This window comes from Syngnathus typhle, linkage group LG10, assembly GCF_033458585.1.
Source record: "Syngnathus typhle isolate RoL2023-S1 ecotype Sweden linkage group LG10, RoL_Styp_1.0, whole genome shotgun sequence".
In the NCBI taxonomy this organism is placed as follows: domain Eukaryota; kingdom Metazoa; phylum Chordata; class Actinopteri; order Syngnathiformes; family Syngnathidae; genus Syngnathus; species Syngnathus typhle.
Genome location: NC_083747.1, coordinates 1,155,014 through 1,286,052, shown reverse-complemented (window position 1 = coordinate 1,286,052; position 131,039 = coordinate 1,155,014). Strand labels below are relative to the sequence as shown.

General features: G+C 44.3%; 22 protein-coding genes across 42 annotated transcripts; 13 read left to right on the top strand and 9 right to left on the bottom strand.

Moving 5' to 3' along the window:
- Positions 1–1,842: 1,842 nt before the first annotated feature.
- Positions 1,843–5,439, top strand: etsrp (ETS1-related protein). Of its 2 annotated transcripts, none has more exons than XM_061288140.1 (7): positions 1,843–1,987; positions 2,062–2,143; positions 3,575–3,643; positions 3,723–3,797; positions 3,904–4,305; positions 4,395–4,513; positions 4,598–5,439. In XM_061288140.1, exons 1-7 carry the CDS (start codon positions 1,946–1,948, stop codon positions 4,853–4,855), a joined length of 1,047 nt encoding a protein of 348 aa, XP_061144124.1. In that variant the 5' UTR covers positions 1,843–1,945; the 3' UTR covers positions 4,856–5,439. The 2 variants fall into 2 exon arrangements, with proteins under 2 accessions (XP_061144124.1, XP_061144123.1); XM_061288139.1 differs by having other exon boundaries at positions 3,542–3,643.
- A 1,880-nt stretch (positions 5,440–7,319) lies between these two features.
- Positions 7,320–11,696, top strand: LOC133160466 (NACHT, LRR and PYD domains-containing protein 1 homolog). Its single transcript, XM_061288148.1, has 5 exons — positions 7,320–8,163; positions 8,506–9,603; positions 9,874–9,918; positions 10,301–10,567; positions 10,722–11,696. The coding sequence occupies exons 2-5, from the start codon at positions 9,357–9,359 to the stop codon at positions 10,982–10,984; spliced, it is 822 nt and encodes a 273-aa protein (XP_061144132.1). The 5' UTR covers positions 7,320–8,163; positions 8,506–9,356; the 3' UTR covers positions 10,985–11,696.
- Positions 11,697–18,079: 6,383 nt separating this feature from the next.
- On the top strand, positions 18,080–19,731 carry LOC133160460 (dnaJ homolog subfamily C member 28-like). The gene is made up of 2 exons (XM_061288138.1): positions 18,080–18,181; positions 18,584–19,731. Exon 2 carries the CDS (start codon positions 18,598–18,600, stop codon positions 19,729–19,731), a length of 1,134 nt encoding a protein of 377 aa, XP_061144122.1. The 5' UTR covers positions 18,080–18,181; positions 18,584–18,597.
- A 112-nt stretch (positions 19,732–19,843) lies between these two features.
- LOC133160470 (potassium voltage-gated channel subfamily E member 2-like) lies at positions 19,844–20,915 on the bottom strand. The gene has a single exon (XM_061288155.1). It carries the CDS (start codon positions 20,189–20,191, stop codon positions 19,844–19,846), a length of 348 nt encoding a protein of 115 aa, XP_061144139.1. The 5' UTR covers positions 20,192–20,915.
- A 677-nt stretch (positions 20,916–21,592) lies between these two features.
- On the bottom strand, positions 21,593–23,440 carry si:ch211-225p5.8 (uncharacterized protein LOC555567 homolog). 2 transcript variants are annotated; one of them, XM_061288149.1, is made up of 5 exons: positions 23,223–23,440; positions 22,894–23,060; positions 22,410–22,644; positions 22,171–22,330; positions 21,593–21,861 (listed from the first exon to the last, which is right to left on the bottom strand). In XM_061288149.1, the coding sequence occupies exons 1-5, from the start codon at positions 23,299–23,301 to the stop codon at positions 21,819–21,821; spliced, it is 684 nt and encodes a 227-aa protein (XP_061144133.1). In that variant the 5' UTR covers positions 23,302–23,440; the 3' UTR covers positions 21,593–21,818. The 2 variants fall into 2 exon arrangements, with proteins under 2 accessions (XP_061144133.1, XP_061144134.1); XM_061288150.1 differs by having other exon boundaries at positions 22,171–22,265.
- A 69-nt stretch (positions 23,441–23,509) lies between these two features.
- On the top strand, positions 23,510–38,435 carry gramd1a (GRAM domain containing 1A). Of its 7 annotated transcripts, none has more exons than XM_061288116.1 (22): positions 23,510–24,211; positions 24,304–24,465; positions 24,662–24,704; positions 27,544–28,122; positions 32,096–32,324; positions 32,477–32,497; positions 32,589–32,673; positions 32,768–32,871; positions 32,990–33,085; positions 33,204–33,284; positions 33,372–33,490; positions 33,572–33,848; positions 34,009–34,162; positions 34,238–34,384; positions 34,635–34,756; positions 34,819–34,961; positions 35,028–35,131; positions 35,227–35,436; positions 35,506–35,590; positions 36,426–36,533; positions 36,638–36,758; positions 36,846–38,435. In XM_061288116.1, the coding sequence occupies exons 4-22, from the start codon at positions 27,752–27,754 to the stop codon at positions 36,927–36,929; spliced, it is 2,661 nt and encodes an 886-aa protein (XP_061144100.1). In that variant the 5' UTR covers positions 23,510–24,211; positions 24,304–24,465; positions 24,662–24,704; positions 27,544–27,751; the 3' UTR covers positions 36,930–38,435. The 7 variants fall into 7 exon arrangements, with proteins under 7 accessions (XP_061144100.1, XP_061144104.1, XP_061144101.1 ...); XM_061288120.1 differs by having other exon boundaries at positions 23,580–24,211; positions 33,411–33,490; XM_061288117.1 differs by having other exon boundaries at positions 23,580–24,211; positions 24,594–24,704.
- LOC133160468 (sodium channel subunit beta-1-like) lies at positions 37,544–43,866 on the bottom strand. The gene is made up of 6 exons (XM_061288153.1): positions 42,948–43,866; positions 40,302–40,468; positions 39,277–39,514; positions 39,050–39,191; positions 38,787–38,859; positions 37,544–38,649 (listed from the first exon to the last, which is right to left on the bottom strand). Exons 1-5 carry the CDS (start codon positions 42,997–42,999, stop codon positions 38,793–38,795), a joined length of 666 nt encoding a protein of 221 aa, XP_061144137.1. The 5' UTR covers positions 43,000–43,866; the 3' UTR covers positions 37,544–38,649; positions 38,787–38,792.
- A 798-nt stretch (positions 43,867–44,664) lies between these two features.
- psmc4 (proteasome 26S subunit, ATPase 4) lies at positions 44,665–48,200 on the top strand. The gene is made up of 11 exons (XM_061289657.1): positions 44,665–44,745; positions 45,579–45,677; positions 45,798–45,984; positions 46,071–46,217; positions 46,572–46,681; positions 46,758–46,851; positions 46,986–47,153; positions 47,225–47,301; positions 47,432–47,600; positions 47,693–47,748; positions 47,829–48,200. The coding sequence occupies exons 1-11, from the start codon at positions 44,677–44,679 to the stop codon at positions 47,940–47,942; spliced, it is 1,290 nt and encodes a 429-aa protein (XP_061145641.1). The 5' UTR covers positions 44,665–44,676; the 3' UTR covers positions 47,943–48,200.
- Positions 48,201–48,902: 702 nt separating this feature from the next.
- si:dkey-199f5.8 (beta-1,4-galactosyltransferase 3) lies at positions 48,903–57,560 on the top strand. 3 transcript variants are annotated; one of them, XM_061289587.1, is made up of 7 exons: positions 48,903–49,110; positions 52,096–53,016; positions 54,144–54,379; positions 54,459–54,646; positions 55,101–55,223; positions 55,304–55,408; positions 55,971–57,560. In XM_061289587.1, the coding sequence occupies exons 2-7, from the start codon at positions 52,758–52,760 to the stop codon at positions 56,188–56,190; spliced, it is 1,131 nt and encodes a 376-aa protein (XP_061145571.1). In that variant the 5' UTR covers positions 48,903–49,110; positions 52,096–52,757; the 3' UTR covers positions 56,191–57,560. The 3 variants fall into 3 exon arrangements, with proteins under 3 accessions (XP_061145571.1, XP_061145572.1, XP_061145573.1); XM_061289588.1 differs by lacking the exon at positions 48,903–49,110 and adding an exon at positions 49,150–49,241; XM_061289589.1 differs by lacking the exon at positions 48,903–49,110 and adding an exon at positions 49,270–49,576.
- A 2,028-nt stretch (positions 57,561–59,588) lies between these two features.
- On the bottom strand, positions 59,589–63,449 carry LOC133161242 (uncharacterized). Of its 2 annotated transcripts, none has more exons than XM_061289591.1 (7): positions 62,835–63,449; positions 62,379–62,420; positions 62,196–62,258; positions 61,790–61,834; positions 60,806–60,988; positions 60,528–60,710; positions 59,589–60,433 (listed from the first exon to the last, which is right to left on the bottom strand). In XM_061289591.1, exons 1-7 carry the CDS (start codon positions 63,079–63,081, stop codon positions 60,102–60,104), a joined length of 1,095 nt encoding a protein of 364 aa, XP_061145575.1. In that variant the 5' UTR covers positions 63,082–63,449; the 3' UTR covers positions 59,589–60,101. The 2 variants fall into 2 exon arrangements, with proteins under 2 accessions (XP_061145575.1, XP_061145574.1); XM_061289590.1 differs by having other exon boundaries at positions 62,196–62,276; positions 62,835–63,448.
- Positions 63,450–67,277: 3,828 nt separating this feature from the next.
- On the bottom strand, positions 67,278–70,003 carry LOC133161243 (apoptosis-associated speck-like protein containing a CARD). Its single transcript, XM_061289592.1, has 4 exons — positions 69,366–70,003; positions 69,056–69,100; positions 68,407–68,673; positions 67,278–68,252 (listed from the first exon to the last, which is right to left on the bottom strand). The coding sequence occupies exons 1-4, from the start codon at positions 69,610–69,612 to the stop codon at positions 67,990–67,992; spliced, it is 822 nt and encodes a 273-aa protein (XP_061145576.1). The 5' UTR covers positions 69,613–70,003; the 3' UTR covers positions 67,278–67,989.
- Positions 70,004–72,737: 2,734 nt separating this feature from the next.
- Positions 72,738–76,298, bottom strand: zmp:0000000881 (uncharacterized). Its single transcript, XM_061289559.1, has 6 exons — positions 76,141–76,298; positions 75,023–75,188; positions 74,811–74,949; positions 74,410–74,517; positions 73,719–74,184; positions 72,738–73,640 (listed from the first exon to the last, which is right to left on the bottom strand). Exons 2-6 carry the CDS (start codon positions 75,166–75,168, stop codon positions 73,294–73,296), a joined length of 1,206 nt encoding a protein of 401 aa, XP_061145543.1. The 5' UTR covers positions 75,169–75,188; positions 76,141–76,298; the 3' UTR covers positions 72,738–73,293.
- A 1,023-nt stretch (positions 76,299–77,321) lies between these two features.
- On the top strand, positions 77,322–82,252 carry lsr (lipolysis stimulated lipoprotein receptor). 3 transcript variants are annotated; one of them, XM_061289550.1, is made up of 11 exons: positions 77,322–77,543; positions 78,194–78,523; positions 78,647–78,766; positions 79,017–79,073; positions 79,781–79,927; positions 80,016–80,216; positions 80,305–80,367; positions 80,462–80,578; positions 80,686–80,980; positions 81,096–81,540; positions 81,630–82,252. In XM_061289550.1, exons 1-11 carry the CDS (start codon positions 77,498–77,500, stop codon positions 81,663–81,665), a joined length of 1,857 nt encoding a protein of 618 aa, XP_061145534.1. In that variant the 5' UTR covers positions 77,322–77,497; the 3' UTR covers positions 81,666–82,252. The 3 variants fall into 3 exon arrangements, with proteins under 3 accessions (XP_061145534.1, XP_061145535.1, XP_061145536.1); XM_061289551.1 differs by having other exon boundaries at positions 80,016–80,218; positions 80,310–80,367; XM_061289552.1 differs by lacking the exon at positions 79,017–79,073 and having other exon boundaries at positions 77,323–77,543.
- Positions 82,253–82,400: 148 nt separating this feature from the next.
- Positions 82,401–93,049, top strand: mag (myelin associated glycoprotein). 5 transcript variants are annotated; one of them, XM_061289549.1, is made up of 13 exons: positions 82,401–82,681; positions 86,585–86,695; positions 87,794–87,895; positions 88,031–88,094; positions 88,314–88,682; positions 88,754–89,050; positions 89,365–89,622; positions 89,721–89,981; positions 90,053–90,361; positions 90,427–90,526; positions 91,038–91,134; positions 91,365–91,418; positions 91,935–93,049. In XM_061289549.1, the coding sequence occupies exons 4-13, from the start codon at positions 88,049–88,051 to the stop codon at positions 92,091–92,093; spliced, it is 1,950 nt and encodes a 649-aa protein (XP_061145533.1). In that variant the 5' UTR covers positions 82,401–82,681; positions 86,585–86,695; positions 87,794–87,895; positions 88,031–88,048; the 3' UTR covers positions 92,094–93,049. The 5 variants fall into 5 exon arrangements, with proteins under 5 accessions (XP_061145533.1, XP_061145528.1, XP_061145530.1 ...); XM_061289544.1 differs by lacking the exon at positions 91,365–91,418; XM_061289546.1 differs by lacking the exon at positions 91,365–91,418 and having other exon boundaries at positions 91,038–91,169.
- A 1,960-nt stretch (positions 93,050–95,009) lies between these two features.
- lin28aa (lin-28 homolog Aa) lies at positions 95,010–101,184 on the top strand. The gene is made up of 4 exons (XM_061289036.1): positions 95,010–95,040; positions 95,173–95,348; positions 98,811–98,995; positions 100,947–101,184. Exons 1-4 carry the CDS (start codon positions 95,010–95,012, stop codon positions 101,182–101,184), a joined length of 630 nt encoding a protein of 209 aa, XP_061145020.1.
- A 2,869-nt stretch (positions 101,185–104,053) lies between these two features.
- mecr (mitochondrial trans-2-enoyl-CoA reductase) lies at positions 104,054–106,700 on the top strand. The gene is made up of 10 exons (XM_061289562.1): positions 104,054–104,323; positions 104,567–104,664; positions 104,790–104,921; positions 104,996–105,139; positions 105,250–105,352; positions 105,490–105,592; positions 105,704–105,777; positions 105,856–105,916; positions 105,999–106,071; positions 106,214–106,700. Exons 1-10 carry the CDS (start codon positions 104,142–104,144, stop codon positions 106,369–106,371), a joined length of 1,128 nt encoding a protein of 375 aa, XP_061145546.1. The 5' UTR covers positions 104,054–104,141; the 3' UTR covers positions 106,372–106,700.
- On the bottom strand, positions 106,503–109,535 carry smpdl3b (sphingomyelin phosphodiesterase acid like 3B). Its single transcript, XM_061289554.1, has 8 exons — positions 109,378–109,535; positions 109,090–109,303; positions 108,627–108,724; positions 108,392–108,535; positions 107,961–108,130; positions 107,703–107,883; positions 107,502–107,635; positions 106,503–107,404 (listed from the first exon to the last, which is right to left on the bottom strand). The coding sequence occupies exons 1-8, from the start codon at positions 109,436–109,438 to the stop codon at positions 107,030–107,032; spliced, it is 1,377 nt and encodes a 458-aa protein (XP_061145538.1). The 5' UTR covers positions 109,439–109,535; the 3' UTR covers positions 106,503–107,029.
- A 1,094-nt stretch (positions 109,536–110,629) lies between these two features.
- On the top strand, positions 110,630–113,649 carry rpa2 (replication protein A2). Its single transcript, XM_061289570.1, has 9 exons — positions 110,630–110,790; positions 110,962–111,050; positions 111,347–111,448; positions 111,514–111,627; positions 111,719–111,793; positions 112,293–112,409; positions 112,637–112,759; positions 112,828–112,922; positions 113,476–113,649. Exons 1-9 carry the CDS (start codon positions 110,778–110,780, stop codon positions 113,561–113,563), a joined length of 816 nt encoding a protein of 271 aa, XP_061145554.1. The 5' UTR covers positions 110,630–110,777; the 3' UTR covers positions 113,564–113,649.
- Positions 111,874–116,608, bottom strand: themis2 (thymocyte selection associated family member 2). 2 transcript variants are annotated; one of them, XM_061289543.1, is made up of 7 exons: positions 116,474–116,608; positions 116,259–116,399; positions 115,775–116,194; positions 114,590–115,701; positions 114,298–114,409; positions 113,904–114,029; positions 111,874–112,013 (listed from the first exon to the last, which is right to left on the bottom strand). In XM_061289543.1, exons 1-6 carry the CDS (start codon positions 116,562–116,564, stop codon positions 113,932–113,934), a joined length of 1,974 nt encoding a protein of 657 aa, XP_061145527.1. In that variant the 5' UTR covers positions 116,565–116,608; the 3' UTR covers positions 111,874–112,013; positions 113,904–113,931. The 2 variants fall into 2 exon arrangements, with proteins under 2 accessions (XP_061145527.1, XP_061145526.1); XM_061289542.1 differs by lacking the exon at positions 111,874–112,013 and having other exon boundaries at positions 113,641–114,029.
- Positions 116,590–119,738, top strand: LOC133161221 (transmembrane protease serine 3-like). Of its 2 annotated transcripts, XM_061289561.1 has the most exons (9): positions 116,590–117,925; positions 118,012–118,101; positions 118,191–118,316; positions 118,412–118,577; positions 118,649–118,827; positions 118,920–119,015; positions 119,092–119,234; positions 119,285–119,440; positions 119,612–119,738. In XM_061289561.1, exons 1-9 carry the CDS (start codon positions 117,712–117,714, stop codon positions 119,615–119,617), a joined length of 1,176 nt encoding a protein of 391 aa, XP_061145545.1. In that variant the 5' UTR covers positions 116,590–117,711; the 3' UTR covers positions 119,618–119,738. The 2 variants fall into 2 exon arrangements, with proteins under 2 accessions (XP_061145545.1, XP_061145544.1); XM_061289560.1 differs by having other exon boundaries at positions 119,285–119,738.
- A 91-nt stretch (positions 119,739–119,829) lies between these two features.
- ethe1 (ETHE1 persulfide dioxygenase) lies at positions 119,830–122,384 on the top strand. The gene is made up of 7 exons (XM_061289564.1): positions 119,830–120,189; positions 120,660–120,804; positions 120,884–121,032; positions 121,123–121,252; positions 121,533–121,622; positions 121,700–121,816; positions 122,121–122,384. Exons 1-7 carry the CDS (start codon positions 119,986–119,988, stop codon positions 122,165–122,167), a joined length of 882 nt encoding a protein of 293 aa, XP_061145548.1. The 5' UTR covers positions 119,830–119,985; the 3' UTR covers positions 122,168–122,384.
- A 300-nt stretch (positions 122,385–122,684) lies between these two features.
- Positions 122,685–125,606, bottom strand: LOC133161229 (nuclear receptor coactivator 7). 2 transcript variants are annotated; one of them, XM_061289571.1, is made up of 7 exons: positions 125,447–125,606; positions 124,820–124,973; positions 124,196–124,345; positions 123,983–124,135; positions 123,809–123,904; positions 123,664–123,737; positions 122,685–123,576 (listed from the first exon to the last, which is right to left on the bottom strand). In XM_061289571.1, the coding sequence occupies exons 1-7, from the start codon at positions 125,470–125,472 to the stop codon at positions 123,438–123,440; spliced, it is 792 nt and encodes a 263-aa protein (XP_061145555.1). In that variant the 5' UTR covers positions 125,473–125,606; the 3' UTR covers positions 122,685–123,437. The 2 variants fall into 2 exon arrangements, with proteins under 2 accessions (XP_061145555.1, XP_061145556.1); XM_061289572.1 differs by lacking the exons at positions 124,820–124,973; positions 125,447–125,606 and adding an exon at positions 124,468–124,706.
- Between the last annotated feature and the right edge of the window lie 5,433 nt (positions 125,607–131,039).

Below are 131,039 nucleotides of genomic sequence, written 5' to 3'. Positions count from 1 at the left end.
GGGAAAATAAGACTTTGAATTTCTGGCAACATTTCAAAGTGACTTGTCACGCTAAAATATGTCTTGAGTGTTCCCAGAATAGCCGCGCTTGGATGTTTACGTGCACGCGGCGTCATTTTCCAGGTGATGCCTTTTGTTGATCCCAGCTTTCCTGTCAGACACAATGAAGGAACATTCCCTGGCAACTTCTTTTGCTTTGTGATCCTCGCCACTCCACTGACTCACTCTGTCTGTCTGTCTGTCTGTCCGTCTACAGAAATGCGGCGAGTGTTTCACATGAGAGGCGTAATAAAGCATCGGGCGATCTGAAAAAAAATTGCATCCGTGTGAAAACGGCAGGAAAGTCTCAGGTATCTCCGAGATGGGGGTGGCCATGGCCATCATTGGCCACCACCTAGCGACGCCCCTGGTAACACTTGATCGTCGTGTCATATAAGCCAACTCAGTTGCATCATTTACAAACAGAGGAAAATTAAATCATTATTAATTTTAGGGGAAAGAACGGTCCCTAAACTCCCTCGGTTGGGTCTGTGCCGGTGCCGTGTTGGGATTCCTAAAGTGCTCGTTGCCGGCAGTTAATCAGCCCGCCTCTTGTGTAACCTTAGCCGTCTTTTTGCCAGCCAGCCAGCCAGGCCGAGGAGGGGCTCCCCAATCACGACTCAGCGACGCGCACGATTTCACCCGACTTTTCCAGATGCGGTGTGTGTGTGTGCGTGTTGGGTGTTTGTGTGAGAGAATAGCCGAGTAGTGTTTGTTTACATAAGGCTCTGGAGGGAGGCCTTCCTTATCTGCAGCCACCACTCATGCTGAGATTTCAAGACTTTCTTCATCAACCAGCCTGCGTGCATGTGCGCGCGCGTCTTTAACTGGCCATTGTTTCAGCCAAATGCCTCCTAAAGATACACACTGATTTTTCTTGCCCCATTTTTGTTTGTAGTTCTCTGCCTCCACATTGGGGCAGTTCCGATTTTTAACAAACCTAAAGCATCTTTAAAATAAAAAAATATGGCGTGTGTTTTTTGTGTGGCCAAGTTGCGTTATCCGCTATCAGCGCGTTTATTGCTCGTTCGTTGCAGCTAGTGAGAAAAAAACAAACATGTTTGTCTATAAATGATCATATTAATGTGTTGATTCGTCACAATAACATTTTATTACTCGAACGTCGAGAAGAAGTTTGGTTATCTGAACTATTGAAAACAGCGAAGAATATATTTTTATGAATCCATTTTCTTTTATAGATTTTTTTCTCGACCGTTATCACAAAAAAAAACAGCGTGTTTGATTTGTTCATCACTCCATTTTTGTTTTAATTTCTGTAATGTTCCCTACTTTTTTGTTAGCTAGCTTGTGGTGTCTTATTGCATCATACAGCGTCGTTTTTGCACATGTCATATATTTTATTTATAATGTAATCCCCGTGTCAACCAAAAAAATACATCTGATTGAATTACAATTAATAATCGATCATACATATTGTCAATATGTCAAATCCATTTAGTTTCTTTCATGTAAACACCGTTGTGAGATTAATCGAACAAAAATAATTACATTTATGTCCTAACCATGAAGAGGTCTTACCCAACTTAAAAAAAGAAAAGAAATATATTGACTTTTCCACTCATAAAATATCTATTGGTATACGGAATATTTGATCAGTCCGTTAAACACAAGTGTGTTTCTTTCACACTTCCGATAGAAATGACAGTAACAGCTAAAAATTCTCTTTTTGCAGTGTACTTTAATAGGTGTTTATGAATGAAAATATTGGGTGCTCTGGGTGGGGGTTTGGGGTGGTGATTGTCTGTGACGTCACTACTGTGTTGGTCACGACTCGGCCTGCCCCTCCATCTCTCCCTCCCTCCCTCCTCTTGGCTCTTATAACGGAGCCGTCCCATCACAGAGGAGCTTTCGCTTCACTTGACTTCACACTGGGACACGGACCAACATGTACTGGGATTCCGCTATCAAGCCCGACACCAAAATAAAGGTATGACGTCATTGCTGGACACAAATGTCTTTCCAAAGGCAAAAAAAAAAATAGTTCTATTTTTCTATTTCTAGATGGAAGTGTGCCAAGGTGGCTTCTACGGGGAGGACTTTAGAACCCAGGAGGTGCCGGCAGGGTTTGACTTTGCATCTTTCGGTGAGTTTCTTTTTTTTTCTTTCTAAATTTGATGATGATGCTTTTCATTCGGATAAAGATGATGAAGAGCCAATTGTTTATGCAGCCGGCTTCCTGTGAGCTTTGGAGGAGGCGGAAAATAGTTTCCCCGTCGGCATCATCATCATCATCACATCTGTCAAAGCTTTTTTGCAACGAGGCCTTGACACATGTGAGAGAGGGAGGGGGCGATGTGCGTGTGTGAATCAGGGTGGTCAAGTTAAAGATACCCTCCCCTGGCTAATCCTTTCCTCCAGACTTCCTTCTCCAACAGATTTAGAGTGCATGCCTCCCTCCCTCCATCACTACGCTGTCACACTCCCTCCGCTGGTGTTTCCTCCACGCTCTTCCTCCCCTGTTTCCTCCATCCATTGAGCTAAAAAGAAAAAAGGCCAGCCTACGCTGATTGGATGGTAAACAAATGTCCCCCCCTCCTCCTGCTCCACTAATAAGTGTTTTGTCTAATTTCTCGAACAGCAGGTTGCCCCCCCCCCCCCCCTCTCCTCATGACGCTTGTATTGTTATGTGCACAGGACACTTCATTAGGTACATTGTAATTTTGCTGCAGAACCTCCCCCGTGGAATAAGACTTTGAACTTCTTACCCTTTTCCTACACTGTAAAAAAAACACAACTTGTGATTTTAGGAGGCTAAAGTAGTCATTTGAGTTACGACTTGAAATGATTCACATTCACAGCAACAACTTTCGTTAGCACAACAACGTAAGCAAGTTGTTTACTCCAAAACAATTTGCTGATTATAAAGCCAATTTTTATGTTAGAACAATTTTTTTTGAAGTTGTTGCGTTGACATTTTCAGTTCACCCATTTTTGCGTGATTATATAAAGTGAAAAAAATAGCTTTGAAAATGTAAGACGGTAAAATTAAAATACAGTAATAATACCAGTTAAATTCAATCCTCTTTATTAATTGTGCAGGCCATGTTTAAGATCACACTCATGTGTATACAACAAAAAAGTCGAACAAAGTAAAAATAAAATAAATATTCTCGCACATAAACATACTTTGAATGAATAAGAGCTTTATTATTTACCTTTTAAAAGTAAGTTGAAAAAGAACGCTCCGGCTTTTGAGTCCATGGAAGGTTTACAGAGCAATACTACCACCTAGTGGCATTTTGTAGCTATTGCACTTCCGTCTGTGTGCGCTGACGTCAGCCCAGACGTGAACTCACCAAAACAATTCGCTGCTTTTGTTTTTTTTGTGTGGCATTATTGCATTTTAGGGAGCATTGATGTATTTTAACATCACGTCTCATATGAGAAGAATTACTCAAATGGACAACATTTATTCCCACTATGGGTGTCTAAACCTTGCCTAATACTTGTGTTCATGTGTGTGTGTGTGTGTAACCTCCAGACTACCCTGGTGAAGATGTGTCTTTTCTGTTAGACAGCAGCAAGGCGTCCACGCAGCAGCCGCAGTATTCACTCGACAGCAGTTATGCCGAGCCGCCGAAAGGTCAATAAAAAAGATTGTTTGATGATTTCGAATGCTCCCTAATTCATTAAACGTGCATCTCCTTTTTCTTTCTTTGCAGTCAACTCAAGCGACATTGGTCTTTTCAACATGGACTCATTCCAGGAATTCACCTGGTGGACTTCTTATCCACAAGGTGTTTTTAGAAATTTTGAAATCAACCTTAAAACGATGCTCCGATATAAAGCGGCCTCGGTGTAAACATCTTATGCACGTTACTAAGCTCGGTTTCCCTTCGGCAGACGGGCTGATGGTGGAGCAGCACCAAGTGAGTGGTTACCAGGAGCCGGGGGCCAATCAGAGCTACCAGAGCCTGGTGCCCCAGAGCGGCCGGTTCAGCCCGGCCACAGAGGGCAGCCACAGCCCCTTCCCGGGCGTCAAAAACACAGACGGCGAGTCGGGATACTGCCGCCACACGGCCGACCTCTACCCTGAGTCGGACGGCCAGAGAGGCTTCTGGTCCGAATACTCCCCGGCTGGCTTTGGCGGTCCCCCGCCGCACCCGCCAACGCCCTCCGTCTGCCCCGCCCCCACCAACCCGAGCCCTCAGCCGTCAGACCACTACTACCCCCGTGTGGCCAAGCGCAAAACTCTCCAGCGGCCCGACAGGGACAGTCACGTGGCCCCTATGTCCGCTTATCCAGGTTTGTACTGTTCTTGGGAAGTTTTTTCTTTTTTTTTTTAAGTAACTACAGAGTCGCTTTTATCGTGTTAACATAATGCCACATGTCAGGTTCTGGCCCGATCCAGCTGTGGCAGTTCCTACTGGAACTTCTTCTGGATTCCGCCTGTCGCACCTTCATCTCCTGGACCGGGGACGGCTGGGAGTTTAAGATGTCTGACCCAACTGAGGTAGTATTGAAGAATATTTGTTATTTAGGGAAGTATCTGCTACCTTGAATTTCTTGATCTCGGCCTTTGTCTTTCCCTCCGCAGGTGGCCAAGCGCTGGGGCCAGTGCAAGAACAAGCCCAAGATGAACTACGAGAAGCTGAGCCGGGGCCTTCGCTACTACTACCACAAGAACATCATCCACAAGACGGCGGGCAAGCGCTACGTGTACCGCTTTGTCTGCGACATGCAGGGCATGCTGGGAAAGACGGCACAGGAGGTGCTGAGCAGCCTGAACATTTTGCCCAGCTCCAGCAGCGCAGAGTCGTCCGCGTCAGACTTCAGCAGCGAGCGATGGGAGTAAAAAAAACAAAAGCTATGGACCTTGTGAGTCATATCATGCGCACAATATGTGACATTTGTGTGCAAAGTCACCATGAGATGAGGAGAATTTGCGGTGGGAATTTTCAACGTGTCAGGCTCAGGGCGAAGGAGGCGTTTACAAAGAGGAACGTGACAGCGCATCTCCCACTATGGTAATTAAAGAAGAAGTGTTGGGGCCCACACCAAAAAGACAAAAACGCTTATACAAAGAAAAAACGAGAAAACTAAATTAATAAAGAAAAAACCCAATTTCAAAAAAACAGTGCAATACTACACACAAATTGCAATTTGTGAGAAAATCATTCACAAGTGTGCCAAAATAAATCTATTTTAATCTTGGAAATAAGGTTGCAACGATAGGATAAAACATTTTTGGGACTCTTTTTACGTCCATAATACTTCACAGCTTTTACTGTTGTTTCTGTTAACCAAAGTACTTGTAAATAGTGTTAATACAGTGTAGTTTTGTGCATTTATTATATTTTTATATACAGTATACAAAACTCAGGTCTACCTCTGTTGTCCGATTACAATGAATAAACTCAAATGATTCGCTCCTTTCCAGTCAGTGTGACGATTGTATAATAGGGGTGTAACGATTCATCGATTCATATCGATTAATCGATATAAAGCTCTACGATTTATTGGCATCGATGCTAAACGTAAACATCGATTTATATCGCCATGTTTGACCTGGGACATTAGACGCGACTTTATTTTGAAATCCAGTTCATTGTTGCTTGCTTCCTCTTTCCGGGAGCAATGCGGGGGCGTGGCGTGTTGTGAGCAGAGCAGGCACGTGAAAGGGGAGTGGACAACTCGTACGCGGCTCCTGGGCTGGTGCTATGGCTAGTGTCCAAAAAGACGAGGAAATTGGCTCCCCTTTAAGCTTCAAGTCGTTCTTTGGAAGCACTTTGTATTCTAAAGAAAAGATGACTCAACGGACAAGACACTTGCAGTTTGTAAATCCTGCCATGCGGTGATCAAATATTCAGGGAGCACAAATCTCGCCGCACATTTAAAGAAAAAACACGACATCAAAGTTCAGTGTTAAAGTAAGCAATTTGTATACTACAATACTCTTGTAATTTCCTAAATAAAGAGTTTGCAGTACCTTGTTGATTTTGCGTATGAATTGTTATAAATCAGGAGATTGTTCTATGTTTTTTTATTTAAAAATAAATAAATAAATAAAAATATCGATCGTGGAGCACTATATCGTCATGTATCGTGAATGAATCACAGCCGTGTTTGACCTGGGACATTAGACGCGACTTTATTTTGAAATCCAGTTCATTGTTGCTCGCTTCCTCTTTCCGGGAGCAATGCGGGGGCGTGTTGTGTTGTGAGCAGAGCAGGCACGTGAAAGGGGAGGCGACAACTAGTACGCGGCTCCTGGGCTGGTGCTATGGCTAGTGTCCAAAAAGACGAGGAAATTGGCTCCCTTTTAGGCTTCAAGTCGTTCTTTGGAAGCACTTTGGATTCTAAAGAAAAGATGACTCAACGGACAAGAAAAACACTTGCAGTTTGTAAATCCTGCCATGCGGTGATCAAATATTCGGGGAGCACAAATCTCGCCGCACATTTAAAGAAAAAACACGACAGTTCAGTGTTAAAATAAGCACTTTGTATACTACAATATTCTTGTAATTTCCTAAATAAAGAGTTTGCAGTACCTTGTTGATTTTGCGTATGAATTGTTATAAATCAGGATATTGTTCTATATTTTTTATTAAAAAATATATATATATATATCGATCGTAGAGCACTATATCGCGATATATCGTGAATGAATCGCAGCAGGCTTTAAGATATCGGCAAATATCGTATATCGGCAAAACCCGCGATTTACACCCCTATTGTATAACAATAAAATGTGTGAATTTACAATGCGTACGTGAACAACGACTGCCCTGATTGCCACTGAAATGTTCCATTTAAGAAAGATAATGTTTTAGATGCAACTGGATGATTGTTTGTATCAAAACATTTGGTTCAGTGTGTAATTCCACAAGATCATTTTTTGTTTTCTAGCTTTGACCTTTTAAAAACATGGAATTTGACATTTGCGTGTGGATGATGCAACACTTATGTCACACTTGTTTCAAACTACTATATATATATATATATATATATATATATATATATATATATATATATATATATATATATATATATATATATATATATATATATATATATATATATATATATGAGTTGTTTGAACTCGTTTAAAGTAGTTTTAAAGTAGTTTAAAGTAAAGCGGTTCATTCAAATGGTCACGTGGTTGGCGGCGCTGTGTTATAAATATTTTGAAATGTTTGGTATTATTAATTTGGTAGTACAATTTGTTGTATTTTTTCTTATTTCTTTGTTTATTTTGTGTAATTGTGTGTGTGTGTGGGGGGGGGGTAGATAGATAGATTAATCGATGTGTATCGATGTATCGTTACACCCCTAATAAATAGATAGATAGATAGATAGATAGATAGATAGATAGATAGATAGATAGATAGATAGATAGATAGATAGATAGATAGATAGATAGATAGATAGATAGATAGATAGATAGATAGATAGATAGATAGATATTTAATCACATGTATTTATTAATATATTGTGGGACTCTCGAAGGGATCACCGGTGTTTGAGTGATGTTCCACTTATTTATTTTCTTTCTGTGTGTTCGTATTTGTCATGGTGATCGTTCTGGTGTTTGTTTAACTAGGCTGCATGTATTTTTTTGTGAATACTGATTTCTCCGACTCCCCGAAAAGGCACCACCGCGATCGGTGAGGGGAGGAGAAAAACGAGAGAAGAAGAGAGGTGAAAGAGGCGGTTGTGTAGAAGTGGAAGACGAATAAAACCACCCTGGGAAACTCAAAACTTGTCCCTCGTTGTGACTCGGGGCCGTAACAATATTTAATGATATTCAGAACTACTGAGATAGATAGATAGATAGATAGATAGATAGATAGATAGATAGATAGATAGATAGATAGATAGATAGATAGATAGATAGATAGATAGATAGATAGATAGATAGATAGATAGATAGATAGATAGATAGATAGATAGATAGATAGATAGATAGATAGATAGATAGATAGATAGATAGATATTTAATCACATGTATTTATTAATATATTTAATGATATTTAGAACTACTGGGAGAAATCGTTTTTTTTTTTTTTAATATACTGTAGTAGAGGTGTAACGAGTTCAAATCTGACATATTTTCAGGTAAGCTGATTGCCAAACATTTCCCATAGTCATCTGCTAGCAAAGGTAGGTCTTTTTTCTATTTCATTTCATTCTTTTTGTTTGCTTTTGTTCCTAAAAACTTCAACTGCGGGTGAGACTACATGCTCCAGCGGTAAATATCAAGATGTCCACACTATTTTTGCTTTAATTGGTCTTATTTTTCCCCTTATTTATTTCTGATATAAACAGCATTTATATGAATATGTGTCTACGTTTGTATAGATAGATATTTGTCTGTAATAATATTGAGTATTCTTTGTGCTCATGTGTTTTGGGTTCTTTGAAAATTTCTTTCACTGGCCGTGCTTGGATGATGTTAGATTCTACCAATTGTCTGACATTCATTCCCAATGTTTTGCACTTCAGAGGAGCACTTTGTGATCAAGCATAGGACGAAGCTGATTGAGTCCGAGACCAACATCAATCCAATTCTGAACCTTCTGCTGGAGCAGAAATGTGACAGTGTGATGATGGCATAACAATAAAATGTGTGAATTTACAATGCGTACGTGACCAACAACTGCCCTGATTGCCACTGAAATGTTCCATTTAAGAAAGATAATGTTTTAGAGGCAACTGGATGGTTGTTTGTATCAAAACATTTGGTTCGGTGTGTAATTCCACAAGATCATTTTTTATTTTCTAGCTTTGACCTTTTAAAAACATGGAATATTACATTTGGGTGTGGATGATGCAACCCGGAAGTGCAGTCGGAAATAAGACGGGGGAATTCCTATTTGTGCTTTATCATTATCGTTTGTTTGTATCGAAAGTGTCACACTTGTTTCAAACTACTATATATAGTGTGTATATATATATATATATATATATATATATATGAGTTGTTTTAACTCGTTTAAAGTAGTTTTAAAGTAGTTTAAAATAAGGCGGTTCATTCAAATGGTTACATGGTTGGCGGTGCTGCGTTCAATGTACCTCGGTAATATGTGAGCCTTGAGTCAATCAGTTGCGCTTTGCTCAAAATTCAACTATGTCAGGTATGTAAGTGTGCCAGGTCAGAATTAATTCAGACCGGATTGATGACATTTCACGATATTTTGCCATGTGTGTTTGCTGTCGAGGTTGGGCGTGTCCATTTCTGCAAAATAAAAACAAACGCGAAAGTCCGCCCACAGCACAGCCGCGCTGCGTTCGGACCGCTCATCTCGCTCGTTCACTAACTTCTCGACTTAATTCCCCGCTAAAAATTTGAAATAATGACCACTATAAAGAGATGCGTGATGGCCGCGCTGCAAAACCTGGATGAGGATCAATACAAAATGTTCTGTAATGCTCTGGTGGATCGCCCCGGTGACAGAAGGGTGGAGGAAAACAAGGTCCGGAGGAAGGACTACATCGACGTAACCAACGTGCTGGTGTCCACTTTCAGCGAGAACGGAACTCCAGCCGTGGTCATCGAATTGCTCGAGAAAATCGGTTGCAGCGATGAGGCCAAAGATCTCGGTAAATGATCGGCGTGTGAGTCAGTGTGCGTCTTCTTCTTTTTTTTTTTTTTATAAATATTTTGAAATGTTTGGTATTATTAATTTGGTAGTAGTACAATTTGTTGTATTTTTTCTCATTTCTTTATTTTGTGTAATTGTGTGGGGGGATAGATAGATCACATGTATTTATTAATATATTTAATGATATTTAGAACTACTGGGAGAAATCGTTTTTTTTAAAATATACTGTAGTAGAGGTGTAACGAGTTCAAATCTGACTTATTTTCAGATGACCGGATTGCCGAACCTCTCCCAAAGTCATCTGCTAGCAAAGGTAGGTCTTTTTTCTATTTCATTTCATTCGTTTTGTTTGCTTTTGTTCCTAAAAACTTCCACTTGATTTGAATTGAACTTGAATTGTTCTTGTTTCCAACCGCAACCGCAGCAACCGCATGCTCCAGCGGTAAATATCAAGATGTCCACACTATTTTTGCTTTAATTGGTCTTATTTTTTTCCCTTATTTATTTATGATATAAACAGCATTTATATGAATATGTGTTTGTATAGATAGATATTTGTCTGAAATAATATTATTTGAGTATTCTTTGTGCTCATGTGTTTTGGGTTCTTTGAAAATGTCTTTCACTGGCCGTGCTTGGATGATGTGAGAGTCTGCCAATTGTCTGACATTCGTTCCCAATGTTTTGCACCTCAGATAAGCACTTTGTGAGCAAGCATAGGGTGAGGCTGACTGAGTCCGTGACCAACATCAATGCAATTCTGCACCGTCTGCTGGAAAAGAAGGTCATCCATGATGGGATCTATGATGAAATCCACGATGCAGAGGGCAACCAGGAAAAGATGACCAAGATCTACAAGCTGGTTCTCAAGTCCGGCAACCGTGCCAAGGACATTTTCTTGGAAATCCTCAAGGAGCAAGAGCCGGCCCTCGTGGAGGAGCTGGAGAACTTTCCAATACAAGGTGTAGATAGATATTTGCCTGTAATAATATTATTTGAGTACTCTTTGTGCTCATGTGTTTTGGGTTCTTTGAAAATGTCTTTCACTGGCCGTGCTTGGATGATGTGAGAGTCTACCAATTGTCTGACATTCGTTCCCAATGTTTTGCACCTCAGAGGAGCACTTTGTGATCAAGCATTGGTCGGAGCTGATTGATTCCCTGACCAGGATCAATCCAATTCTGAACCGTCTGCTGGAAAAGAAGGTCATCCAGGATGAGGTCTATGAGGAAATCCACGATACAAAGGGCAACCAGGAAAAGATGACCAAGATCTACGAGCTGGCTCTCAAGTCCGGCAACCGTGCCAAGGACATTTTCTTGGAAATCCTCAAGGAGCAAGAGCCGGCCCTCGTGGAGGATTTGGAGAACATAGCGTAGATGTCTGTCCTCCTATTTCCACTCTGGCTAATTTACAGAATTCCACTTTTCTCTACGCACGACCTTTTCCGGAGACTAAGAGTACCAAACAAAGTCAAAATGTTAAAACAAGTGTTTGATACACAGATCAGCGTTCTCTTCTGATAAGTTCCGCATGCTCGATGGCCCTGCTGAGGTAACTTGGTGATAAAGCGCTGCCTCAACATGTGAACATCCAATTTTATGGGCTTTCAACTTTAACCTCAGTTTATTGGACATGCCACACCCTCAAAACTGGCTCATTTTCACTCGTGGAGGCAACAGGATGCAGTCCATTGTGTGTTTGTCACATTCGGAATGGTGCCGGACGACTCGGTGCCGCTTGCACCAGGGTTTATTGAAGGGAAAAGACACGATGACGGGAACAAACAGGCAGGAGAACACAGTGAGGTATGGGCAGCAGAAAAGGACGGGAACCAGACGTGGGAAGATCTAGACGGAGTGAAAACGATAAGCAAGATTTTTTACTGATCAAAAAATTACAGGGAGTGACATGCAGACATATATACAATACTGGTAACAAGGGGCAGCGGAGCGGAGATGTGATACAATTCGTGCAAACAATTCTCAGGAAATATTGCAACAATTTGATTTTAAAATCACTTTGATTCAACTTTTAATCTTATGTCTTCTGGCTGTTGTCTCGATCAATAAAACATGAGGGTGGAATGCATGGTTGCCTGTATTCTTTTTATTTCCTTTCATACGTGTCATTATGACATAAAAGTGTTTTTGATCCAAATGTCTACATTAGCCTAACCATAGACCACCTAATCACGCGGCTAATAACATTGTTATTTATTGCATCAAATTTATAACTTATTTAATAGGGGTGTAACGATTCATCGATACACATCAACTAATCGATATAAAGCTCTACGATTTACCGTTTTTTTCCGGGTATAGTGCGCCCCCATGTATAATACGCACGCTAAAAATGGCATGCTGATGCTGGAAAAAAGCCTGTACCCATAATACGCACCCAATTTTTATGATTTTTTTTTTTTAATTCCCAATGATCGTCACACACGCAGGGAGGCAATGGATCCCATTTTTATACTCTTTGGTATGGTCTTAACTAGGCTGGATGTAAATTTTTTTTGTTGGCGATGATTTCTCCGACTGCCCCTAAACGCACCACCGCGCTCCGTGCGCGCATGTGAAAAAGGCGTGCGGACGTGAAAAAGGCGGCTCTGTATGGGAGAGACGTTGAAGAGGAATAAAAACACCCTTGAAAACAGAAACTTGCCCCTCGTCGTGACTCGGAGCCGCAACAAATGTTTTGGATTTGTGTAGGGTACATTGTGACAGACGGCAAACGAGCAGGTGATCGAGCAAGCCGCGTCTGATACGAGAGTGTTCGAAGTGAACAGCAGAGAAGAAAGGAACAAGGCAAAGTGTTGTGAAATAAAATATTACCTGTAATACGCATTTTGTTATTTGCTGATTGAAACTGCTAATTAAACTGTGAATTGAAACTAATAGGAAGAAAACAACTCTCGCTCTTAATATAGCTGACGTGTCTTGCGCATCCGTTCTGCGCATCTGTAATGGCGGCCTCCGTATGACGTCCGGTCCGCGATGGAGATTAAAAACAAACAATATTTGACAATAACACACCATCAAGGATTGCACCATCGCATCAAACGATGTGTCGTCAATTATGAATTTTACTGACTAAGTGTGTTGGGTAGGATGGCTGAATGCGATGCGCCATTGACAACAAACAAGATTTCAAGTTTGATTTCGAGGGAGATTTGTCATGTCTCGTCCGTAGTTTTGCTATGTGTCTAGGTTGCCATAGTTTCTGTTGGCGTCGCCCCTCCCTCCCTTCCTGTGTCACCTCAATCGATGTAACGTGTTTTGTCTTTAAGTCCTGTCTGCCCCTCGCTCACCGTCGGATGATGTCATGATGTCTGTTTGCTTTCTGTTCCTGTCTTTGGTAATGTCACCCTGTCTTTTTGTTCCACGACTTTGTCGGTCAGTCCTGTTGTTGGTTTTGTTGTACCATGACTTTCTTTAAAAAAAAAAAAAATTTAAAAAAAAAAAATTAAAAATGTTTTGTACCCATGTATAATGCGCACCCCAGATTTTAGGACAATAAATTAGTTAAATTTTGCGCACTATACACGGAAAAAAACGGTATTGGCATCGATGCTAATTTGTGCCCTCTCTGCATCCATTTCAACCTGGTGATCCTGAAAGGGGGATCCTTCTATCTGTGGTCCCTTCTCAAGGTTTCTCATTTTCCCCTGGTAGGGGTTTTTAAGTTTTTCCTTGCCCTTTTGGGAGCTTAAGATCAGGGGATGCTTTGAGAAGAATTGTCAATTTCTGTCTATGTGAAGCCCTTTGAGACTGCTTGTGATTTAGGGCTATACAAATAAACTTGACTTGACTTGACTTGATGCTAAACGTAAACATTGATTTATATCGCCGTGTTTGACCTCGGACATTAGACCCGACTTTATTTTGAAATCCAGTTCATTGTCGCTAGCTTCCTCTTTCCGGGCGTGTTGTGTTGTGAACAGAGCAGGCACGTGAAAGGGGAGGTGACAACTCGTACGCGGCTTCTGGGCTGATGCTATGGCTAGTGTCCAAAAAGACGAGGAAATTGGCTCCGCTTTAGGCTTCAAGTCATTCTTTGGAAGCACTTTGGATTCTAAAGAAAAGATGACTCAATGGACAAGACACTTGTAGTTTGTAAATCCTGCCATGCGGTGATCAAATATTCGGGGAGCACAAATCTCGCCGCACATTTAAAGAAAAAACACGACAGTTCAGTGTTAAAATAAGCACTTTGTATACTACAATATTCTTGTCATTTCCTAAATAAAGAGTTTGCAGTACCTTGTTGATTTTGCGTATGAATTGTTATAATTCAGGATATTGTTCTATATTTTTTATTAAAAAAAATATATATATATCGATCGTAGAGCACTATATCGTGATGTATCGTGAATGAATCACAGCAGGGTTTAAGATATCGGCAAATATCGTATCGTGATCCTCTTTTTATCGATATATCGTATCGTGACAAAACCCGCGATTTACACCCCTAGTATCGATGAATCGTTACACCCCTACTATTTACTGCTGAGTAGACGGACAGCTATAATCAAATGTTATAAAAAAATCCATTTTGAAATATTTGCCATATTATAGCTTGGTAACACCTGATGGGTTGTTCTTCCTCGGGTGCGGTGGTTTCCTAAAACTCATATTAGAGGTCAACGATGGCGCCAGAGATAATTTTCTAGGTTTATACTGACAGCTTCAACAAATATTGACAAAAAGACATTTACTATTTAAAATCTGCAAGCTTCTCTCTGAAACGAAATTGTTCTTTGGTTTCTGTCTGACGCATTTACCTCCACTGGAGGTCAGCAAATACCAACGTGGTGACTGCCGGTTTTATGACGTTCTGTTTCTGTCATACTGTAAGGGAATTTTTAATTCAAATAGACCAATGATATAAATCAAAATATTAGGGGTGTAACGATTCATCGATACACATCGATTAATCGATATAAGGCTCGACGATTTATTGGCATTGATGCTCAACGTAAAGATCGATTTATATCGCTGTGTTTGACCTGGGACATTAGACGCGACTTTATTTTGAAATCCAGTTCATTGTTGCTTGCTTCCTCTTTCCGGGCGTGTTGTGTTGTGAGCAGAGCAGGCACGTGAAAGGGGAGTGGACAACTAGTACCCGGCTCCTGGGCTGGTGCTATGGCTAGTGTCCAAAAAGACAAGGAAATTGGCTCCCCTTTAGGCTTCAAGTCTTTCTTTGGAAGCACTTTGGATTCTAAAGAAAAGATGACTCAACGGACAAGACACTTGCAGTTTGTAAATCCTGCCATGCGGTGATCAAATATTCGGGGAGCACAAATCTCGCCGCACATTTAAAGAAAAAACACGACAGTTCAGTGTTAAAATAAGCACTTTGTATACTACAATAGTCTTGTAATTTCCTAAATAAAGAGTTTGCAGTACCTTGTTGATTTTGCGTATGAATTGTTATAAATCAGGATATTGTTCTATATTTTTTATTAAAAAATATATATATATATATCGATCGTAGAGCACTATATCGCGATATATCGTGAATGAATCGCAGCAGGCTTTAAGATATCGGCAAATATCGTATATCGGCAAAACCCGCGATTTACACCCCTATTGTATAACAATAAAATGTGTGAATTTACAATGCGTACGTGAACAACGACTGCCTTGATTGCCACTGAAATGTTCCATTTAAGAAAGATAATGTTTTAGATGCAACTGGATGATTGTTTGTATCAAAACATTTGGTTCAGTGTGTAATTCCACAAGATCATTTTTTGTTTTCTAGCTTTGACCTTTTAAAAACATGGAATTTGACATTTGCGTGTGGATGATGCAACACTTATGTCACACTTGTTTCAAACTACTATATATAGTGTATATATATATATATATATATATATATATGAGTTGTTTGAACGCGTTTAAAGTAGTTTTAAAGTAGTTTAAAGCAAAGCGGTTCATTCAAATGGTCACGTGGTTGGTGGTGCTGCGTCCAATGTACCTCGGTAATATGTGAGCCTTGAGTCAATCAGTTGCGCCTTGCTCAAAATTCAAGTATGTCAGGTATGTAAGTGTGCCAGGTCAGAATTAATTCAAACCGGATTGATGACATTTCATGATATTTTGCCATGTGTGTTTGCTGTCGAGGTTGGGCGTGTCCATTTCTGCAAAATAAAAACAAACGCGAAAGTCCGCCCAGAGCACAGCCGCGGTGCGTTCGGACCGCTCATCTCGCTCGTTCACTAACTTCTCGACTTAATTCCCAGCCAAAAATTAGAAATAATGCGCACTAAAACAGACATCGTGAAGGAGGTGCTGGAAGACCTGTCCAAGCAGGACTTCGAAATGTTCTGTGATGCTCTGGTGCATCGCCCCGGTGACATAAAGGTGGCGAAAAACCAAGTGCAGGATAAGGGCTGCATCGACGTATCCAACGCGGTGGTGTCCACTTTCAGCGAGGACGGAACTCCAGCCGTGGTCATCGAATTGCTCAAGTCCATCAATCTCTGCGATGAGGCCTATAAGCTCGGTAAATGATCGGCGTGTGAGTCAGTGTGCGTCTTCTTTTTTTTTATATAAATATTTTGAAATGTTTGGTATTATTAGTTTGGTAGTAGTAGTAGTACAATTTGTTGTATTTTTTCTTATTTCTTTATTTTGTGTAATTGTGTGGGGGGATAGATAGATCACATGTATTTATTAATATATTTAATGATATTTAGAACTACTGGGAGAAATCGTTTTTTTTTTTGTGTGTAACGAGTTCAAATCTGACATATTTTCAGGTAACCTGATTGCCAAACATTTCCCAAAGTCATCTGCTAGCAAAGGTAGGTCTTTTTTCTATTTCATTTCATTCGTTTTGTTTGCTTTTGTTCCTAAAAACTTCAACTTGATTTGAATTGAACATGAATTGTTCTTGTTTCCAACAGCTACCGCAGCAACCGCATGCTCCAGCGGTAAATATCAAGATGTCCACACTATTTTTGCTTTAATTGGTCTTATTTTTTTCCCTTATTTATTTATGATATAAACAGCATTTATATGAATATGTGTTTGTATAGATAGATATTTGTCTGAAATAATATTATTTGAGTATTCTTTGTGCTCATGTGTTTTGGGTTCTTTGAAAATGTCTTTCACTGGCCGTGCTTGGATGATGTGAGAGTCTACCAATTGTCTGACATTCGTTCCCAATGTTTTGCACCTCAGAGGAGCACTTTGTGATCAAGCATAAGATGAGGCTGATTGAGTCCGTGACCAACGTTGATGCAATTCTGCGCTGTCTGCTGGAAAAGAAGGTCATCCAGGATGATGACTATGACGAAATCTGTGATACAAAGGGCAACGAGGAAAAGATGACCAAGATCTACGGGCTGGTTCTCAAGTCCGGCATCCGTGCCAAGGAGATTTTCTTCGAAATCCTCAAGGCGCAAGAGCCGTTCCTCGTGGAGGAGTTGGAGAACAAAGCGTAGATTTAGTTCCTCCTCTTTCCACTCTTTGGCTAATTTACAGAATTCCACTTTTCTCTACGCACGACCTTTTCCGGAGACTAAGAGTACCAAACAAAGTCAAAATGTTAAAACAAGTGTTTGATACACAGATCAGCGTTCGCTTCTGATAAGTTCCACATGCTCCATTGCCCTGCTGAGGTAACTTGGCGATAAAGCGCTGCCTCAACATGTGAACATCCAATTTTACGGGCTTTCAACTTTAACCTCAGTTTATCGGACATGCCACACACTCAAAACTGGCTCATTTTCACTCGTGGAGGCAACAGGATGCAGTCCATTGTGTGTTTGTCACATTCGGAATGGTGCCGGACGACTCGGTGCCGCTTGCACCAGGGTTTATTGAAGGGAAAAGACACGATGACGGGAACAAACAGGCAGGAGAACATAGTGAGGTATGGGCAGCAGAAAAGGACGGGTACCAGACGTGGGAAGATCTAGACGGAGTGAAAACGATAAGCAAGATTTTTTACTGATCAAAAATTTACAACATATAACAGGAAAACAGGCAGGACCAAACAGGACGGGCAAAAAGGACTATTTGACAGGGAGTGACATGCAGACATATATACAATACTGGTAACAAGGGGCAGCGGAGCGGAAATGTGATACAATTCGTGCAAACAATTCTCAGGAAATATTGCAACAATTTGATTTTAAAATCACTTTGATTCAACTTTTAATCTTGTGTCTTCTGGCTGTTGTCTCGATCAATAAAACATGAGGGTGGAATGCATGGTTGCCTGTATTCTTTTTATTTCCTTTCATACGTGTCATAAATTTATGACATAAAAGTGTTTTGGATCCAAATGTCTACATTAGCCTAACCATAGACCACCTAATCACGCGGCTAATAACATTGTTATTTATTGCATCAAATTTATAACTTATTTAATAATATATACAACGGATTTTTAACGCAACTTCAATTGGAATTGTCATCGTACTCGTCGTTTTGTATTGGGCTGCTGTGTGACCTCCAGGCCACTGGATGTCGCCCATGTGCTTTTCTCAACAAGCGCCAGTGAAAACGCAAGCAGACGAAGAAAAAAGCAACAACAAACGTAACTGGCAGTGGGTGAGCCAATTTGCAACTTGTATTCGTCGTTAAATTAAATTTTTATAGTTTGTTATATAGGAGTAAATTGGCACGTTTGTGCGGTATCTGGTGGAAGAGGTTTGACGGTTTGGCTTGCCTATTTCGCTTCGTTAGCTTGTAGCTAGGAGAAGTGGAATATCCGGGTATTTTTTATGACGTTGCCGATTTAAATTGCTAAATGAGCAAAGAATTAAGATTGTTACATTGTAAAACAGATACGATAGCCTCAAAGAGTACGAAATCTACTTTCTGATCACACCCAACTCACTTTTTTAGATTAAAATAGTATTAAGGATTAGTAATAGTTTTTGCGCAGAAAGAAAAACCATCCCTTGTTCTCTGCTTTGGCCACACTCTGATTGTTGTGTTTTCCCTTTAAAGGCGTGCGGTGAGAAATGAGTTCTCATCTGCTGGTGTCCTGCAACTCTTCCCGTCATGGATCTCTCCTACTGCTTCACTTTGGCCAGTCCTGCTGGCTCCGAACCTTCAGCAGCGGAGCCCGCATCGGCAGCACCCTTCGAGAGAGCTACCGGCTGCTGGAGCTGCCCGCAGACGAATCTGTCAGCCCCGAGCAAGCCAAAGAGTCCTACTTGCGCCTGGCCAAGCTCTACCACCCGGACTCCGGCATGCCCACCGCTGATGCGGCCCTCTTTACTCGGGTGGAGGAGGCCTACCGCTCTGTGCTGGCTCACCACAGTGAGGCCCGGTGTCGAGAGGCGGTGCAGGATGAGGACGAGGACCCGTCCACCGGTGTGGCCCCTCAGCACAGACACTACCTCAGCTATGAGGGCGTGGGCTCAGGCACCCCCAGCCAACGCGAGCGCCAGTACCGCCATTTCCGTGCCGACAGGGCCGCGGAGCAAGTTACGGATTACCGGCAGAGGGAGCACGAGAGAGCGGCGGCGGCCGAAGGGGCGCTGGTGGAGCGGGACGTGCGGCAGCGCAGTAGGAGTATCAAAATCACTCAAGCGGTGGAGCGGCTGGTGGAGGATCTAATCCAGGAGTCCATGGCCCGGGGGGACTTCCGCAATTTAAGTGGCGCCGGAAAGCCGCTCAACAAGTTCCTACACAACCCCTACGCCGACCCCATGACGCACAACCTCAATCGCATCCTCTTGGACAACGGCTACCAGCCGCCTTGGGTGCTCACGCAGCGGGACATCCGCGAGGCCGCCGATCGCATCCGTGGTCACTTGCTGGACGGACGGGTCGGGCTGGGCGAAGCCCTCGGCCCGACAGAGCGCCTCCGCTGGGAGGAGCTGTGCGCTCACGCCGAGGAAGAGTTGGCCAAAGTCAACAAGAAGGTGGACAGCTACAACCTGGTTGTTCCCATGCTCCACATGCAAATGGTACATTTCAGCCTGGCGCGCGAGGTGCGGCGAGCAGAGGAGGCGGCCGGACGGCGCCGAGTTGAACAACGACAGAGGAGGAAGGAGGAGAGGAAGCGGCTCAATGCCGCTTACATCGCCGCCAAGTCTGCAGGCGCCGAGCGAGGACTGCTGTCGTGGATGCAGAGTTGGCTCAAATGAATTGGGCCAAACTTGACTTCATCTTCTTTTTCTGTTTTTAAGCCTTGAGTTTATTGAGCTTGACTGTTTTTGCATAATTCTTCTTTTTTTTTTTTTTATTTGTGAGCGCGCTTCACTGCTGATTTTCCACCTCTGTCGTCGGGTTACAGATGACCACCGACGATGACACCCGAGCCGCGGCGGCCGTAGACGGCGTTCGCTTCCGGCTCCAGTCTTGGGCTATGTACTGCTGGTACGGGTCCTGGGAGCCCTCCAGTTTCCTGGAGCGGATGAAACGAAACATGACCGCAAAGGAGAAGAAGCTGAACATGCCAAACACCAGCAGGATGTAGAAGACTCCTTGGAATGCGGCGGACGTGTTGGCGTGGCTTTGCGGAGATTGCCCAGCGGTTCTGTTGAGGCATTGATGCAACCAGGACAGCAGCAGGGAACTCAAATCAGTGGCGTTGATGTCGGACATGGTCGCCTCCCGCTGCAAGGTGAGCAGTGAGTACAAGTTTTTGTATCCTGGGGAAAATGTTTGTATGTATTGTGACTACGAGAGTCTTTCCTAGTCGAAGTCATCGATTCTAAAAGGAGATAGCAGCAGCCCTAATATATACGGATAGTAATAACGAACATCACAACAATATTACAATGGCTAGATTTGAAAAAAACGTTAAATAAAAAAATTGACTTTTTTCAAATGAGAGACATTTTTAATCGCCACACAGCCAGTTCAACAATATACCACAACAAATCAAATTGGTTAATTACAAAATATATCCTTTCAATTGAAATGATTTTTACCAAAGCTCCCTGAATGTTTATCATCTTATATATGATAAAAAACAAATTTAAGCAATTCTATTTTGGTAAGAAGACTTTTATTTTAAATGTTCATCTCCTAAACTAACATCCTTGTAATGTAAACCAAAGTCAATGAGATAACAAAGTTGTAATAAAGCTCTCATCAGCTTACCTGTGTGATGACTTTGCTTGCCCTCCCACTATGGCCCAGACGCAACGTTCCGGCCGCCTAAAAAGCAAACCCCCTCGCCGGGTCCTACCTAAAGCTCCTCCAATGCCTCGCTGTCAACACGTTTAATGAAAACATTTGTTAGAATTCAACTCTAGAAAAGAATATGTGAGGACAGCGCCATGCAAATGATTCCCTCCTATGATTAAGACCTGTGTGAAATGACAGCTCCGTGGCAGAACAATGCTTTCACTGTGCCACTGTGACCTCCACGTGTCCTTGAACGCACCGTTTGCACTCCACATCTACACTATGGATGTACTTGTATGAGGAATGAGATGCATACAATAAAAATCAGTGGTTATAAGGGGTGTAACGATAATGCTCTACAATTTATTGGCATTGATGCTAAACGTAAACATCGATTTATATCGCCGTGTTTGACCTGGGACATTAGACGCGACTTTATTTTGAAATCCAGTTCATTGTTGCTTGCTTCCTCTTTCCGGGAGCAGTGCGGGGGCGTGTTGTTTTGTGAGCAGAGCAGGCACGTGAAAGGGGAGTCGACAACTCGTACGCGGCTCCTGGGGTGGTGCTATGGCTAGTGTCCAAAAAGACGAGGAAATTGGCTCCCTTTTAGGTTTCAAGTCGTTCTTTGGAAGCACTTTGGATTCTAAAGAAAAGATGACTCAACGGACAAGACACGTGCAGTTTGTAAATCCTGCCATGCGGTGATCAAATATTCGGGGAGCACAAATCTCGCCGCACATTTCAAGAAAAAACACAACGTCAAAGTTCAGTGTTAAAATAAGCACTTTGTATACTACAATAGTCTTGTCATTTCCTAAATAAAGAGTTTGCAGGACCGTGTTGATTTTGCGTATGAATTGTTATAAATCAGGATATTGTTCTATATTTTTTATTTAAAAATAAATAAAGAAATAAAAATATCGATCGTGGAGCACTATATCGTGATGTATCGTGAATGAATCACAGCAGGCTTTAATATATCGGCAAATATCGTATCGTGATTCTTTGTATCGATATGATATCGTATCGTGACAAAACCCGCGATTTACACCCCTAGTGGTTATATTTCACACGGTGCTTTTTTGATCAAATAAAAGACTTATTTAGGTTCATCTAAGTTAACGCCATCACAGTCCAGCAATCTGCAACACAAAAATGAGAAGGGGAAAAAAAAAGATTAACGACAACTCTAGAAAAAGTTCTGATGATAGTGGTGTTGAAGAATTTGATAACATTTCTAAAAAAAACTGTCAAATTATTTTTATTTACTCATTTTTTTGCATATTTTATCTTAAATATATTTTTCAATATTTATTTGTATTTCATATATATTATATATATTTAATCCGAGAAAATGACTTCCAGTTTTTGTAAAATTACAATTCACTAATTCTGCTGAAATGATGCATTCCTGGTCCATTTAGTGAATTATGAAGGATCATTCGACATACTCCTTGTGAGCCTTGAGAGCTCTGCGTGCCTGGCGGGCGTCCATGTCGTCCGACACCTTCTTGTAGCAGTAGACCACCACCACGATGAGCCACAACTGCAGGAGCACGATCAGCACATACATGACCATCTCCGACACCACCGCCGCCAGCTCCCGGTTGGCTTCAACGTAGATGGCAAACTCAAATGACTTAGCGTAATTCATATCGACCGAAGCGTGGTTACGGGGGCGGATCCTCACCGGCGTCCACCACGCTGAGCTCCACCTCCTTCTCCACGATGACGTGGTGCCGGAAGCCCGCCAGCAGAAGCGTTCGGCTGAAAGTGCAGCGATACGTTCCGGCGTCCCCGTAGCTGACGTTGCGCACGGCGACGGTGGCCGCCTGGATGTCCTCGCCTCTGGTGCCCAGCCAGTCCAGACGTCCCCTGAAAGCTTCGTCCACTACGTCGGCACTCGGGTGCTCGTAGTGGAAGATCTGGAGGGAAAGGCGGCACGGGTTTTTGCTTTGACAGAAAATTCATTTACCGTAATTTTCGGACTATAAGTTGCGTTTTTTTTCATAGTTTAGGTGGGGGGGGTCGACTTATACTCAGGAGCGACTTATATACATATATATGTTTTTTTTTTTTCACTTTTTTGGGCATTTTATGGCTGGTGCGATTTATACTCCGGTGCGACTTATAGTCCGAAAATTACGGTAGCTAGAAATCCACTGTCATCTCACATGGGTGAAATTTTCCTGTCCTTGAGGTCTGAAGTGCCAGTCCACGGTGGCGACGGCGCCCACTTCTGCTCGTTTCTTGCAGGAAATGCAACCCAGGACGAAGGCCTGGCCCCGTACGGCCTCCGTCAACGAGTCCACCTCGGCACAGCCGCCCAGACACTCGCACGCTACAAAACGGTATTGGCGTACTGAAAATGTCATCACTTAAACAGAAAAATGGTTTGAATGAAATGAATGTATTCGTAGTTATGAAGTCATATCGTCATTATTTCCTCAATCCCTTTCCACAAAAAGGCCTCCAAATATTCCCGAGTGATTTCTGGACTCACCAAGCAGACTGACGACTATAAGAAAAGGCCGCTGGATCTGTGCCAGAGCCATTGAACAAAATCCACCGGGGCACCTCATCCAAGCTCCATAAAGTCCTCCGTTTACGTCGAAAATGAGTCCAAGAATTGACAGATGAGACAAAAAGTTGTTTTGCGAGTCGTCCCGGGCTACTCGCTGCTCCGAGGAGGCTTTGAGGAGGTTATATTTAGGCGCTGCTGGCAATAATACCCAAAGCCAGCTGGGAACTTGAGATGACCAGAGAGCTCTTTGTAACGCTTTTCTTGCAGGCAGGATGGACGGATGGACGAACGAACGGATGGATGGAGAGATGGACGGATGGATGAGATTTCTTCAAGTGTGTCAGTGTGCACCTACTTACTTGGATATTTTTGACGTTTCCCTTGATAACACGTTGCACAATGTCACTATGTGGCCCACATTTTAGAGCACACACACACGTCTAACGAGACCCATCGCAACTATTAACAGCATCATGGGAGATTTTTTAGACTACAGGTGTTTGAAAATTCTGGAGAATATCCAATTTCCAGTCTCACAAATGACACATAAATCGAATTGTTACTGAAAATCATGTATGGCACTTAAATAAGAAAATATACATTTTACTTGAATATTTTGTTTTTCTATCGTCAAGGCTGCTATCGTAGCGATGAAGCGAAGGCCGCCTCATTTGGCTATACGACAGAATCACGTGGGAGATAGGAGGCGCCCGGTGGGGCGATTACCTGGAATCGCTCGACAAATAAAACCAAATCGCAATCTTTCAAGGCCTTCTAAGCTTTAGTCATGTGTACAGTCGCTCCACTCGGGGGTCAGGGTTGCTGTCATGTGATGTAACCAGATGATGACAGAGTGTGTGTGTGTGTGTGTTGGGTCCTTGCCACTTTTAACCTTCTCATCTGCTGCGAGCAGTTATGAGCAAACCAGTGTGAGGGTGTCATCAAAACCTTGGACACACAACGTCAAGGTAATTTGACATACAGCATGTGTGTGTCTGTGGAGGGGGGCGACAACCCCCTCTTCCCGCCTATACACACACATATCCTTTCTTATTTTTAGCACAGATTGAGTTTCCACAGCCCTCCCGGCAGCCTGGAGCAGCTCCCGAGTGTTTGGCAGCCCGAGTGGATCGCGGGTCGGGAACGATGGCGCACCGACTTTAGTGCCAAGTCACTGCGATGCTCTGCTGAGGAATGAATACCAAATTTTACACCGTGGCAGGTAAGCGGAATCACATCGGGCATGCTTGTATTTGTAATCGAGATGTTAAATCGATCCTTTTTTTTAACCGTTCGTCTTCATTAATCTCTGTTTACAAGTTTGGATGCAATTTCTTTGGCTCAACACAGGATGGTGTTGAGCCAAAGAAATTGCATAGCTTTTCTTTTGTTTTCTTTTCTTTCTTTTCCTCCTTTAGATAAGGTGACATGAACGTGAAAAGATGCTGCAGCAGGATGAAGGTGAGGAGCAATAATTACCCCTCGTAAAGTCCTCCACTGGTCACTGATGACAATTTAATGATTTTAAAAGTTAGTCCTCCGAGTTTTTTTTACTTGTGTATGGAGGAAGTCATATATTGTGAGCTATATTTTGGAAGGGAAAAATATTTTTGAATAAAAAGACATTTAACCCAATTTTTTAGGGTGATATTGTTCCAGAAAACATATTTTTGATGAAAACTTTAACATTTTTAACCATTCTTATATTTTCCAGACCAAAAAAATGACATTTTGTAGACAGAAATTCTGAAACGGTGAGGTGAAGTGATGCAGTGAGATGATGTTAAGGAGCAACATTTCACTTCGTAAGTCCTCCGTTGGTTCTGCTGGCTTCGTTAGCTAAAGTACACTCTTCGTCAGAGGTTTGTTAGATTTATGATATCCATCTTGCGAGGACCACATTCTTTCCATGCACCTTAGGCTGCCCACCCTTGGACTTAAACGCATTATGTTATTGCCACTGTGTTGACATTTAGGAGGCTCTATGTGTGTCACAAATAGACTATTTATTAAGATCTCTTCCACGAAGGCTGGCTGGCAAAGGCCCACTGCCACGCATTTGAGTCACTTGACAAGAGTAGCAATTATAGCGACTGCACGACTCCAGGTTGAGCTGTAGGGGTCGCTGTTTTGCTTAGGTCGATAACATGTTATGTTTATTAGACTCACTACCGCGATAGTTGCAATATTTATTGTTGAGAAGTAGTACCTGAACTTAAATATTGCCAATGGTTTTCGTTAGTTGACTAGAACAAGTCATTTTGGAAATGTAGGTCAAGTGCTGCGTCCTTCCAACCTCCTGTTTGGCCTTTTGTCTTGTTTATTTGCATAGTATGGCACTCCATATGGATTTATAAAACACATAACTAGTTTTAGTGTTGATGAATAGAGTCAAAAACGAAGCAGAGTAGATCATTATGTCTGATCCTACACACATAAGCATATATTCGCATTTACACGCAAGCAAACTGAATGTTTTCGGAAAGTGGCTCGAGTTGCGGCAGACTGTTATTTCTAGGACCGAACCAAAAAGTTTACTAGGGGGAGGCTCGTCTTGTTATTCGATTTTTTGCTTCATCTAATGCTACAATGCTCTACTCTACATTAATTAATTTTCCATTTAGTTCAATTTACTATTCAAAGAAAAGCAAGTAGGGACAAAATCTGTCGCCAAGTAAGCCAATATTTTATAGTCTAATTCCCCACCCACCTACAAATACTAATGTTCGCGTTCGTTCGCCCGTCTCTGAGGCGACAGTTATTTCCCGGACTGAACCAACAAGTTTACTAGAGGGGTGCCCATTTTTCCGTCTTACTTTTTGTCTTATCTAATTACTCGTTGTTGGGTTACACACGAATAAATAGGTCATATATAAGATCTTACTATTCATCAAACTTTATATTTGGTGATTAAAGTTAAGAACAAGAAGTAAGTCAATTATTCATCGTCCTAATAACCCCTACGCAAACGCAAAATCATTGCGTTCGCCCCCCCCAGGCGACAACAGTCAGTAAGCTCATCCATTTAACTGTTCTCAGCTTTTCTTCTGCGATAACGCCTTTTATTTAGATGTTTTACATGTAAAAATGGTGCAAGTTGACTCCCTTTAGTTCGTCTTCCGACTTGTGGGGGGAGGGTAGATAACGGCGGCGGCTGCCCTCCCAAACAAAGAAGTCGACGCAGGGGTTTAGGAGAAGAAAAAGTTGGCCCAAACTTTCGTTTGGTGCTGCTAGCTTAGCCGGTGGAGTTGAACAGTTAGCCCCGGCGGATGCGCTCCTCGTCGGCGGGGCGAGCTTCCGCACCATCATGCTGATGTGCTCCGTTGAAAAAGTGGATTTTAACATCACGTCACGGGCCGTCGCTCGGCTCGTCTTCGAGGCCGAACACGACCACCGGAATGGGGGAAATTCGTCGAACGGCAGGTACGGCTTGAAGAGAAACAAGACGCTGAGTTTTTACTGGGTTCTTGGGGTAAACTATTAACGTGGTGCATAATAGTACGGGCTATCTTATATATGCATTGATTGTAAAGTCTATTTGCAAGATTAGGTTGGTCAAACATGTCCGTGCTAAGATTGTTCTTGTTCAAACACGAGAGCAAACAGTGCTTGCTCCACTGTGTCCCATAGTCACACGTACTGGTGGCCTTCATTGGGTGTTGTCTATATATTTTTAAGGATTTTTATTTTATTTTTAATTAAATTTTATCATAAGTCTATAACGCAGCGTTGCATTGACTTACGAATATATTCGTTCTATGATCACTACTCAAAACGCTCGTATCTCAAATCATCTTCCCCAATGAAATGTATGCATGGTGTGTGTGTTTGTTGTGTTTTATTGCTTCTTTTTGCTGGAATGTTTCCTATGACCTTGGTGAGCGTTCTCCCGCATGCACTTTGGAGCTTTCTTGGACTTGTTTTGAGTGTCCTCAAATGTCATGTAATACTCACAACAGGAAGTGGGTGCTCTCGAATTCCCCCCCCCCCCCCTTCCCTGCAATAAGGTCCTTGCCTTCCTGGCCTGGAGCAAGATTTCATTCCGGAAAAATCCATGTCATGTCGTCCGGGGTTGGGAAACTACAGCCTGTGGGTCAGTCATGGAGCTTTAAAGATACCCCAGAGAAATATTCGCGAGGACTTTTGTTTGTCATCAAATTGTTCCAGTTAATCCAATAAGATGAAGTCATTAGCTCAGTGGAGGACTTTATTGACATGTTCTTTATCTGAAGCTCCTCTTTGATAGCGAGTCCGCTGACAGCTTGCATTGTGAGTGCTGCAAAGTCTTTTCACCCCTCAGGTGTTTTACCTCCGAGTTCACAAAGATGACACTCGTGAAGCGACCGTGATGGCGGAGAGCTTTGAGGAAACCGTGCGTGGAAAGATGGTGGACGTCCCGAACACCACACGCTTATTGTGAAGAATGACGGAATTCTTCGGGATGGGATTTCCCACGGCGGCGCACTCGACGGGTCTGGATTTTTAACGAGCGTTCCCCGAAAACGATCATGTCCTCCGCTCGGCCCGTCCCGACACTGAGCATCCTACCCCCTTCCTCCGACACTGAATCCTGGTCCCGATCGCCCAGCCCCCGGCCCAACCGCACGGGCCGCCACCTGCGCTCCTACCGCACCGGCCGCAGCCGGACTAGGAAGCGGAGTGCGGACAAGCGCTCGGGAACCCCGCAGATTGTAATTGAGGAGGAAATTGGCCCTGCACCCTCTGAGGGCCCTCAGATAAGAAGTGAGGAGCAGGGCCGGGACCAGGACCTCCTGTTGCCGCCGTGCCAAACTTGGTCGCGTAGCCCCTCTCCCAGCCGGCGCTCTCGGTGGTCCCTCAGGAGCCTGCTGGGCAGGGACTCTGACTGGGACAGCTGCAGGTTAGTGTGCTAGACAGAGCAACCCTTGTGATGTCACTTTTGACCTTTCTTTTTTTTTTTTTTTAAAGCCATCATAGCATGCTGTAATTTTACGCAGATGAAGCGTAGCAGTGAAGGGAAAGGAATGACAGAAATGAAAGTGTGCTCTTGTTGCACAGTACAACAAGCCGGGAACAGAAGGTCTGCGCGACATGCTCTGTGGGAATTCTGTGGGTTCCTGTATGGAGGTCTGGAAACCAAACATAAGGGAGTCACTAACAGTTAAAGTCAAACTGAGCAGACATTGCTTTTGTCCATCGTTTAAATGTGTGGATCGTTATTTACAAGTCACTTAGTCAACTCAGTGAGGGTCACAACAAACCGGGAGGCGGGGCTGCAAGCACCCTTCTCCAGAATCATGACATCACCCTCGGCCAATCGGAGCTTGCCTCTCATCCGGTGATGTCACGCTGGCCCAATGGAAGGGGGTTCTGAATGGTGTGGGTGATTCCCCCCCCCCCCTCCCTTCTTCACGTCTTTCTGCATCAGCTTTATTGACTCCATACAGTACATTCTCTCAGCTCATGTATAATGTCCGCATTTTGTCCACTGCGGGGCATAGACGTAGAAGATCATTGTCAGTTTGTGAAATATGCAAAAAGAAATCCTATATACTGGATGCTTAAGATATGTTGGGGAAGTCAGGATAAATAATGATGTTTTACGAAAGCTATTAGTGGAATATGCGCAATACAAACGGGTGCGGCGTAAATGGGTTCAAATACAGTAGATTTAGATTTATTTTTTTTCTTTCTCAAATCCACAGGAAGTTGAAGCTACCGCCTGTTTTGCTTTCTGTCCAAGGACAAAATGGTGGGAATAAGACGAAAAGGGACCCGACCCCTGGTTAGTCTCAGAACCGCGTGGTCATTGCTTTCTTTGCCGCGATCTGAAAACGACGTTCTTGTTGTCAGGAAGGAAGAGGCTAGCGACTCATCATTTCCTGTCATTTTGACGGAAACTCTCGCGGTACTCAACAGGAAAGCAGATTACACGCAGAGAGACTGCTGGATTATGTTGTGTACTCTAATCCAGAGCGATGTACATAGATTGACGGTGATTTAAATCCAACAGCAATGAATTGTGAAAAATCTTAGACCACTCAAAAAAAAAAAAAAAAAACCAAATCTTATGGAAATAAATTCATTACTTGCGAATGTCACTTCACCAAACAGCTGTGTGATGTCATTTTCAGTCGACAGCAAGTGGCAAAATGGCCGCCCCGTGAGCCGCTTAGAAAAAGTTGGAAAATTTAGGATCCACAAACGCAGTATACATGAAAATGTCTTGTTTAGACTAGCGGGGTACATTTTTGAGTTGGACTCCTTAAATTGGAAAAATTGGGACTATGAGTCTGCTTTGTAACAACTACATGTGTGTAGTTAGCATGTCCGCTCTGGACAAAATGTATTGGGCCACATCCTAACACTTGCACCTTCTGATGACATCGGAGACTCTTGTCACTTGATGGTGACAGCAACTCCATCAGCATTGATTACCGTTTTTTTTCATGTATAATGCGCCCCCATGTATAATACGCACCCTAAACATGGCATGTCGATGCTGGAAAAAAGCCTGCACCCATGTATAATACGCACCCAAATTTTGACTCCTACTTAAGTCCGTGAACGTAAAATTATTTCAGAAAAAAGATCATCTTTGGGAACAACCGGATGTTATTCTGCCTGTCAGTATCACCGCGCATGCGCTAGCAAACTCGATAGCGAAGAAATCTTTGGGATTTGTGTAGGGTACATTGTGACAGCAAACGAGCAGGTGATCGAGCAAGCGTCTGATACCAGAGCATTGTGTTCGTATGGGGCGTGTTGGAAATGAACAGCAGAGAAGAAAGCGCATCTGTAATGGCGGCCTCCGTATCATATCCGGATTTTAAAAAAAAGAGAGAATTTTTTTGTACCCATGTATAATGCGCACCCCAGATTTTAGGACAATAAATTAGTTACATTTTGCGCATTATACACGGGAAAAAACGGTAATTGTATTTTAAGTGTGAAATCTAGACATATCTTTTCGGAGCTGCGTGTAGTGGGCTCTTATCTGTGGGCCCCCAGTCACCAAAATGTTTATCATAGCCCACCCACCCATCCTCCCTTCCTTCTGGGCATGAAGCCGCACCTCCTCCCCCATCTGTGCGCTGTGGGGATTACGGATGGACGGCAGCCCGTCGGCGGCTCATCCTGCGCAGGCAGCCGTCGTCTGTCCGCGAAGGGCGACGGCGATGGTGGGATACTAGCATCCCTCGCGTCCCCGCCGGATGTTCCCTCCAACCCGGCTTCAACGACGAGGAGAAGCGCTCGTTTTGTTTGTTTTTTCGGATCCCCTCTTGGGACCGTGAACACCTCATGACATGTTCGAGTAAGTCATTCGACGGCGGCTGGGATGAGAGGCGTTTCACACAGTCCCCCTTTTTGGAACGATTCGCATGCAATTACAACCAAAACGAACATTTTGACTCAATATCTCGCCATTCTTGCGCGTTATTTGTTCAAAACGCAAGTGGTGCGTTCACGTGAATCTCGGTCGCTCAGCGGTCATGCGGTCACAGACTTCCCCCACCCTCCTCTCGTCGCCGAGTACAGGAGCCTCCATCCCCCCTAAAAACGGTCTTTTTTTTTTTTTTTTTACAGTAAAACGAGCCCCCCATGTCACGGCGCCTCCATCCCGTGTGTTTTTGTTGGTTTCTTCGATCCACGTCGCTAGACACGATTGATGCTAATTTCTCCATGTTGCTTATTCGCTAGCCGTCGCTGTCCGAATGAATGGATTTACATCAGAGGTGACAAATTGTGAATATTAGTCTTATTATCGGACGTTATGAGTTTTTTGCGTTGTAGTTGTTGAGTGTCATCAGAAGCGGGAGCAGGTTGTAAACTAACGCTGACACCGATTCTCAGCACTAAGTCCCTATAATAGGCTTGTCAACATGGTAGGTAGGATTCAGCCATTGAATGTAAAGTTGATTTGTGGTACTTTACTCAATAAGGTCACAAATGAAGCAGCGATACACAGTCGTAAACATTGTCCTATCTGTGACATTCATGATTTGAACATTGCAAAGGCCGAAAATTTGCGTTGGGTCTCATTAAATTTTGCCTAATTTTATGCCTGATGAATGGTCATTGTTGACATGGTCAAATATTACATGTGCACTGCAAGCTGAGTGTTGATGGAGTGTTTGCCCGAATGTTTTTTTTTTGGTTGTTGCTCTGAATGTGGCGACTAAGCGCTCACTACTCCCCCAGCCTCAGTTCTGAGGCTTTCCATGCAAATCTCTTGTGCAATTTGCATGCAGGTCGTTTTATGTACTCTGCCAATGCAAACGCATCCAAATTGTACTTGTCGATCGAATTGTGCAAAGAAATAGAATGTCACCTAATGAAATGATCAGATAAACACTGGGGGGGAAAAATACTCTATTGCAATGACCTATAAGTTGTATAGCCAATTTTTTGAAAAAACTTTTTGGAGGGGTTAAGTAAAAATCAATAGCAAGTCGGCTTTTTATCGTATTTACAAAAGATGAGTCTTTCCATTGAGGTTCAAAAGAAATGTTTTTGAACCACAAATAGGCAATGTTTTGCGATAAAAGTCAAACTCTGCTTTTCACAAATGAGAAAAATGTACCAAAAAAAATCCAAATAGGGCACGAGAGTTAACGTTTAAGCTGATTTTTGCTTCGTGTTTTGTATGGACCTCGAATGTTTTGAGGCAGTCTCGTTTGAATGCGGGATCGTCCTCCTTATCAGTCCAAATTGGTTCAGGCTGATAAAAGTGCCCCCTGTGTGGCTTTCCCTTTGCATTTAGTGGCTATTGTCAAACAGGAAGCTCGCTCTTTGCCTTCTTGTTGCGTGCTCTTTGCCATCTAATGAAAAATTCACCTTTTTTTTTTTTTGTTCTGTTCTTTTTTTTGCAGCACCGCCAGTAACTCTCCACGCAGCACTCCAGGTAGCTCACCCTCCTTGCGTCGGCGGGTGCTTGGGGGCGGCCGGGCCAGCGAGAGCGAGGGAGGGGGGGAGAAGAGCAGTGGAGGAGGGGGAGGAGGAGGCGGGGGCTCAGACAGCCCCCTGCCGTCCATACCGTCGGCATCGTCGCTTACGTCGGCCTACCCGATTGCCTCGCGACATTTCAAGAGCAATGCCAAGGTGAGATTGCGAGGAGTACAGCTCCAAAAACATTCCAGTGTGATTTAGCGCCACGCGAGAACTTCATTTAATGAGCATCAACAAACTTTTTTTGTGAGACGAATATGTCACCCACATATTTATCGTTCTAATAATTGTCTTTGTCTTTGCAGAAAATGCAAAGCTGGTACAATGTGAGTATCCCTCTCCATTTTTTTTTTTTTTTTTTTTTGGGAGGGGTGTCTTCATTGATACCAGCCAAAGCTCCTTGTTCCTCTCCGTCAGGTCCTCAGCCCCACGTACAAGCAACGGAACGAGGACTTCCGTAAAATCTTCAAGAAGCTTCCAGACACGGAACGACTCATCGTGGGTGAGCACCGAAGAATCAGCGAGCGTCCTTGACTTGAGAGCTTTGGGTCCACTGAACTTTTTTTTTTTTTCTCTCCCCCAACCCCCCCCCGCAGACTACTCGTGTGCTCTCCAGAAAGATATCCTGCTTCAGGGTCGCCTGTATCTGTCTGAGAACTGGCTTTGTTTCTACAGCAACATATTCCGCTGGGAAACCACTGTGAGCGCTCGCTTCGTTATTTGCGGCTCGCTCGTCGCCGATAAAAGTCACACGCACATACTTCAAGACGCAGCAGCCGTCCGTAGCAAAACCATACGCTACGTTTCTGACTTTGCAGATCACTATCCTGCTGAAAGACGTGACCTCCATGACCAAGGAGAAGACGGCCAAGCTCATTCCCAACGCCATCCAGATCAGCACGGACAATGAGAAGGTCGGCCTTAACTCGCAGGCGCTTATTCGATAAGAGTCCGTCTAAAAAAAAAACAAGCCGAGTCGGCGCCTTAGGACAGCGAACTGATCTTTTCCTTCCTTCCCGTTGAAACGCTCAGCACTTCTTCACCTCTTTTGGCGCGCGGGATCGCAGCTTTATGATGATTTTCCGCCTGTGGCAGAACGCGCTGATGGACAAGGTACGAGCGATCAGCCGCTCACCGCTTTGACTCGCTTAGTACAAACGGGCCGGTCATGTGAGAGTAATATTTTCTACATGGTTGCAGTCGTTGTCCCCCAAAGAATTGTGGCATATTGTGCACCAGTGTTACGGCACCGAGCTGGGCCTCACCAGTGAGGACGACGACTACGTCTCCCCGACCGCCGAGCACATGAACGGCCTGTTGTGAGTGACCGACCCTCAAAGCAAACTGTTGGCATCATCCCGGTCGGTCAATAAAGTCGCCCGTTCCCGTCGTCGTACCAGGCCCGGAGAAGAGTCCGTGTCCGTCACCGATCTTCTGGACCTGAGCTCGGTGTCGCTTCCCTCCTCGGGCAGCTCCCCTCCTCCGCTGGTACCGTGCGCTCAGGCCAGCCCCCCCTCGGCGAGCTACGGCGCGGCAGCCTCGTCCCCGCCCTCCTCTGCTGCCTGCTGCCTGCCCATCGAGGTGCCGGCCCCGGCGGGTCGCCGGCTCAGCTCGGATCCCCCGGAGCCGAGCCCGCCCAGCTCCCACGGCTCGGTGGCGTCCGCCGCGCTCACCAATGTGAGTGTTGTCATTTGTGTATATTCTCACAGTGCGTCCTGGAATTTGCCTGTGAGCGTCCGCTGCGCTTTCGAAAGCAGCGCAGTGGCAACGGCGAGCGGGCTGGCTCCGCCTCCCCTTAAGAGTCGTACGACGATGGCCCGTTTGCTTTCCCCCTCAGAACCCGGAGGAAGGCGGGGACAGCCTGTCCGAGGCAGCCGCTCACATGCTGCCCCTGCCCAACACCAGCCTGGGAAACCTCTCCTCATTGGACGCCACCAACGACGAGGACCTGCCCACCGACCCCAGCAACTCGTCCGACACGCAGGAGGAGAGTGAGTGGCCGGTTCGAACGACACGTTTTTTTCCACCCCGTCACAAGACACCAATTGCAAACGTCCAACCTTCAGGTGAGGTGGAGTCGTTCTGCGTGGATCTGAACGGGCGGCTGCACGTCAATACGGCCGTGCGAATGAGCGTGGACAAGCTACACGACCTGCTCTTCTCCGCCGACACGCACTTCATCCGCCACCTTTTCTCGCAGCGACATTTTACCGGTCGGTACACAATGCTTCTTGGAAAGGACTTTTTTTTGGGTCATGCTATTATAGCCTCCCTCCATTGTCACTTGTTGAGCGTTCTTTCCGTCCTTTGAAATGAGGACAGCGCGAGTGGATTCGGCCAATGGGCCGGCGAGGAACACTAATCGGGGCATGTGACCTGGCTCTTCTTTTCACTCCATCTTCATCTGCGGGCCTTCCTGTTTTCCATCCTCAAAGCTTTCACAATGATCTTTTGCTCTGGCAGACCTGACGGTGGGCGAATGGCAGCGGGATGGCGCCAGCGGGACCACCAGCCGCGTGCTCAGCTACACCATCGCCCTCAACAACCCCCTGGGGCCCAAGACCGCCCCTGTGGTGGAGACCCAGGTAAGACCCTCAGTCGTCAGAGTTCGAATGCACCGGCCCAACGTCCGTCCTCCCTTGTCTAGACGCTGCACAAGAGCAGCGCTCAGGGCGAGTGCTACGTGGTGGACTCCGAGGTGATCACCTCGGGAATCCCGTACCAGGACTACTTCTACACGGTCCACAGATACTGCCTCACCTCCATCAGCAAGAACAAGAGCCGCCTCAGGTGACTTTAATAGAACCCCCACCCCACCCTCGTGAAAGTTCTCTCAACAATTGCTTCTCGCTCTAGAATTTCGTCCGACATCTGCTACCGGAAGCAGCCGTGGAGTCTGGTCAAAGCTCTCATTGAAAAGAACACGTGGAGCGGGATTGAGGAGTACTACCGCCACATGGGTCAGTCAGTCAGTCAGTCAGTCAATCAATCAGTCTGCCAAGCGGCACCACCACCGACTTCCGTGCAAACAAATCTTTTTCTTCCTCCTCGCCAGAGAGCGAAGTGTGCAAGCTGGAGACGCTGCTTCAGTCCGAAGTGAGCGTGGTGACCGCCGGGGACGTCACCAGCGCCGGCGAGACCACCAAGACTCCGCCGGCCCTGCGACGGCGTAAGCGCACCTGCTCGCGCCGCCAAGGAGATGGAGGGGGCGGCGCCGAGCGCGGAGACAGGGCCGTCGGGGAGGAGCGAGAGCGCAGGGACGGCGGTTAGTCCGCTGCCGTTGACGATCTCGACCGTACTGTCTTGATTTGAGAGTCAGCTTTTTTTTTTGTAGGTGCTCAGTATAAGAAGTTGGGAGAGCGCGCCCGTGGCGGAGCACAGAATAGCGTCTCCACCATCCTCCTCATCGTCAGCTTCATGTAAGTAACAACTTAGGTGATTGATTCGTTGACTAACTCGACTTATTTGATAAAAAAAAAATAAAAAAATCGCAATTAATACGTCAAGGCTTACAGTTTGACGATGCCTTTCCTGGGCATCTTCTCTTTTTTTTGTCTCTCCTTGTGCGTGGCTTTGTAGGATCTGTATCAGGTGCAGTATCAAAGGCTTTTATGTACTCGCTCGCTCTGCCGTTGCACACTTGATTACAGGAAATCTCCGACTTGAACAAATTGGACTCATGCGATTAATCGAGCGCAAACGTATTGATATTTCCTGTAATGAAGTCCCACTGTGACGTGAGTGCACACAAAAGTGCTTGTGAGCCACTTTCATGTGCTTCTCATTATCATTTAAACCATGCACACACAGGCTTTTTTTTTTTTTTTTTTAAACCATAGTTCGCTCAATTGTGGCCAATGCCAGTCATTTACAATGTATAAGATTTATAGTATTTTTTTTCTCTTATTGTAGTCTCATGTTAGTTCTTTAAACATCATAATTTAATAATGATCTTGTTTACATTCACAAATTTTTTTTACCTATTTCCACTTTTTTTCCAGAATTTATTCTCCATGCCTTGCTGAAAATTCCTCTATCCGGGTGTGCTCGGGCAATGCCATGTATAATACAAATGTATTGCTTTGGTACCACCTTGTGGCATCTATAGGGAATTACAAACCCTTTTTTTCGAGTGCCAATTTCCCATAGATGTCATCTCGCTGTCAGTGTTATGTGCTTGGTGGAAACAAGTTCTTCAGTGTCGACTATCGTTCTTGATCCACCATGTGTGTGCGTGTTTTTTTTTCTGATCAGCCTGGTGGTGCTGGTGGCGCTCAACATGCTGCTTTTCTACAAGCTCTACGCTCTGGAGAGGGCGGCACACACGCTGGAGACGTGGCACTCGTACTCACTGGCGGACAGGTGAGCTTATCCGGAAACTTCTTTTGAGTTGACTCTTGTTACATCAAACTTGAGTCATGGAATCAATGGACTTGCTCTCTAACGGTTTCCTTCCGCACCGTCAGTCCTCTTCCTCAGACGGCAGGAGAGTGGGCTCAGGTGTTGCAGCTCCAGAGACAGTTCCACCAGGCGCAGCTCAGCAAGTGGCAGCAGATTCTACAGTCATCCGTGGCTCTTCTTGACCAGGTGTGTGTGTGTGTGTGTGTGTCCATCCTCAAAAGTAACAGTGCATTGCACCTTCCCTAAAACTTGCATTCTCTGCTGTTTCACTAGATGAAGCAGTCACTTGAAAAACTCCACCAAGGCATCGCCGTCCCCGGGGTCCACCAGGACCAGCCGGCCGAGACGGACTCGTGAGCCCAGCCTTCACGGTACCGTCAACACCCCACATCCAATACCGACCCACCTACACGGATGGTCCACCTTTACAGAACGGAAAGAAAAAAAAAAAACCACCAGGGAACTATATGAACCACTTTTCACCTGTTTGACTTGAAAACCACACGGCCCTGTGGTGACTCAGCAATAGAACTCGGATGGAGGCCCACAGGTGGGCCCTCCAAAACGCCACGTCACAGAATCACACTGAATTTTTTTGCTTTTGTTTTCCAACATCTTCCCACGCCATTTTTTGTACTTCCAAGTTGGCGTAAATCTTGGGATTGGATGTTTTAAAAAGAAATGGGACATGAAGACAAGTTTGTTAGTCAAGACCGTTACAGTATTTAATGCCCAAGCCCGGCCGGCCCTCCCCGTGCTCCCATTGGCTGTCGAGAGGGGGCCCCAGCCCGGTAAGGGATGTAGTACAGATTGTTCTTGAATGTTTCATAGTAGGATATAATGTCAACAATAATAATGATTATCATGTGTGTGCATCCACGAGAAGTCCACGTTACATTTCATTTTTGTATTAGCGTTCTTTTCCTGCTATTTTTCCGAAACCTCATTCGCTTGCCAATCATAAAGGACCAACCGGAATTCCGCGACGGAACAAAAGGGAATTTCTCGTATGTAATACATTTCTCCCACCTCTCTTTCTTTTTTTTTTTTTAATTGTCACGTCCCCAACTCCTTTTATTTCCCCACTCACCTCTATCACTCTATCTTTCCTGACCTCCCTCGTTCCCTCCAGTTTGTTACGGCCCTGCTGTGCATGGCCGACCGCACACGACAACAAAAAGGGTGTATTATTTATTTTGGGAGGGGTGCGGAGACGAAAATGTACTGTGAAGATGTGATTGTGCACACGGAGAGAAATGGAAAAGAAAAAAAAATGCAACAAGTCCTGGCTCTTTGTGTGTATGTGTGCGTCTTTACTACATTTATGAAAAAAAATCTCATGAGCTTCAACCAAAAACTTCATGGGAAAATATTTGAAAAAATCTTTGATACCATTTAATGTTGATAACAATTAAATATGAATAATATCAAATAAAATTTGAAAATGTATATTGCAAATTGTATTGTAGTAAATTATAAGCTATATTTGAAATAATTTAAGTATTTTCTTCCTGTTTAAATTTCAGATTTTTTAATATAAAAAAATAAATGTGATGTTTTTTATTAGCCAATAATTGTGTAGGCCGCAGCCCTTAAAATACGCATAAACCCAGTGACTAACTTTACATTCTATTTTATTATGTTTTCATTCAGTGAAGTGTTATTTCTGTTGGGAAAAAAAAGCAGGTAAGAAAAAGTAATGAACGCTATTGTACTTCAAATATTTGCACTTGATTGAAAGTACACAAACACGTTGTTAGTGAACATTTTTTCTTTCAAGCCCCTTTTTCCTTAGAACTCTCAGCCTAATGGTATATGCTCTATTTTCCAACATTGTTGTAAAAATAAATCCGATATTTCATACACGGTCGTCTTGTTTTATTTTTGCCCCTTTTCCTGTTAGGCGGTGCTATGCTGCCCTCTAGCGGCTACTATTAAAATAACTAAAACACGCGCACAGTCGGATAAAGTGGCTGAAATGGAGCGTCACACTCCTGTCCTGGCGTGTTGTCGCGGAGGAGACGGTGATGCTGAAGGTGGATGTGAAAATCCATTTCTGCGCCAGCACTTTCCCACTCTGAGGTCAAACACAACAAAAACATGAAACACATTTCCCATTAAACTCCGTTTGACGTGTAAATTTCACAAGAGTTATGGAAATAAAAGGGAAAATAAAAAGACGTATTATAGGCGGTATGGTGGATTTCTGCCTACCATGTGTTAATCTGCCTCCTGCGCATCGGCGCAGTTGTCTTTGTTTTCAGACGCTACGGCTAAATACTCATCCCTGAGGCGACGAGGAGAAAGGAGGATCAGCAGCAGGAAGGAGAGAAAGAGTCAAGCCGGTTGAAAGAATCCAAGATCAGTACGTGCATTGTTTTCATTCATTGAGTAGCTGAAGCATGACATCACCAAAAATGTTCCTTTGCAAAATCGATCCACTCCAACTATTTGCATGAAAATGTGCGTTGACTCACGCGCTCTCCCTCAAGGCCTCCTCGCCGGCCGCTGAGATCTTTCTGTAGCAGTAGATCATCTCCACCAGAAGCCACAGCTGAAGACCGATGATGGCCACGTACATCATCACCTCGGACAAAATGGACGCTATGCCCCTCGTCACTGACGCATGAAGGAACAGCATAGGTGAGTTTCTCTTTCTATGGTTAGCATCACCCCCGAAAAAAAAGAGGTCAAGGGCGCATACTTTTGGGCACCACGCGTACGTTGATGATCTTGCTGGTGTTGGAGCGGAAGGTGTAGTCGTTGTAGACGAGCACACGGCTGAAAACGCACTTGTAGCGGCCCGTGTCGTTGAAGGTGATGTTGGTGATGTAGATGGAGCCGTCCTGGAGGTCCAGCGTCCGTCTGCTGCCGCGCCACTGCACCCGCGACGTAAAGCGCTCGTCCGAAATCCAGCCCCGCTCATTCCCGTAGCTGTACACCTACGGGGGAAATAACAAAACACAACATTCATTCCAAAGTTTCATTTTTTGATTCCTTCTAAAGGGATCCATTTCTTTTGAAAAATTGGCAAAGAGGAAATTTTACATTTTTAATTCTTTTTCAAACAAAGAAACTGTTCATGTGTATATATGTTTTTGTTATTACATTATATATGCAACATTTGTAATTTAAATGACATCCGTTTACATCTTTTAATTTAAAACATTGACAAGCTTTGGGTTTTAAAATGTTCATTTTAATTTCAAAATGTGACATTTTTTTTCCAATGGTTTCTTTTCAAAAGACCTAATGTGTAAAATATGGTTGTGATGTCACTTAGGTCATTAAAAATTTCAAATGCATTCGAATCTTTCAGCCATTTGAAAAAATAACATTAAATTTAGTAATTCAAAAACAAATATTCTAAAAATAAATAAATACAATTGAACATTTGAAAAAAGAGCTCATGTCCAAACTGAATTTCACATAAAATTCCAATGGTTTCTTTTCAAAAGACAATGTGCAAAATCTGGTTGTGATGTCACTGAGGTCATTAAAAATTTCAAATGTATAGAAAATGTTTTAGCCATTTGAAAAAGTAACATTAAATTTAGTCATTTAAAAACAAATATTCTAAAAATAAATAAATACAATTGAACATTTGAAAAAGAGCTCATGTCCAAACTGAATTCCACATAAAATTCAAGTTGTAATTTTGCATATTGTATGAATGAAATAATTGCATTTCCTATTTGATTCAATGAATCCCATCCCTGCGTGACTGACGTGCGAGAAGTCGGCGTCGCCGGCGGCCTTGAAGAGCCAGGTGACGCTGGCCGTGGCCATGACCTCGCCCCTCCTCTTACACGAGATACAGCCTAGCTTGAAGCCTTGGTTGGCCACCGCCTCCGTGTCTGAGTCCACCTCCACGCATGCGCCCGCGCACACGCCCGCTGAAAAGAAAAACGGAAAACAAGCTCGTCACCCCCTGACAAATATTGCCTTAATTATGACAGTAGTTTTTTCCATGTATAATGCGCAAAATTTAACTACCGTATTTTCCGGCCTATAAGGCGCACCGGACTATAAGGCGCACCTTCAATGAATGGCCCATTTTAAAACTTTATCCTTATATAAGGCGCACCGGACTATAAGGCGCACCATTAATGCATCATGTCAGATTTTTAATCCAAATCAAATCATTCTCCATTTTATCTTTTTTATTTAAACTTCAGACAGAACAAATGACTTTATAATCATAAAATAATGATCCATCGTCTTTTTGAGTCATGATTCATAGTCTTCAGCGGGCCACTTATGATTGATTTCATGACACAATGCTTTGGGCCAGTTTAAATTTAGGAATTTGGCCCATATATAAGGCGCACTGTTGGTTTTTGAGAAAATTTTAGGTTTTTAGGTGCGCCTTATAGGGCGGAAAATACGGTAATTTATTGTCCTAAAATCTGGGGTGCGCATTATACATGGGTACAGGCTTTTTTCCAGCATCAACATGCCATTTTTAGGGTGCGCATTATACATGGAAAAAAACGGTAATCCACTGTGCATGCATCTGCCCATGAAAGTCATTTTTATATTCACGCATCATTCATAATTTCATAACACATGGAGCACAACATCGATTTATGAGTAGGTCAACAACAATAACAATAGCAATCAAGCAGGCAGGCAGGCAGGCAGGCTGCGGGCCGCTCAATGTCAAAAGCCTTTTTCTGCTGACACGGTAAAAATGATGTAACCAGACAGCGACCAACACGTATGTGAACACCGCATCAAAAATGTCAGCGTTACGTAATCGAGGATTACGCAACAGATATTCTCGAATTTGCCATGCGCCAGCTCACTAAGCCGTTAGACGGAATTATGCGTGACCTTAAATGCACACAAGTGTTTTTGGATGTCTAATTGTGATGCAATGTGTCTCACAAATATACGATAGTGATGTTTGTCTCAAATCATTTTGGGACCGTCGTAGTCCATTTCGTTTCCTACTCAATTGTCTGGCAACATGTTTGAGCCTTATGAAATCTGCCTAGCAACAAGTGGCCAATGAAACGTGACAGTGGGAAAAATTGGCTTATTCATTTATCATAATTTTTTCAAAAAATGGCACCTTGACTTATGAGTTCAATTTGTTCCGTGGCCATCCCCTAGTGGTGTAATGACATTTTTGTTAAGAAATAAAAAAATAAAGATAATAAATCATGTTGGACCTCCCATATACACAAATGGGAAATGCCAAACCTCTGTGACATTTCGCCAAATTCCGAGCTAGCTTGAAACTTTCCACGAGGACAACGAACCACTTGAGCGAATGTTTGCGTCGCCTTTCCTCCTCCCAACTTTGCTTTGGGACAATGAATGAGACTGTGGGACGGCATAGCCATCGTTAGGGAGGGTGAAGCGTTGATTCATGGGCTGGAACCACCAATGGATTCATTAGTGAGGTCACAAGGTGGCCTAGCATCAATTTGATAGATGCATCCGTCTGGCCAAGATGTTCTCTGCGTGAGCTGCATTCATAATGTCCATTTGGCCTTGAACGGACACACACACACACACACAGGAAGTTGTGCGTCATCCGTGCTGATGGAACATAAAGGATGACTGTACTTTTTTTTTTTGTTTTTTTAAAGATCTTCACATCTATTGACGATTACACTTGAGCCAATGAGACCTAACGTGGGCTGACTCTTGTTATTTTTTAAGATGAATTCAGAAATTAATAGAGACTGGACTGGTCAGCATTTCTTATGAATTAAAAACTACATGATATAAATATTGATTTAAATTTCATTAAGATATCCGAACTGTGAATTAATTCTGTTTTTAAGTTGTTTATTCCGAATTTTTGTTTCGACTTTTTCAAATATATTTTTGATTTAATATTCATCCATTGAACTTAACGTTTTCTTAACATCTGATTGCGCAAACGTCATCTAACACTTCATATTACCATCCTTGCGTTCTCCTTGTTAATATTTGATGCATGTTAATTGCGGCTGTTGACTTTTTTCCACGTCACGCACACGCGTCAAGATTTAAAAGGCTGCTATTTTTAATCAAGCCTCCTTCTTATGAGCTCTCATCCAATTTCCTGCCTGATCCTCGCCTCCGTGTCCAGATGTGCTCTCGTCATGACGGGGATTTTATCAGTTTGAAAGAAGAAAAAAAAGAAAAAATGAAACCCTCCACCTTTGCCAGGCAGTGCAAACAGTGGAAAAAGTCTCAAGAGTCAGAAGGTACCACCAGATGGCGCCAGAGCAATACTTTTATACTAGACATGGTTTTGGCCTAAGCTAACAAAACATAGAAAAGGTGAGTTTTAACGGCTGGAAAAGAAAAGGATGAAATACAGTTAATATACGCTTGTGGTGTTACCATGGTAACGCAGATACAGGAGCTACTCACCTTGAAGCACCATGAGGAGGACCAACGGTATAAACATCACCAAGGCAGACATGTTACTGATGTTCAAAGCCTCCAAAAAATGTGTCCCCACCAAAAAAAAAAAAAGTGGGACAAACAAAAGCAGGATTTTAGCGATCACCTCCCAAATGTTTCTCAGCAGCAGTGTCCAATTACAGAAGAAGAATCACTCCGGGTGTCGCCTTTCAACCACTCCTCAATTATTCAAAATGGATCTTCACACTCTTCTTTTTCTTCCATTTTCTTGTTGGAAAATAGTGTTAACTCGTTCTTTGGCTTTTTTAATTTGCATTGTAAAAAGCAATGTGCAAAAAGTTGATTAAAGTAGATTACATCAAATGGAAGAAGTCAAAATGAAAGTGCTCAACTCACTTCAGCGTAGTTCCTTGGATCCTAGAAGATTGCGGTGAAGCCCTCCCTACCTTTGTCCATCTGAAGTGCCTCCACTTGGCGCCAAAGCACTACTTTTATTGCAAACAAATACTTTTGCCTGAGGGCAAAATCAATGAATAAGAGAGGATAGGTTATCCCCCCCCCAAAATGAGCCTGGGTTGTTCAACAAATAATTCCGAGGATCTCGCCTGCAAAGATGAAAAAGCTGCGGGTTGACGTTTCACTTTCAGCAAGTTTCTAAACATGAAACCAGCCTTAAAGTGTTCTGCAAGTCAGCCAAAGATCTCCAAACGGCTCAAATGGGATTTAAAATGCACGCCGCTGTCAAAATGTCCTCTATTGGGAAGCAAAATTCTCACATGATGGTCCCGAGGTGTTCGAATCCCATCCATAATGCCAGATGTTCCTACTCGGTTTCACTTTCGGATAGAAGTCCATGAAATAGAATCCAGGAGACCCGAGGCAGGAGAGGACACAAAAGATCAGGAGGCTCGCTGGCGGACATGCCGGTCCGTGTGGAGGGATGCTGTGCTGATCCTGTCATTGGGATGGGGGAGATGAGGGAGGTCGGGTGGGGGTGATGTGATGCAACCAAGACGTGGGATGAGCATGAGGGAGAGGTGACAGGGCGTTGTCATGGTGACGGGGATTTGGCGAGAGTGGCCGTCTCCTGACTTCTATTAACTGCATAGATGATGCTGTTGCGTGTTACAGCAACTTTGAAGGACTCACAGAGAGTCCGTGTGTTTTTTCCTTTTGTTTTTTGCACCTTTCATTTTTAACATTTTTATCATCTGACCTCTATGTCTTTGTTGTTTATTCTTTCTCCAATGCTAGCAGCTAGAATTTCTCTCTATTGCAAATAGAATCCAAATTCTAAAAGAACAGGCCCATTTTTCGAACTTGTTTTCCTCTTAAATGAAACGGGTTTTTTTCCGTCTAAATTCAGACCTCCTGTAATTCCACAAAATGTCGGCTAGAGGGCAGTATCAATAGATATATTACGATGGTATTGATTTTATGTTGAAATTAGATTTTATAAAAGAAAATACAATACAAGAACATAAATGGCACAACGAAAACACTAGAAAAAAATAACGTAAATAAATATTAATACCCCCCCATAATTATCTGCAAATTCTTATGTTGATTATTTTTCATTCAAACTTCTTCCGATTAAAACAATATCAAGAATTTATATATTTCAAAAGTATAGCTCAGCTGATAGAATTACGTTTACAGTAGCCCAGGTTATGTTTCCCAATTTGTCGTGACGTCGCGAGACTACATCACCCACAATCCTCTTTTACGTCGAACTATGACGTCACCACGCAAATCAGTGGCAGAATCCAACATGGACGATACTATGGCTGTCGAAAAGAGCCCGGTATGAATTTGTGACTTTTCCTCTATTGTGCTTACATTGACCTCGCTTCGATGGTTTCATGACACACGTTAAAGCGTTAAATAGTCCATGTCTGTTTGTGTTTTCCCAGCTCTCCTTTTTGCCTCATATTCTCTTTTCAATGTCCAAAACGTAAAGCTGCCAATTCATTCTGGGCGATCGCAATGTCAGACAAGTTAGCCGCTAGCGTTAGCATTGTCTTAATTGTTTATTTTGCGTTGATGTAATTACACAAACACAATGTTTTCCACTTGCAACTGATCCAGTCCAGATTATATTTGTCGGTTTATAAGTGGGAAAATGGGAATTTGTTCGTTTTCCATGCTGTCAAATGTAGCTTGCTATCAGCTAGCCGTGGCAAGCCAAGCGCCTCTTGTAGCTTGTTAACGTGGACAAATGTTCATTTCACATTCATTTATGGAATGATCGTTTGAAGTAGTTGCTAGAGCTTGGCCTGCAAGATATTAATGACTCAAATACAATATATTTGCCCTTTCAGAAAAAAAACAGTGACAGTCATTATTCAAAACAAGTTTTACCCTTTGTTTTGTTTCCCTTCTCGCATTTATTTCATTTCTTTATATACTAAACAAACCATTAAACATTTCCCACCAGTATTTACTGGTATCAACCCCTGCAAAATAAAAATGTCATGATGACCAGATGATATGGAAATAAGTGCTTTGTGAAAACTACCGCCCTGGGAACTCTGACTTTCTTTGCTGCTCACCCTTGAAAATAATAACAACGGATGGTTGGAAAAGACAAGGGGAATATTGCTCATTTGTTCCACTGTGCGTTTCCCCCACTGAAAGGAGGAAATTCCGGCAATCTTGAACTCCCGACCGCAGACCGGTCTGTCCTTCCTGGCACCAGAACCAGAGGACCTGGAGGACCTTTACAGCAGATACAAGGTCAGAAGCCATCAATCTTACACTATAGGAATGAAAGAAAATGATCTCCAAGAGGAAATAGAAACCTGCTAAAAACAAATGTTCTCTTATTTGTCGGTTAACGTGTGTGTGTGTTTGCAGAAGCTGCAGCAGGAGCTGGAGTTCCTGGAAGTGCAAGAGGAGTACATCAAGGATGAGCAGAAGAACCTGAAGAAGGAGTTCCTCCATGCACAGGAGGAGGTGAAGCGGATCCAGAGCATCCCACTCGTCATCGGACAGTTCCTGGAAGCCGTCGACCAGAACACGGCCATCGTTGGCTCCACTACGGGTAAGAACGCAAAGAAGCCATCTCGGCCAAGCCGTAGAATAGAAAACATTCTTTAATCGAGCAGCCCACCTTTGCTCCTCCCCCAGGTTCCAACTACTATGTGCGCATCCTGAGCACCATCGACCGGGAGTTGCTGAAACCCAACGCCTCGGTGGCTCTGCACAAACACAGCAACGCCCTCGTGGACGTCCTCCCCCCCGAGGCCGACAGCAGCATCATGATGCTCACCTCAGGTAGGGGAACCGCTCACGGAAGGACGAGCCGTTGAACAGCTAGCCCAAAGCTAATATGGCAGCCAACACGCAGACTTTGAGCGCCAAAAGCAGACGGGACTTCAATATCGAAATGAAATCGGCCTCACGGCAACAGGAAATAGAAACCTTCCCAAATAAAATGAGCAGAAGACGCTGGTTCCCGACAGGAAGTAGAAACCTTCCAAAATAAAACCAGCTGTACATTCTCCAATGGGAATATTAATCTGCCAAAATAAAACCAGCCACATGGCCATCTTCTCTTAACAGGAAGTAGCGACCTACCATAATAAAAGCAGCGGCTAATTTGTCTTTTTTTTCTGTTCGTGCCTGCAGACCAGAAACCTGACGTGATGTACGCTGACATTGGAGGAATGGACATCCAGAAGCAGGAAGTCAGGGAGGCGGTGGAGCTTCCACTCACGCACTTTGAGCTCTATAAGCAGGTCACACACACACACACACACACACACACACTACAACATCAAGAAACCAACCAAGAATTTTCTTTCCGTCACACAGATTGGCATCGACCCGCCCAGAGGAGTCCTCATGTACGGACCACCAGGATGCGGCAAGACCATGTTGGCCAAAGCTGTGGCACACCATACAACAGGTGCGTGTACACGCATTAAGTAGCGGCCGTCCATCTTTTAACCTCAAGTACCACTTGAGGGTTGCTTTTTTTGGGGGGGGGTCAGAAGGCTTTCTCATGTCTCAAAAGCAATTGTCCTGTCCTCTCTCCTGCAGCGGCGTTCATCCGCGTGGTGGGCTCCGAGTTTGTGCAGAAGTACCTGGGCGAGGGGCCCCGCATGGTGCGCGACGTCTTTCGCTTGGCCAAGGAGAACGCGCCCGCCATCATCTTTATCGATGAGATAGACGCCATCGCCACCAAGCGATTCGACGCGCAGACTGGGGGTACCGAACTGTCGTTGAGGGCCGCCGCTCCAAAGAAGACAAAACCCTCATGTCGTTTTTCCCCTCCGCAGCTGACCGAGAAGTGCAGAGAATTTTACTGGAGCTGCTTAATCAGATGGACGGTTTTGACCAGAACGTCAACGTCAAGGTGAGCCAAAATCTCGAACCCCCCCTCCCCTCCCTCCCTCTACTGTCTGAGGGAGCTTTTAGCTAATTCCCAATCCAGACTCCCTTTTCTTCTCGTCCACGTGTCTAACGTGGTGCTCTGACCATCCCAGGTGATCATGGCCACCAACAGAGCAGACACATTGGACCCGGCCTTGCTGCGTCCCGGCCGCTTGGACCGAAAGATCGAATTCCCGCTGCCCGACCGTCGGCAGAAGCGTCTCATCTTCTCCACCATCACTAGCAAAATGAACCTCTCTGAGGAGGTGGACCTAGAGGACTGTATCCTTTTTTCCTTTTGTCACAATTCATATTTGGCCTTACCACACGGGTTGCCGTAAATAGATTGCGAGCATCCTTAACAGCTTCCGCAGACGTGGCCCGACCAGACAAGATCTCCGGAGCAGACATCAACTCCATCTGCCAGGAGGTGAGCAGCCGAGCAAGCCAATCAACATGGGTCAATACCAACTCGGACTCAACATGAATTTCTTTTTTCCGCATCCCAAGGCCGGCATGTTGGCCGTCCGCGAGAACCGCTACATCGTCCTGGCTAAAGACTTCGAGAAGGCCTACAAGACTGTCATCAAAAAGGACGAGCAGGAGCACGAGTTCTACAAGTAGAGAGGAATGAGAGAAATGTGTTTGTGTCGGTAGCGGCCATGTGTCATTTTCATTTTTGTTCTTTTGGACTGAACAAAGTCACTGCTGCATAAGGCCTAATGTTGAGCCTCATGTGCCCAATTAAGTGTGTTGGTTTTCTTTTGTACAGGCAGGCACGCGCGCTTCTGGTTCAGTCAGTCTTTATCAGTAATCGGGTTGTATCCATATACAAGTGTATGACTGATCTATCCATTAAAGATGTTTTGCATAAAATCTGAATATGGCTTTGTCGTCATTTTATCTGGATGGATTTTGTGACCCCCAGAAGGTCAAGACTGTTGTTGCTTGTGTCGTTGAATGAGGAAGATTAAATGTTGCGTTAAAGGTCGAAACATGGTCATCGATGTGGAATACGAAGGTTGTATGTTCATTAAACTACGGACTGTTAATGTCAAGGAAGTAAACAATAAACATAATTGAAAACAAAAATAAATTCTACTTTCATTCTGTCAATTTTTCCCAAATTTGAACGCGTAGGAATGCCATATGAGGTCATGAATTGGATTAACGTGGCACGTTCATGAAACTACGGCCTGTTTTAATGTACTGTAATTTACATTTAATTGGTGCATAAAAAGTTTAACATATCACACCAAAGTACATTATAGGACAGTAGAAGTGTTATAGTTCAACTTTTCTTGCGTTTCCAAAACCAGATGTTGATGTTTTGTAAATTTCATTTTAAGACTAACTTTACCTTTATTTTTGACCTTTTCTTAAATCTTGATTTTATTAAAGCTTGCTCCCATTTTAAACTTGATTTGCCCACTTCTCCAACATCGTTTTACACTTTATTTGACTTCAATATACACTTCCCATTTACTCACAAAACACATATAAAGACTTTATTAATCCACGAGATTATTCAGTCGGAAAAAACACGTATGAGGATGTGTGATTAAAAAAAAAAAAAAAGGGGGAGGAACCAAGCAGGCGACCCTCCAGCCGCCAGCTTCTCGACGGCATTATTTAGCCCAGTCGGTGCGACTCTCCAGCTGCTGCCTTCACAAAGCTCGCGCGGTCAGCCTCAACTTCTGAAACATATCACCAGCACGTAGCGAGCTCTTTTTTTTTTCGGCCAAACATCCACCATGGACTCCTGTTTGGAGCCTGTCGACCGACAACCGAGGTAAGCATTTGAAGTGCGAACTAGGCGGGCGGGGCAAAACAGCTGCTAATTTAGCTTAGCTGAGCTACATGCTAACGCCGCTCCGGGGCGGCTCGTCTCGGCTTGGCTCCCTGGAACTGGAACCCCAAAAGGTGGTTGTGTTTTTGTCAGGTTGCCCTGTGGGTTTACTTAATTTAGTCATTTTTCCTCGAATGAACACGTGTTTTAAGGATTTTTTTTTTTTGCCAGGATGTAACACTCAAAGTTTGGCGACCAAGACCTCTTCAAAATGTCAAAAAAGTGGCACTTTTATTATTTTTTTAGCAGCGAAGCTAGTGGAGGCTCGCTTAACTTTTTGAGGAGAAAAAAGTTTTAAACAGGAGCGGCCAACACGAGTGGTTTAAAAATGGTCGGTTGCTCCTCATTTCCATTCAATGGCTTGTCGGTGCAACAAAAGGTCCCAAGAAAGTCGCCCACACATCAGGAAGTATAATCAAAAAATGTTCCTTTGTTTTGTTATTCATTGATAGAGCAGTTTTTTCCATCGTAAATGTTTATATGATACTTGGATCAACATGCTGCAGGATTAAATCATTAGAGTCGTGTACTTTTAGGGGAAAAGAAAAGTAATATACTACAGGTTAAAGTTTTAATATCAGGAAGGGTGGGAAAAAATATTTTGGAGAATAGCTTGGTTGTAAGAGTAAATCCTTTTTTGAAAGGGAAAACATAAATTGTGTATTTTTGAGACAAAAGTTGGTAAATGTATGGTTTAAAGTTGTATGATTTTGAGAGTTTATTGTATTGTATATATATTTTGTGGTAAGACCTCTTGATTAGTAAAGTGTAGGGATGCACCGAAATAAAAATTCTTGGCCGAAACCGAAAACCAAAAATGAGGAAACCAAGGCCGAAAACCGAAAGAAATGATTGTCAGTTATTAGAACCACAGCATTTATGGATTTAATTATATTATATATTATATTAATATTATCTTTATAATATTATATTAATATTATCTTTATAATATTAATATTATTATCTTATATTATTTATATTTATTTATATAGCATTTATTTCCAGCATTGCATGTTTTGCAAATCGCTATCCGTGGGTCTTTCTCTGAGATAGTGAAATCAGTCCACACAAGTCATCACAAGTTTCGGCCGTGTTGTTTCGGTGATTTAGGGCTTTCGGCCAAAAACCGTAAATGCACTTTTGGGTCATTTTCGGCCGAAAGATTTCCGTGGCCGAATTTTCGGTGCATCCCTAGTAAAGTGTTATATTTTCAAGACAAATCGTCAACGTCAAAAAAGTCAGTCTGCTGTATTATCAATTTCTTCACTTGCCAAGACACACAATAAATCGAAATTAGATTCCCACGATAAATAAACAAATAACATAATAAATAAGAGAAGCAAAAATGGTACATACAGCAGACAGTCATGCTTTCATGTCTAGTTAAAAATATAAAAAGCCATAATTATTGTAACTGTCTTCATGTAATAGTATGTTTCGCCACTCCGAGAAGCTCTTGTAGCTTTAGTGATAGTCCAAAGTTTTATATGATGCGCAACTTATTTTTAGGTGAATTTGTATGGAATTTGTAGCAGTATCTTGGTTAATGACTTGCAAGTCTAACCTTGAGCGCACAGTGAGATCACTCTGTGATGTAAAAGAAAACTATTTCCTCTCCATTTTTTATTTATTTATTTTCTTCATGTTTTCATGGCCTATAATTACCATGACGATTGATGGATTCCCCCGGAGCGCTACAATTGTGAGGTGGGACTGACTTTCTGAATATTTTCCACTTCAGCCTTGCGTTGATGTGGCACCCTGACCCCTCACCCCCTCTCGGAGTCATGTGTTGTCACCACGGCGAGCCGCTCCACTTCTTGTTTTACCGCCGTTGGTCTCCAGAGAACCGTGTACCAGCTGCGCCCATAATGAATGGGCCGGGCTCAAGATGGGTTGCCATGGCGGGGCCGCTGGCACGCGTTTGTTCCGCACTCCCGCTTCAGCACCCCGGCTGGGGCTCGTGTTTGCATGTTATTTCACTTGCCCGCACTCTGAATGTGAATTTGCCTTTCCTTCTATTGTGTCCCAAGGGTTTGTGTATTTGTCCCATGTTCTTCTCCGATTCAAAGGCTGCTGCGTAAGAACTGTTTGCTCAAGGCCACTTTGAGATTAGTTTTTATTTTTACAAGATGAAAATATTAGACATGAACTAAAGCGCTACCTACGTAAGTGGTCCCCCCCCCCCCCCTTGTGTGTCCTTTGCGTTATGTCATCCCCTTTGAAATGTGAATAGTGACGACGGGCTATATTTAACCCAAGCCCTCCTCATGCGCCCACTCGTAGCTCTGTATATTATTAATGCCCCGCGGGCACACACAAAATACCTGCTCTCCACCAAGTGTCGTCCACACGGAGGTCTAATAGACGATGGTGACTCGGTAGAACGAAAAGATGTGTGGACAACCGAGCCAGAAGTGGTCGTCTGCACTCTGGAAAACCTCATTTATGGCTTTGTCGAGGCCGGATGAGTTTTTCCCCATTTTATCGAGTGCTCACATGCATTTATTCGCTCCTCGGCTAAAGCGTCTGACATTAAACGGGCTTAGCGTTAGTGGCGTGAAGCTGCCTCTTTTTAACGAGCTCTAATTGACTTGTTGGCGCCGAGTGAGCTTCCGTCAGCATCTGCAGCGATTAGTCGGGCCTGTCCGGCCGACTGCTCTGCGCAGCGCTCCGTGTAAACAAACACAATCCGTTTGGGTCCGCGCACAACTGAGCATTGTTTTGTATGGCGAGCGGGGAGAAATAGTCCTCTGCGGGGTTTTTAAAAAAGTTGACGTCAGCAGTTTTGCCATTTTATTTATGGTCACGACAAAAAATGGGAGGTGCTCAGCGTCAGTAGAAAATGATAATCTCATAGTCAATTGCAATCAATGAACGTTTGAGTGTTTTTATGTCTTAATGTTGCTGTGTGTGTTTGCTTTACAGCCTGTTGGTGACCCGATTCCTGTCCACCCAGTAGGACCAGTTGGCGTTACCCTGCAGCAGTCGGTCACAATAGGACAATAGTGGAGAGAATCTCTTGTTCCCAGAACTTCCCCCAAAGAGACAACCCCACCCTCGTCGTCCCCCCCCCCCCCCCGGCAGGCAGCGAGGTGGGCGGCGGCCTCCTTATTCCTGCAAAGCGTGCCACGCCCTTTTGTCATGGCGATTATCGTTATTACTGCCGAGTGGCTGAGGCAGCGGCACAAGGAAGCGGCGTGAAGACATCCTGCGGAAGGACATGGGATTCAACAGCACACCATGCGGCAGCGCCATCGCCCCCTTTCGCCACTCTCAGTTTGGACCCAAAGTCCCTTTTTGAAATTTTTGGAACGCAGCGAGGAATGCGCTGAGTGAGCAATGGAAGAATAACTTTTTTTTTTTGTCTTCTCGCTTGGAATATCTTTGCTATTAATCGGTTTGGTGGTCTCGCAGAGTGAAAGCCCACCAAAAGTGCCTTTCTTAGTTTTTTGGAACTATTTTTCTACTCTTGGACTTGACATTAGGGTCGGTGATGACCTAAGCACCAACTGGCTGACAATCCTCCACTCCCTTCCCTCCTTCCTTCCTTCCTTCCTTCTCCACGTGGCCTCACTTCCATCACCACCATGATCACTCTGCAGTCCAAATGGCGTTACTTGTTCATGTTCCTGGGCATCCAGCTGGTGGTCATGGCGCTACTGTCCCGGGAGGGCTACCACAAGAGGGTCAGCTACTTCATACGCATCTTCCGCAAGCCGGACCCCGCTCGGAACCACACGGCCACCGACGTGCCCGTGAATGACGTGTACGCCAACCTGTCTGGCCTGTCCAAGGCGCAGAAAAATGGAGACGTCTACTACTGTCCCAAGAAGTCTCCTCTCTTAGGTGAGTGCCAAAAACGTCCTGTGGGTTCTTCTCTAAATATTGATGTCAATTGACTTTTTTTCAGTTTAAAGTTTAAGAAATAACAGGGTTGTTGTTTTTTTAATTGAATTACCGTTTTTTTTCATGTATAATGCGCAAAATGTAACTAATTTATTGTCCTAAAATCTGGGGTGCGCATTATACATGGGTACAAAAAAATAAATAAATTTTTTTCTCTTTTTTTTTTTTAAATCCGGATATGATACGGAGGCCGCCATTACAGATGCGCTTTCTTCTCTGCTGTTCACGTCAAACACACTCCATACGAACACAATGCTCTCGTATCAGACGCTTGCTCGATCACCTGCTCGTTTGCCGTCTGTCACAATGTACCCTACACAAATCCGAAACATTTCTTCGCTATCGAGTTTGCTAGCGCATGCGCAGTGATACTGACTGGCAGAATAACATCCGGTTGTTCCCAAAGATCTTTTTTCTGAAATAATTTTACGTTAACCGACTTAAGTAGGAGTCAAAATTTGGGTGCGTATTATACATGGGTACAGGCTTTTTCCCAGCATCAAAATGCCATTTTTAGGGTGCGTCTTATACATGGGGGCGCATTATACATGGAAAAAAACGGTAGTTCATTCCTGAGACTTTTAGCGCCAAGGACTCCAACTTCACAAGCTACTTAAGATGACAGACAATCGGCTTGTTACCAAAATAAATTCCTTTTAGTTGCGCCAACTGAAATTCCAGCTTTGAGAAGACAAACTTGTTTTCCAGAGTTTCAGGTTTCTTCTCAGCAGACATCCCACGAGGCTCTACACAGGAACAAACACTTTAACCATGACGTGTTCGATATGGCCTTTTCCTGCTTGTTTGTTAGCCTGCCACACACTTGTCACACACAACCTTTAACATCCAGATCCTTGTTAATGTTTGCTTTTTGCCAAATATTGTACCTATTTCCTTATCGGTCACACAAAAAGCAAACAAGCTGGGTTACCTTGAAAGCGTAATGTGTGTTTGTCAACTATTTGCACAAGTTGTAAAGACACATCTCTTGCTTGTGTGCTGTTAAATGGACAAATTGGTCGTCCCATTTGACATATTGCCCAGTCTGAATTCACGTGTGATTTCAGCCGGGCCCATCCACGTCAGCTTCCAGTCGGGCCTCACGCTGGCCGAGGTGCGACGCAAGAACCCGCTGGTGGAACGCGGCGGGCGCTACCGCCCGCCCAACTGCGAGGCGCGTCACCGCACGGCCGTGGTCATTCCGCACCGCCACCGCGAGAATCATCTTAGGTTCTTGCTCTACTACCTGCACCCATTCCTGCAGCGTCAGCAGCTCAACTACGGCATCTATATCATTCACCAGGTCCGTCCGCTTATTTTTTTTTACATTTTTGAATTTGCAGTCAGTCTTCTATTCCCTCAATTCTTTTGACTGTGCGCAGGCGGGCAATTACACGTTTAACCGGGCCAAGCTGATGAACGCCGGCTTCCGCGAGGCCATGCGCGAGGAGGACTGGGATTGCTTGTTTTTCCACGATGTGGATCTCATCCCAGAGGATGACCGCAACACATACGTGTGCGACTCCAACCCCAAGCATGCCGCCGTTGCCATGGACAAGTTTGGCTACAAGTGAGTCTCCATTGCGGCGCATGCGTTCCCGCGTTTTACGACGATATCGAAAAGTGTCTCTCGTGTTAAGCTTCTGCATACGCTGCTTCTCATTATGTTGCTCGAATGGTTTCCTATACGGACAAAAGTGCGACAAATGCAGCGTCAGAGTTTGAGATCACGTCTGGTGTACCTCAAGGGTCCGTTCTCTGCCCCGACATTTTCCTTACCTACATGGACATTTAAGTTCAGCAATTCCTTTCTTTAGATGTTGTCTCTTCAGATATGGTACGGCAATAAAACACACAAGTGGTTGCAAGTGGACAAAAATATTGAAACATCAGTTTCTATCCAATTCGAATTTTCAGTCCATTGTACTCAAATGGACCAAAGGACATTTTTATTCCCCCACTAACAGGTTAGTGTCATTTTTCAATCGTCTCAAATGATGTTTTGCGTTGCACTCGCCCCGCAGGCTTCCATATCCGATGTACTTCGGAGGAGTGTCGGCTCTCTCGCCTCTCCACTACCTCAAAATGAACGGCTTTCCCAACAACTACTGGGGCTGGGGCGGCGAGGACGACGACATCGGCATCAGGTAAGTCCTTCCCTTTTGAAATGGCACCGTGTTAAACCACATTCCTCTGACGCTTGCTTTCTCCTCCTTCTTCTTCCCAGAGTGTCTCTGGCGGGAATGTCCATCTCGCGGCCATCCCTGAAGGTGGGCCGCTACAAGATGATCAAACACAAGCTGGACAAGGGGAACGATGTCAACCCAAAAAGGTAGATGGTTATCCAAATAAATTCATGTCCAGGATTCTTCTTTGCACCCATGAAAGTTTCATTTGAATCTGATGACTACCGTAAATTCCGGACTATAAGCCGCGCCTTTTTTCCAAAATTTTGAACCCTGCGGCTTATAGTCAGGTGCGGCTTATATAAGGATTTTTTTTTTTGTGATGACTTGATCACTTTTATACACTGCGGTATCTTGAAGAAAAAAAAATACTATTTTGAAACACTACTATGGCTGCTGCTTATTCTGGCTGTGTTGCTTGTGACTATTATGAGCTTTAGTAGGAATGCACGCTAGGTGACCTGCGTCAAAGGGCTCTAAACCCTTTGTCACAGGCAATGTTTAGAAAGACATGTTAAAGTATGTTATTAAAACTTTAAAAAGGCTTTCTGTGAACGGTCTTTCTTTGTAAAAAAAAAACGCGTGTACACGTGCAGCTTATAGTCCGGTGCGGCTTATATAAGAAAAAAACTAAAATATCCCCCAATTTTAGCCGGTGCGGCTTATAGTCCGGAATTTACGGTACTCATTTTCTCCGTGTGTTTCCAGGTTCAACATGCTGGCAAAGACGCGTCAGACGTGGAAGCTAGACGGTATGAACACGGCCGAATACCAAGTTCTGTCACGGGAGTACCTCCCACTTTACACCAACATCACGGTCAACATCGGCACAGAGGCCGGGCTGCACCTGGTGCGGCAGCCCCCGCCCGGCGGCCCAATCTCCGCCAAGGCCTCTTCCAAGGCTGCCTCTCTCAAAACTGAAAAATAGCGCCTCCTTTGTCCTGGCGGACTAGGCACATATCTATACATATTTTTTTTTCTTCGAAAAATGATATCAGCTTCCTGTGTCGTGCTGGACTCTGTGAGTTTATTGACGGCGCCGCCACGTGCTCGCTGCTCAAACCTTTTGATGCCTTCCAATATTTGCTCAGTCCTATCTTGTGCTATTGATCGCCCGACTGCCTTTTTTTTTTTCTGTGCTTTGAGTGAGCACGATGCTGATACAGTCAAAGGATACGGCCCAGTTTACAAGTTTTTGAGATAATCAATACTTAACAAGCAGATCGTGGACCATTTAATTACACATTTCATATCGAAAAGTGATCTTGACAGTTAAGCCCACAAGCCTTCATAATTTACTTTTTGTGTTCAATGGGTATGACAGAAGATGGTGACCAAAGGTCAGAGAAAAAAAAAACTATTTCAGCTGAAAAAAATCCAAGTTAACAGCATTTCCCTAAGAACACTTCAATTTGTATAATATTTGCAAGAAAGGATCAAATAGAACATACAAACTTAGAAAAATGAGGAATGATGTGATACCCGTTTAACACAAAAATTTAAATCAAGACTGAACCACTTTACTTTTTTGAAGGATATTTTTCAAACTATTTTTTTCTACTCTGAGAAACTTGAAAAGAGTGCTTTTTCATTTAAAAAAAAAAAAACATCTCAACACTCCAAACAATATATACATTATCTGAAAATATATATTTTTGATTTTTGCGTTTGTTGTATTTTGAACCTGGTGATGACAAATATTATCTACGTATAACTCGCCTTCCTTTCATGCAGTAAATGTCCACCATGTGCTCTTTGCCTTTAGCCCCATCAAACACACACCAGCGTGCTCATACAAGATCTTCTTCTTTTTTTTAATCTTAATCCACTATGTTGTAATCAGCGTCTCAGGAAGCCGCCAACCAAAGAGTATCTGTCACGCACGCAAGGAGCACGTGTACCAGCTGGTATGGAAAGTTCTTTGAGCATTTAGACCATTTCCTTGATGTTCAGCTGAAGGTCCTTGTCCTAGAATGCTCATTGGGTTAGAAGAAAAGAAAAAACCCAAAGAGCTCACAAGAACCTTGAGATGGCTATCAAAGATCATGGGAAAATTCTCGACATCGCGATCGATTCGATTCGGCCTCGGCAGTATAAAGAAGCCGCTGTGCGTGTTAGCGGGTCAGCACGCTGGAAAAAGTGACACCGGAAAACTGGTGTGGAACGTTGTTGCTTTATTATTTTTTGGGTGACTTTGCAGGGTTCTACTGGTTAGCTTGCTCCGTTGGTGTTTTGTGCGTGTTTGTTCACCGCACTCGAGTGGCCTTAAATTCTGTAATAAATCGACTATTCAAATGACAGTGTCGGACTTGATGTGTCAGGGGAATGATGCAGCTGTCGAACAAATGTTCAGTGAACAAGTCTTATTTTATATCACACTTTTCACAGAGGACTTACAATGTCTTCCACATACCGTCATTTTCGGACTATAAGTCGCACCGGAGTATAAGTCGCACCAGCCATAAAATGCCCAAAAAAGTGAAAAAAAAAAACATGTATATAAGTCGCTCCTGAGTATGAAAAAAATCTCGATTTATAGTCCGAAAATTACGGTAATTAAAATACAGTCATGCGTTATAAAATACAAAAGAATTAATTTAATTAACAAAATAATACAGACAAATGGTGAGAGCATCCAGACCGGTTCGCAAGCGGGTACGGGTGTGGCCTGAGGGTGCCTCTGATGCACTTGGTGACTGCTTTGGCACTACTGACTGGGACCTGTTTCGGAGGGCTGCCACTTGCGACGATCGGACAGACCTTGAGGAGTATACTGACTCTGTGACTCACTCAAAATCCATCGTCGCTCGGGCTAACCGGAAGCCATGGCTGACAGGGGCTGTCTTCAGGCTGCTGAGGGCCAGGGACAACGCCTTTAGAGCGGGAGATGAGGCTGGCTTGAGGGCGTGAGGAGGGCGCTTTCCGCTATCAACATCCGTAACATCCTGACAACATCCCGGGTCGAGCGCTGAAGGACTGCGCTGGTGAGCTGACGGGTGTCTTCACGGACCTCTTTAACCCTTCCCTGCAGCAGGCCATCGTCCCGTCGTGTTTCAAAGCTGCCACCGTCGTACCGGTGCCGAAGAAACCTGCTTCCATGACTACCGCCCCGTGGCACTTACGCCTATCATCATGAAGTGCTTTGAGCGGCTTGTCATGGAGCACATCCGATCCGTTCTCCCCCCCCACCATAGACCCCTTCCAGTTTGCGTACCGTGCCAAACGGTCCTCTGAGGATGCCATCTGCTCTGCCCTCCACTCGGCCCTCACCCACCTGGAGAGAAGGGACTCGTGTGTGAGATTGCTGTTTGTGGACTTCAGTTCTGCCTTCAACACCATTGTGCCACAACGCCTCATCAGCAAACTCGACAAGCTGGGCCTCAATACCTACTTCTGCAACTTGGCTACTGGACTTCCTTTGTCAGAGGCCACAGGTGGTACGTGTCGGCGACAAAATGTCCGCCAGCATCACGCTGAGCACGGGGGCCCCCCCAAGGCTGCGTGCTCAGTCCGCTGCTCTTCACCCTCCTGACGCATGACTGCACTGCAACCTACAGCGACAACCGCATTGTGAAGTTTGCTGACGACACGACTCTGGTGGGTCACCAAGGGAGATGAGGATCAATACAGGTTGCAGGTGGACCTTCTGACCACGTGGTGCAGGGACAACAACCTCCTGCTGAACGTCGACAAGACCAAGGAGATTGTTGTGGCCTTCCGGAAGGGTCACACCCAACACCTGCCGCTGACTATCGACTGTGCTGTGGTGGAGAGAGTGAGCAGCACATCAGCGAGGATCTCTCCCGGTCCACCAACACCGCGTCACTGGCGAAGAAGGCCCAGCGCTGCCTGTACTTCCTACGGAAACTCAGGCGGGCGGGCGAGCGCTCCTCCGGCTGTCATGACTACATTTTACCGCGGCACCATTGAGAGTGTCCTCTCCAGCTGTTTGGGGGTGGTAGCTGCACTGACTACAACTTGAAGGCCCTGCAGCGCATAGTGAACACGGCTGGTAAGATCATTGGTGCTTCGCTCCCCTCCTTGAAAGACATTTACACCTCCCATCTCACCCGCAAGGCGACCACGATTGTGAGTGATGTGAGTCACCCCGCTCACTCTTTGTTTGATCTTCTGCCCTCTGGGAAGAGGTACAGGAGCCTGCGCTCCCTCTCGCACCACCAGACTCACCAACAGCTTCATGCTCCAGGCTGTTAGGATCCTGAACTCTCTCCCCCTAGCGTCCTGTACTTTGCGCTATGCTTACTGTCTGCTGTATGCACACTGGCTCAGTTATTTATTGTTATTTGTTTATTATTTATTCATCACTCATATTTATTTATGATTTATTGTTTGTGCCTTCTTGTTTTTAATTTTGTGTCGTCTACTTGTATGTCTATCGTGTACTATGTCTCGTCACCGTGGGATAGAGGAAAGGGAATTTTGGTTTCTTTGTGTGTCTTGACATATGAAGGGATTGACAATAAAGCTGACTTTGAAAATAATCATTCAAATAAATCATTTTGCACTTCAATTTCCAAGAAAACAATCGAGAGAGTTGAAAGCTGACATTCACCAAGTCCTGCTGCAAATTGCTAAATGAAAGGAAAAGAAATCTTTACAATTGCATAGAAATGCCCCAAGTTTTAGTGGCAAAGACTCGATTCAACAATTAAAATTGCTAGGCACCAAGTTGCCACCAGATGGCGCCATAACACTACTTTTGGACTATGTAGGAAACCAGCAGATTTTTCAGTGAATACAAACCCAAAGTTGACATATAAACTCAGCAGGGGCTAAAAGGGGGGCAGAAGAAGATTGAAAGGTGATCATTTGCATCGACTATGGCTTGTTGGATTTAACGTCGTACTTGACGATCTTGCCGTTGCGCATGACCACTTCTTTCTTAGACCACCTCTCCACCCCTCCGTTATTCTCAAAGTGGCGCACCATCATGTGGTGATTGGTGGTGCCCAGCTGGCGTGGCAGGTCGTGGGTGGCATCCTGGAACAAGGACATCTTCTTCATCTCCTTGGACAGATCCAGTGCGCCGCCACCTGCTAGCCCTTGCATCCTCTGGTGTAAGCGCGCGCCGAGGTGGCCGGCGTCAACGTCCAGTCGAGGGGTGTGCTCCCACCCCAGCAGGTCTCCATGCATGTTCATTGAAGCGTGTGCTGAAAAAGTCAAACCACTGTCAAAGTGTGATACCGCCAACGGACAATTCTGGTGTATTTGACTTCAATCCATTTCCATTGATGGTTAATGCACCTTGGAAGTTCCTGACATGCGTCTCCAGCGACGCTCGGTGCCCCAGACCTTCCAGTGCGCCGCCACTTGCTAGCCCTTGCATCCTCTGGTGTAAGCGCGAGCCGAGGTGGCCGAATTCAACGTCCAGTGGAGAGGTGTGCTCCCACCCCAGCAGGGCTCCATGCATGTTCATTGGAGAGTGTGCTGAAAAAAGTCAAACCACTGTCAAAGTGTCATACCGCCAACGGACAATTCCGGTGTATTTGACTTCAATCCATTTCCATAGACGGTTAATGCACCTTCCCAGTTCCTGTCATGCGTCTCCAGCGACGCTCGGTGCCCCAGACCTTCCAGTGCGCCGCCACCTGCTTGCCCTTGGATCTTCTGGTGTAAGAGCGGGCTGCGGTGGACGACTTCAACGTCCGGTCGAGGGGTGGGCTCCGACCCCAGCAGGGCTACATGCTCTTTCATTGGAGAGTGTGCTGAAAAAAGTCAAACCACTGTCAAAGTGTCATACCGCCAACGGACAATTCTGGTGAATTTGACTTCAATCTAGGGGTGTAACGATTCATCGATACACATCGATTCATCGATATAAAGCTCTACGATTTATTGGCATCGATGCTAAACGTAAACATCGATTTATATCGCCGCGTTTGACCTGGGACATTAGACGCGACTTTATTTTGAAATCCAGTTCATTGTTGCTCGCTTCCTCTTTCCGGGCGTGTTGTGTTGTGAGCAGAGCAGGCACGTGAAAGGGGAGTGGACAACTCGTACGCGGCTCCTGGGCTGGTGCTATGGCTAGTGTCCAAAAAGACGAGGAAATCTCCTCCCCTTTAGGCTTCAAGTCATTCTTTGGAAGCACTTTGGATTCCAAAGAAAAGATGGCTCAACGGACAAGACACGTGCAGTTTGTAAATCCTGCCATGCGGTGATCAAATATTCAGGGAGCACGTTCAGTGTTAAAATAAGCACTTTGTATACTACAATAGTCTTGTAATTTCCCAAATAAAGAGTTTGCAGTACCTTGTTGATTTTGCGTATGAATTGTTATAAATCAGGATATTGTTCTATATTTTTTATTAAAAAAAAAAAAAAATCGATCGTAGAGCACTATATCACGATATATCGTGAATGAATCGCAGCAGGCTTTAAGATATCGGCAAATATCGTATCGTAGTTCTTTGTATCGATATGATATCGTATCGTGACAAAACCCGCGATTTACACCCCTATTATCTATCTATCTATCCCCCCACACAATTAGAAAAAAGACCTACCTTTGGGAGGAGATGGCTTTGGGAGAGGTTCGGCAATCCGGGCATCTGAAAATATGTCAGATTTGACCTCGTTACACCTCTACTACAGTATATTAAAAAAAAAACATTTCTCCCAGTAGTTCTAAATGTCCGTCCGTCCGTCCATTTTTTGAACCGCTCAGTCCCCACGGGGGTCGCGGGTGTGCTGGAGCCTATCCCAGCCGTCATCGGGCAGTAGGCGGGGGACACCCTGAACCGGTTGCCAGCCAATCGCAGGGCACACAGAGACAAACAACCATTCGCACTCGCACTCACAACTAGGGACAACTTGGAGTCTTCAATCGGCCTACCAAGCATGCTTTTGGGATGTAAGGGAAAAAAATAAGACCAATTAAAGCAAAAATAGTGTGGACATCTTGATATTTACCGCTGGAGCATGCGGTTGCTGAGGTTGCTGGGGTTGCTGCGGTTGCTGCGGTTGCTGCGGTTGTTGCGGTTGCTGCGGTTGCTGTTGGAAACAAGAACAATTCAAGTTCAATTCAAATGAAGTTGAAGTTTTTAGGAACAAAAGCAAACAAAACGAATGAAATGAAACAGAAAAAAGACCTACCTTTGGGAGGAGATGGCTTTGGGATTTTGGCAATCTCCTCACCTGAAAATATGTCAGATTTGAACTCGTTACACACAAAAAAAAAAAAACGATTTCTCCCAGTAGTTCTAAGTATCATTAAATAGATTAATAAATGCATGTGATTAAATATCTATCTATCTATCCATCCATCCATCCATCCATCCATCCATCCATCCATCCATCCATCCATCCATCCATCCATCCATCCATCCATCCATCCATCCATCCATCTATCCCCCCACACAATTACACAAAATAAACAAAGAAATAAGAAAAAATACAACAAATTGTACTACCAAACTAATAATACCAAACATTTCAAAATATTTATAAGAAAAAGAAAAAAAGAGAAGACAAGAAAATAGTCAAACTCTATTTGTGCGTGCCAACATTTGTCCTCACACACGCACACTGACTCACACGCCGATCATTTACCGAACTTTTTGGCCTCATCGCAGAGATTGATGGACTCGAGCAATTCGATGACCACGGTTGGAGTTTCGTCCTCGGTGAAAGTGGACACCATCACGTTGGTTACGTCCAAGCGGGGCTGATCCTGCACTTTGCTTTTCGCCACCTTTTTCTCACCGGGGCGATTCACCAGAGCATCACAGAACTTTTTGAAGTCGTCATCGGTCAGGTTTTCCAGCGCGGCCATCACGCATTGCTTTTTAGTGGTCATTATTTCAAATTTTCGGCGGATAATTAAGTCGAGAAGTTAGTGAACGAGCGAGATGAGCTGTCCGAACGCAACGCGGCTGTGCTGTGGGCGGACTTTCGCGTTTGTTTTTATTTTGCAGAAATGGACACGCCCAACCTCGACAGCAAACACACATGGCAAAATATCGTGAAATGTCATCAATCCGGTCTGAATTAATTCTGACCTGGCACACTTACATACCTGACATAGTTGAATTTTGAGCAAAGCGCAACTGATTGACTCAAGGCTCACATATTACCGAGGTAGATTGGACGCAGCACCGCCAACCATGTAACCATTTGAATGAACTGCCTTACTTTAAACTACTTTAAAACTACTTTAAACGAGTTCAAACAACTCATATATATATATATATATATACACACTATATAAAGTACTTTGAAACAAGTGTGACATAAGTGTTGCATCATCCACACGCAAATGTCAAATTCCATGTTTTTAAAAGGTCAAAGCTAGAAAACAAAAAATGATCTTGTGGAATTACACACTGAACCAAATGTTTTGATACAAACAATCATCCAGTTGCCTCTAAAATATTATCTTTCATAAATGGAACATTTCAGTGGCAATCAGGGCAGTCGTTGTTCACGTACGCATTGTAAATTCACACATTTTATTGTTATACAATAGGGGTGTAAATCGCGGGTTTTGCCGATATACGATATTTGCCGATATCTTAAAGCCTGCTGCGATTCATTCACGATATATCGCGATATAGTGCTCTACGATCGATATATATATATATATTTTTTAATAAAAAATATAGAACAATATCCTGATTTATAACAATTCATACGCAAAATCAACAAGGTACTGCAAACTCTTTATTTAGGAAATTACAAGACTATTGTAGTATACAAAGTGCTTATTTTAACACTGAACTGTCGTGTTTTTTCTTTAAATGTGCGGCGAGATTTGTGCTCCCCGAATATTTGATCACCGCATGGCAGGATTTACAAACTGCAAGTGTCTTGTCCGTTGAGTCATCTTTTCTTTAGAATCCAAAGTGCTTCCAAAGAAAGACTTGAAGCCTAAAGGGGAGCCAATTTCCTTGTCTTTTTGGACACTAGCCATAGCACCAGCCCAGGAGCCGGGTACTAGTTGTCCACTCCCCTTTCACGTGCCTGCTCTGCTCACAACACAACACGCCCGGAAAGAGGAAGCAAGCAACAATGAACTGGATTTCAAAATAAAGTCGCGTCTAATGTCCCAGGTCAAACACAGCGATATAAATCGATGTTTACGTTGAGCATCAATGCCAATAAATCGTCGAGCCTTATATCGATTAATCGATGTGTATCGATGAATCGTTACACCCCTAATATTTTGATTTATATCATTGGTCTATTTGAATTAAAAATTCCCTTACAGTATGACAGAAACAGAACGTCATAAAACCGGCAGTCACCACGTTGGTATTTGCTGACCTCCAGTGGAGGTAAATGCGTCAGACAGAAACCAAAGAACAATTTCGTTTCAGAGAGAAGCTTGCAGATTTTAAATAGTAAATGTCTTTTTGTCAATATTTGTTGAAGCTGTCAGTATAAACCTAGAAAATTATCTCTGGCGCCATCGTTGACCTCTAATATGAGTTTTAGGAAACCACCGCACCCGAGGAAGAACAACCCATCAGGTGTTACCAAGCTATAATATGGCAAATATTTCAAAATGGATTTTTTTATAACATTTGATTATAGCTGTCCGTCTACTCAGCAGTAAATAGTAGGGGTGTAACGATTCATCGATACTAGGGGTGTAAATCGCGGGTTTTGTCACGATACGATATATCGATAAAAAGAGGATCACGATACGATATTTGCCGATATCTTAAACCCTGCTGTGATTCATTCACGATACATCACGATATAGTGCTCTACGATCGATATATATATTTTTTTTTAATAAAAAATATAGAACAATATCCTGAATTATAACAATTCATACGCAAAATCAACAAGGTACTGCAAACTCTTTATTTAGGAAATGACAAGAATATTGTAGTATACAAAGTGCTTATTTTAACACTGAACTGTCGTGTTTTTTCTTTAAATGTGCGGCGAGATTTGTGCTCCCCGAATATTTGATCACCGCATGGCAGGATTTACAAACTGCAAGTGTTTTTCTTGTCCGTTGAGTCATCTTTTCTTTGGAATCCAAAGTGCTTCCAAAGAAAGACTTGAAGCCTAAAGGGGAGCCAATTTCCTTGTCTTTTTGGACACTAGCCATAGCACCAGCCCAGGAGCCGCGTACGAGTTGTCAACTCCCCTTTCACGTGCCTGCTCTGCTCACAACACAACACGCCCCGCACTGCTCCCGGAAAGAGGAAGCAAGCGACAATCAACTGGATTTCAAAATAAAGTCGCGTCTAATGTCCCAGGTCAAACACGGCGATATAAATCAATGTTTACGTTTAGCATCAAGTCAAGTCAAGTCAAGTTTATTTGTATAGCCCTAAATCACAAGCAGTCTCAAAGGGCTTCACATAGACAGAAATTGACAATTCTTCTCAAAGCATCCCCTGATCTTAAGCTCCCAAAAGGGCAAGGAAAAACTTAAAAACCCCTACCAGGGGAAAATGAGAAACCTTGAGAAGGGACCACAGATAGAAGGATCCCCCTTTCAGGATCACCAGGTTGAAATGGATGCAGAGAGGGCACAAATTAGCATCGATGCCAATACCGTTTTTTTCCGTGTATAGTGCGCAAAATTTAACTAATTTATTGTCCTAAAATCTGGGGTGCGCATTATACATGGGTACAAAACATTTTTAATTTTTTTTTTTTTAATTTTTTTTTTTTTTAAAGAAAGTCATGGTACAACAAAACCAACAACAGGACTGACCGACAAAGTCGTGGAACAAAAAGACAGGGTGACATTACCAAAGACAGGAACAGAAAGCAAACAGACATCATGACATCATCCGACGGTGAGCGAGGGGCAGACAGGACTTAAAGACAAAACACGTTACATCGATTGAGGTGACCCAGGAAGGGAGGGAGGGGCGACGCCAACAGAAACTATGGCAACCTAGACACATAGCAAAACTACGGACGAGACATGACAAATCTCCCTCGAAATCAAACTTGAAATCTTGTTTGTTGTCAATGGCGCATCGCATTCAGCCATCCTACCCAACACACTTAGTCAGTAAAATTCATAATTGACGACACATCGTTTGATGCGATGGTGCAATCCTTGATGGTGTGTTATTGTCAAATATTGTTTGTTTTTAATCTCCATCGCGGACCGGACGTCATACGGAGGCCGCCATTACAGATGCGCAGAACGGATGCGCAAGACACGTCAGCTATATTAAGAGCGAGAGTTGTTTTCTTCCTATTAGTTTCAATTCACAGTTTAATTAGCAGTTTCAATCAGCAAATAACAAAATGCGTATTACAGGTAATATTTTATTTCACAACACTTTGCCTTGTTCCTTTCTTCTCTGCTGTTCACTTCGAACACTCTCGTATCAGACGCGGCTTGCTCGATCACCTGCTCGTTTGCCGTCTGTCACAATGTACCCTACACAAATCCGAAACATTTGTTGCGGCTCCGAGTCACGACGAGGGGCAAGTTTCGGTTTCCAAGGGTGTTTTTATTCCTCTTCAACGTCTCTCCCATACAGAGCCGCCTTTTTCACGTCCGCACGCCTTTTTCACATGCGCGCACGGAGCGCGGTGGTGCGTTTAGGGGCAGTCGGAGAAATCAACGCCAACAAACAAAATTACATCCAGCCTAGTTAAGACCATACCAAAGAGTATAAAAATGGGATCCATTGCCTCCCTGCGTGTGTGACGATCATTGGGACTTAAAAAAAAAAAAATCATAAAAATTGGGTGCGTATTATACATGGGTACAGGCTTTTTTCCAGCATCAGCATGCCATTTTTAGGGTGCGTATTCTACATGGGGGCGCACTATACCCGGAAAAAAACGGTAAATCGTAGAGCTTTATATCGATTAGTTGATGTGTATCGATGAATCGTTACACCCCTATTAAATAAGTTATAAATTTGATGCAATAAATAACAATGTTATTAGCCGCGTGATTAGGTGGTCTATGGTTAGGCTAATGTAGACATTTGGATCCAAAACACTTTTATGTCATAAATCTATGACACGTATGAAAGGAAATAAAAAGAATACAGGCAACCATGCATTCCACCCTCATGTTTTATTGATCGAGACAACAGCCAGAAGACACAAGATTAAAAGTTGAATCAAAGTGATTTTAAAATCAAATTGTTGCAATATTTCCTGAGAATTGTTTGCACGAATTGTATCACATTTCCGCTCCGCTGCCCCTCGTTACCAGTATTGTATATATGTCTGCATGTCACTCCCTGTAATTTTTTGATCAGTAAAAAATCTTGCTTATCGTTTTCACTCCGTCTAGATCTTCCCACATCTGGTTCCCGTCCTTTTCTGCTGCCCATACCTCACTGTGTTCTCCTGCCTGCTTGTTCCCGTCATCGTGTCTTTTCCCTTCAATAAACCCTGGTGCAAGCGGCACCGAGTCGTCCGGCACCATTCCGAATGTGACAAACACACAATGGACTGCATCCTGTTGCCTCCACGAGTGAAAATGAGCCAGTTTTGAGGGTGTGGCATGTCCAATAAACTGAGGTTAAAGTTGAAAGCCCATAAAATTGGATGTTCACATGTTGAGGCAGCGCTGTATCGCCAAGTTACCTCAGCAGGGCAATGGAGCATGTGGAACTTATCAGAAGCGAATGCTGATCTGTGTATTAAACACTTGTTTTAACATTTTGACTTTGTTTGGTACTCTTAGTCTCCGGAAAAGGTCGCGCGTAGAGAAAAGTGGAATTCTATAAATTAGCCAGAGTGGAAATAGGAGGACAGACATCTACGCTATGTTCTCCAAATCCTCCACGAGGGCCGGCTCTTGCTCCTTGAGGATTTCGAAGAAAATCTCCTTGGCACGGATGCCGGACCTGAGAACCAGCCCGTAGATCTTGGTCATCTTTTCCTGGTGGCCCCTTGTATCGCGGATTTCATCATAGTCATCATCCTGGATGACCTTCTTTTGCAGCAGACTGTTCAGAATTGGATTGATGTCGGTCACGGACTCAATCACCTCCGTCCCATGCTTGATCACAAAGTGCTCCTCTGAGGTGCAAAACATTGGGAACGAATGTCAGACAATTGGTAGACTCTCACATCATCCAAGCACGGCCAGTGAAAGACATTTTCAAAGAACCCAAAACACATGAGCACAAAGAGTACTCAAATAATATTATTACAGGCAAATATCTATCTACACCTTGTATTGGAAAGTTCTCCAGCTCCCCCACGACGAGCGGCTCTTGCTCCTTGAGGATTTCCAAGAAAATGTCCTTGGCACGGTTGCCGGACTTGAGAACCAGCTTGTAGATCTTGGTCATCTTTTCCTGGTTGCCCTTTGCATCGAGGATTTCCTCATAGATCCCATCATGGATGACCTTCTTTTCCAGCAGACGGTTCAGAATTGCATCGACGTTGGTCACATACTCAATCAGCCTCACCCAATGCTTGCTCACAAAGTGCTTATCTGAGGTGCAAAACATTGGGAACGAATGTCAGACAATTGGTAGACTCTCACATCATCCAAGCACGGCCAGTGAAAGACATTTTCAAAGAACCCAAAACACATGAGCACAAAGAGTACTCAAATAATATTATTACAGACAAATATCTATCTATACAAACACATATTCATATAAATGCTGTTTATATTAGAAATAAATAAGGAAAAAAAATAAGACCAATTAAAGCAAAAATAGTGTGGACATCTTGTTATTTACCGCTGGAGCATGCGGTTGCTGAGGTTGCGGTTGGAAACAAGAACAATTCAAGTTCAATTCAAATCAAGTTGAAGTTTTTAGGAACAAAAGCAAACAAAACGAATCAAATGAAATAGAAAAAAGACCTACCTTTGCTAGCAGATGACTTTGGGAGAGGTTCGGCAATCCGGTCATCTGAAAATAAGTCAGATTTGAACTCGTTACACCTCTACTACAATATATTTAAAAAAAAACGATTTCTCCCAGTAGTTCTAAATATCATTAAATAGATTAATAAGTACATGTGATCTATCTATCCCCCCACACAATTACACAAAATAAAGAAATAAGAAAAAATACAACAAATTGTACTACTACCAAATTAATAATACCAAACATTTCAAAATATTTATAAAAAAAAAAAAGAAGACGCACACTGACTCACACGCCGATCATTTACCGAGATCTTTGGCCTCATCGCTGCAACCGATTTTCTCGAGCAATTCGATGACCACGGCTGGAGTTCCGTCCTCGCTGAAAGTGGACACCAGCACGTTGGTTACGTCGAAGTAGTCCTTCCTCCGGACCTTGTTTTCCTCCACCCTTCTGTCACCGGGGCGATCCACCAGAGCATTACAGAACTTTTTGTATTCATCCCCGGTCAGGTTTTCCAGCGCGTCCATCACGCATTTCTTTATAGTGGTCATTATTTCAAATTTTTAGCGGGGAATTAAGTCGAGAAGTTAGTGAACGAGCGAGATGAGCGGTCCGAACGCAGCGCGGCTGTGCTGTGGGCGGACTTTCGCGTTTGTTTTTATTTTGCAGAAATGGACACGCCCAACCTCGACAGCAAACACACATGGCAAAATATCGTGAAATGTCATCAATCCGGTCTGAATTAATTCTGACCTGGCACACTTACATACCTGACATAGTTGAATTTTGAGCAAAGCGCAACTGATTGACTCAAGGCTCACATATTACCGAGGTACATTGAACGCAGCACCGCCAACCATGTAACCATTTGAATGAACCGCCTTATTTTAAACTACTTTAAAACTACTTTAAACGAGTTAAAACAACTCATATATATATATATATATATATATATATATATATATATATATATATATATGATCTTGTGGAATTACACACTGAACCAAATGTTTTGATACAAACAATCATCCAGTTGCATCTAAAACATTATCTTTCTTAAATGGAACATTTCAGTGGCAATCAGGGCAGTCGTTGTTCACGTACGCATTGTAAATTCACACATTTTATTGTTATACAATAGGGGTGTAAATCGCGGGTTTTGCCGATATACGATATTTGCCGATATCTTAAAGCCTGCTGCGATTCATTCACGATATATCGCGATATAGTGCTCTACGATCGATATATATATATATTTTTTTTAATAAAAAATATAGAACAATATCCTGATTTATAACAATTCATACGCAAAATCAACAAGGTACTGCAAACTCTTTATTTAGGAAATTACAAGACTATTGTAGTATACAAAGTGCTTATTTTAACACTGAACTGTCGTGTTTTTTCTTTAAATGTGCGGCGAGATTTGTTCTCCCCGAATATTTGATCACCGCATGGCAGGATTTACAAACTACAAGTTTCTTGTCCGTTGAGTCATCTTTTCTTTAGAATCCAAAGTGCTTCCAAAGAACGACTTGAAGCCTAAAGGGGAGGAGATTTCCTCGTCTTTTTGGACACTAGCCATAGCACCAGCCCAGGAGCCGCGTACGAGTTGTCCACTCCCCTTTCACGTGCCTGCTCTGCTCACAACACAACACGCCCCGCACTGCTCCCGGAAAGAGGAAGCAAGCATCAATGAACTGGATTTCAAAATAAAGTCGCGTCTAATGTCCCAGGTCAAACGCGGCGATATAAATCGATGTTTACGTTTAGCATCGATGCCAATAAATCGTAGAGCTTTATATCGATTAATCGATGTGTATCGATGAATCGTTACACCCCTTATACATCCATCCATGTATGTATATAAAACCACTTTTCACCCTGCTTTTGCGTTTTTGCACGTCATTGGACTTGAACTAAACGGGTCACAGTTTGATTCCAAACAAATAGCAGACAAACTGGAAAAACCACCAGCAATAACAGAAGGATGCAAAATGGTGTCTTCTTACCGTTTAGGCAAAGCGGAGGCGTCAGGTCTGAACATGAATGGACATAGTTAGCTCTTTTATCATGCTTGGCTTCGTTCGTACCACGCCTCCCTCCAAGGCTGTACGATTTATTGGCATCGATGCTAAACGTAAACATCGATTTATATCGCCGCGTTTGACCTCTGACATTAGACGCAACTTTATTTTGAAATCTAGTTCATTGTTGCTTGCTTCCTCTTTCCGGGAGCAGTGCGGGGGCGTGTTGTGTTGTGTTGTGAGCAGAGCAGCCACGTGAAAGGGGAGTCGACAACTAGTACGCGGCTCCTGGGCTGGTGTCCAAAAAGACGAGGAAATTGGCTCCCCTTTAGGCTTCAAGTCGTTCTTTGGAAGCACTTTGGATTCCAAAGAAAAGATGACTCAACGGACAATTAAAATACTGTACTGTACTTTTATTGTCTGTATGCACACTGGCTCTTATTTGTTGTGTTATCTGTTTATTTATTATTACTCTTATTATTTATTGTTTGTGCCTTCTTGTTTTTTATATTGCGTTGTTTACTTGTATGTCTATCGTGTAATATGTCTTGTCACCGTGGGATAGAGAAAACGTAATTTCGATTCTTTTGTGTGTCTCGGCATGTGAAGACGTTGACAATAAAGCAGACTTTGACTTTGAAAATGATTGTAGATAAATAGTTCAGTAATGCACTTTAAAGTTAATGGTATTAGAAAAAAAGAAAGAATATTCATTTTTCTTTACTTACTTATATGAGAAAAAATATAGGAATTTGATCAAGTTCAGTGTTAAAATAAGCACTTTGTATACTACAATACTCTTGTAATCTCCTAAATAAAGAGTTTGCAGTACCTTGTTGATTTTGCGTATGAATTGTTATAAATCAGGATATTGTTCTATGTTTTTTATTTAAAAATAAATAAATAAATAAATAAAAATATCGATCGTGGAGCACTATATCGTCATGTATCGTGAATGAATCACAGCCGTCTTTGACCTGGGACATTAGACGCGACTTTATTTTGAAATCCAGTTGATTGTTGCTTGCTTCCTCTTTCCGGGAGCAATGCGGGGGCGTGTTGTGAGCAGAGCAGGCACGTGAAAGGGGAGGCGACAACTCGTACGCGGCTCCTGGGCTGGTGCTATGGCTAGTGTCCAAAAAGACGAGGAAATTGGCACCCCTCTAGGCTTCAAGTCATTCTTTGGAAGCACTTTGGATTCCAAAGAAAAGATGGCTCAACGGACAAGACACGTGCAGTTTGTAAATCCTGCCATGCGGTGATCAAATATTCAGGGAGCACAAATCTCGCCGCACATTTAAAGAAAAAACACAAAGTTCAGTGTTAAAATAAGCACTTTGTATACTACAATACTCTTGTAATTTCCTAAATAAAGAGTTTGCAGTACCTTGTTGATTTTGCGTATGAATTGTTATAAATCAGGATATTGTTCTATATTTTTTATTTAAAAAAAAATATATGTATCGATCGTAGAGCACTATATCGTGATGTATCGTGAATGAATCACAGCAGGGTTTAAGATATCGGCAAATACCGTATCGTGATCCTCTTTGTATCGATATGATATCGTATCGTGACGAAACCCGCGATTTACACCCCTAGTATCGATGAATCGTTACACCCCTACTATTTACTGCTGAGTAGACAGACAGCTTTAATGGTTGCTTTAATCCCACCGTGGTCATATTTTTATTTATAGAAATGCAACAAGTTTTAGTGGCAAAGACTCGAGTCAACAATTAGAATTGCTAGGCACCAGGTTGCCACCAGACGGCGCCAAAACACCACTTTTTTTTCACTACTGTCGTCAGACTGTCGAACAGTCAACTTAGCATTCCTCTGCGCACTTTGTAAATACTGTTTTTGTTTCCTTCACTGCTGCACTTTATATTTATCTTATCTTATTTCACATTTATATAGAAATGTCACTTTTTATCCAGCCGAAATATCATTCCTTTGTTGAGAGCCGTATGCAAACCAGCAGATTTTTCAGTGAATACAAACCCAAAGTTGACATCTAAACTCAGCAGGGGCTAAAAAGGGGGGCAGAAGCGTTTCCCTGCAGCAAAAACATGACAGGTTGGTTAAAGCGATGCCCTGTCGAGAAATACAACCGAAAGTACAAAAGAGCTAACTGGTTCACAGTCATTGGTGCTTCTTTGGTGATATACTGTAATAAGATTGAAAGGTGATCATTTGCATCGACTATGAGCTGTTGAATGTAACGTTGTTGTACTTGACGATCTTGCCGTCGCGCATGACCACTTCTTTCTGTGCCCAACTCCCCACCTCTCCGTTCTTCTCCTCGAAGCAGCGCACCACCACTCGGCCGGTGGTGGGCAGCTGGCGTGGCAGGCCGTGGGTGGCATCCTGGAACAAGCCCATCTTCATCATGTCCTTGGACAGCTCCAGTGCGCCGCCGCCACCTGCTTGGATCCTCTGCGGTGAGAGCGAACGCGGTTGTCTGGGGCCGCAGTGGACGAATTGAATGTCCGGTCGAGGGGTGCGCTCCCACCCCAGCGGGGATCCACCCTTGTTTATTGGAGAGTGTGCTGAAAAAGGTCAAACCACTGTCAGTCATTCTCAAAGTGTGAACAGTTCCGTTGCATTTGACTTCAATCTTTATGCACCTTGCCGCTCATTGTATGGAGACGTTCCTCTCTGACCCGGTGACGCTCCCCTCCGACCCGGTGATGCCGACCGGTTCCTGACATGGGTCTGCGGCGGCGCTAGGAGCCCCGGACTTCCGAGCGCCCTCTTTATGTCGCCGATGACCCCCACCATGGAGGCCCTCAGGTTGGGGTTGCTCTCCACCATCCTGCACACGGCCTGGCAGTAGGGCTGCTTGGCCATCACCTCCTGGATTTTGGCCGGGCACACGCTGGGGGTGTGCAGCCGGACGCGGGCGCAAAGCTCGGCGATGATTTTGCCCATGGCCCACACGTCCGAGCGCTGGTCCCGCTGGCTGTGGCGCTGCAGCACCTCGGGGGCCGAGTAAGCCTCGTTGCCCATGTCCACGGCCGAGTTGAGGCCGCGCCGGAAGAACTTGGCCAGGCCCAGGTCGATGATCACGGCCCGGTTTGTGTTGTGTTCCACCTGGAGGCCGAGAAACGCTTATGTGAGCCGTCTTTTCCTGATTTGGTGCGTTAATGGGCCCGTCACATTCTAATCATTTGATTAGAGCAGAGACTGACTAAGTGAGAAGCTCAGAGTCTTTAAGCAACCTCTGGTATGCTGCTTTTGCCGTATGCAATTAAATCCTTAATCTCATCCAGATCATTTTGACATCCTTAGTCTTATCGAGGTCATTTTGACACCCACCATGATGTTTTCAGGCTTGAGGTCTTGATGGACAATATCATAAGAGTGGAGGTGCAGAAGGCCCTCGCACATGCCCACGATGATTTTGCCTCGATTTGTTGGCGTCAGCTGTAAAACAAACAAACCAACGCAAAGCCAATGATGAAAGAGCGGAAGAAGATAGAGCAGGTGTCTACTGCAAAACCTGCTTTTCCTCCCTTGGGCTTGAATTTATTTACATGTGCGGAATTAGCACGGTGTGATCAAAAACAACATTTCCAACATTTAGATCAAGGAGAGTCAAGCAACGCTCCGTGGGCCACAAACGGCCCGTTGCATTCTTTAATCCGGTCCACCAGAAATGCAGCTTTTAAATTGTCCAATCTGGAATGAGATTGGAAATTGGATACGGCGCCGCTCACCTGTATTTTGGATTTTGCCGACTTAAATATGGTGGTCTCCAGGTCCTCGCCGAAGATGAACTCGAGCGGAATGATCCATTTGGCATCTTTCACCTTGATGTCACCCAGAAGCTTGACGATGTTTGGGTGACGGGCTTTGCTGCGAAGAAAACAAACCAGTTGTGGCTGGTTTGCAACTGAAAGTGTCGTCGTTGAGTCGCCCCACTGCTCACTTGTACACTGCGCACTCTCTCTCCAGGTCCTTCCTGCTGATGAGGTGCTGGGGAACCTTCTTAACGGCGGCCCAGGTGTCGTCGTACTTCTCTCGGTACACTTTGCCGAAGCAGCCTTGTGCCAGAGTCCCGGTGGAGTACGCCATCCGGGTTAGCTTGGTCAGCGCTAACGGACGCGGTTCACATCATTAGCATGATCAACACCAGCATGACCTCATGAGATCCAAAGCAACGCGGTTTGTGATCTCGCGTCGATACAATTATCGAGCTTTTGTGTTCATCGAAGCTACTCATTCTTATTTTCAATTTATTTACCGTATTTTCCGGCCTATAAGGCGCACCGGACTATAAGGCGCACCTTCAATGAATGGCCCATTTTAAAACTTTATCCTTATATAAGGCGCACCGGCCTATAAGGCGCACCATTAATGCATCATGTCAGATTTTTAATCCAAATCAAATCATTCTCCATTTTATCTTTTTTATTTCAACTTCAGACGGAAACAAATTACTTTATAATCATAAAATAATGATCCATAGTCTTTTTGAGTCATGATTCATAGTCTTCAGCGGGCCACTTATGATTGATTTCATGACACAATGCTTTGGGCCAGTTTAAATTTAGGAATTTGGTCCATATATAAGGCGCACCGGGCTATAAGGCGCACTGTTGGTTTTTGAGAAAATTTTAGGTTTTTAGGTGCGCCTTATAGGGCGGAAAATACGGTACTTACTATTTATTTACTATATTTCAAAGTGCATCTCCTCGGCTCATCAAGACTAAAAGTGAGCAGCGTGTGATGAAATAAAATTCCTGGTAGGGGAGCGTCGCCGTTATCAATTGCTTTTTTTCCCCCCAGCTATATAATGTATACATCCATCCATCTATGTATATAAAACCACTTTTCACCCTGCTTTTGCGTTTTCGCACGTCATTGGACTTGAACTCAACGGGTCACAGTTTGAATCCAAAGAAAAAGCCGACAAACTGGAAAAACCACCAGCGATAACGGAAGGATGCAAAATGTCCCCGACATGTTAAGAAAGAATAAAAATATTATAGAAATATCATCTCTAATTCTGCTGGTGGGAAGCAAACATAGATTGTGTCTTCTTACCGTTTGGGGCAAAGCAGAGGCGTCAGGTCTGAACATGAATGGACATAGTTAGCTCTTTTATCATGCTTGGCTTCGTTGGTACCACGCCTCCCTCCAAGCGGGCGGGTGGGCCTGCCTCGGCCTGACTTTTGACAGTTATATAAACGACAACTCCAGACAATAAAAACAAGACTAAAACAGGTGCTAAGTGTCATAGCGTGTAGCTCAATTGAACTCTGCTGCTAACTAAAACAGCAGCACCCACATCAGCGTCTAAATTCTTGTTACATATGCCTTATATGGTGACGAACCTATTTACTGTCTGAGTAGACAGACGGCTATAATCAAATGTTATAAAAAATTGATCCATTTTGAAATATTTGCCATATTATCGCTTGGTAACACCTGATGGGTTGTTCTTCCTCGGGTGCGGTGGTTTCCTGAAAGTCATATTAGAGGTCGATGATGGCGCCAGAGATAATTTTTTAGGTTTATACTGACAGCTTCAACAAATATTGACAAAAAGACATTTCCTATTTAAAAGCTGCAAGCCTCTCTCTGAAACGAAATTGTTCCTTGGTTTCTGTCTGACTCATTTACCTCCACTAGAGGTCAGCAAATACCAACGTGGTGACTGCCGGTTTTATGACGTTCTGTTTCTGTCATACTGTAAGGGAATTTTTATTTCAAATAGACCAATGATATAAATCAAAATATGTTTTAAACGTCTAGGGACTTTAAAAGATTGATCCACATTCCTGCACCTGTAGAACGAGCCAGTGTTCCAAGAAACATGGAAACTGTCAGTAACCTGTTGTTATTATTGTCAACTTATGTTTCGTGCATGATTATGTAGGTTAGTATACATTTCCAAGCTGGAAGATAAGAATGCTCGATTTTTTAGAGCAACTCAGAGAAGCTGTTGAACATTAACAAACATTGCGATAACACTATCGCCAAACGGGACGTACCATTTTTAGAAGTTGTGGAGAACAACTTACGTTAGTGTCAATTTACGACCGTATTCAGAATATGGTCTTGCTAAAAAAAAGGACTTTGACTTTTAATATTTTTAATCTTCTCATATTAGCTGGGTGTTGTGTTAAATTATTAGCCGCTTTCTAGAAAATGTGTTTAATGCCAGTGTCTTCACCCCCCTTCGTGTTTCGCTACATGTCTGAACTTACACCTGCGTGGTGCGTTCAGGTGCTTTCCTTCCCTCCTTGGCGAAACTGGAGACGTCACAAAATGGAGTTGACGCTCGATACCTGACTGATTGGGAGAATTTACGGTTAGAGCACGATGTAAAGTTGTTTTTCGCACATAGTTGTGAAGAAGATACAAGAAATTCAACGAGTGGATCTCGGAGGACGACAGAATGAAGATAATTTGGGCGTTGTTTATCGCCGCAGCTCTAGCGACAGGTAAGAAAGAATTTTGGCCTCAACTGGGTGGGCCCGCTTCCGCCTCAGACATCGGGGACATTTTCTTTCTTTCACTCAAATTTTTGTCCAAATTCTATTCATCAACTGCAATTTAATGAATGTTTGGGGGCTACTCCACGAGTGGTTGATAAACGAGTATAATTATTTTTTTGTGTGGTTCAAAAGTCAGTTGGACACACTTGGGTGTACAAAATGGCAGTCGGGGGACAAATATGTTTTCCCCATTAACCAAGCAATAAAGCAACTCATTGTTTTACCTGCTTATTGTGGTGTTGGTTTTTAAAATATTTTCTATACTGCATCCAGCTCCATTTTGAAATACATCATTTTCAGCACGTCTCTTTCAAAATGAAATTATGAAACCCTTTGATAAGAAGTTCTACATAGTAGGATCAATGAGCATCCAATTTGTCACCATGAAGTGTTTTCATTGTTGCTCAGAGTATGAAGTGATGACATCGCAGGTGACTCATGAAAATGCTTGCTTCTAGTGTTTCTTATTTTGTGTTTAATATATCAATTATTAGGAGAAGAGAGAAATGTGAAAGAACAACAAAAGGCATCTGTGGTTTCTGTGCAAGAGCACATGTATGAATGATTCCAATGATTTTTATTCCGTGTCATTTCAGAGTGGGCCATGGCTGTTTCGGTCAGCAGCCCGGCAAAGCGCTACGTGGTCATCTTGTTCCAGCCCGTAACGCTCACATGCAACTTCCAGACCACTGCCACACAACCGCCGGTGGTCACGTGGCGCTACAAGTCGTACTGCCGCGACCCAGTGCAGGCGGCGCTCAACCCCAGCAGCGCTGACAACATCCTGTCGCAGAACAACCCCAACTACGACCCCAACATCGAGTGCGCCGACAGCCAGCGCACGGTGCGCATCGTGGCCTCCAAGCAGGGCAACTCTGTCACGCTGGGCAGCGAGTACCAAGGACGCAAGATCAGCATCATCAACAGTAATTGCATTTGCATTTTTCCGATCATATCAAAACTAGAAGCAACCTTGTCTGCTATTGAGTGACCAATAGTTGCTTTAATCCCGCCGTGGTCATATATTTTTTTTTTTTCCTCCCCGCCAGATGCTGACCTGAACATTGCGCAGACGGCGTGGGGCGATAGCGGTGTCTACGTGTGCTCTGTCATTTCCTCGCAGGATCTCTCAGGCAACGGAGAGGACTACACTGAGCTCATTGTCTTGGGTAAATGCCAATCAACGTCTTCTTTCGACCGGCTTTCCTTTTTCTTCTGCTTTCCTTTCAACCACAAATACACTAAAAGTATCGAGACCATCAAATGCGTCAGGTTCAGCGAGACCCCCGTCAAACCGCTTTCGCGTAAAGTCGTTTCAATACCGTCGGGTTGAATGGCTAAAAGGCCCCCCGCGGGCAGGTGTGGTCGTTTTGAGAGCGCACACGATCCAGTAATTGTGGCTTTATCTTTCTTTCGCAGAGAGAAAGTCAAATGCTACTGACCTGCTGCCTGGCATTGACTTACTGGTTATGGAAGGTAGTACAAAAGCCCTCAGTGTGACTGACTCCTTTGAGCGCTAGTGACATAGTCGATCAGAAGTACACATTTTCTCAACACAACGTGGCGCCAACAGTTGTAGTCCGCTTGGCAAAAAAAAAAAGTGAAGCCAGTAAAGAAAGTGAAAGAATAGATTCACGGACCTAAAATACCTTCTTTTCCCGCTTTTTCCTTTTTAGTTTGTTTACGTTTGCAGCGCTGCGTTTGTGTCGTACCACGCACGAGCCGGCTCAGCCAGTTTGTCAGGAGAGGTGTTGTTTCTCTCAGACATTGGAAAATTAGCCTAGTAATCATTGAGCCTTAAAAATAAAAGTTGGATGATTACCTTTGCCAAGCACAGCAAAGTAGGATGTGGTAGCTTTTGTCTATTTGATATACTGTAACTTAATTTCTCAAATATCAGCTGTGAAATTGAAATGCGGGGCACATTTTAGAACCAAAACATCAGCACACACAATGTGACTTTTTCAGTTCACGTGAGGAGTCTCTTGAACGTTACTGTATCGTTGTGACTTCATTTGGCGTTGCAGGGAGCGCCGCCGCCATCCATTCTTGCCATAAGATTCCTTTTTATTTTCTTGTAAACTGCAGTTGGACTTGAAATAAATGATTGTAATGGTTGCTATTTACTGTATGTGTTTCTAATGTATTTAAGTTTTTGTGTGTTTTTCTTCTTTTATGTCCAGATTGGCTGCTGGTGGTGGTCGTGGTGTTGGCCTTCCTGCTGCTGCTGCTGCTGATGGGCATCTGCTGGTGTCAGTGCTGTCCCCACACGTGCTGCTGCTACGTCAGCTGCCCCTGCTGCCCCGACCGATGTTGCTGTCCGCGGGCACGTGAGTACTCGTCAGAAATCCACTTTTTGCGATTTACTCCTACTCCGATAGATTTACAAACATTAACATGGCATCTCTGCTTCCGCAGTGTACGAGGCGGGGAAGGCGGTGAAGAAAGGCATGGCCAACCAGTACGCCACCGTCTACGCGCCGAGCATGTACGCCCAGCCGGCCTACAGCGGGCCACCCGTCCACCAGCCCGCTATGCCGCTGCTTCCTCTGCCCAACGGTGTCAGGGTCCCGCCCTCGCAGAACGGGTACGGACGCGAGTACGACGGCGCAAGCTCTGGTAAGAGGGGGAAAAAAAAATAATTACAGGGAAAGTGATTACCTGTCAGTGTGTTTAAATTCATTGGAATGTCATTGTTTGTCTGGAGTGGGTCAAGGCTCCCAGGTGCCTCTGCTGCATGACCAAGATGGCGGCGCCGGTGGCGACCATAGTAAGTCAACGGAAAGATTGTGTGAACCATGCCAAAAACGACTCCGTATTGTTGTCGTCACTGTATTCATTTCCTCAACCAATGTCACCTGCAGCTCGGAGTGGCTATCGCATCCAGGTGGACCCTGACGGCAACGCCACGCGCGCCATCTACTACATGGAGAGAGAGCTCGCCAACCTGGACCCGTCCAGACCCGCCAACTACAACCGCTGTGAGTCACTCGGTCGTGTCATTTTTGGCCTGCTAGATGACGTGAGCCTAGTCTTGTTACCCGGTGAGCGTGGCTTCCAAACCTTACGTCTCGTTGCCTGTTCTCAGTGGACAACGCGAGCGAGGTGACTTCGCTGCACGACAGCGCCGACCCGCGATCCCGCGGCGGTCGCGCGCAGCCGCCGGCGTTGTCCACCGTGTACGATGATGACGAGGGCATGAGCACCATCAGCAGCGTTTCGCAACACATGCGCCGCCGCCCGGACGACCCGCCGCGCCGTGGCTACATGAACGAGCGGGCCCGGGCCCGCTCCATGGAGAACTTGGACGACATTGGGCGCCGCTACGGCCGTGACGACTACCCGCCGCACCGACGCCCGGACGAGCCCCGAGGCAGGAGAGGGTGAGTTGCTGCTCTTCAAGCGCGGGGAGTGTGTGGTTAGTCTGATGTGGATCATTTTCTCCTCACTTGACTTTATGGATCATTCCAATTGATTTTGAAAGTAACCGCTTTTCAGGTCTGACGACGACTGGAGCAGCAGCGGCCGAGCTGGCTACGACAGAGACGAGCGCAGACGCCGCGACCACTCCCCGGATGACTATCGAAGAGGAGCAGGCGGAGGAGGGTACGGCGCCCTTCCGGGGAGGCGCAGCCGCAGTCGCGACGACCTGATGGCTCTGGAGAGGGACCGGCGACCGGGCGGCGGCCGGGACAGGAGGGACGACTACGACGACAGCATCCTGAGAGAGGCCATGGAGAGGAAGAGGCTGGGCGAGCAGCAGAGGGCTCGCAGCCGAGACCGACTGGGAAGCGACGAGGCGCGTTCGGATCGAGGTCGGGCGCCGCCCGCCCGGGGGCCCCCGCCCCTGCCTCGGAACCCGCCGTCGGGACCCAGCGCTTTACCGCCACCCTACAGCGACGACGAGAGCATGGCATCGTCTAAGAAAAGCAACCTGCGCACGGTAAGGGCCAACTCTGGTTGCATTCAACATCTCTGGAAAGAGTCAGCCAGGATTAGCCCAAAACCCATTATTATTCTGTTTTTCCACAGAATGGAGCTGTGAGCCGGGAGAGCCTAGTGGTGTGAGGGGAGCGAAACAGAAAGCACCGCTTCCCCAAGAAACAAGTACTTTTTTTTTTTTTAAATTGTACAGTTTTCATTTTATTTTTACTGTGCTGAATTTTTTTTTTTTTTACCACTTTACTCACCAACCTATGTTGCAAATAGAATTTAAATGCATGTAGTATGTGTGTGAGGGATGCGTGTTGCTAGTTTGTCATTTTATGAATGAAACATTGTGGCTGCCACAAGTGCCTTCAACTGTATAAAAGTGTAGATTTAGTTTGACTCCTTTTAATTTAGTTGTTATATAGCCCTAGAGGGATTTTAAGATGTACTTTTTGGAAAGACTTTTTTATCATGTACTTTGCTACTTTCTGTAAAACATTTATCAATTTCTAGAATTGTGTTGTACCGCTCGCTGACCATGAAAATGCTCGACACACGATGAGAAATGTAACGCCCGTCCGTGTCTTGCTTGGCCATCTATGGAAAGTGACATTTTCAACCACTAGAGGCCGCCACCACTGTGCATGCCAACAGACATTTGCTTTTAGAATATTCCCAACAAATCAGATTAAAAATATGTATATATATACATTGTGTAAATATAATATGCGTTTCCATTTTATTTGTATTTCTTTCACGTTTTCCATCCATATTTTACTTGCTTTTCACCCCTCAGGCTGCTCTGCCCTGTAGAGCAGTAACTTATATTCAACTTCAGCAACAGTCAAGATGTTACCTAAAGCCTTGCATGTACACTTAAAGGTTATTTCTTCATTCAAAATTTCCAATTAGGAAAAATGGTTTGGCATCAGCTTCATCTACATGACATATATGTACATTGTGATTGTCATCCTTCTGTAGCCCGTGAAGCAAAATGAAGCATTTTGAGTTTAAAACTGCTAGTAGGGCGTTTGAAAGTGGGAGGACCCGATGACATCACACTGAGCGAGCGAGCGAGAGAGTGAGATGAAGACGTAGAGGAGGAGGACGCTGCCTCACATCCATCAATCCATCCATCCCTTCTGGCTAATGAGGTAAGAGCTCTCTCTCATTTATTCCAATATATGCAATCAGCTGTCGAAAGCCTCCTTATTTTCTTTTTGGCATGTTTGTAGGCTGCAATAACTTCATCTAAATGTTACATTTCACTGATGTTTCTATAACAATGCTATATATGATAAATACTGTATTTCCCCCACATTTTAATTTTTATAAATATACATTTGTAACAGAATCTTGAAAATAGTGACTCGACAATGACTCAAAGTGCTAAAAGGAGAGCAGAAATTATTATTATACGCTGATTACTACTAAATTTTTTTAATTTTATACACACATATTGGCTATAGTTGATGAGGCCAATCAATGTAATTCAAAAAAATCTATATATAGCATTATACGGCAGACCTTATTGAGAGCGCTTACATAATGGCCCGCACTCCCTAGGTTGACCACCACTGCACTTGTGCAAAACATCCACTCTTTCTTCCGCACTTTAAAGGGCAAGCTTTTTCTTTTGAATGGGACATTCTTCTTGTTTTCTTCCAACATTTTTCTCCTGTCAACTATCATCCATCCATCCATAGCTCTCGTCTGCACAAGTGTCCAGAGGCACAATGGCTCCTTTCTTGGTGTGTAGTTCTGACCAGTAAGCCCCATCGTGCTCTCACAACCAGGCTGCAAGTGAATTTGTAGCCAAACGTACTTTTAAAAATTGAAATATTACAGAGTACGGGTCAGAATCTAAGGCTTCACGCTAAGGCTTCACGTTAAAGCGCTAACTAAGGGTGATCAAGAGGTGACAGGCAGAAAGAGAAAAAGGGAATTGTTTGGCTGGTGTTCTCGGCGTCCACTTTCCGGTGTTGTGCCGTCCGTGTCAGGCAGGCTTGAGTCCCAGAAAGAACAAAGGCTGCTATAGTGTGTTAAGTACACTTTTGGACTTCCTTGGGAATTCATTCCAAATTGACCTTACTGCAAAAAAACATTCTATTGCGAAACCGCATCAATGTTAAGTCACAAAATTGGTAGTCTTGCATTATAAAGTCAATCACAATGCCAAAGTAAACATTGGAAATTGTTTGTCGTACGGAGCGGATCTAATAGGAGTTTGCTATCGGAAATGTTTAACAGAGATAACATTTTGAAATTGAGCAGATCTGGAAGGACGAGAATCGCTCAGGATATTTGTGAGACGCCCTTGCTCAATGTTGGCATAATTGCCCACTTAAGATTCTTTCTGGAAATTGCATAATAATAATAATAGCATAGTTGCCTAATTAATTGTTTATGTTGGCCAAAAACAAAACACAAAAAATCCCCCAAACGAGAAGGCCTCGTTGCTAAACCTTTGAGGCTGACCGTGACTGAAAATCTATACAGACATAAAAGGGGAAAAGAAAAACGAAAAGTTATTTAGGCAAACATAATGCTAGATTGATGGGGCTTCATCAATACAAACTAAAACGTGGCTAATAATAATAAAAATCACGGAGCTCAGTAATAATCTGTGTTTGACGCAGGTGCCCTTCGAATCTCCAAACTTCTGTTCAATTATATTCCAATTTCATCTTTTAAAATAAAAAACTGAACTCCATTCAAATGTTCTTTTTGCAGGAAATCAATCATGTCACCAAACAAACAATAAAGTGCCTTGGTGGCGGGATTAACAAGACGGCGCAACCTAGCGTGCCATTAACACACTATAGGCAAAGGACAGTGCGCCCTTTGTGGCCAATGTCCGAGGCACGGGGCGAACAATGCCGCCACACTGAAGGAGCGATTGTCATACAGTTAGGGGGAAGGGGGGGCTGACGCGGGGGTCACGGTGGTGGGCGTGCGGATGGCGTCGGGGGGCCGAGGCGGGCCGCCCCGGGGCTTGGTACAGAGAGTGGCGCCAGGCTTCTTTGCGTGACAGCGTGACAGGGAAAGAACTCTCCTACAGTGCACAGGTATCTGTCTACCGTTTACGTCTGTGTTCCGACTTTGTTTGGCGTCAGTGTGATGACGCTCATGTCTGCTCTGTGCAATTTGGCCTCTGTCCTGCTAGGCTTGAACTCTTTTACTGTGTTTATCATTCATCCGTCAAGAAAGCAAAACATTTTTGACCATTTTCCATGCATTTGCAAACAGATGCCGGGTCAACAATGATTTATGCTGCTCTGGTCTGCATCATATGCAGTATCCATGCAGGAATCCAGTTGGACCTTTTTGAAGTCAGAATTACTTCAGAAGTGGCTCCTGATAGAAATTCTTCCCATTCCCATCCTGGGGCGTCTGCTCACTTGGCGCCATTTTTTGTTTGTATTTACTCACGTGTGTCGAAGCGGATACCCCCCTTTGGTTCCGAGCGGAAGGCAACGTTCCCAAACGGCTGCGGAGGCCCGCGGATCGCCATCTGCCCATTGGCAACTCCATTCTTGTTATGCGCTTTTCCGCCAAATACTCGGATGCTCTGGATGGCCACGCTTTATGAAAACACTCAAAATCACCATCTAGTCAGTCTGTCGGTGCTTCTCAAACATTTCCACCAAGTGCCACTTGAAAAAAAATTGATTTTCCAAGTAGCACTCCTTACGAATACCTGGATAGCATTGCCCGTTTTTTTTCGCCCATCTTCCACGACGTGGCGGTATTCCCATTCATTTCGTTCTACCCCGATCAGATGACACACCTTCTGTCGTCTAAAGATAGACAAAAGTCTTTTGTCCTCGCCAACAATGCCAAACTGACATTTTGACCGTGGATTTCCCAAATATAAACCGACTCGCCTTGTCTTATCTACATACCGGGCTAGCAGCTTTCGCTGTAGCACCTCCAGTGATTGGACACTGGCACCGCTCAGTATTTGTGTGTGTGTGGGAGAGTTGTCATGCTTGAAGACCATCTGCTGCTCTTGGTGTATTTTTTTAGCCTGGGTGGGGGTGCGAGGGGCTCTTCGCTTGCGTCACGGCTCGGCAGCAAACTGCTCGCTGTGAGCGGGCCTGTTGCGGAGAAGAAGAAAAAAAAAAATTCCTCCAGTTATGCCGTGGTGCACAATGGCACTCCAGTGTTTGTGCCCACAAGGTCTTCATTCTCTCGCACCCTCCGCAAAGTCCCTTGATGGGAGGTAGTCACAATGAAAATGTTCTTCTTGGCACAAGAGCAATTCCATAAGTTGAAGTATATTTGATCATCCACCAATTCACCAATCATCCACCAATCCAGCAATTTTCTGGCTGTACTATCAGAGCCATAAAAAGCCTATGTACCGTAATTTTCGGACTATAAATCGCACCGGAGTATAAGTCTCACCAGCCATAAAATGCCCAAAAAAGTGAAAAGAAACATATATATATATATATATGTATATAAGTCGCTCCTGAGTATAAGTCGCCCCCCCACCCAAACTATGAAAAAAAACGCGATTTATAGTCCGAAAATTACGGTAGTCAATGTTCGCTATCCAACTTGGATTTTTATCATTTCATGTCAACTTTGTGAGATGGTGAGGTAATGTCCCACTTGGCACTGGCTTCATTGTCAGGACAATGGCGGCTACAAAAGCCACAGGGGAAGAATGAAGAGGAAGGTCACATAGCTGCGCGACCCACGAGCGGGCTAGCGCGTCTTACGCTAACACGCGTGTAGCGTAGGCGGGAAGCGGCATGCCGACCTTATGTTTGATTTATGAGCCAGTCGCTCAACTAAGCCTTGATTTGGACCGGTATTTATCTGCAACTTATAAATAACAACATGAAGTTAGCCCACCCATATGCAAACTAAGCCGAAGATCTGACTCCGTTCCAAACGTTCCTCAACATACCGTATAAATAACAAGCTCTGCATTCTGCCCACACTTCATATGTTGCCTTAATGTGACTCAGTCAAATGAAAAATCATTTTACAGCACTATTCATCATGTCCATCACGTAACGTTCTTACGGCTTTCTCTCTGGCAGTTCCTCTGCCCTCTACAATTCCAACATCTGAGTGGTCAAGCGTGGACGAGGACGCCGAACAAGAGGCCGGTGAGAGAAGGAGCAGGAGCCTGGCGCTGAGGCTGGTATGAGGCAAGTGGTTTGTACGAGGAAAGCGTATGTTCTCGTTTGTCCGGCCGCCGCTCAATGAGGCCATTGTGAACGACGGAGGCAGGGGGGGGGGGGGTCTCACCGCCTTTCGGCCTCGACTCACTCGACCGGCTCTCCGCCTTTTGTCCCGGTGCAGATGGCGTAGCTTGACGCAGTTTCGGGATTGTGTGGGTCCGGATATCTCAGGGGGGCGGATTTGATCCGTTTTACCCCATTGGAATGTAATAAAACATTTTCTTGATGCCCGTTCTCACTCGCTGGCAGGGAAGGAGAAAACGATTGTCAACGTCATTGTGTTTTTCGCAACAGCTACTATAGCCCGGGCGGGCCTTGTTGATCCGAGCTCAACATGGCCACTCTCAGGCCTGCCATCTGTACACAGCGGCTGCCCGACAATACGGGACTATATTTCCCGCAGAAATGTTGTAAGGCGCGTCAGCGGTCGCGCAGAGCACAGACGGCGTCAGTAATCCACACAAAGCTGATGTGATGCGTCGACAGTGCGAGGCTTTCATTGAGCGACTTTACGCCATGATGACGAGTGACTTCACCGAGGCTAGCGTTTTTCCTTCTTTGCCATGACAGACTCGATGGCTATGGCCACTATGATGTCATGTTGTGCGCCAAGCTCTATCAGGGATAGTTCAAATGTTTTTTTTTTAACAAAAAAACGTGGGATTCATGTTAAATCCTTAGCTAATGGGAAAAGACCTCTCCGTCGCCGTTGTACCGTAATTTTCGGACTATAAGTCGCGTTTTTTTTTCATAGTTTGGGTGGGGGTGCGACTTATACTTAGGAGCGACTTATATCAAAGTCAAAGTCTGCTTTATTGTCAACATCTTCACATGCCGAGACACACAAAGAGATCGAAATGACGTTTTCCCTATCCCACGGTGACAAGACATATTACACGATAGACATACAAGTAAACGACGCAATATAAAAAAAATATATATATACATATGTATGTGGTTTTTTTTCACTTTTTTGGGCATTTTATGGCTGGTGCGACTTATAGTCCGAAAATTACGGTATATCGAATTGTCTGTGATTGGAACATATTACCTCTATTTTTGTAGAGAAGAAGGTTGGCAAGCCATCTGGGTGTGAGCAAACACCCACCAGTGGATCCCCTTTTCCTGTCAAACAGCTCTTTGCTTTGAATCATCACAATTCCCAAGGTATGGCAAGATATCACCGAAGCTTCGGAAACTTGAGTGTGACTCACGCCGGTGACATTTGCAAAGTATTTTTTTTCCTCACATGGTGATGATGCACGTGTTAAAACTAACAGGCTACGTATTTGTGTGTTCCAGAGGTGTGGAGTGAACGCCATGTGGTGCGTGACGCTGTTCTTATCGCTACTGCTAATCATCAATGGTAAGAAATGTCAAAACGCTCGAGAATATCGTTTTCTTGTGCGACCTGATTCGTCAGACTCGCGTAGTCAGTTTCTGGCACTGAATCGCAATTCATGTTGACCTTTAGCCCCAGAAAGTGAGCTGCCACTTTTCTCATCAAATGGCAGTTCCATTAATCGCCACTTCAGGGCAGCAGTGCCAACACTTGATCAGGAATCACATGGAATATATATTTCAGATGTCAGCTCCCAGTGGAACGTTTGGGTGCCGCGGGACATCTCGGCTATGACCAACACCTGCGTGGTCATCCAGTGCACCTTCATGTACCCGTCGGGCGTCAGGCCGTACCGCGGCGTCCACGGCATCTGGTACTACGGCCAGCCCTACCCGCAGCTCTTCCCGCCGGTGGTGTTCAAGACCCGCACGGACGTGGTGCACGAGAGCTACAAGGGTCGCACCAGGATGCTGGGTGACCTTCAGCAGAAGAATTGCACGCTGCTCATCAACAACGTGGCACCGGAGCACTCGGGGAGATACTACTTTCGCGCTGATCTCGGCGGGGCCAACGTGTACACCTTCCCGGATTTTGCCGATCTTAAAGTTCTGGGTAAGACGCATTGATGATTAAGGATAGAGATGAACGTATCGCCCCATCAAGTCAAAGCCTTCTTCCATTAGATCAACCCAACATCGACGTCCCCGACGAGATCGTGAGCGACGAGAGCCTGACGCTGACTTGCTACGCCCCCGACAACTGCCCCGACATGAACCCCGAGATCCAGTGGATGTACACGGATTACCTGCCCGACCCCGAATTCAGCTCCGACTACACCGAGGAGGGCAACACCGCCGTGCAATCCAGCACATTGGTGTTCACCCCCAGGCCGGTGCACAATGGCCAGCTGCTGGGCTGCAGGGTGTACTACCCCAACACCACGCTGGTCTATGAAAGGCTGGTCTCTCTGGACATCAAATGTAAGTAGGAAACTGCCAACGGATGTCTGGATCAGTTGTGGATTGCACTCATGAACATTTTTGGGGGGAATCTATAGCATCAGCATGGAAAGATCATTTAATGAGGTGCTCTTCATGTGAATTTAAGGCAAAAATTGTTCTCTTTGTGGCACGCGCAACGTTTCCTGAGAAACACCTCTTTCTGTAATGGTTAAAAATGCCACAAGATGGCGCCAAAGTTCCCAGTTGGTTCAAGGACGTACACCATTTTAGGTCATTTCAGTAATGACTATCAGTGTGTGATCAAGGGCAACATTGTCTTTGTGTCCAACCAGACGCTCCGCGTTCAGTGTGGGTGAACGTCTCCTCGGAGGTGATGGAAGGCAGCTCGGTGAGCCTACACTGTGAAGTGGACAGTAACCCGCCTGCCAGGATTTCCTGGAAGTTTGGAGAGCAGGAACTGCTGTGGGACACCGCGTCCAACCTGTCGCTCACATTAGACGACGTGACGCCGGCAGAGGAGGGCGTCTACACCTGCGTTGGCGACAACGGCTACGGCGCCATGAATACGTCACTCTACTTAGCCGTCAAGTGTGAGTTTTGTTGCCTCCTGTTCAATTTCTCAGCGAGAACCCGATTTGTTGACGTTTTCCAAGATCCATCTGACCCGCCGGCAACTTTCTGTTTCCAGACCCTCCCCGCGAACCCATCGTCAACGACTCCTTGACTGTCCAGGAGGGCTCCTCACTGACGCTGCACTGCAGCACTCAGGGAAGCCCGCCGCCTACCCTCACCTGGCTAAAGGACGGCGAACTGGTGGGCACCATCACCGCTGATGACTTGTCCGTGCTGGAGCTCGAGGACATCACACCGCAGGGTGACGGCCAATACCGCTGCCTGGCTGAGAACGAGCACGGCCGTGCCAGCAGCTCCCTGAACATCACTGTGGAGTGTGAGTAGAGAAATGGTTGGTTTTCCTAGTTAGCACTTAGCGCTAACTGGGTTTCCTCACGCCCCTGCTAGATGCTCCAATCCTTCTGGACGAGTCCAAATGCACGGTAGTGCGGGAGGGCGTGCAATGCGTCTGCATGGCTTCGGGGAACCCCGAGCCCACCATCGAGTTTTACCTGCCCGACTTGAACATCACCATCAACGAGACGGAGGGCCGCTACAACTTCTACACGCACACGGACGGCCAGACGTCCACGGGCATGATCAAACTGCGAGAGAAGGGCGAGCGGGCCAGCAACGGCGGCCCCGCCGTCAACGTCCACTGCAGCATCTCCAACATGTACGGCAGAGAAAGCGTTCTCCTGGAGCTCCAGCAAGAGAGTGAGTAGGACACTTTCACTTTCTTTCAACGGGGGAATTGGATTTATCCTGGTCTCGCTTTCCAGAGAAGTACCTCATGGCCGTTATCGTGGGCACAATCGGCGGCGTGGCGGTCATCGCCTTCATCATCGCCGCAGTGAGATACGTGGGCCAAAACAATAAGAAGTGAGTACCGGAGGAGAAAGCACAAGAGATGTCAAACAAAAGGAAATCCAAGGAAACACTTACATAAGCCTCGTCATCCATTCTAAAACGCACTGACGCGACTTGTGTGAAAGAGTGATTGGCGGGGATGTGAGTATCAAATCCTTGGATCCCGGTTGAGGGGTTGAAAAAGATCCAAAGGGTAAAGGCCTTCAAATTTCCCAGTACACTCGTGTTTTTTTTGGCCAGAGCCTTACACCCCTTACTATTCTGCAGGCATGATTCCCTGCTCTTACACAGCTTTTGTATCCTTCACGCAACCTTTTCTAAAAAAAAACAAAAACTAAATTGCTTTATTCGGACCCCGCCTCAAATTAAAAAAAAATCACCATTGAGACTAACGGCATAACCACATCACCCAGCCAGCGTAACCCGACGGCACTTGTCCTTTTAAAATGGATGCCCAGGCTTTTTATTTTAGCGTGGAGGTCCGAGTCTGATCATGTGACTCCGCCCCTCCCCTCCATCCCAGAGAGAATGGCCTCCCTAGGCAGGACGTGGTCCTGGAGAACCCCGCTTTGTACTACAGCGCAGTCAAGAAGGACAAACAAAATCTGAGGAAGAAAGTGGTGAGACATGCCGATGACTCTCACGATGACGCGAAGTAAGATGTTAAGTCAAACTAGTTGTCGTCGTCGTCATTGTCGCCCCCGGCCCGGCCCGCTTTACACGTGGCGAGAGCTCTCAGCCCTTTTGGAACGCCACTGTTTTTCTCTTGCTTTCATCGCTTCTCTGCGTTTTATTCTCCCCCCTTCTTCTTCTGTCTGTCTGTGTTTTCTCTCCCTTAACTCCTGCACAGCTTAAGACAGAGCTGTTGGGCTCAAAGTTTAACTCCATTCTAGAGGAGAGCACGGTAAGGTTCCTTAGTCAGTCACAGCGCTCCCTCCGCACATCCTGGCCTAGCCGCTTTTGTATTCTGTACGCCGTTTTGGGTTGATTTTTCCACGCCGACGTGTCGTCTGCACGGCTGCCTCATCGCTAACTTCCATCCTTGCCCGCCTCACATGTCTCAAGTCTCCTTGTCCCACCAATAACTATTAACTTCTTGATGTTGCATGGTCATTTGCTAGTCTTCTGGTGAATATACACACAAAATGGTGCTTAGAATTAAACAGATTAAAGATACAAAACATCCAGATTTGTTCTTGGGATTTTATAAAGTATGCTGTTATCTTTAAAATGGAATCATTTTTTCTCAAATGATGTTTTTTATTGGAATAATCCAATTTTATTTTCATGTTATGATAGAATAAAGTTCATCAGTCTATAAAAATGGATCCAAATGTTCAAATTGCAAGCAAAAGGTCAAATGCCCACTCCAACCCAAAAAAGTCAAACCATTTATTTTTTTTTTTTTTTGGTGCCACAGGGAGAAGACGGGGATTTCCAACCTGCAAGCTCTTTGGCAAGCTTTGAGAGGCGAGAGCTAAACTACGCCGCTCCGGAGCTGGGTGGGTCCAGGGAGGGAGCGCCGGCGGGGAGGGGGGACGACAGCAGCAGCAGTTACGCAGAAATCAAAGCCAAATGAATCGCGATCCTTCCCTGATGCCTCGGCCACGCGAGACGCAGTTGCGCTTTTTGACGTGTAATATTAGAAAGCTTCTTTCCATTCCATCAAATAAAAACAAAGTCTTAGAGTAAATAACATGAAAAATGGTTCGATGCAGAAGAAATTGTTGAGAAATTTGAGCAAATAATGATGAAATAAGAATTTTTAAAGTCACAATCTTGTGTCGTCGTCACACTCCGTAAAAAAAAACTGCGTCTGCTGCCAGTCAAAGCATGAGGGAAAGGATAAAGTGTCTTTTATTTTATTTTGCGACATGTTCAATGTCACTCGAGGGTTTCCTCCCCCGCAAGATCAAAAGGGTCATAAATGAAATGACAATTTTTCAAGCTAAACTGCTCTGACCTTTTCAGGCCTCTGTATTTCATTTCTTTTGCCTGATAGGGTGAAGACGCAACCTTGCGTCACTATTTTTTATCGTATTTAACGTGGACAGTCAACAAAACGGTTGCCGTCTCCTTTAAGAGTCTTTAAAAACGTCCCGAAATGGAATCAAGTCCGTATTTGAGTGTAAATTGTCAAATCTTTTTGTATTGGAACGCTGGCTTCTCTGACTGATGGGAAAAACGCAGCACTTCTAGAGCCTTCTCTCGTTTTGACAATGTGTGTGTACGTGTGCCTGTTTGTGTAAATGTGTTCAAAGTGCTGAAAGACGATGGCTTTTTGGGGATGTTCTCATAATGTTGCATCCGATGTTTATGTTGTCGGAGATGGTTGAAATCCTAACGCACTATAGCAATGCTAAACTAAGAGCCTAATTTGATAACCATGGTGTCGATAACATATTAACCAGTGGGATGCCGGTACAAACAATAGAAAGTTTCCAAAATTGCGCCAAACGTTACAGTTATTGACCATATACTACATGTTGTGTAATTATGGCCTGTCAAATATTAAAGGGATACCCCAGTTGTCAATTAGTCGTCTTTTTTCCACTGAAAGTAGCAGTATATGTTTATTTTTGTCACTTAGTGCAGGGAGGCCCTAAAGTAATGAGAAGAAATAGAGCTGTCACTATTGAATGATTTGGCCTAGTAATGGACTCAAAGTGACAGGAGTCATGTGAAATGGAGAGTAAGAGTCAAAAAGCCATGTAAGCAAATTTGCTCATCAAAAAACAATTCATTTATTGGACAGAAAAGCAGTTTGACTTTTTTTTTATTTCCTTTTATTTGTATTGACTATTTCCTTGGCAGCTTTGATGATACACTGTCCTATTTGTAACACTTTATTGAACATCGAATATCACAAACTTTGACCGAACGAGAATACGCAACTATACGGCATTGGCGCCCTCTGCGGGACACATGTTGAACTGCACCTAACCCACTCTTGCTTTTTCTTTTGACCACAACTTCTGAAACTAATGGCCCGCTCATCTGCTGCTAATTCACCTGGAAACCGTCAAATAACTCAAAGCGCGGATTAAATTATCTTTACAAAATAATATTAATTATCAATAATTAATAATAAAGGAAACGCAACATGCAGTACCTTTGGAAAATATGTTGGCGTCTAGATGTTCAGGTAGACGACGTGGAACCTCTACTGCTCTAATATGTTTGTAATATAATTGTAATTTAACACGATTATCAAGACAATAAAAAACAAGTAAAGCTCTGAAGTACGTGGCTCGTCCACTTGGAGGCGCTATCTTGCAAACATGGAGAAAACAAGCCTGCAAACAATCCATTATTTGTTCAATTTTCAGCTTTAAAAATAGTGAATAGTGCAGCAGAAATGAGTGATTGTCATTTACTACGTAGTTCAAGAAAAGAGGCAGACATTCGTATTGTAAAGTTCATATTTGGTCACATCGTTGTCGAACGTTAATGATATTAAGTCGATGACATGAGTTTTGAAAGGTAAAAATCCGATTGTCGGTATTGTTAAAGCTTTTGCACGTCATTGACATCAATACAAATTATTCCGAACATGTGCCCAATGCAAAGCTGTCTTTCTAAAGATGACAACGTTTCGCTCAATCATTTCATCAACATTTAACAACGGCTTTGTCCTAATATTTGATTTATTCGACAGCAAGACAGGGGCATAAGCAGAACCATAAAAATAGAAAAAAAATGACATTTCAAAATCGTTGGAGTATTAAATCGAAGGAAATACACAAAAGGAATAGAATAGCAAAGAATGATAACGTAGCTTCTACTTGTCTGGCAATATAAAGAGAACATTCGTATTTAGATGAAAAAAATTAAAAGATAAGAAGATCATACACATTTTAATAATTAATGAACTCAAATTCAAAAGACTTCACAGTTATCATACCAATTCTTATTCATAAAAGAAAGAAAAAAAGTCATTCATGAAAATAAATTATACATCAAAACTAAAACAAAGAGGGGCGCTTTTTTTTTTTTTTTGTAAAGTAATAAATCCTTAAAGTAAGTTGAAACGAAATGTCTATTGTGAGCATCTTGCTGATTGGAATGATGCCTCAATAAAGCATGGATGTGATTTAGCGAAGCCGGCGCGCGCGCGCAGGTGAGGATGAAGAACGCAAACGAAGAAGGTGCGTTCGAGGAGATCTGGCGACCTGAGCAGAAGGGGCGGCCCTTCTTTTTCTTTGCATTGTCTTACTTTTTTTGGGCTGCGAGTGCGGTGAGCACCCCCAACCCCCTTGCCTTCCACCAACCAACCAACCCCTCATTGTTTCACAAGCATGGACCAACCAACCAACCAACCAACCCCTGCCTCCCCCTTTTTTTGTTTACCGCCCCCCCCCCCCCTCCCTTCTGCTTTCTCCGGTTGCGCCGCTCTCCTTCACTTTTTGCGCGATATAGTGGCGACGGACGGCTTGCGTGGATTGCTGCGTGTGCATGCGTGGGTGCTCTCATCTTTTCACGCAGAGGACGAGATATGGGCTCCGTTTCCAACCAGGAATTCTCAGGTCGAGTATCAACCCATTTGTGCGCTGCTTAATTGATTAATTGCGCCTATTTGTTCGTTTTGGCGGGGTGGGGGTCAGCAAACGATTTTTTTTAAAATTATGTCCGTGTAATTAATTAATTTTTTTTTTTAGGGGTTTGCAAGGCGGACGAAGACGAGGGCCCCAGCCCGGCCGAGGAGGACTCGGAGACCCTCCAGGGCCAGGGTTCGTGCAAGTGGTTCAACGTGCGCATGGGTTTCGGCTTCCTGTCCATGACGAGCCGGGACGGCGTGCAGCTGGACGAGCCCGTGGATGTCTTCGTACATCAGGTAAATTCCACGCGAAAATAAGAATAAATCACACAAAATACAACCAGAGAATATTTTAGTTTGGCAAAATCACGGAATTGTGTTTTTGTGGGGCGAAATTGTGTTTTGGGGGGGTTTGGGATTTTTTTCCGGGTTTTTTTTTTTTTTTTTTTTGGTGTGGTGGTAGTGGAGCTGGGGGTTGGTGTCAAGCTCCGTGAGTGTCGTTCCCACCCCCAGTAGGGGGGGAACACGTGGAAGCATGGTTCAAGCCCAGATGCTGGCTTTCCAAAGTCATTTTATTCCCATTTTCAGATCATGGATTTGCAAATGTGTCAAAGAAGTTAGAATCTATATTAGCTATACGATCTGAATCTGATTGTTCAGAGCTTTTCCAAAGAGTTTCTGCATCCAAAGGTGAAATGCCTTTGATCAATGAATATATTCTCTAAATCTGTCAAGTGCTTTTGGCATTTTCTGGGATTTTTAAATGAAGGTCCAATGCCTTGCAGAAGTGCTGGATTTCTTTTGTTTGTTCATGAAAATGATGCTCTATGCTGCAAAATAACAAACAGTGGATATAGAAAATGAAGCCAGACTGAAGTTTGGAGGCCTTCCATCTCAAACAACACTGGCAAAAAATGAAATACTTTTAAAATGACTTTTAAATGGACTTCCATGAGCTTATCATAAATGTTTCCATCCAAAAACGTCACGATTATTCTTCTTCTTATTTTGCAAAATCTACATCTCCTAATAAATGACATCTTTGAAAAAGCAATTGACACATTAGGCATTATTTTCCATGCCAAAAAAAGTCAATTTTTCATTCCAAGTTTAATTTTTTCAGGACATCTTAGGAAAAGTTAAACATCCCAAATGATTACTTACAAATGAAATCTTCCCACTTAAAAGCTTTGAAATATTGACTGCCCTTCCGTATTTCTTAACTGCCTTCCAATTTCATTCCACCTCCTCTTTTTTTTTTTCTTTCTCCACCATCTACATTTCAAGCAATCCCACTTTGATTCTTTCACTCCATCATTCTCTTGTGTACATTAATGAGGTGTCTTTCTTTTTATATCAGGCAGACTAGCACAGGTATTAAAAAAAAAGAGAGAGGTGAGGATGACGAGTGTGCCCCCCCCCCCCCCCCCCCACACACACACACACACGCGCGTACACACACGCACGCGCACACAGTCACACTGCCTCCGGTGCAGTGTGATAAGATAAAGACTTAGCATGTGAATGAAAGGAGCGCCTGCTCGCTGCCTCATTCACTTCAAGGTTCCTGTCGTAAATTCATTCAACCCCCACAAACCCGAATCCACGCAAGTTGAGAACACATGGGCTAAAAGAAAAGAAAAAAAAATACAAATTGCCATTAAATGTAATGAATAGCTGCATTTTTTTAAATCTGTTTAATTATTGCTATTGGAGGCGATGTAAACCTGAAATTCTATTACCCAATTTTATTTATAAACGAAAACAGATGAGCAACAGTGAGGTTAAAACAAAAGAATATTAAATGTGATTCAGACAGAGATTAAGTTTAAAAAAGACTCATTATAATGCAATGAATCCCAACATAAGATTTAATGTTTTGTTTTCATATAGAATAACCTGACACGAAATTCTTAAAAATAGAGCCACAAATTATTATTAAAAAATCTGAGCAGATTTTTACTTTATTAAACCTAAAACTAAATTTAAAAAAAGACACAGATGCATATCAAACGTAATGAATCAGCACATAATGGCGCTCGAGTGACTTTATAAAACCTTCAATTGAATTCCAAAAAATGTAATCTATTAAACTGTGCAGATAATAAAGGCTTGCGTGTTGCGCGCCTTAAATAATGATAGCAAACAATAGAAATATCATTTTTGCACGAGTGAGCAACAAAGGGCAAGCTAATCCAATTAAATACAATCTTTGCACCAGTGAGCTAGAAAGGGCAAATTAATCCAATTAATTAATCACATCCAAAGGATTAAACGCGTCCCGATTTGGGGAAGTTGACTTTTACGTGACCTGTCTCAATCATCAGGGTCATTACAAAGTGCAGCTCAAGTTGAAGCTTGCAGCCAATGGCCAACAATCCCATTTGCGTGTGTGTGGCACTGATGCATTCTGAAAGGTTATGGAAACATAAAAAAGAAAAAGAGCCCGAGAGACAGACAGGCTCGGGCTGTAAAATTAGTAGCCGCGTGTCACAGAAAGTCAACTCCCAGGATCCATTGGGCCTTTTGTGCAGGTGGACAATGGGGCCATACATGTGAATGGGGCGCCCCTCCACGTGTGACCGAGTCCCTCTTTGTCTCATGGACAGTTGCACACTCAAGCCTCTGATGTCTTCCTCGCCCGTTACGGAACTAAACTCCAGAGTAGTTTTACTGTAAGGACAAAAAAAAAAAAATAGGATGCAAAAAGTCAATCTTCCTGTTGATGGCCGCTAGTTTCAAACGTGGGAGAGGAAGTGGGGTGATGAGCAGCTTCTGGTTTGCTCACGTAGCACTTTGCAATTTGTTATCGTAATGAGTCAACCAAGCTGGAAATCGGGAGAATTTTCCAGAATTTTAAGGCTTCAATATATTTTATGATGGCTAAAAAAATGGCATTTTCTGGTATATTTGAGAGAAAAACATTCTGTATTGTCTGCTTAGCCTAATGCTATCATGGCTAGTAATTGCTGCCTCCTAGTTAGCAAACGACTGGCAAATTTCTCTTGAAATATATTCTGAACGTTTGAGCAAATTCTGGTGCCGGCGCTAGTTTGGCGAGTGAGGCCTTGGCGGAAGGTTTTGATCTACCGAGAGATTTTTCAATTTATTGCTTGGGGGGGTGGGCACAATTTCCAAAAGCCTTTTTATCCTCATCGTTAGTCGTCTTGAACGTAACTTTTTGTCATTTGATTAATTCACTGCCCCCGCCACCTCCTTTTCCGGCACGCGTCGTCACGCAAACCCCGAAATTAAATCGCAAATCAAAATGTCGCGGGCTTCCGCAGGGTGGGCTGTTTATTCGTGGGGCGAGGGAGGGAGGGAAGGAGGGAGGAGGTTAGGGTTAGGGTTAATCAAAGGAAGACATCACTCAAACCAACACCACCCCCCACCCATCCACCCTACCCTAAAACTTTTAATCTTGTTCGTCTGTGTGCCCAACAACCATCCAAGGAATGTCATTCTGATCAACCCCACGCACACACACACACACACACACACACCCTTGCCTTGCCTTCCCACCCCACCCCCATCCCCTTTAGATTGGAGCAGTGGTCAGTGTTAGCCAAGTGGGGGGCTGCAGTGTGGAATGCTGTTCCTCCATCCAGAGAGCGAGGTGGGGGGGATGGGTTGAAGGTTACCCACATCAGGTTGACCATTGGGGTGGGGTGGCTCATTAAGCAATACCGCTGAGTCTAATTCTATTCTCAAAGTACAAGTACTTGGTCAAAAAAGATTGAGTCATTGTTTCTTCTCCAGAGCAAGTTACACATGGACGGCTTCCGCAGTCTGAAGGAAGGCGAAGCTGTGGAGTTTACCTTCAAAAAGTCCCCCAAAGGCCTGGAGTCCCAGCGGGTCACGGGCCCCGGTGGGATCCACTGCCTGGGCAGCGAGCGCAGACCCAAAGGCAAGAAAGTCCAGAAGCGACGCTCCAAAGGAGATCGGTAAGCAAATGGAGTCGAGTCAGACGGGAAAATAGCGTTCGGAACTCGGCATTAGAAAGTGTTACTTTAAAATAATATCGATCTGGAAACAAAGCCGGGAGCAAGCCAAAGTAACCGCAAACCCCCCTTGCCCCCCCCCCCTCATTTGCATAGGCAGAGGTTTGACGTGTGAACCTGGATCAATAACTGTTTAAATTTGGAGAAGCCCCACCCCCCACCCCAGCCCAACACCAAAAGCCTTCACCAAACAAAAATGTCCGTTCATTTGAAATATTTGTGATTTTCGTGGTTGGTGAGCCCATCCCAAAGACTGCACGGATGTAGGTGATGTTTTGTGTAGCTCCCAAGAACTGCATGGATGGGGGTCATGTTTTGTGTTTCGCTCCTCTCTGAATATCATTAAGGCGCTGGCCGGCCGGCCGGCCGGGGGTTAGAGGTGTATCACCTTCACCCTGCTGTCATTTGTGATTAGAGCCACCGAGTAGTCGGTGGGAGAGTGGACATGGGTACGGACATCCCTCGGCCGCGTTGAGAAGATATCGTTCGCCCCTTCGCCACTATTTTGTATTAGTACTATTCCGCGCTTCATTTTATTTTCTTTTTTTTCTTTTCGGCTTGACCAAAATAACTAAAATATACGTTTGGGCTTTAGGTCTAGGTTCTGATTATTATTATTTTTTAAATGACGTTCACATTTCCACGGGGGAGTAAAGAAAGTTTTTTTTTCCCCGAGCCTGACCAAAATAAAAATATGTTTGGGCCTTAGGTTTAGGTTCTGATTCTGAATTTTGAAATAAAGTCCACATTTCCACAGGGGAGTAAAAGAAAGCGCTGTCCGTTTAATTGATAACAGATGCGAGAGGCGAGGCAAGCGGGTGAAAGGTCAGTGTTGCCATGGGAACAATGTAGGAGTAAATGCAAGCAAAGCGCTGTGGTGCTGGGTAAGGGGTCAGGGTTCAGAGGTCATTACTGCCGCCCTCCCGGACAAAGGAGCACTTCCCTTTGGCGCTCCTGACGACGGATGCTGATTCAAGGGCGGTGCCGTGACGCCGCGGGCTTAGATGCCCGTACGGCGTCCTCAGCGGGCAAAAGCAGCTCATTTGTTTCAACTTCAATGGTGCAAAGGGGATGACCCCCCTCCCGGTAGCGAGTGACCACCCCACCCCACGCCCACCATCCATCCATCCATCTGTCCTACACGCGTGGTCTGTTCTATGGATTTTCTGTCCATTTCCACCCGTGCCCGCTCCTCTCCGCTGTAACGCTGCTGGCATCGTATTGGACCTCGAGTTCAACGCTAGTGAGGCAAAGAACGAGAACAGATCGTCTCTTTTCATTCAAATGGATTCAGTTGCATACGAATAATTGTTTGACGTCCAACTGTTATTGTCGATTGAATGGATTTGAATTCCATTTGAAAAAGAGCCAAATTGTATTGACTTGAAATATTCCCGATCGCTTTCACTTTGCCCTCCGCAAAGTACAATTCGAAATAATTCGCTGTCTGATGAAGCTGCCATGATATAATAGATAACCTGCGGAGGTATGTTGAAATTGGTGCCATCTGTGACCTGATGTGCCCCCGTCAGATGTACAGTCGAGATCAAATGGCGCCCTCTTGTGGCGAGTAACAGTCTTTTAATCCGGTCATATTGCGGGAAAAACTCCATTCCACTTCTGATGTCATTTTCAAGAAGTCATATTTATATAGTACGTATATATCATTATTTATATATATATTTATCTTTTTTTTTTTTTTAAGAAGGTGGGGATTATTTTTGTGAAAATATCTTTTGAAAAATGCTGTAATACGTAACCATTTTTTGAATGATCCTTTATGCCACTCTAATATAATGGACGATTCATAGTAATTCAGTGAAAAGGTCACCATATTGACCATATTAAGGGGATTCACGATAACAACTGATGCACCATCGTGATATTCTTGCAGGTGCTACAACTGCGGCGGTCTGGACCACCACGCCAAAGAGTGCAAGTTGCCGCCTCAGCCTAAAAAGTGCCACTTCTGCCAGAGCATCGATCACATGGTGGCCAACTGTCCAATCAAAGCACAGCAGCCCTCGCCGGCTTCTCAGGGAAAGCCGTCCGCCCTGAAGGTCAACGAGGAGGAGAAAGGTGGACACGCCTCCACCCCGCCACCGCCACCTCCTCAAGAGGCCTCCGAATAGGCCTAGCGGAGGTATTCTGTGTTTTTTTTTTTTTTTTCTTTCCTTGGAAGGTGGGCAGTATTGGTTAGCACAGAGGCCAATCAAACTGCTTGGACTGAGGAATCGCCTCCAGTCTGAAGCTTCTTTTGGAGCTACCTCAGGTCAAAACAAGTTTTCTCAAGAAGAATGTTGCTGATTTTTTTTTTTTTTTAATTTGTTGTTATCGCGTACACTCAGGAATACTGCGGTATTATTGCACTCTTTCCAATAGTGAGAATCACTGAGGATGTTTCAAGACCTTCACTTCCGGTTGGCAAAAACTTCGACAAACCCTCATGTCGGTTGTATCGTACAAATCTTTACAACATTCACTCAATTGGTTCTGATTGAGTCGCTTTAATTTTTATTTTTTTATGATAAACCTCATCGGCAGTAATCGATCACTTTTTGCCACCCGGAAGTACCCTGGCGCCTTTCGTTTATTATGAAAAGTAGGGCCCGACTGATTAATCGGCCAGCAGACTTAATTGGCGGATATTACCTCTTCAAAAAAAAGTCAAAAATCGGACGATTTTTGATTTTTTTTTTTTCTCTCTATTGTAACAAATGTTAAAAGACAAAAGATTGTAAAATGGTCAATCTTCACGCTTATAATTAGCATCTACATTGTTGTTAGCATTAAGGGACCAAAAACGTTATTTTATTCATTATACTTGCGTTTTATTAATCGGCCAAGTAATCAGTTATTAGAATTTTGCTCAGCTAAATATTAAAATTGACAAGGGCTTAGAAAAAGAAAGAAAAAACAACAACAATGCCAGGTCTTAATGAAAACATCTGTCGGAGATGATTGAAAAAAAAAAAAATCAACCTTCATAGCTCACTTTGGATAGAATTCCAATCAATTTTGTCTCCAATCAGAGTTACCAAAGGCATATACGTTACATCATCAGTACTATTAAGCGCACACGAGAGCGTGACATCCATCACTTCCGATTGTCGTTACTGAGGTCTTCAGCTAGCGCTCCTCTTGCTACTTGAAAACAAAGCGCACACTGTGATGTTACCAGTGGGATGGCTGGTGTGTTTTTTTAGTCCCTAACCCTTCTTCCCTATTTTAGTGTTGTTTTTTTTTAAGATCCAAAGTGATCATTATTTGAGACACCACCCTCCCAAGTGTTGGGTCATCTGTGCTGGAAACAGCCAAGCCAAGCCGAGGAGCCCGTACTAGCTAGCTAAATCGGCGCTATACTCCCGTTTTACAGGAGACGCCGACGCTCTCAATTAATATATAATATGTAAAATTATTCCTTTTTTTTTTTTTTTTTTTTTTTTTTTTTTTTTTTAGAAAGAGAGAGAAAAATAATCATGCTACGTATTTATTTTCATCCAGAATTAGGCGTTCCAACACTCAGGTAACTTAATCGGTGCCCTTTGATTATCGAGTTCAGCACAGTAGAAAATCGAGACGGACGTAATCATCGGTGTTCGATGGGTTCAATTTGTCCAATTGGACCCATGCTAATAAGAAACTGGCATGGAAGTAGGAGTTCAGAACATTCAGAGACATTCAGGTTGATGAATTTATCCCTCATTGTCCATCAAGTTTACTGCCCATCTCGTGTATGAATTTACTATTCAGCATCAGCAACGTACAGAATGTAATTTACGGGTATATAGTATTTTTAACCAATTCCTCAATTTTTTTTTTCCCTCAAATCATTTTGTTAAGCTTCTATCTATGCCAAAACCAATGCAATGTGCACTAATGATGTGTCAGATGCATAATTTTTTTTTTAAAATCAATATATATTCCGGTTAGCCTCTTAAGAATGACCTCTCCTTTTATATATGTTTTAGTTTTTTGATTCCCGCGCTCGTCGGCTCACCTCAGGAAATAAAACACCCGTTTCGAAAACTCAGGGAATAGTTCGGACGGGTTAGAAAGGAGTCGACGAGCGCACGCCGAATGTTGTACACGCGCCGCCGTTATTTGTCGTGGAATGGTCGAAGATGGTGATGTAGTTGAATATTATATATGAAGGGGTGGTGATGGGGGGGGGGCTTTAATAGTGAAATCATCCTTTCAAAATGTGGCTTGTTCTAGACTATCAGTGCTAATGACACACTCGCACTTGTTCAGATTGGATCCGAGTGAAGGGGAACCTACAAGCAAACAAAACCTCAAAGTAACTGATAAAAAAATAAATAAAAAGGTCCTACCTCCCCAACTTGGATAAGCTGCAAAATGCTCAGGGTAACTCTTTGTTTGTGACCATCAGCCATTTTTGTTTTTTTTTGTTCGTGATGTATCTTATCAATTGAATGGCTCGAGATAATTTCCACCCAAAGGGTACCAAAGAATGTGCATTTGTTACTGATGAATGTAATCAATGTTTACTGCCATGGAAACAATGATCTTGATCTCAGGCTAGTTTTTGTCCAAGATGAGCAGTGTGTAGTGTTTACTGCCATGATGTTTTGATATGTAAAGATCCTTCTCCATTTCAAAATAAATATGACAATACTCATGTTTTCTGCTCAAGCACTCACTGGACACTTCTTTTGGTACAGAATGTGAATTAGTTATATCCAAAATGCTGACTTTACAATAAGCTGTATGATAATGCTGGTTTATAATGTCAGGAGTGATCATTTAATATTTAGTCAAATATTTTCCAAATCACAAATTAAATCGATATATTCTAGTCGGCATGTCAAAACACTAACTTGTGTTTTCCAATATTAGTAAGAATGATTAAAACGTAAAAAATAATGATAAAGTAGCAGTTATACTTTCGGTGTCAAGTGGTTTTAAAGAAAAAAAAAAAAATCCGCTCCGACATATAAACTCTGTCCACTTGGGGGCGCTGTTTTTTATTGACATACTTATTACGTCATTCCAACATGGCCGCCCCCGTCCGGCAAGATTAGCTAAACTAGCCCTCGCCGAATATTGTGTCCGTTTTCACGTCACAATGTGGCCACAACTTGGCACCGGCTGTTATACAAACGTTTTACTTTGTAGAAGAAGCTTGTTGGCCGCCGCTTTTGACAAACGTCGCCGAGGAGCAGCTCAAGCTGATAAGAACATCCGCCACCTGAGCCGCTGCAAAGCTCTGGTGTACACAAACCACGGAGATCCTGCCCATGTCGTACAGTAAGGATTTCAAAACAATGTGCTTTTTTGTCTTCATTACTGGCTCAAATGAGTTTGGCGTTTTTATATGTTTATGTAATGTTATTCTAATTTGTTTGATTGTATTTCATGTTTTACTAATGGAAGCCTGCGTCTCGCTAGTAGGACCAATTAAGACCACTGACTAATTTCAGGAAACACAGCACATTGTTTTTACAATCCTGTGCCAACTTTTGAGGATAATGTGAAGACTATGTCCATTAGGTTGCAGAATGTAGACCTTCGCCCACTGGGTCCAAAAGATGTTCTGGTTAAAATCCTGGCCGCTCCCATCAACCCATCTGACATCAACATGATCCAAGGTACCAAAAATTGTTGAAGCTCAAGAATTTTGACAGTGAACCCACCCTTTTCACAACACTCTAAATGGAGCTCCTCCCCTCAAATAGTTGCTTGACACCACATTATCACGTTTGTTTTTTTTCAGGGACGTATGCCATTCTGCCCGACCTCCCAGCCATCGGTGGCAATGAGGGCGTGGCCCAGGTGGTGGAGGTGGGCGGCCAGGTCACGTCTCTGCAAAAAGGAGACTGGGTCATCCCAAGAGATGCCGGATTGGGTAAATGAACACTTGTGGCACCTAGCTGGCGTACGCGAGTGACCCGTTTGCAGCTTCCGGGTTTCCGTCGACAGGCACGTGGAGGACGGCGGCTGTGTTGGACGAAGAAGACGTGATCTCGGTGCCTGGAGACATCCCCCTGATGGCGGCCGCCACACTCGGGGTGAACCCCTGCACTGCTTTCAGGATGCTGGCTGATTTTGAGCACCTGGAGCCAGGTAAAAAACAGCACTTCATTTCATCCTGGAAAAAGACAATATTTAAAATGTACTAAATGCTAAAACCAAACATCCCAGATAGGTTGACTTGACAGCGGTTGACTTTGCAGGTGATTCGGTGATCCAGAATGCAGCCAACAGTGGCGTGGGACAGGCGCTCATTCAGATTGCAGCGGCGAGGGGGATAAAAACCATCAACGTCCTCCGAGACAGGTTGAATGGGAATCATCATGATGTGTTTACTAACTGCCCAGGCCTACTATGCTGACTCAAATATAATTTCTAAAGATATGTGAGGCTTCATGCTGTGACTCAAGTTGACACCTGTGTACTTTTCTTTCTTTACAAAGGCCAGAGTTCACCCAGCTCAGTGATAGGCTGAAAGCGCTGGGAGCGAGTCACGTGATCAAGGAGGACGCACTGAGACGGCCCGAGATGAAGGAACTCTTCAAGGCGCGTCTTGTCAAAACAGTCCATCCGTTCGTTGACGCTAGCGCCGGCCGGTGTGACAACTGGGCACCCGGGAAAGCTACCAACTGAATAATTTGGGGTCTTTCTTTGCAGATGTGTCCAAAGCCCAAACTGGCTTTGAATGCGGTTGGAGGGAAGAGTGCCATCGAACTGCTTCGTCATCTCCGGTGAGCACGCTGCTCAGTCTAAAAAAAAAAAAAAAAGGAAAAAACAGTTGTTTTGTAACACAAGCGTGTTGACGGCAGGATTGGAGGGTCCATGGTGACCTACGGAGGGATGTCCAAACAGCCCGTGACTGTCCCTGTGGTACGCCGCATTATCACCTTGATCATTTAACTCCTAGCCAAATGATTTTTTTTCCTCATGTTATAACTATCTGCTTTCCTAGAGTGCTCTTATTTTCAAGGACGTGAAAGTGTGCGGCTTCTGGGTGACGCAGTGGAAGAGACAACACTCAATTGGTGAGGTGGCACAAGTACCTGCGTACCCTTGACCGATTATGGAAAATTGAGTTTATGTCGCATTATAAATGTCATATTGGGATGGCGCGCATATCAAATGAGGTTTGATCGGACTAAAATGCTCCGTTGTTTGCGGATCCAGGAGCGTTCAGAAGCATGCTGGACGAGCTGTGCTCCCTGGTCCGCCAGGGAAAGCTGAGCGCTCCCGCCTGTGCCGAGGTGGCCCTGGGTGACTACCGCCAAGCTCTGGACGCCGCCATGCAGCCTTTCACCTCGGCCAAGCAGATCCTGATCACGTGATGAAGAGTCACCATGTCAGGTTGAAAGTTCACCATTGCACAATCTTCTTTTATGAGCCATTTATTGATACTTAAGAGGCGTGCGTCCAGGATGGACTCATTCCGGCTTTATCGTAGGCCATATAATCAACATAAAGACTGATACTGTTTATTTCATTTTTAAGCGGCAAACAAAGAGTAGTATATTTTGTAGAAACGAGGAATGAACTAAATCTATGAAAGCCATACAGGTGATGAGAAGCTAAATGTTCCTGCTTTATGTTTACAATTGTCGTATCTACTTGGCAGATTTTTAGATCACATTAAAATCCAAAGCTTTGTCAATTGAAAGGCTACAGTGTGTGTTTGAAGGGAGTGGATAAACAAAGTCTACACACCCCATTTCAACTTTTCACTTTTCCATATGGACAAACAATGAAAGCAACCCTTCATGACCTGTACAACTTAAGTGAAATACAAGTGGAAGTATAAAATAAATAACTGAGATAATGGAAAAGGAAATGGGGTGAACATTACGGTAGTCCATGTCTTACTCTGCTGTGGGATCAATGTTTTTAGATTCGGTTCAAAGTGCCAACAAGACACACACGGCTACCTACAACAAAATCATTTCCATTTGTGATTATTAGGAGGATATTCCTATCCGTGCAAATGGCCAACTACTGCAGAGCAAAAAGCAACAGGACGACGCCGGCGGCCGCGCCCACGACGCTCAGCGGGGCTCCCCCGAGGCTGCCAGCCGCCGCCTCCGTGGCCACGCAGCGCTCGTACCTTTGGTAGTCGACCTCGCGCGCGGCGCACACGTGATCCGCGCGGCATCCCTTGTCGCACTCGCTCAGGTCAAAGTTGACCGAGTTGAAGCGGTAGTACCGCTGCAGGCTGCAGTGGTCTTTGGAGATGCTCTCCAGGACCTTGTGCATGGAGGCCGGAGAGGCGTCGGCCACCTGGAAGCTCTCGGTCAGCCGGTACTCCTTCTCCCAGCGGTCCTGGCCCTTGTTGGCGCGCGTCAAGTTCAGATAGTACGTCACCACGTCCTAAAGACAAAAAAAAAAAAAAAAATGTCGAACATGCAGTACAGTAACAGCCCGTCAGGGGGTGCAATTTACAGTTTAAGTGTTCTGCCCTCCGTACTTGAACCACAAGCGTTGTGCCGTTGTATTCGAAGATGCGAATGCCAGGATTGTTGGCACCGTTCTTGACTTCGGGAAGTGTGGTCTTCCACGGCGTCACCCCCGGGCTGACGAACACGGTGCTGATGGGGGAGTCTGCAGGGAAAAGGACACATCAGAATTGGTTTCATCCACCCAAACCACAGAGTACAATTCACACGACCTTTGTTGTCGTAGAACATGCGGAAGGCGTCGGTGTGGTGGTGGCCAAAGAACTGTCCCTTAATGACTGCGTGGTGCTTCTGAATCAGTTCCAGGTAGCGCTTGTTGAACTGCGGCCTGTACCAAGGCGTGCGCCTCTTCTTCTCAAACATCCCCGGAGGGACGTGGCCGATGATGTACACCTGCACGACAAGCACGCGGTAAAGAGATTGGTGAGAAATGCCCGTTTGTCCATTTTGGTCCCGTTCTTGGACTTTGCCTTCTCTTTGTCGCCGGCCGCCTTTGCGAGAACGCCGTCGGCCCAGGCGAACTGGTTGGCCGGATCGGCATCGTTCTGGGTGACCATGTTGCGGTCGTAGTAGAGATTTGTGTTGAGCACCAACATCCTGAAACCTGGCCGATTCAAAAGTCTTTCTGTGTAGTAGCCGCCTGCAATGGAAGATGGGCAACATTTGGAGGTTGTCAAGTCATTGCTCGGATGAAACCCGGCGTTATTGTCGATTTCGAAATAAATGATTCGAATTTGGCTGCCGTTGAAATCAACTCGACTTAAGGCATATGAAAACACATCGAAAAGACAGAGTTTTAACTCCTTCACTGCCAACCCAGTTCATCTTTGACGACTATATCCGTCAATGGCACTGAATGAGTTAAGTCAGATACTCAATGTTGAAGAAGAAGAAGGAGGACCTCTTTTGAAGGTTTCCTGGGACGCTGGCTCCAACCAGCGCTCCCACATTTGGGCTGTTTGGTTGTAGATGTTGTTGTAACCACTGGGAAGCTGGCTCTTGGGGTGGTAGTCATGGTTACCCAGGGCAGAGTACACCTTGGTTTCTCCACAGATGGCAAACAACACAACGTTTATGACTCCTCATTAAAAGCGCACTGCCGACTTCCCCTTTTTCACACTTGGAGCCGGACGTACCTGGAAAAACCTTTTGGAGGATTTGGGTGAGGTTGCCGATGATGCGCAGAACGGCGTCCTCGCCCAGGTTCTCGTTGGGAACGTGCGGCGTGTCGTCTCTGCGTCAAGAGCATACGATGTTAAGAACCCGGAACTGACAGCAGAACACCTCAATGCCAATTCACCATGTTTGCTTGGAAACCCGGGCTCTATTCATTGACCCGAGCATTTGTTCAAAGTAAAAAAAGAATAAGTACTCGTCCAAATCCACTCTGAAAACTAAATACTCTTAAAAATACAACAATAATTATTAGAGGCTTGTTTTCTGCCTCGAAATAGAAAAAGCAAAATAACTAAACATGTTCTAATAAAAATAAAAAATAAATTGCAAAATTTCTCCGAAAACCAATTGAATTTGAGAGCTAAATAAAAAGGACCAAATGAAACCCAGTTTACCAAAGCTACATTGTCACCGACCACCTACCCTGTCCACACAATGAAATCTGGGTCGGGCAGAATATCCTTCATGGCGTAAATGGAGGAGTTGATGAGGGTCCAGGGGGAGTCGCAGGCGTGGTTGCCGAACGGACCTGCCTGCTCTGCTGGATTGGATCCGCTTGAGTCACACACTTTTGCGGGCTCCTTGTTCCAGTCGTAGGACGCATCCCAGTGGAGATCAGTGATGTGCCAAAAATTCCCTAATACATACCAATTGATCCACTAATACTTTTGATTTCCACACTCAGAAATATCGATAAAAGGATTGACTCACCTGACAGTGCAAAGGAGCCTTGAAAAAGCAGGCAACATAGCAGCAACTTTTCTGCTGACATGTTGAAAGGAAGCAGACACACACACAAATGTGCCTGCCAAGTTCACTTTGCATAGGAGAGGCCGGCCAGAGAGCGATATGATGTCACGCGTTTATTGCTTACGGTAATACATATTAGTCAATATTTCACCAAGCTGGGAAACCACAAGGTGTCCATTTTCATGTTACTTCTGCACGTTGCGTTACTTAGTCGCTTGGCAACTGGGTATCATTTCTCGAGCGAACTGGAAGTGTCATTATTTCCAATAGATGAGTTGTCAAATGGATTTGATATGTTTAGTTCAGCAAATACATAAAGAGCATTATGATTAGAGATTCATTTCACGTTTATTTGAAATGGCTTGTCAAAAAGGGAAGTGGGAGGAAGCGATTCTGCTTATTGAGTCCCGTCCTGATTACAACCAAGGTTTCACTACCTTCAGTCTGGAGGACTCCAATGGTATATCGCTCGCTATATACCACCGTGAAGAGAAAAGTAACAAAAGAAAAACATACATTTGACCAGTAACAAATAAACTGGAAGTTTGAATAAAAGTTACAAATTTGACCAGTATAACATGATTTGAATACAGCAATACCGAATTGCTGTATTCAAATCATGTTATCCTAAATTCATTCAATTGATTTTGTGCAATCAAGATTTTAATAACAAAAAACACGTTTTGTTGCAAGAGATTTATCAGTGCCATCTAAAGTTGATTTTAATTGTTAAACATAAAATAATAAATAAAAAAATAAAATTAACCTTACAATAACGTTTCAAAAGAGTGATTCATCTTGTGATATTTTTGTGACGTCTTGAGTTTAAATCTTAATATAAGACGGTTGCTTTTTTTTTTTTCGTTTACATTTTCATGGTTTAAAAAAAAAACCCGTCACTTCCGGTGAAGGCAAAGCAGACAAACGGAAACGATACAAAGCAGACAAACGGAAACGATACAAAGTAGACAAACGGAAACGATACAAAGCAGACAAACGGAAGTATTGAAATTCCCCCTGAATTTGACTGTCAGGCACTTTGTTTTATGTTTTCTCCTGAAGTACATTTTCCTTTACAAAAACAAAAGGTTAAATTTGTCAGAAAACGTGACTTTTTTGCTCGAATATATCTCCGGATTTTTGTTATCCTTTGAAAGAACGTTGAAAAGTCTGACAGACGTGAGATGAGGGCGCGACTATCGAAGATTTATAGCTTCGCGGGAAAAGTACATGACGCATGCGTGCTGTGTTGAATCGCTCACGCGCCAGAGTACTCCAGGAAGAAAGCTGAATTATTTGCGTCCTTTGTAACTATTGTTTCCATTTCATAAAAGTCTATTCACGACCCCCATTCGCATAAAATGTGGAACCAGGGTGAGTGTGACGCCCGGACGTTTACTCGAAACGCAAAGTTTTTAGCCTATGGCTAACGAAAATCAGCCATTTGACCTTTTGTGGCGTCTTGAATTAGCCGAGCCGAACATGCTCACAAGAACGTAAACGTCCTAAAATGGATGATGACATTGTTTTTTCTGTTGTTTTTAGGAGGCTACAGTGAGTCGAGTATGGTTGGGGGCTACACTCAGTCGCCCGGCGGCTTTGCGTCACCCTCCATGTCCCAGGGAGAGAAAAAGGTACGTTAGGGAAATTTGGAACGAATGTACAAACTGGAAATTGAGACCTGATTAAGTAGAACAAATTGCATTCATTTAATAAGACTTTAACGCTAGTCATATTTTACAAGGTGACTTCTACAAAACAATCGCTGTCAAAAGACTGATATTTTTGTCTACATTTTTGCATTAACGTTGCAAATGTGCTGTAAAATAAATGTGCTGTAAATTAAAAAAATTTTTGCAGCACTGATGTTCTGTTAATGTTGGTTGCCATGGCTGTTATTAAACTTTGTGTCTGTGTGTGCATGTCGTAGAGAACCAGAAGCTCACAGATCATCCCCTGCACCGTGTCCCAGCTTATGTCCGCCTCCAACTCGGACGAGTCCTTCAAAATTGGCGAAGTAGAAGTGACCCAGGTGAGGTGGCACCTTTTTCGTTTGATCTTTCCCTGGAATATGAAAACAAATGTTTGCTAATGCAGGTAACCCTTGTGGGAATCATTCGAAGTACTGACAAAACCCTGACTGCCATCCAATACATGGTGGACGACATGACGTGTGCCCCCATGGATGTGAAGATGTGGGTGGACTTGGAGGTATGAATATTTCTCAAAAGCGCGCAAATGTGATGTTGTGGAAAAGGTGTTGGTCGTCAAGCAGCTTGTTAAGTTCTGTCTCCGGTTCAAGGACCCCAGCGCGGACAGCACCGTGCTACCTCCCGGCACCTACGTCAAAGTCTCGGGAAACATGCGCTCCTTTCAGGTAAGGCTCCATTACTAGTAGAAGCTACGTGACCAAGCATAGCCAATTGTGGTCCAATTTGTGGAGTTCAACACAAGTTTTATTGAAAGTTGAGCCTTACATACACGGGAAAAAAAAAGTTTATCTCGTGATCAGCAGTTTTTCCATCTTCTTGATCAGCAGTTTTTCCATCTTCTGCCACTTGGCCACCAAATGGTGGCAGCAAACCACCATCAGTTTCCTGCACAGTGAAAGTACACGTGTGTTGGGCTCGCATTTAGTGTTTTGATTTTTTTTTTTCTCTTGTGCAGGGCTTATGCTAAATGTATTCTTTTGTAGCAGGAGTAACTTAAAATAGTCCAATAAATGAACACTTCATATTAAAAAAAAAAAAAACATGAGTGAAGCGTGCATGTCGTCAAAAAGTTTTTACACAAAGCAATAAACAAAGCCACCACCGCAATGACGTCCCTTGATGGAAAAAGGGGCAAAGTGTAACTGTGTGTGCGTGTACATGCAGAATCACAAGTCGGTGGTGGCGTTTCGCGTCAGGCCGCTGGAGGACATGAACGAGATCACGTCACACATGCTGGAAGTGGTCCAGGCGCACATGGCGCTCAGCAAGCCGCAAACCTCGGTGAGGGAACTTCACACAAAAAAAAAAGGCTTGAGCAATGCTAAAAGCTCTTTGCAGAATAAAACCGACCATTCTCTTGCTAACATTGTCGCAATTCAATGCTAATGCTAATTTTTGCTCAACAGTACATGCTAATGGTGCTAGCTGCATTGCTAACTGGTTAAGAACAAAAAAGAAATATTGGCAGCATTGTTACGGATTTTAAGGGTTTTTGTTTTTGGGTCCAGGCCGCTTTCGGAACAAGTTACCCATCGTCCATGCCGCAGAGCCACGCTAGCGGTAACATGGTCGCGGGCTACGCGGGTGCACGCGACACGGTCAACAATGGCTTGAACAGCAATCAGAACCAGGTAAGCAATGACCTCACCCGGCCCGGCCGGGCGTGACGCCGCCTGACGTGTTCAACTTTCCTTTCTAGGTGCTGAGTCTGATCAAAGGCTGTCCGGATCCACAAGGCATCGGTCTTCATGACTTGAAGACCAGACTGCCCAACATCAGCATAACGGCCATCAAGTAAGAGACTTTGAAACAGACCTATGACGCGTCAAAATGATTATAATTTTTTTCACCACCATTTAAAGTAGCAGTTGTAAATACAGCACAGACTATAACGCCAAAATACTTTTAATAGTTCAAACTTAAAACAGTACTGGCTTTCAGATGATTTGTTTTTCTAAAGATATACAGCAAATTTGAAGGGGTGGGGCATTTTATTTGCTCTTGTTACATTTATTCAAATTTGTTTTCTGTCCTCCTATTCAACAAGCTTGCCCTGGGAGGAAAAAACCCAAATATTTCAACTGACATATTAACGAGTTAATCAATAACGAAAGGATGTTTTCAGTTTGCAGAAGTCAGCCGCAGCAACGTCACACTTGACTTGAAAATTTGCCTGCGGCAGTCACGCTTTATGGGAAGTTCATGAAGCGTGACTGCCGCAAGCAAATTTCCTATTCTTAGACACTAATTCTAAGAAATGTTTCTGACCAAATCAAATTGCACTGAAGTTTTCCCACGACTTCGCAATTTGAAACGAATTCATCGACACTTAATGATCTTCCCGCAGGCAAGTTGTGGAGTTTTTGAGCAATGAGGGTCACATCTTCTCCACCATCGACGAAGACCACTACAAGTCAACCGATTGTGACCTTTAGTACTTTCCACGCAATTTGTAATTGTAAAAACTTCCTTCCCTAAGTAAACATCTTGCGTGACCTTAAATAAAATACCATTGTTCTCAGCTCATGACCGGTTTTATTGATTCACAAATCAAGGGGTATTGAAGATATTTTGATGACCTTTTCTGCAAATAAATATTGTCAGTTAGTTTGGTAGTTAGGAACTAATAAAACTGCCATCAATATTGTGGTCATTAAATTTTTAAACAATATATTTGAACAGAAACGGTATTCAATTGTATTACAGCTATTTGATTTCATCAACATATAGGAGTAATACGGATGACACTGCCCCTAGTGGTCATGTTGTGCATACCAAAAGTAGCGACACTATTAAATCCACTTTAGTAGAACATCACATTCTCTTGAGCTTTCTTCAGCGTCACTGCGAGCACGTCGTCCTGATTCTCGTAGTCGGAGCTATTCTCTTCGCATACCGGATCTAAGGGGACACAAGCAAAACAACATTCAAGCTCACAAAATTAGCATCGTTAATAGTTGCCGGGGTACTCGTGGGTCATGTGCCATGACTAAGGCTACAAATTAAATGTACAAACTGTGTTTTTTGTAATCTAGTACAGCAAATTTAGGTACAGTTATATTTAACTTTTATACATTTGAACTTAGATTTTATTTGAAGTGTTTGTTTTCATTTATTGTGTGTACAAAATAGGACAGTGTGTGTGTATGTGTGTATTTTTGGGGCTCACTTTGGAAGTTGTGTCTCTCGCCGACGTAAGGGTTGGGCACGGCGTTGGGAACCGAGATGGTTGACAGCGTACGTGGTGCAGATGGTAGCGGCCGATAGCGCGCGCTTGCCGGCTGGGAAGAAAAAAAGAGGAACTTTGTGGCTTTTCAATGTGTGACGGTGGTACTAGCTGAGAGATGTGCTAGTCCGATAAGGTGTCAACTTATGTGTCTGCAAAGCACTTTTTATAATCTTTTGTATTTTATATATATATATAATTTATTTTTTCCTTTTTTAAATAACTTGCCACTTACAATAGCTGGCAACGGCGAGGAAGCCCTTCTACTTCTGATGGTCATGTCATCAAAGGTTTTGGTCAGGACGCTTTTGTTTGCTTTCGTCACCGATAGATTCCTTTTTGGGGGTCTAGGAGGAGGACTGGTAACGGGATGGATCTCCTTTAGAAACTGGTGCAAGAACTTGTCCGTCACCTCTGTGACACATTCCACGCTGCATTCAGGGACCTGGTTTGGGGGCCACGGGAGCGGCTGCTGGGTGCAGAACACGCTCATGCTGAGTCTCTCGGTTGGGATCTCAAAGCAGATGTTGGGTGTGTGCAGGAAGCTGGCCCGGATGGTGGGCTCCAGGGTGGCCCCTTCTATTCGGAGGCAGGAAAAGTCAACGAGAGGGTCTTTCTCCAGCCCCGGGTCCGGGGTCACAGCTTTCACATCCAGAGGAGGCTTCTTGCCCAGCTGATTGAGCGTGTACTTCTTTTTGTCGCTCAGCAGTTCCACAAAATGGCCTTGCATATGCAAAGGCAGATGAATGACGTTCTCCGTCTTCCCATCTTGGTCATCGTCTTCGTCGTCGTCGTCCACCTCGCCAAGGTGCTGGCAAACGACGGCGTCCACCTGGCCGCCCAGGACTTGGACGTTCTGGCATCCGATGACTTCGAGTCGCTCGCCGATGGAGATCCCGGGAAAGCCTTCCTCTTCCACTTCCTCGCAGTTTCTCGTGGCGGACACTTTGAATCCCGGAGTTTGGGCGGCCGCCACGTACAGCTCGTACACAGAGTCGAAGCCCCGGGGACGTCTGCGGAAGCGGCCCGCGTACTGCTCGGATACCATGAAGTACTGCTGCGCCTTGCACTTGGTCACGCTGGACATGATAGTCATGGGCGAGGTTGTCTTTCCGTGGAAGATCACCTGGATCCCCGTCCGGAGCCGCGGCAGCCAATCGCACTTGAACATTGAGCAGGTCTCAGGAACCTCCGCAACCTCCACCACCACGGGGAAGGTTTGATCGGGCCGGGAGTGAACCTCCTGCAAGCTGAGAGGAACCATAAAGCTGATGCCCTCGCACGTGTCGGTGATATCCACCACATCCATCGCCAAGGTGGACGGGAAGTGCAGAACGTTCTTCCTCACTGCCAGGCACAAAGAGAAGACAAGTTTGGATCATCTTATAAAGGAGTCTGCACATTTTGGGAAATTGCTCACTGTTCATGATGGCGCTCATCTGGTAGACGGGGCTGAGGACCAACGTGCGTTGGCACATGGCGGCGTTGTCAAAACGGAAGCGTAGGCTGCGCAGCGCCGGTGACATCGCAATGTCCCTCGGGGTGAAGCGTTCTTCGTTCTCGTGCACGGAGAACTGGCCACGCGTCCCCAGCGGCACGTCCACCTCGGCCGAGGACTGCCCCGGGCCGGCCTGGATGCGGCAGCGGCACCGCTCTTCCTTTTCCGCCACGGCGAGCAAAGTCAGGACGCTGCCTGTCCCCAGCGTGACGTCGGCCAACGCCAACTTGGTGGAGCTGGTGAACGTGACGGGGAGACTCCTTTTTAAGCTCACGGGCCTGAGTTTGACCAGTTCCTCGATTGTGCTGTACGCCATCTCCTCTGGGATCACCTTTAACAAGCCTGAGAAAACAATGGACCCGTTGACTACTTCTACGACTATATTATGATATATTTCTTTTGCCACCTTCATGGTCGGCGGGTAGCTCGAAGGTCTCCTTGTTGCTGACGTCCTCGCAACAAACGGATGAGAGTTTGATGTCGGTGACCTTGATGATGTCCCCGGTGGAGAAGGACACCTCATTGCCAGAAATCTCATAGACAGAGCCTTAGAATGAGAAAAAAAAAGAAAAATAGGAGAGGAGACTTGAAAGCGTTCATTTCCCCACAAACGAAACCTACCTTGGTAGTAGACCCCCGAGCAGACCTGGAGGATTCTGGGCAGACAAGCGCTGTCCAGGGATGCCACGTAGTCCTGGAGCGGGTGCGCCATGGTGGTGGAGCCGAGAGCAGCGAATGCTTCTCGTGGGCTCGAGTGTGCATGATGTTCCTTGCGCGGTTGAAAACACCCTCCCACGAAAGAGCGAAAGAGGAAGTAGCAGGCCTCTGCACAATGCTTGCATGCAAACATTTCCCACAATTGGTGGAAAGAGAAACCAATATGTCGTTTGTGCATTTACTGTAATGTCATCAAACCGCTACGATCTATTCATTTGATTCGAATTATGCACCAAATGATTTTTGTCATCTTATTTTCCTTTGTGTACGAATCCAATATTTTTTGGGGCAGACATTTTTAGGAAAATAATTCATTTGACATGAAACTGTTTTCCATTTTTCGTCTCTTTGAATACCGTAATTTCCGGACTATAAGTCGCGTTTTTTTTTCATAGTTTGGGTGGGGGGGCGACTTATACTCAGGAGCGACTTATATACATATATATCAAAGTCAAAAGTCAAAGTCTGCTTTATTGTCAACATCTTCACATGCCGAGACACACAAAGACATCGAAATGACGTTTTCCCTATCCCACGGTGACAAGACATATTACACGATAGACACACAAGTAAACAACAAGAAGGCACAAACAATAAATAAAAGTAACAATAAATAATAAATAAATAGATAACACAACGAATAAAAGGTTTTGGTCATCTTATTTTCCTTTGTGTACGAATCCAATATTTAAATATGTTTTTTTTTCTCTTTTTTGGGGCATTTTATGGCTGGTGCGACATACTCCGGTGCGACTTATAGTCCGAAAATTACGGTACATATTTTTTGTGACACTTTCTTTCAAGTGTCGGAAACTATTTGGACCTTTTCTCAACGTAAGGATGGGTGCAGGCGTACTTAGTGAAGTGGCCTCCTTTACGTAAGCCAAGCCGCTGTTAACGTGGGACTCGGAGCCACACAATTATCTCCATGCATATTTCAGAGCCGCGTATCTGTTACCGACCACACCTGAACGTAACGGAAGAGGGAGGTCACAAAAGGGGGATTAGTGAAGAGTCGAGAAGAAAGCCACAGTGCCGTGAAGTGTTTCGATTCAAGAGGTTGACCTTCTCTCTCGCTCATCAGGTGGGAGCTCTTCCTCTCTGACTAAATAGATGGATCAACAGGAATCGACAACCCGAATATGGACGTGAAGGTCCAAACAAGAAGTTCACCGCACTGGTCGTCGTCAGAGCTTTCTTCTGACTTGAAGAGCATCTCCTCCTTGGTCTCGCCCACGGTGGTCACGCTCCTGCCTCAGTCTTCATCCTTGTCACCGCTGCCGCCAACTTTACGACCCGTGGACGAGGGCTCCATAGGCCTCGCGCTCGCCAAAGAGCCCCCGAGTGAAGAACCAGGTAGGCGGCCCAAATGTTGTTCCAAAAGTGTCATTATTGCATGTAAGATTTTGATTGACTTTGATTTCCTTCGTATGTATGAGCAGCTACTCATCAAGCGTGTTGTTCTCGCGAGCTGCTGCTCATCGTGAGCGTGTCCGTCGCCGTCAAACTTGTCATCGCCTTGGCTCTCTTAGGTAACCATGTCGTGAAAAATGGGATATCGTGACACACGTTTGCTCGGCCCTGCGTCTCATTTTATTCTCTGCTGCTGTCTCCGACGTAGTCAAGTTTCTACTTTATCCATCCTCGTCGCCTCCTTGTGGCGTGAAGGGGAACTGCAGCACTCCGACCCAACAGCCGTCCCTGTCCAAGAACCCCGTCAGCAGCCACATCGTCAACATCACGGCAGGTACAAGAACATTTTAGGATTCCGTTGATAGCTGCCACGATTAATCGGCAACTCATCGAAGATCACATTGACGATCATCAATGAATCGTCCCCAGAATGCCCGGGCGTGGTCGGCGACGGCAGGCGCATCGTCGGGGGTACGCTGGCGGCGGCGGACGGGTGGCGCTGGCAGGCCAGCTTGCACTGGAGAGGGAAGCACGTTTGCGGGGGCGCCGTCGTTTCGCCGTGCTGGGTCGTCACGGCGGCTCACTGCTTTGTCGAGTAAGCCAGGATAAAGTGTGCCCGAGGAACCCGATGTCAAGTTGTCACTCGGTTGTGTATCGTTCCTGTAGAAATGACATGCTGGAGGTGGCTGACTGGCTGGCGGTGGTCTCCACCGTCAGCATCGCCGACGACTCCCTGGGGAAACGCTACCGAGCCCTCCAGGTCCTCCACCACCCTCTCTACGACACCCGCAGCAACGATTACGACATCGGCCTCCTGCGCACCGTCGTTGACATCGATATGGACGGTAAGATTTGATGAACGCGGCACAATTCTTGACGAAAAGAACAACGAGGAGCATTTTTCGGCAGGCAGGTCATGTCTCGCTTGACGTTGCAGGTGGGGTGCGCCCCGTTTGTTTGCCCCATCCCGACGACTCCTTCCTTAACGGCGCACCGTGTTGGATCACGGGATGGGGGTCGGTCCAGGAAGGAGGTGCGTTAGCCTGACACGATTGACAGCTGATGATGAAGTACCGGAAACTGTAGTTAGCGTGTTTTCGCGAGGTCAGGTTTTGGGTCGGATGAGCTCAGGCAAGCTCAGGTGAAGGTCATCGCCGAGTCAATCTGCCGCCAGCCGAGCGTCTACGGCGTCCACGTGACACCTCGGATGATCTGCGCCGGCTCCTTGAAGGGAGGGGTGGACTCCTGCCAGGTAAAACGAATCAGAAGAATTGCGAATGAGTATTGACAATGTGATTTTAGGGCGACAGTGGGGGTCCTCTGGTGTGCGAGACAGCCCGGGGTGAGTGGAGGCTGGCGGGGGTGGTGAGCTGGGGCGAGGGTTGTGGACGGCGCAATAAGCCCGGCGTGTACAGCCGAGTCACACGACTGATTGACTGGCTTGGACGATATGTCGAGGTACTGTGAATTTCCGCATATTTGCAGTTTGGCACATTGTTGTTATTTTGCTGCCGGAGTGGAATTGTTACTCTGGCACCCTCTAGTGGTCGGTTTCGGTGAAGTTCGTTCTGTAAGGTAAATAAGATCCCTGAAATGCAAAGATACGGATTTTCTTCTTCTTCTTTTTAGACTTAGAAGAGTCCACTACAACAACTAGGAATGACACCTCATCACAACTGGACCGAGACACCAATGGCATTTATTTTCTAATTGAAATCCTAATAAAAGGGAGTCTTCTTTCTTTCATTTTATTCCACTACAGTCTTTTTTTTTTTTTTTTTAGGTGAACGCGACACTGTTGCATAAACAGACAAACTGGCACCAAATGACACTAACCGGACTCTGGAGATAAAACTAGTTAGGCATTGTTGATTTGATCAGATAAGCACTTTGACCGCGGCGCCATCGTCGGAGTCTGCTCGGAAGCGACTTCTCTTCCGCGAGCGAGCGTCCGTCATAAGCAAGCAGAGGACGGACGAGCCAGCCGGCCAGCGAGGGACACAATGAGCTCGGTGATAACAGCTGCGAGCCGACGGTGCCTGGCAGCCCCCCTCGGTGGTCTCCGGAGGCACGTCGAGGGCTCGAGCGCCTCGGCAGCCGGCGACGGTGGCCTGTACGCGCAAGCAGGAGTCCGTGACGTTCCGCCGGTGGGGCGGAGGTCATACTCGACCGGGACGCTGTTGAACGACAGGCTGCTCTTCAGACAGGTAATGAGAACTTGGACCGAGAACTAAAATGGCGTTTACTTGTGTGTTCGTTTCGGCGCTGCTCTTTTTTACTCTCTTAGGTTGTTAGCTTTAGCAAAGATAGCGCTCGGTCGTAAAATGAATGTTCATCATTCGACCAGTACCGTTCCAATGAGACACAAACTTGACATTTGGGGAATGGAATGTGTCACTTTGTCGAATTTGAACCCACTAAGAAGCAATAGCGTTTGAAACTTTCTGTATTGGACTTTGGATTAGGTACCCCTGACCTCAATGCAACAAATACGATAGTTGTCATTTTGGAGAGGTATTGATCTATTATTGCGGGATTGTCGTTGTAATAGAACTGCCTGAAAATCAAATCTACGATGAAACAAAAAAAAAAAAGAATTAATTGCATTCTAGTTCGCAATGATTTGTAACTGTGCAGAACATCAACTTTGTTACCTGATCATTTTGTGTGTTTCAAGCTATTTGAAGCAGAGAGCAGCACCTACACGTACCTGCTGGCCGACTCCGTCTCCAAGGAGGCCGTTCTCATCGACCCTGTCCTGGAGACCATGGACAGGGACCTGAAGCTCATTGGTGAACTTGGGCTCCATCTGAAAATAGCAGGTCAGCAAGATTTCATTCAAGCCTCTGTGTGCCGCAGCCTAAGTCAATTCACTTTGTCTTTGTTTGGGGCCTTTCCAAGTCAACACTCACTGCCACGCTGACCACATCACCAGCACGGGACTGATGAAGACCAGGCTAACCGGGCTGAAAAGCGCCATTTCCAAATCAAGCGGCGCCGCTGCGGACATTCTGCTGTCCGAGGGAGACAGGATCACTTTTGGAAACCATGTAAGACAACACACGATGGGTAATCTTGATGACCGACCGCAGCAAATGAGAGTTAACATGCTAACACCAATGGACGATCGTTCCCCGCAGTATCTGAGTGTGAGAGAAACACCGGGCCACACTGACGGCTGCGTGACGCTGGTGACGCAGGATGAGTCCATGGCGTTCACCGGCGACGCCCTCCTTATACGAGGCTGCGGCAGAACGGACTTCCAGCAAGGTGCCTTGTGTTTGTCAACCGTGGAAATTTGCCTACAGTGGCCAAACACTTTGTTGTTGTTGTTTTTTCTTCAGCTTCCCGACGGACTGGATTGCTAAAGTATTGATTAACCATTATTTACAATATTATTTCCTATTAGAAGGTTGGAAAGTCATTTGGCTTTCACTTTGAAGGGTGGGTGGCTCTACTCGCTGGAGCCTTTGTTTTTGTATTACTTACCTACCTACATACAGACACAAGAGGGCGGTGTTGAGTTGTTCGATTGCTTCTGCCTCATCAGGTTGCTCTGAACGGCTGTACACTTCCGTTCACCAGAAGATCTTTACCCTCCCCGACCAGTGCCTCGTCTACCCGGCTCATGACTACTTAGGTGGGCCGTCCCCGCAATGTTTGCATGTCACTCAAGTCACTTAAGCGCGCACTGACCACCGCTGGTTGACTTCCCAGGTCAGACGGTGTCTACTGTCGGTGAGGAACGCACATTAAACCCTCGCTTGACCAAGAGCCTGGACGAGTATGTGACCATCATGAAAAACCTGAACCTTCCAAAGCCTTCTAAAATCGGTACGAGACCACCAATGATCTCAGACAATCACAACACGATATTAGGCAAAGTACAAAAAAAACGATTTTTGAAAGGTAAGGGACACAATACATGATGATGGAAAAAATAATCCTATCACTGTTCAGCCAAAACACATATTACAAATGCGTTTATTTGTTCCGGCATCGATTTATATCACCGTCTTGGACATGCCACCGTAACAGTTGAACTGGTTTAACATGTGCAATTGTTTAGATCGAGGAATAAAAAAAAAAAATCTTTCACAGTAATTCAATAACTCAAGTGCTCTTCTTTCTTTTGCAGATGTTTCAGTGCCTGCAAATCTGGTTTGTGGACTTCATCATGTTTGAGCGCCCTGTACAAGACTGGACTTGAATCCAAAGTATTGCACATTGTTGATCATTTTTGTAAATACTCATTCTCTAGCATCTCCTATTCATCGAACAATACGTTTATTTCTGGTAAACTGCTAAAACACCTCTCTGTATAATGTTCATATCCCATATGTCTGGAATGGTGTCAATCAAAACTAAAAATCTTTCAAGCTTTTTGGACAGGTAAAGCGAACGGCTTGGCTGATGTTTGTTTTCTATTGGATCCCGCCAACAGTCGATATCAGCCTTACTGTGTTTGAACTATTGAACTTGAAAGCGCACGGCACGGCGGCCGTGGAAAAACGGGGTGAAATCATTTGCGCGTCTGGTCAACAGCAAAAACAAATGTGTAAACAATACGTGCTAATGTGATTTTGAAAATAAGAATCGTGCTAATATGAAAGAGTCAAATTTGAACGCATGATCACTGCAATGTATTGTGGAATTTGTTATGTGACAATGCCGGTTGAGTGAAATCGATACAAAAACGTGCTCGCTCGCTCATCTGCTGGTTTATTCAGTGTCAGCAGTAAAGACATTGCTTTGACAGTAGTTCCAAATAAAACAAAAAAAAAAAACAGCGGCAGTGCCAGCACCACCAGGCACTTCAGAAAAGAACGTTAACAAAAGTTGATGTTTTGGCTCGTTTTTTTTAGAATTGCTCAAATGCAAAGCGATCGATCGGCTGTGAAAAAATGTTTTGCCAACATTTTACCCGATGAAAAGTCACAGGAATAACCTGACCCAAGACACCGTCCCAATTCAAATGGCCGGATATTATATTAAGAAAATGGAGAACTTTTATTTTTTTCCTGACCTTATAGGCCTACTCTTATTCAAATGACACTCAGCCACTTTGTCACATCATGGTCAAAGCGGTTGTACCATTTCCCTTGAACGGACGGGTTCATGTACAGTAAACAGTGTTAAGTTACACGCAAACCATCATAAAGTACAGTATTGCTCATTTCATTTCATCCCAAAGGCGCTTTGATTTCACAAAGTTTCTTAGCCGTTCTCGGCCAAGGAAGGGAAGGCTTAAGGCTTGTAGCTTAGCTTAGCTAGGCTTCTGACGGACAGCGGGCAGTAGTTTAAGGTAACAGTGCTCTCAATCTTTTCATCATCGCAGTAACCAGCCTGACCGACCGACCGACCAGTAATGTATAATAAGCACTTCCGCTAGCTTAGCTAACGGCACCCGCAAACAAACGTCGCCCGGTCTTTCTTTCCGCCATTTTTCAAATGTTCAGTTCCGTACTGTCCAGACCTCCAGGTCTTGTATGATGAAGTCCGTCTGCGTGGAGAGTGGAGCGTTGTGGAATGTGGGACAGGAAAAACTGGAGCCTCGGTACAGATCTGCGTCTATCCAGAGACCAAATTCTCCCCTATACGTCCGAGGAAACAATCTGCTTAGGCCTTGTCAAAAAGATTTCTAACGCCTTGTTTCTTTTTAGAGATAACTCCCAACTTACCCTCCACCTCCGAGATGAAGAGACTCCATGTTGCCGCTTACAAAGTAGGAGTTCTCGCCGCTCCACTTATAAGCCTGAATGAATGAAAGAAAGGCAATTCATCCCATCACTGCTTAGCGTCTAAAATGAACCCAAGAGGTTGTACCTGGAAGTCAGGGTTGAAGGTGAATAGAAAAGTTTCTCCAGTCCCATAGCAGTATTTGCTAACTCGAAACGGATCGGATGAAAAGGCTCCAAAAACCTGAAGGTCAGATATCAGATTGTGACGTGTTGACGCTAGATGCTGCGCCCCAACGATCCGAGCGAGCGAGCGACTGACCTTTTTCTGCGTATCTTTGACAACCAGCAGCACGGGACCGTCCAAGCCGGCCATATTTCTGTAGAGCGTCTTGAGGCTGCTCCCGTGGACAGCGGTGCTGTAGACCAGTTGCCACCCGTAGCCTTGAGTTCGATCCGGCATGTGCGATGCAAGCTGTGAGCAAACGGGCCCATTAGCCACCAGTCCGAAAGAACGGGAGCGAGCGAGGCTTACACTTAGCAGGTGTCTGTCATCCAGAAGCTCGCTATAATCACTTAGGACAGGTAGAAGGTGGTGACCTTTGCCCTGGTACTCGGGTTCTTCTGTTTCAGAGTCCCAACTGCACAGACTCAAACGGCGCTTTGGGTCTTTTCCCGTGATGATCTGGAAAAGGCACAAATGTAGCACTCGTTCAAATATACAACACAGCAGTCAGCATTAAGACTTTGGGTCAAATCCCTTTTCTGAACATTTCATCCAAAAGACAATCCATGATAATCTTGTACCTGAACATAGGGCTCCTCACCGGCAAAGTAAAAGACCTTGGCGTTTTCTGCCAACAGCTTCATAGCTCCTGATTTCTGTGCTATGCTCACCACATGTGTGCTACTAGCTGTCATGATGAGGAAAAAGCATGTGCCTTCCTTCCCTCATGTGCTTCGCCCTTTTCTAGCCACCAGTTTCTTTTCACAGTAAACCAGCAAGGAAGGGGGTGGGCACCTTTTTCTATGATGCTTGCTAAGTAGTCAGAGAAACAGGATGTCCATATAAAGAGAGGCTTTGGGGGGGAGTTGCCACGACTGCCCACATAAGTAAAAGTTCTTGAGTGAAAACAAGTATCAAATGTGTAAGACTTACCCCCCAATTTGTTGCTGCAGGATTGCTGAGGTGTTGACTTGAAGGCCCCTTCTTTCCTACATGACACCTGTTCTGAAAGTGGGGCTTCTTCTTACTGTTGTTGCTGTACATATCTGGTGACCATTGTACAAAGAAGGTGTAGAGGTGGTCAACCCTAAACACAAATCAAAGGACTTATTAGCAAACGCACCATTGTCGTTCTGCATAAAAACAACTACTCGATTGTACCTAATGGTGTGACCGGTCAATCGATTTAACCATGTGCACATAGCTTTTCTTTTTGGTCCAATTTTAAGAGTGCATTTATTAGCTCTGACATTTGGTACACCCACTTCAAAAAAAATGCCTGCAGTTCAAATGCCAGTTACGATGACTCCCACTGGTATTGCATCATTTTGTTGAATGAAAACTGCCACTGTATCTGTCCAGGCATGCACAGTTCAGAAAGGAAAAAAAAAAAAAAGACACCATTCCCCTTCAACATCTCAAGTATTGCAAAATAGGCATGCACAGTCAAAATCAAGAGCTCCTTGGTTGATGCTCCTCGATTGCTAAAAATAGCTCCCTCTTGTGCCAGCATCCCATGCAAGTAAGTATTGACAATCCAGTCCCGAACCCTTCACTTACTCTCCAACGCTGTAGGCAACTCCCATAGCTGAGTGGAAAAACGGTGGTGGTGGGGGTGGAAAGAGGAGAAGGCAAGAGATGGTGGTGTTTGGAGGCTCAATGCTGTAGCAGCAGCATGTCCACGCTGAGCCTGCGTGGGAGCTCCCCCTTTATAGCCTTGCAATGCACAGTTAAGCCCCTTTCAGCACAAACACACCCCCTTTCCCTCCCACTTGGGCCCCTTTTGCACCAAAATTACACAGTCCAACATGTTAGTCATTAACTCGACATGCTCCCTGTCCGTCCTCTGTGTGGAGTTCACTCAGTTAATGTGCCTCTGCTCTGAGATAGATAGATAGGTAGGTAGGTAGATAGGTAGATAGGTAGGTAGGTAGGTGGATAGATGGATAGATAGATAGATAGATAGATAGATAGATAGATAGATAGATAGATAGATAGATAGATAGATAGGTAGGTAGGTAGGTAGGTAGGTAGGTAGGTAGGTAGGTAGGTAGGTAGGTAGGTAGGTAGGTAGGTAGGTGGATAGATAGATGGATAGATGGATAGATAGATAGATAGATAGATAGATAGATAGATGGATAGATAGATAGATAGATAGATAGATAGATAGATAGATAGATAGATAGATAGATAGATAGATAGATAGATAGATGGATAGATGGATAGATGGATAGATAGATAGATAGATAGATAGATAGATAGATAGATAGATAGATGGATAGATGGATAGATGGATAGATGGATAGATGGATAGATAGATGGATAGATGGATAGATGGATAGATGGATAGATAGATAGATAGATAGATAGATAGATAGATAGATAGATAGATAGATAGATAGATAGATAGATAGATAGATAGATAGATAGATAGACGGACATGAACTTGTGCACTCCCACTTTGAAACATTTCACTCTTGGGAACATTTTGGAGTCTCTCTCGAAATTTCCACTCTCCTAAAACGAGGGCTTAGGGTTGGTTTGCCTCACCGTCGAATGAACGTACGAGTAACCACCGATAGATACGGTACGAAAGGACACAAGTTGTATAGCCCCACCTCCCAAAAACCAGATTTCAGTTCTGCAAAAAAAAGGACAGATTGTGTAATCCCCATACTGGTGTTAAAAGAGCGAACACATCTGTTTCTCATCGTTGTTTTTTCCCCCACTTCTTTCTGTCCTCATTTTAGGGTGAACGAGAACGAGAAAAAAAAAAGGTGGCCTGCTGAGAATCACATCTTATTGGAGAAGACGGCTGGAGTGGGATGTGGCTACCGTGGTCTGCAGTAAGGCAGAGCTCCTCTTTTTTTTTTTAACCTTATGTAAGGTTTGGGATTTGGGGGGGGATGGGACCATGAGAGATAGAACGTGTATTTGTTCACGTTCTATCGACTGCTAAAGTCAATACTACTGTACAAAAGTTCAAGCAATCCTCTTTCCCCACAAACCATGGCAAAATGAAATCATTCAATTCATAGTGCAAGGAGATTTAAAACACCAAACTTGATGGCTACTCCTTCCCCTCCCCTAATTAGTGGCCAATTAAGCTTACGTTTAGATTTGACCTGCCACTGACCTATAAAGGCCATACAAACAAAATCCTTTATCCTCCTCAGGATTCAGATTCAACTCCATTCTCCAACTCTGTACGTCTGATCACCCAAGTAAAGATCTCCTAGTCCCCCTCCAGACCTGCAGGAGGCAGTCACATCACAATTAAGCAAACTTCCTGTCAGATGCCAGGGATGGATGGACGGACGGACGGCCATATTACCTCCAGAGCAGCAGAAAAGCAAAGGCAAAGAGACTTCTGGTCACCCACAACTGGTAGGAACTGGACTTGGATGGATGGTTTGCGTCATGCTCAGCTTGTTTGAAATGTTTGCTTTCAGCTGTCTTTATCTTAACTCGGAGTGGCTCGATCGATTTGTAGTCTTGATATTTTCCTACTATAGTGTATCTTTGCAATGACTGAAGCTCACTTCAAAGAATGATCAACCTGACTAATCAGCCTCCAATTAATTGTGCAATAAAAAGAAAAAGAGGAAGACTCGAGGTGTACCAAGGATTTGTTTCATTCTGCAGACCGCAAGGAAGCGACTTTTGGATGGGGGGGGGTAACAATCATCTTTTCAAATAATACGGTAAACATTCATGCAGATTTGCACAAGTCCAAATGGTATTGTGCAGGTGCTTCTCCAATGGCGGCCCAACCACCCGCAAAGTGCACGGAGACAGCTCATCGTTTATTTGCAACTCTTTTACCTTTTCGACAGAACTCCTCAATAGTCTTGTCCTTGGTTTCCGGCCTTCTCCCTCTATAATGCTGACCATTTGAACATTTTCCGGCTGATTTAGTCTTCCCATCCACTTAATTTTGGCTGAGCAAAAAAAGCGTCGTGTTTGATGTCTTATCAGGACGAATGTGAATATTCACAGGGAAAATTTCTTTTAGGTTGCACGTGTCAGTTTAAAGGTTAGTTAAATGAGCACAGTACAAGCGTATTGATTCCCACCAAATTCTCCCAAAGTGTATTCTTGCACATACATGGAGGAGAATGACGCACGCACGCACACACAGAGAGATAATTGTTAGCATATGTGCTGAAGTCGGTTAGGAAGGCAGGCTGGCTGGCTGCTTGTCCTACTTGGCACGCTCTGAGGTTATGCAAGAGGAATTCGGGGAGTCAAAAAACAGGATGGGACAGCGAGGAAGAACTACATTCAGCCATCTATGGCTGAAGTAAAGTGCTGATACCGAACTTCAAACGATGTTACGTAATGAAACCTTTTGTCGACTCGCGTAGAGCGCAAAAAGAACAATTTGAAGTCGGTAGTAGTTTCTAGCGGAGACCAAGGAAGAGCTACTGGAGAGATTTCTTATCATCAAAAAAGTCCAATTGCAATTTGTATTTGTTTTAATGTACAATTCTTAACGTTCAAGTTCATTCAAGTCAACAATCACTAAAGAGGATATTTTGTTTTTTGTTTAATTTTGTCACTTTCTATTGTTTCTGTTACCTTTTAGCTGTTCTTTAATATTTGAGATCCTATCCATGGTTGTCACATGACCCTGTCTACATTCTTAAAATGTCAAGTATTCATCCAAATGAATTTTGTGTGTGCTGGTTTTCAGTCAGGGCACTGTGACCCATTTGTGGCTCACGTAAGCTGGCCCAATTTGGGATCGTTGTCCACTCGTAAATGTTGAGTATGTGTAAAAGTGCTAAACATTTACAGAAGTGAGGATTGCTGATGTGCCAAATGCCAAGCTGCAGCCTCCCTCGTATTGCATCGTCGGCCTTGGCTGGTGAGTCAGACCTCCGGCGCTTCATTAAAAAGAGAATCCAAAACTGTTTGAAAGAAGTCCCAGCAATGTGAATGTCACTGCAAATGAAATTCTAAATACAGACGGGGTTCGAAAGAGGAAAAAAAAACGGCAAATGCTTTTAAATTGGCAAACAATATCTGAATTGCTGCAATAATAATGAGAATCATGTTTTAGAGGTATAAGAATTGTCATTATTTCAAATAGTAGTACCGTTTTTTTCCGTGTATAGTGCGCAAAATGTAACTAATTTATTGTCCTAAAATCTGGGGTGCTCTCGTATCAGACGCTTGCTCGATCACCTGCTCGTTTGCTGTCCCGTGCGCGCACGGAGCGCGGTGGTGCGTTTACGGGCAGTCGGAGAAATCAACGCCAACAAAAAAAATTACATCCAGCCTAGTTAAGACCATACCAAAGACTATAAAAATGGGACCCATTGCCTCCCTGCGTGTGTGACGATCATTGGGACTTAAAAAAGAAGAAAAAAAAAAAAAATTAAATTTTTTTTTTTTAAAAATTCATAAAAATTGGGTGCGTATTATACATGGGTACAAGCTTTTTTCCAGCATCAGCATGCCATTTTTAGGGGTGCGTACTATACATGGGGGCGCACTATACACGAAAAAAAACGGTATTTCGATTTTTCGTATACTTGGATCTTCTTACATAATAGTTCAAACTCTTTTTATTGTGTTCTAAGTGTTTATGTACGATAATAAAGCAGACAAAATAGGCCGAGAGTTTTATCCTTTGGTTTATATTCAGCGCAAGGAAATATGTAACCCTCACTTGGATATCCATAAAGCTACAGTGAAGCTTTGCTTTCTTTTTTTTTTTCTTTTTTTTTTTTTCTCTGCTAGTTTGTCGTTTATGTAACTGGTGGAAATGGGGTGTCAGATTTCCCCTTGCCTGTGTGAAAACGGGCTCCCAATGTCATCTTTCCTCGATAAATGACGATCCTGAAAAAATTTGGAAGCGTCAAATGTCTTCTTCATATTGCCATTTTCAATTGAAAGAGTCTGCTCAGCATTCATGCAAACAAAGAAACAAACCTAAGACAATAAAGTAAAAGCACTACTTTTAGAAGTTCAAAGCATTCTGTTATTCGTTTATTACTGTTATACTGTTATTTTAAATCCGATGGAAAATACTGGATAGGTTTTTGAATCCAAAAATGATCCGCTTCTTTGTTCTGGAGCAATTCCTCCTCCTTAGACTGACACCTAGTGACCAAAAGGAAGAAGTACACATTAGCTGAGGCCTACACCATGTGTCCTTGATTATTATTATTATTATTTTTAAATACTATCCACTCTGCATGGGTGTGTGTGTGGCATTATTGATGACGTCACGGAAGGAAGCAATCACAATTTCCCCCTTGATGTATGTTCTTCTGTGGGATTTTACCTTGTATTTTTTATCTTTTTATTCTATTTATTTTTATTTTATGCACTGATCGGTTGGCACTTTTTTTAAATTTCGTTGTACATGTGTGACAATGACAATAAAGATCTATTCTATTGACACCTTCATTGTTACTCCTTTGCAATACAGTACTTTTGTTGTAGTGGCTAGGCCAATCCGCTGGGGGGCAGTAGTTAGACACAGAGCTGTGAAGACGGACAATAGAAGGCCATCAAGACTTTGGCGTGGAAAGGAAGGAAGGGGTTTTTAGCAGAACCGGCCATGAGAAATGAGTCCTCATATTTATCACCACATACTGGGAATAAAAAAAGAATGCATTTAAAAGTAGAGCACAGCGATTATTCATATCAAAGTATTTCAAAGTATTACAGTCATGCTGGCATTTTTGAAATATTAGCATTTAATTAGTGTCATGAAATGTAGCAACCTTTCCTCGGGCAGCAATTGTAGCTGCGTGCTGCTCACCGAGAGATTGAAATAACCAGATTACAAACAATTCTTGTTCTTGTGCCAAGCAAATAACCTGCTTGTTTTCCTTGACACCCATCAAGCATTATTGTAGGCCTCCAATTACCCATTTTGCAAATCACCTTTAGTTCTTCAAAGTGTGAGGTTCCTTTCAGCCAGTATTGATCATCAGCCTTTCTAGGAATAGTTGGCGGATGTAATAACACCAACTAAGACTATCGTGGATGCATTTTTGCATAACTAAGTATTCTTAAATGACTGTACCCAACTATTTGAGTGATTCTTTTTTGCTCTATGGCTATGAAAAGACGGACTGGCACCACATGGTGTATTTTTCTCTACAGTAGATGACAAAGCTTTTCTTGAGGGTCT

Coding starts and splice junctions, on each gene's coding strand:
- etsrp (XM_061288139.1), top strand. CDS start 1,946: ATGTACTGGGATTCCGCTATCAAGCCCGACACCAAAATAAAG. Junction 3,798..3,903: donor GTGGACTTCTTATCCACAAG/GTGTTTTTAGAA, acceptor TCCCTTCGGCAG/ACGGGCTGATGGTGGAGCAG. Junction 4,306..4,394: donor CCCTATGTCCGCTTATCCAG/GTTTGTACTGTT, acceptor GCCACATGTCAG/GTTCTGGCCCGATCCAGCTG.
- LOC133160466 (XM_061288148.1), top strand. CDS start 9,357: ATGACCACTATAAAGAGATGCGTGATGGCCGCGCTGCAAAACCTGGAT. Junction 9,604..9,873: donor CGATGAGGCCAAAGATCTCG/GTAAATGATCGG, acceptor ACTTATTTTCAG/ATGACCGGATTGCCGAACCT. Junction 9,919..10,300: donor AAAGTCATCTGCTAGCAAAG/GTAGGTCTTTTT, acceptor TTTGCACCTCAG/ATAAGCACTTTGTGAGCAAG.
- LOC133160460 (XM_061288138.1), top strand. CDS start 18,598: ATGAGTTCTCATCTGCTGGTGTCCTGCAACTCTTCCCGTCATGGATCT.
- LOC133160470 (XM_061288155.1), bottom strand. CDS start 20,191: ATGTCCGACATCAACGCCACTGATTTGAGTTCCCTGCTGCTGTCCTGG.
- si:ch211-225p5.8 (XM_061288149.1), bottom strand. CDS start 23,301: ATGAGGTGCCCCGGTGGATTTTGTTCAATGGCTCTGGCACAGATCCAG. Junction 22,645..22,893: donor GACAGGAAAATTTCACCCAT/GTGAGATGACAG, acceptor CTTTCCCTCCAG/ATCTTCCACTACGAGCACCC. Junction 21,862..22,170: donor GCTCTCAAGGCTCACAAGGA/GTATGTCGAATG, acceptor TTTGTGTTGCAG/ATTGCTGGACTGTGATGGCG.
- gramd1a (XM_061288116.1), top strand. CDS start 27,752: ATGTCCTCCGCTCGGCCCGTCCCGACACTGAGCATCCTACCCCCTTCC. Junction 32,325..32,476: donor ATTTCAAGAGCAATGCCAAG/GTGAGATTGCGA, acceptor TTGTCTTTGCAG/AAAATGCAAAGCTGGTACAA. Junction 32,872..32,989: donor TATTCCGCTGGGAAACCACT/GTGAGCGCTCGC, acceptor CTGACTTTGCAG/ATCACTATCCTGCTGAAAGA.
- LOC133160468 (XM_061288153.1), bottom strand. CDS start 42,999: ATGTCTGCCTTGGTGATGTTTATACCGTTGGTCCTCCTCATGGTGCTT. Junction 39,192..39,276: donor CGTACGCGTGGTGCCCAAAA/GTATGCGCCCTT, acceptor TTCATGCGTCAG/TGACGAGGGGCATAGCGTCC. Junction 38,860..39,049: donor GAGGCCTTGAGGGAGAGCGC/GTGAGTCAACGC, acceptor TCGTCGCCTCAG/GGATGAGTATTTAGCCGTAG.
- psmc4 (XM_061289657.1), top strand. CDS start 44,677: ATGACGTCACCACGCAAATCAGTGGCAGAATCCAACATGGACGATACT. Junction 44,746..45,578: donor TGGCTGTCGAAAAGAGCCCG/GTATGAATTTGT, acceptor CCCCACTGAAAG/GAGGAAATTCCGGCAATCTT. Junction 46,682..46,757: donor ACTTTGAGCTCTATAAGCAG/GTCACACACACA, acceptor TCCGTCACACAG/ATTGGCATCGACCCGCCCAG.
- si:dkey-199f5.8 (XM_061289587.1), top strand. CDS start 52,758: ATGATCACTCTGCAGTCCAAATGGCGTTACTTGTTCATGTTCCTGGGC. Junction 54,380..54,458: donor GCATCTATATCATTCACCAG/GTCCGTCCGCTT, acceptor GACTGTGCGCAG/GCGGGCAATTACACGTTTAA. Junction 54,647..55,100: donor ATGGACAAGTTTGGCTACAA/GTGAGTCTCCAT, acceptor CTCGCCCCGCAG/GCTTCCATATCCGATGTACT.
- LOC133161242 (XM_061289590.1), bottom strand. CDS start 63,081: ATGACCACTAAAAAGCAATGCGTGATGGCCGCGCTGGAAAACCTGACC. Junction 62,277..62,378: donor AAAGCCATCTCCTCCCAAAG/GTAGGTCTTTTT, acceptor TGTTTCCAACAG/CAACCGCAGCAACCGCAACA. Junction 60,434..60,527: donor GCATGTCAGGAACTTCCAAG/GTGCATTAACCA, acceptor TGACTTTTTCAG/CACACGCTTCAATGAACATG.
- LOC133161243 (XM_061289592.1), bottom strand. CDS start 69,612: ATGACCACTATAAAGAAATGCGTGATGGACGCGCTGGAAAACCTGACC. Junction 69,101..69,365: donor CGATGAGGCCAAAGATCTCG/GTAAATGATCGG, acceptor ACTTATTTTCAG/ATGACCGGATTGCCGAACCT. Junction 68,674..69,055: donor AAAGTCATCTGCTAGCAAAG/GTAGGTCTTTTT, acceptor TTTGCACCTCAG/ATAAGCACTTTGTGAGCAAG.
- zmp:0000000881 (XM_061289559.1), bottom strand. CDS start 75,168: ATGGCGTACTCCACCGGGACTCTGGCACAAGGCTGCTTCGGCAAAGTG. Junction 74,518..74,810: donor CGGCAAAATCCAAAATACAG/GTGAGCGGCGCC, acceptor TTTGTTTTACAG/CTGACGCCAACAAATCGAGG. Junction 74,185..74,409: donor TCAAGCCTGAAAACATCATG/GTGGGTGTCAAA, acceptor CTCGGCCTCCAG/GTGGAACACAACACAAACCG.
- lsr (XM_061289550.1), top strand. CDS start 77,498: ATGAAGATAATTTGGGCGTTGTTTATCGCCGCAGCTCTAGCGACAG. Junction 80,217..80,304: donor GTACGACGGCGCAAGCTCTG/GTAAGAGGGGGA, acceptor GTTTGTCTGGAG/TGGGTCAAGGCTCCCAGGTG. Junction 80,368..80,461: donor CGGCGCCGGTGGCGACCATA/GTAAGTCAACGG, acceptor TGTCACCTGCAG/CTCGGAGTGGCTATCGCATC.
- mag (XM_061289549.1), top strand. CDS start 88,049: ATGTGGTGCGTGACGCTGTTCTTATCGCTACTGCTAATCATCAATG. Junction 90,527..91,037: donor GTGGGCCAAAACAATAAGAA/GTGAGTACCGGA, acceptor CCTCCATCCCAG/AGAGAATGGCCTCCCTAGGC. Junction 91,135..91,364: donor AAAATCTGAGGAAGAAAGTG/GTGAGACATGCC, acceptor ACTCCTGCACAG/CTTAAGACAGAGCTGTTGGG.
- lin28aa (XM_061289036.1), top strand. CDS start 95,010: ATGGGCTCCGTTTCCAACCAGGAATTCTCAG. Junction 95,041..95,172: donor TTCCAACCAGGAATTCTCAG/GTCGAGTATCAA, acceptor TTTTTTTTTTAG/GGGTTTGCAAGGCGGACGAA. Junction 98,996..100,946: donor CGACGCTCCAAAGGAGATCG/GTAAGCAAATGG, acceptor ATATTCTTGCAG/GTGCTACAACTGCGGCGGTC.
- mecr (XM_061289562.1), top strand. CDS start 104,142: ATGTGGCCACAACTTGGCACCGGCTGTTATACAAACGTTTTACTTTGT. Junction 104,922..104,995: donor CCCAAGAGATGCCGGATTGG/GTAAATGAACAC, acceptor TTCCGTCGACAG/GCACGTGGAGGACGGCGGCT. Junction 105,140..105,249: donor TTTTGAGCACCTGGAGCCAG/GTAAAAAACAGC, acceptor TTGACTTTGCAG/GTGATTCGGTGATCCAGAAT.
- smpdl3b (XM_061289554.1), bottom strand. CDS start 109,438: ATGTCAGCAGAAAAGTTGCTGCTATGTTGCCTGCTTTTTCAAGGCTCC. Junction 108,725..109,089: donor GATTTCATTGTGTGGACAGG/GTAGGTGGTCGG, acceptor CTCTTGACGCAG/AGACGACACGCCGCACGTTC. Junction 107,636..107,702: donor CATGTTCTACGACAACAAAG/GTCGTGTGAATT, acceptor TTTTCCCTGCAG/ACTCCCCCATCAGCACCGTG.
- rpa2 (XM_061289570.1), top strand. Junction 112,760..112,827: donor TGAACAGCAATCAGAACCAG/GTAAGCAATGAC, acceptor TTTCCTTTCTAG/GTGCTGAGTCTGATCAAAGG. Junction 112,923..113,475: donor ATCAGCATAACGGCCATCAA/GTAAGAGACTTT, acceptor ATCTTCCCGCAG/GCAAGTTGTGGAGTTTTTGA.
- themis2 (XM_061289543.1), bottom strand. CDS start 116,564: ATGGCGCACCCGCTCCAGGACTACGTGGCATCCCTGGACAGCGCTTGT. Junction 116,195..116,258: donor GCTACCCGCCGACCATGAAG/GTGGCAAAAGAA, acceptor TTGTTTTCTCAG/GCTTGTTAAAGGTGATCCCA. Junction 115,702..115,774: donor GATGAGCGCCATCATGAACA/GTGAGCAATTTC, acceptor TGTGCCTGGCAG/TGAGGAAGAACGTTCTGCAC.
- LOC133161221 (XM_061289560.1), top strand. CDS start 117,712: ATGGACGTGAAGGTCCAAACAAGAAGTTCACCGCACTGGTCGTCGTCA. Junction 118,578..118,648: donor GCGGCTCACTGCTTTGTCGA/GTAAGCCAGGAT, acceptor TCGTTCCTGTAG/AAATGACATGCTGGAGGTGG. Junction 119,016..119,091: donor GGGGTCGGTCCAGGAAGGAG/GTGCGTTAGCCT, acceptor TCGCGAGGTCAG/GTTTTGGGTCGGATGAGCTC.
- ethe1 (XM_061289564.1), top strand. CDS start 119,986: ATGAGCTCGGTGATAACAGCTGCGAGCCGACGGTGCCTGGCAGCCCCC. Junction 120,190..120,659: donor ACAGGCTGCTCTTCAGACAG/GTAATGAGAACT, acceptor GTGTGTTTCAAG/CTATTTGAAGCAGAGAGCAG. Junction 121,817..122,120: donor TCCAAAGCCTTCTAAAATCG/GTACGAGACCAC, acceptor TTTCTTTTGCAG/ATGTTTCAGTGCCTGCAAAT.
- LOC133161229 (XM_061289571.1), bottom strand. CDS start 125,472: ATGGGAGTTGCCTACAGCGTTGGAGA. Junction 124,346..124,819: donor CTGCAGCAACAAATTGGGGG/GTAAGTCTTACA, acceptor TGCCTTTTCCAG/ATCATCACGGGAAAAGACCC. Junction 123,577..123,663: donor CTTCATCTCGGAGGTGGAGG/GTAAGTTGGGAG, acceptor TCGGACGTATAG/GGGAGAATTTGGTCTCTGGA.